Here is a 113,460-nt window from a genome sequence, read left to right as displayed (position 1 = left end):
ATTTGGCCAATAATTGTCAGTCGATACTTCTGTGCCTGAGCGGTGCTGTGAGAATGGTGGAGACAAGAGTAACAGTAACGTCTCGTACCGATTGGTGATAGTCAGTAAGAAGTCGAACTGCTTCCTCTTCTAGATAATTACCTTCTCCTCTTCCCAAACCAGAAAATGGTCTAAAATGGCCCATACAATATACCGAACAGAGAGTTGGGAAGGATTTATCAGAGTACTGTACATTTTAGTAGGACTGGAAAAACTAGCCGAGTTGTTGAACATTTGCAAATCAGCTACTTTGTCCCAAAATTTGCCATTCCTTGGTAAATAATTCCTGTTGTACTGAATAGCCCTTAAAGGACCACTATAGTCACCCAGACCACTTTAGCTCAATGAAGTGGTCTGGTGCCAATGAAGTGGTCTGGGTGCCAATGAAGTGGTCTGGGTGCCAATGAAGTGGTCTGGGTGCCAATGAAGTGGTCTGGTGCCAATGAAGTGGTCTGGGTGCCAATGAAGTGGTCTGGGTGCCAATGAAGTGGTCTGGGTTTTTATCCCTGCAGCTTTAAACATAGCAGTTTCCAGAGAAACTGCTATGTTTACATTAGGGTTAATCCAGCCTCTAGTGGCTGTATCCCTGACAGCCACTATAGAGGCACTTCCGCGACGCTCAATGCGAAAATCAAATTAAGCACGCAGAACGTCCATAGGAAAGCATTGAGAAATGCTTTCCTACGGGCAGTTTGAATGCGCATTCGGCTCCAATCGGGAGCTGACGTCAGATGGGGAGGAGAGGTCACCAGCGCCAATGGAGCCCAGCGCTGGATTAAGGTAAGTGGCTGAAGAGGTTTTAACCCCTTCAGCCAAGCGGGAGGGGGGCCCTGAGGGTGGGGGGACCTAAGGATTATATAACTCTTTTTCCTGACATTATAGTGGTCCTTTAATGACTGTTACTGTCTGATGATATTACAAGGGTTTCCTTTAATACTAGAAACAAACGGTTTATAGTAATTAATAATTAAAATGTGAAACTGTAGCTTCAAGTAAGTATCTCTCCAAGTATTAATAGACATTAGAGCAGACAAGGAGGGGTTATGGGAGTGGGTGGAGCCTGAGAGAGATGCTTTGGGGATGCAGTGGGTGCTGAGAAGGAGGGGTTATGGGAGTGGGTGGAACCTGAGAGAGATGTTTCGGGGATGCAGCGGGTGCTGAGAAGGACGGGTTATGGGAGTGGGTGGAGCCTGAGAGAGATGTTTCGGGGAAGAGGGGTTACTGGAGTGAGTGTGTTGTTTCTTTTCAGTAACGCAGTGAGCGCAGATAATAATTCAATTTCCGCAACACGCTGTCAGGCTGGACCGACAAACATTTCTCCTAGCTTGCCACTGAGGGCAACCCACATGCAGAGGAAGGCTCATATGTGAGAGAATGCCCTCCAATCATCTTGCACAGTTACACAATTCTATAATAACACTGACTTTTTAGGAATTTATCTTGTGTCCCCAGAAGAGAAACGCTACTAAAAGATGAACATCGGTCCAAAATCAGGACTATCCCACCAGATCCAGAATTATTTTGGGAGGTATGAAGGTGTTTGGCTGCAGCATAGAGAGTCCGACTGATTGCACGATGTAGAGGAACACGGAAAATCGACAATGAAGTGTGCATTCAAAGAGAATTTCAAGGTCAAAATAGCCGAATCAGACAAATTCTCAGTCCGTGATGCTTTCAGTTTGACTACTCTGGCCTTAAATTTGGAACATTTTAGTGAATAGCCTTGTAAATCCCATTTCATTATTGGAATGGCCCAGTGAAACATGACGTGTGTTAGTCTGTTACCCCAGCGTTCGGTGTGACCTTTCATATTACACAATGAGACAGGAATCCCATTGACAGTCACTTCAAACAAACACTGCGCTTTATGTCTGGACAGAGACTACGTGTCACCGTAGGTTAACTATTAATAAAATTGGATATTTTCCTGTCTTGCTCTCACTCTCTAGGTCCCCCATCACACCCGCACACCCACACGCATCAAACTTCCATCAGAAACGCAGACGGATTTATTCACTAAACAGTAAACTGAAAACCAAACAGCAAAATCTATCCCATAATAAGCCAAACTGCGACCATAACAGAGTCTGAAAATATTCCCACTTCGGATATATTTTACCTAAATGTTGTAAACTGATTTTCAATACACTACAATTCTCAGTTTAGTAAAAAACTCCCCTTATTATTATTTATATAGCACCAGCATATTCCGTAGCGCTGTACAATGGGTGGCATGAGGGCAATCCTATTGTGTTTTATACCCCATCTCCTATAGACTGTAAGCTGGTTTGAGCAGGGTCCTGTTCAACCTATTGTTCTTGTAAGTTTTTGTAATCATCTCATTTATAGTTAAATCTCCCCCTCCTATATTATTATAAAGTGTTACAGAATCTGTTGGCGCTATATAAATGCCAACAATAATAATAATAATAATAATATTTACTAAACTGGGAATTCGGAAAAACAGCTGAACTAAAACCACGGTGGCTCTGAAACGTTTCCCACTAACTTTTTTCCTTCCTTTGGGAATTCCCATCAGTATACGGTTTACTGAGAATCAGCAGTAGATTTAGTAACGATTAAAAATCCTCGCACAATCTGCTGCAGCTTTAACTGATATTACTGACGCCAGGATACAATTTGAGAGCTGTTTTTCCTTATTTCACGATAGATAATTGCGTCCTTATTAAAGCGATTTTCTTTCCATCTTCCCTACGCCGGTGGAAGGACCTTATGATTAAACATTTGAATTGCAGGATTGCTCGTTTCAGTAGTTACTGAGACGCGGCGACCTGCATTGTACCCTTGGCAGCCAGCAGGTTAGTTAATTCAGGACATATTTTGCAGAATCCCTGCTCTTACACGGCGCTCGCACGCGCAATGTGTGACAGCTGTTAGAAGGTCATTGTCTGCAAACCCTCTGCTGGTGCATCTGTTTGGCTGGAAATAGAGGGCCTTGTTCACTAAACAGTGAGCTGGAATGTACGAGCCGTTAGTAAGCTGCGAAATGTAGGCCACAACAGACAAGTTAGAGACTCAACGCAGATGGGTAGACGACTATGATCTTGCTAAATCAGTTACCTGCTTCTCAGCTCAATGATTAGTGAATTATACAACCCGCAAACTGTGAAATGAATAAAATGGATAAAATGAAGCAATGAAAGTATAGTCGGAATGCATACATTGAACGTGGTGCCTGTCTGCCTGATGTTAATAGGTTATTTATGGTAATTATACGAATGGTTCCTCATTAAACCACTAATGCATTGCACAATCAGATTAACTAAGAACAATTAAAGGAACAGACCAAATCCTTAAAGCACGTTAACTTGCTGATAGGGTTTTGTTTGTTTTTTACAGTTTTACAAAATGTACAAAGGGCTTGCAAAAGCTGCAGACAAGAGATCTGCAGCGTTTGCCAGCTGTTTTTAGATATAACAAATGACTGTCCGCTGCTGTGGATTAGTTATATAGCGCCGTGAAATTCTGCTTTACCTGTCTTCCATCTCAATCCTCAGCCAAGTCCCACAGCCCAAGATTTGTCACAATGCCCGTTATAACAAAACTGGGTGATTCCATGCTGGTCAGGAGCTGTGTATTGAGGACTGGGCTGGGAACCAGTGATTACTAGATTGTAAGGTTAAGCGCTAAGCGCGAGGCAATCTAATTCTATGATATTATACCACAGAAGACTCCAGCAAATCATTGTGTACCCGGCTGCTCCAAGCGGAGCCTCTACATTAAAATGTGTTAAATATCTAGTGCACTATTTCCCAAACCAGTCGTCCTGGCCCACCAATAGTCCGGGTTTTGTCAGTATCTCCATTGGAATAAACAAGGGGAATACATGAATTACTGAGCTGTTGGTGGGCCATGACGACTGGTTTGGGAACCACTGCCCTAGGGAATCCTCAGTCAGATATTCACCATTTATCGGTACTTTAAAGAGACACTATAGGCACTCAGACTGATTCAGCTCATTGAAGTGGTCTGGGTGCAGTGTCCCAGGTGCCTTAACCCTACAAAGGTAAATCTAGCAGTTTTTGACAAACTGCAATAATTACCAGCCAGGGTTAACTCCACCTCTAGTGGCGGTCTACCAGACAGCCATTAGAGGGACTTTTGGTCGCCTGACGCTGGACATCCCCACGCTATTATTATTATTATTTTATTATTTATATAGCGACATCACATTCCGTAGCGCTGTACATTGAATGAGGACATCCAAAAGAAATAAAAATAAAGGATAAAAAATAATAAAATCAATACAATATCGTATAAAATCAGCAGCTAAAACACACAAAAACCTTCCCCAGTGAGATATTCTCCAGGGTACCACAAACATAAATTATATCGTCCGAGTTCCAATATGGGGTATCAGTCTGAAAGGTTCAATTACCTAAAAAATAGCGAGGGTCCAGATTTACATAAACTGGGTCCACTTCTGTATCAATCCACGGTTGTTTCTGTATTCACGTTAAGAAATTAAGGAAACAGCAACTTTGTTTTCCTGGTACTATAGTTTCCCTTTAATGGCTGCTGATTTTTTAATGATGTTGTAGTGATCACAATTCCATGTTCCAGGAAGCGTGTAAGCTCTCTGCTGGAGCGAAGCCTGGCAGTGCAGTGCTAAGCTCATTGGCTGAGAGTGATCACCTGACCTTCCCGCTCCCAGCATTAACAGCGGGGACGTGAAACAGCGCCCTGTGTTCCCCAGGTCAGAAGTCAAACCATTCTAAAACAGATTGACTACTTACAAAGCGGTGCAAAGGCATTCTTGGCACATTATCTCTACAGTGCGCTGTAGTGGTTATGGTGTCTCGAGTAGTCTTTTAATGACACACCTGTCACCTGTCCATGCATTTAGCGGATTGTAACCTGGGATGTAAAAGAAAGCTCCATAAGGGTGGTAATTATATTTTTGTTATAATTGCCCTATCAAGACCACAGATAGATAATCTTGCACTTGTATAATAAGGCGCTTTAAGTTTCCATTGCATATTGAGCAGGATGACGCTTGTTCATAAACGCTACGAGAAAATGAAAAGTCAAAAATATCTGCATTCCACTAATGTATTATTGACGGATATATATTATTATTCCTGAAAAATAGGTTTGATTTTAAAATAAAATGCACAATAAAATATATATATATATATATTATTCTACATGTAATTAATTACAAAATAAAATTATAAAATGAAACAATTAGAAGATGTAAAATGTAAGAGGCCTTTGACATGAATTATGTTATAGGACTCTGCGTAGCACAATCTGGAAGTTACTGGCACAATATATGAACTGCGCTGCAGGTAATGTCTTTTTAGATTATCTGACTGTGCGTTAATAATCTTGCAATAAATGTTTTAGAAGAGAATCTTCGAAAATTGTGAAGTGAAAATGGAGAATTATTTATATTGAAATGCCAAGTTCAAGAATATGAAAAATGTTTTTCCAACCACCGACGGTTTGGGACCCACCCGCGGTTGCCCTACCTACCTGGAGGTCAGAATGTGAATTACGGCCAAAATATTGCAAACTTTACAAATGTCTAACGATTGCTCTTTGCTGCATCGAAGCTATAATGTAATTATTTGCAGAACGTTTTAACGCCAAGGGCAAAGATTCTACACAGGGGTTAGCGTCGCTAATGAGCAAACTTCAGTCATGTAGGAATATCTGATTCTTAATTACCAACTACAGATTGATCTAGAATACTTCAAGCAGTCTTGGAAAATGCTACATATTATAATGAAGCTTTAATACCGAAGAAAAAAAACAAAAAAAAAAACTACAGGAATCAAGGTCTCAGTTTGTGAGAATCAATATTGCTTTCAACGCCACTTTATTTCATAATGGCGGAGCCTTCGGCTTTGCTGGTATTTTATGGAAATGAGGCCCCGTGTCTTGCTGATTTGACTTTCTCAAGCAAAATGGTTTTATTTGAGTATTTGAGCCAGGAGTGAATGCAAAGTATGAGCAGACATAAAACGAAACACGCTGTGATTGCCAAGTACTGCAGTGGTGTTTGGCAGACATTTGGGGACTTCATTTCACAAATGCTTAGTACAGTAACCCCTAAAATGCCAGAGCTCAGACCCTCCTGCCATTGATAAAGATAACGGATTAGATTAAAACTCCCATAATCCCCAGCATGCCATAGGATTGCAAGGCATTGTGGGAGTGTGTTCCATACATTGGGAACTTTTTTTCCAAAATGTAGGATTAAAATACTTTATATAGAGTATGAAGCAATTTTTAAATTGGACTATTTTATTCTAAATCTTGCCATTCACTTTCTTGTGAAACCAACGTGGTTTTGGTGTAAACATGGTAGATGTTGCAAAGGAACCGCCCAATGACTGTCAGAATCACGTCATTCTCTATTCCCATTTTGTGAAAATGTGAAGAATTTGTTGTGCGTTTCAATCCGGCCACGTGGCAGAACATTTCACGGTAATTCAATATTAAGGAAACGCAATGCTGTCATTTTAGATAAAAGATCATGCGTCTCCCTCCCACGCTGATCAGGATGATTTACTAAATGCTGAATTGTTGGGACTCATTCCACATTTTAGACCGGTTTAGAAAAATTCTCTTATTCACCTACAGTTCCAGCAGAACTATTTTAATCTAAATGTTACATTTTCTCATGAATTCCCAGTTTAATGTAAATAAAAACCCTGGCTGAGAGTGGAAGTGGTATGTTATTAATTAATTAAAGATACATTATTTTTTTTAGAATAGTGGTTTGGAAATCAGGGCCCATTAAGCTAGAACAGTGGGACCCAGAGTTTAGTTTTAGCACAGACATATTAAATGATATAGATGGAGGAGGCCAGACAGACGCTCTCATCACACCTTACCGATGACAATCAATAGTCTGTGGTTCATTGTAAAGATCTGTGACGTCACAAATACAATGATAACAACATGCGCGTGTCGGTAGTCATTTTAAATTCTCTTACTTCACTTTCATTTCTTGACAATTAATACTTTAAAGGATTGTTCATTAAACTCCAAACTGCAGCAAATTCAAATCTGAACGGCAAAATAACTAAGCTGTGACTCTGGACGAGAAGGGAGAATTTTCCCCGATCATCTACTTCAGCCGGAATTTTCCATTTGGCTTTCCGTTGGATACCATTCGGAGTTTAGTGAATAATCCTGCATGTGCTGAATTGTATCACACTCCCATCTAGCAAATAAAAGTGAAGAATAATAATTGGTAAATGTGGAAAACCGCCCAGGATTGGAAACGGATCCCTGATCTGTAAAGTGAGAAATTGTTAGATGTGTGATAAGTCGACGTATTGTTAACGTGGCTCAGCGTTTTCTTTTTTGGAGTTTTATTTTCTCTACGTACACTTTTCTGAAATGGTTTCAAGTAGCAGATTAAAAAGAAAGAGGGGACGCAAAATTGCAAATGTTTATTTTGTCACTGCGGCGTTTTGTACACAGTACAGATAACGGCAGTACAGGGAGGCAGAGAGTTGTAGCGAGATAAACTGAACTAAAAAGGTCAAAGTGTGTTTTTTTTTTAAATACTTTCTCTGTTACAAAATATTTTAACTAATAATTAGATCAGTTTTCTATTATAGCACGGCTGTGACATGTTTTTTTTTCCCAGCAGTAATTATTTCATTTTTTTCCAGTAAATCAAAATGAGCTAATTCCCCCTCCCAGTAACATTATTAAACATCAAATCTGTAATCTATCGAGAAACATGAATTCCCCTCTCCAGAGACAGAGAATTTATCCAGTTGGAAAAAAAACAAACCACATAATAGGAAGCTCATTATCGCTATCACAAACCATCGTGTTTGGGGTACAGGGGAGCTTATACCGTATAATGAGCCCTCTTATTTGGGGTTCTGGATAGTTTACACTGTATATAAAACTCTTTTTTAGGGTAAAGGGGGTTACTGTATAACAACCCATCATTTTTGAGGTGCACAAATCTTTATAGTGTATAATGGGTCCCCGTGTTTGGGGTATGGAGGAAGTAGTATTGTTAAATATTAATTATCATTATTAAATATGTAGTCGAGGGAAGTTTATACTGTATAAAGCCTCCTTGTTTGGAGTACCAGACAGTTTATACTCCATAGAGAGCATTCTTATTTAGAGGTACAGGGCGGTTACAACCCATCGGGTTTGGGGTACAGGGATGCTTATACTGTATAATGAGCCCCTTTGTTTGGGAGGAAGTATTATGGTATTATTATTAAATATTATTAACCTGCGGTCCTCTGTGGGGGTACAGCAGAGTTATTCTGCATAACAAGCTGTCTTGTTAGGGATACAGAGGAGTTTATGCTGCAGAGTGATCATCTTTATTTGGGGTAATGGGGGGATGAGGGGAGTCTTACTGTAGAACGAGCTTTCTTGTTCCAGGTACACAGGAGTTCATGCCGTATAGTGCATTTTCTTGTATTCAGGTCTGCTGAGCTTACTGTATAAGAATCTGTTGTGTTTGGGGGAGGGGTAGTGGAGTTCAATGTTGGTTTTAGCAGAATGTTGTGTTTTTGGGAAGATACCTTCTATTAATGGATAATCTAGTCATGTAAAATACTAATAGTGGATACCAGAATGTATTGATTTATATTTTTCCAGAAATCAGCAGCAGAAAATGAACCAATCCTTGGAGCGAGTCCAAAAGTATAAAAGGAAATATAAATTGCAAAAATGTAAAATGTTTTCTTTATACAAGGCTTTGTCTCCCAACATCCATCGTGTAGACTGGCGATTTAGAACATACCCTCCCAAAATCAATAAAAATCCCGTCAGAGTCTGAGTCTATGGACTCCAAGATTCGATCTACTATGGTCTCGGGGCTGGAGGAAGGCGCGGGGAGCAGAGCAGAGTCCATGGAACACTCGTCCCTTGCATTCTGACTGTGGAATAGGCCTTGCTGGGTTTCCTGGTGGTCATGTACTGGGTCAAACTGTCCATTGCCGGTGCTGGGTCTCTCTATCTCCCCCAGGGGCTGTGATTTGGTCGTTGACATGGACAGTTTGGAGCTAGAGTCCAGAATTGTGGTTAAATTTGAGTATCCTTGTATTTCCAAGAGTGAAGTCATCTCGGACACCGAATGCCGTCGTATCCCAGTCCCGTTGGCAGCCAAGCCCTCCATTTCATACTCTGCTACCGGTGTTAAGAGGGGGTTATTATAACTCTTGGATCGTACCACTGGGTTTTTAACAATGATTTCACCAGACTTTGGGCAACGTCTAAACATTCGTTTTTCTGTTGGAAAACAATTATATAGGTTATATACAATTTCAATTACCACAACTAACAAAATATATTTATTTTTCTAGTAATTGTAAAATGATCATTTTAAAATACCTTCATCTTCAGGTCCAGTGGGAATAATGTATTCACCATAATACTATATATATATTAAAAAAAACTGCCTAAAACTCCTGCATACTATTTTTACATCCTTTTTTTATAAAAACAAATAAAAATAATTCTCGTTAACCTTTTCACTGGGGATATTGGACATACAGCATTATCAGATAATTCAATGCAATGCACCTTCTGACCAGCTGCTGACATCACATGATGTGTGCGGAGTAGAACAACAATGTGGATTTAAAAATGATGAAATTCTAAGAAAGCTACAAAGAAATGGAAATTACAACTAAAATTACTATAGTTGAGTTAGATGGAAATACACTGATCAGCCACAACATTAAAACCACCAGCCTAATACTGTGTAGGTCCCCCTTGTGCTGCCAAAACAGCTCTGATGCGTCAAGGTATGGACTCCACAAGACCTCTGAACATGCCCTGTGGTATCTGGCACCAAGACAGCAGATCTTAAGTCCTGCAAATTACAAAGTGGGGCCTTCATGGTTTAGATTTGTTGTTCCAGCACACCCCACAGATGCTCAGTCACAGTCAGATTGAGATCTGGGGAATCTGAAAGCCAAGGAAACACCTTGAACTATTTTTCATGTTCCTCAAACCATTCTTGAACAATTATTGCAGTGTGGCATTATCCTGCTGCAAGAGGCCAATGCCATTAGGGAACATTATTGGCATGGAGGGGTGTAAGTGGTCTGCAGAAATCTCTAGGTAGGTGGTACATGTCAAAGTAGGGTACACATGAATGCCCAGACCCAAGGCCATCCATCAGATCTAAAAGAAAATGTCATTCATCAGACCAAGCAACCTTCTTCCATTGCTCCATGGTCCAGTTCTGATGCTCATGTCCCCATTGAAGGCAGTTTTGGCAGTGGACAGGGGTCACTATTGACACTCTGACAGGTGTGCTGCTACATATGCCTATATACTATATTATTCACTTCACCTGTCAGTGGTTTTAATGTTGCGGCTGATCAGTCTAAAGCCAGTTTGTTGAAATTAATGTTTTAAACAGATTTACAGAAAGACATTTTTAAGATGAACTATTAGTAGATAGGAGACTGCTGGTAATGGCACAGGACCTAAAATATAAAAGGGGGAGCGAGGGTAGCTGGAGCGCAAGGGTGATGGGGTAGCTAGGGTGACGTGAGAGCGAAGGTAACGGGAAAATGAGGGTGACGGGGGATCGAGGGTGACGGGGGATCGAGGGTGACGGGGGATCGAGGGTGACGGGGGATCGAGGGTGACGGGGGATCGAGGGTGAAGGGAGAGCAAGTATGACATGGGAACGTGGGTGATGGGGGCTGCAAAATAATGAAATGAAAGATAATTGTGGCAAACAGGAACTGAAATAAATATTGCTACAAATCGCCTAATTGAAGCATGATGCTTGTGATAGGTCAATACAGTATGTTTTTAGTTCTTCAAAGATTCTCTGTTCGGTAAACTGACTGTAATTTGAAGAATTAATATTTCTGTAATATATTATGTATATATTCTGTAACCCTGACACCAGATTGCTATCAAAGAACTTAATAAATTGTGTGTCAGTTTATAGTGAATGTGTCACCGTGAGCAGAAAGTGCACGACTACCAGAACTAACCTTTCCACCCCCCTCTTACATGTGAAACGTGGCTGATACAGCTTGATTCCCATATTGTACATAATCAATAAGTATTAAACGCATTGTGTCAATCAGAGCCACAGTGGAACGAACACGGGGAGAGCACATGTTAGATACACTGTATAACGCGGTGCACGATATGTTGGCAAAAAAAAGAAAATAATTAGGAGTAAAATAATGTATGGAATTAATTAACTTAGAAACAAATACATTGGGATTTAATCATTAAAATGTGGATTAAGGAGAACGGACAAGAAAATTTAAATTTTTAGATGAAAAGCCAATTCCCAATATTTTTACAGTTCGGCTAATTTGGCCTTAATATTGCAATTTTCTGTTTAATTCTCCAAAAATTCCCACTTTTATAAATAAAACCCATTGTTTGACGCACAGAATCCAGCAGAGGGCAGTATATCTCCACTGATGGCAGTTTCTGCAATGAGAGAGGATGGTTTTGCTGTGACCATCTGTAGTATCGAGAGGGGGGGGGGGCGTCAGGCAGGTCCTTACCCAAGATACAGGAAGCGTGTGTGATGGGGCCCTCGTTGGAATAGAGTCCGTACGTCCCAAGGTAGGGGGAGACCACCTTCTGCAAGAGAGCTTCCAGGTTTAAATACTCCTCAGAAACCCCCTTCGACTCGTGGACCCCCTGAGAACAAGAGAACAAGCTCATTACAGGCAGGAACAGGACAAAATACAGAATATAGCAGGCTGGCATCTGAAGGCAAAGACAATCCCCCCTCGGAAACTGCCCAGCCCAACAAAAACAGTGCCTAGGAAGCCTGTCCGCCCTATTTACTAAACTGGAAGTTGGATTCAAAGAGAATTTCACATTTAAGGCCAGAGAAGCTGAATGGATTGCATGGCCGACTTGGAGAAAGTTTCGACCTTACATTTGTAATTCACTTTGAATTGACCTTGAATTCTTCTCAGACTATTTCGTACAGTGATATCCATCTTGTCTCACAGCACAGAATGTTTGGAGTGTATATCACAGAGCTCCACAGCAATAAAACGCACTGCAATGTATGGTATGTAAAAGTGTATCACAGAGCTCCACACCAATAAAACTCACCGCAATGTATGGTATATAAAGTATGTAAAAGTGTATCACAGAGCTCCACAGCAATAAAACTCACAATGATGTGTGCTGTGTATGCGTGTATCACAGAGCTCCACAGCAATAAAACTCACAATAATAACCCTACCAAAAATGACCTATCTTTGGAAATAAAACATTTAGGAGGTATATCAATTGCAAACCAGGTTGTGCTAGGGTTTAGCTAGTTAAATAAAATGTAGAGATTGGGTTTAGCGGGCCCAGACGGGTGAGAGTCGAGATGCAATCCAGCTCGCTCTGTTCATTGAGACGCAGAGCATTTTGGGCTCCTCAGGCACTTAAAGAGAGGACACATTTTTCTAGGAAGCTAAGGGAGTGTTATTGTGGATTCTCTAGGCCTCCTGCAATGTTTCTCTGATTTTCAGAGGGTGGAGTACAATAATTCAATCTGCCTCTGGCTCGTCACGCGAGAGAAAGATTATTAAAAGCAGATTAATGTGCAAGAACGAAACCATTTATTTTCTAGTCTTTTCAGTTTTGAAGTAAATGTTGCTTCTTCCATTTCAAGGAGAAATATCGCATTCGTGCTATAATCAAAACAATATCCCCATATCTCTTGAGGGCCAGATACTCAAAAACAAATTTTAAAAAAGCCCATGACTTGTAATTTTATTATGGCTTTGGGGACACTTTGATATTAACTTGGCCAAAACCGATGTACATCCATCATCTGACAGAGCATCGCTGCACCGGATAGGACTGGAGCCCAAAAACCAAACATTACCGCAATTCCCATGATGCTTTGCAGCTACTTCTGGTCTGTCTGATCAGTAAACAGTGCGTGTGCTGAGGCAGTACTAGAACATTATTTAACTCGGGCCTTGATTTAATATTCTTGGATAACCTTTTCAAAAGATTTAATATTTTTCTATACATTTTTCTATAATTTTTAAAAAAAGATATTAACATTTAAAAAGCGATCATATATATTTAAAAATCTAAAAATATTTTAAAAAATATAAAAAAATTATATCTTTAAAAGTTCATCCCATCATTATAAGAGTTTATGAAAAATATAAAATCCAGGCCTTAATTGTCCTATCACAGCAAGTGTTTTAATCCATGTAGTTATCTGTTACTGTTGCTAAACAATACTATAAACAAAACAGAACAGCAAAAAATTACTCAGAAAATTGGGTATGACTTTGTAATGGGAGAGGGTCTGGGTATGACTTTGTAACGGGAGAAGGTCTGGGTCACGGCAGAAGCTAAATCTCACCCTTCCATTTTCCCTTTGTGATATTAGGAAAACTCAAAAAAATGTGTTTTGCAGGATATCCATTAATCTCTATAGTATATTTAAAGAATGGGTCTAAACGTTAATACCACAAACTGAATTTTTGTCCTTGCCAAGAACCCTGGAGGATTCTGGGAATTGGTGCAGAAATAAAGAACCCCAGGACCTCCCAGGGACACCAAGAGGTGAATATAATGAGGGATTTTGGGGCACAGTTTAAAAATGGATCACAGGAAATCAAAGATTGACCCATTTTCTTTAGGAAATGCTTTTTATATGTTACGTAGAATGTTGGATAAAACAATTACTTGTGAACCAGTCTTGCCTAGGTACCACGGCCTGGTTAGAACATTAAAAGTATGCAAAAATAAAATAGCAACAATATGTGTTAGATAAAACTGTATACATTTCTCAGTGTTTTCTTTAAAGACTGAATTCTAGTGGAAATAAAAGCACATTTGTTATCTTAATCCTTTCTGATTTATTTTTAATGAATTGCGAGCTTCTCTGTCAGCAAAACGCCCTTGTTTCCCGATGTAGAGTGGAGAGATTCCATTGCAACATAATCATAACTTGAATCGTAGACTGTTCGAGTCGGCTTTGATTAATGCCTTGCTGAATTAACCTTACGGTTTGTGTTTCTTCAGCAATTTCAGAAATCGTGTCGAAACCACGCATGACATGCAAGAAAGCAGCTCTATCAGATAACTTTTTTTTTTGCAGAAAAGGTTTTTTTCCCCCTCAATGTTCCGTGAAGATTACCCAACCTTCCAGCAGCGATGTCACAAACGCTACGGAGATGATTCCTTGCAAACAAGACGTCAATTTTAAGCCGCAGTTCTTTAAAAAGTATCAACAAATTTGTATTCCCACCGTGACCTCGTTCCCCGACGACTCACATCTCATCTAAGGATTTAGCAATGGTTTGATGCTCCAAAAATAAAAGTTTATATAAAAAATGGTAAATTATAAAATTATAAAAGGCATAAAAAAAAAAAAAAAGATATAAAAAAGTTCAACTATAGGACAAAACGTAACTCTTCCCACAACCCAAAGGACTGTTCCCTCAGATTCCAATCATTCTCGACACATTTAACGCAGGTGTCCTAGAAAATAATATCCAGATAAGGTCTGCTAGCTCAAAAAAAGACAAAAAACAAAGCTTTATCATGCACCGCTTGCTTCTATACCGGGGAGCATCTCTAAAAAGCTATAAAAGTATAGAGGGATTATTTCACAATCTAATCTTTATTCCCTGTATTATAATGTGCGTTTACTTACTGCGCAGCACAGGAGTTTGTCAGGGACATGTATTGCCAAACAAGCCTCCATTCTCTTTATGCTAGGGACATCAGAGCTATGCGTCCAAAATTCATATGCTAGCCTCCACTGAGTCCCACTCCAGTTAGGGAAACGTTTTAAAAAAGCAGCAGCCAATCAGAAAGCGTAGGCCGGAGCATGTTAATAAATAGTGATCTTTTAATTAATGTTAACAAATTGTTACATGTTTTTTAAATTGTTACAATATCTGTAAAGTTACAGGCCCACTTCTAAACAGACCAGGTTCAACGGCCTTAAAGGGACACTCCAGACACCTACTACAGTAGTTTCTGAAGTGTTTTATGTCTGAAGAGTGTGTAGTCTTTATTTCATTTTACAAAAAGTGCAGATTTAAAAAAAAAAAAAAAATGTTTACACTTTTATAAATGAACCTTGTTACACCCTCCCCCTCAACTGTCAATCACACACTGTTGCTGTTACTTCCTGGTTTGATTAGCTCAGTGGAACTAAACTCAAGAGACATCAATTGCCCAGAGCACCTGCCTTGTAAAGACTTCTCATTGAGCTGCATTGGGAACTCTGTGATTGGACAGCCACAGAAAGTCTGGGCGGGGTTAGAAAGGGAGGGCTTGCAAAGGCTGCAGACAAGAGATCTGCAACTTTAATAGATGCTTTAAGATATACAGCCAATGGAAAAAAAAGCATAATCAAATGCAGACATGATTTGATGTATATCTGCTAAACATCAATTTATGTTTTATTTAGGCAGTGAAACGTTCCTTTACTGAAACCTGTTGTAGAAAACGTAAGAAAACATATTGAATTTCCTTATAACTCAACTTAGCCTATTTATTATTACTGGCACTTATAAAGTGCCAACATATTCCGCAGCGCAGCTTTTCAAAAAAACACCAAAACGTTTCCAATGATTTATCTACAAAAGTTTCAATTACATCAGTACATTCTTGAAACCATTAAAAGAGCTGGGGAATGAATTGGACCCTTTTTGCCTACTCCCCCCCCCCCCCCTTTAATTATTATTTTTAATTATAATATTAACATCCCCCACCTGCCCAGCACTGTTGTGACTCCCTTACAATCCACAGGCGTTTCCTACGTTTTACCCCAATAATGTAGCTTATGTGACATCATCAAACATCCCCAGAGGGTGTACGGTCTGTCTCATAGATTCCTATTAAAGACCTCATAAAGCAGTGACCTCATTCACCAAAAAAATGAATGACGCCATCTGATAACAGGAGATGCATTATTTTCCTGGAGTTTAAAGACGGTCATTCATTTTAAGTGGTAGCATTAGGATCCTCAGGGTTTCAGTTAAATGGAAAGTGAAGCATTCACAATATAATTACAATGTTTGCAAGGTTTTCTAACCTCAATAATTAATTACCTTAATTACAATTACAAGTTCCCTTCACACCCTCCTCCCTGTCTTTACTTCCTCCTCTGCATAGAAACGCTGTCTGGTAAACCACAAGCGACCAGCGCAGTGTATAACAGCAGTAGTAAAGGAGGCTTTCGTTTTATATTAAACTATTACAATTATTTTAAAAGCGCTAACATGTTCTAACAAAGCCTATTTGGCATTGCAGTAATAGTATCGAAGAGGACACTGCCCACATGAGCTTACAATTAAAATGATTAAGTCCAAACGAAAAAATAAACAGCTATGAAAATTGGTTTGGGTTGATATTTACTGTAAATATTAATATATATTAATATTCCAATAACCTACTAAACGAGTTCTCTGCAAGATTGTAGGGTGTGTTTAATAAATAGTGAATCGGTGTGCGTTAAACTTGTAAAGTCCACTGGGCAGAATATAAACACAAAATAATGTTAAATCATTGTTTGTTATTGTTTAAAATTAATCTACGTTACTTAATGGAACTTGACTATGATATTCCCAAGGATTTAAAAAAAAAAAAAGTTACGACAAAGAAAATATTTTATTCAGTATTTGTAAATCCGTAATATTGTACGTCTGGGGAGAAAACAGCACAAGACAATGGCTATATTAGTCTGAATTTAACAGTTTGCTTTTAAATTCACTGCAATTTGCTGTTTAGTAAATAAACCCCATAGGGTTATCGTCAGATATCCCATATAAATCGGAAAGGACTAAACTCTCAATACGCACATTGTCATTTACAGTAATTAAAAAGAATTCTCTATAAAAGGGCTCTTTATACAAAGTGCAACAATCAGAGGGAGTATCTCATTGGTTTCCACGGCAACTGCTCCATATTAATACTGCCTCAGCATGAATGGTTATACATATCCCTTATCCATTCTTCCCGCTACGAGTTAATGGCGAGTTATGGATTCCACGCGATGCAAGTCTATTAAATCTTCCTGAACACATTGCGGTTTACAAATTATTCGCAAAGCGTGGCTCGGTAAATGATCTCACCGGCCCTGCGATGGCATTTGGTTATCGTCTTACCTGAAGTATTAGCAGCATCTGTATAATGGACGGAGGAACGCGAGCTCGGGGACGAGCCAAGGCGTCGTCCAGTTTAATATTCAGGGTTATTATGTTTCTAAAGTGCAGGAGGGCCAGCTGGCGAATGGAAGGCTCCTTCCCCTGGGCAGAGAGAAAAATATCCAGAATTCACAAACAGAAAAGCGGAAATGTAATCACACAGAGACAGGGTCTGGTTTTCCTCAGGGATACTCAGGAACATTTTACTCTGGATCTCAGCGTTTGTAGTTAACGGAGAGAAATTCACCCAAGTGTAAGTTAATATCTGAATGTTCCAGCGTTTACCTGGACGGGGTAAAAGATGGCTTGCAGCATCGGGAGGACATCACAAAAAAAGAAATCCCAGGTTTCTGCCAAGGAATCCAGAAGTTTCTGCCCTAAAACAACAAACACAGAGAGTTAAACCTGGGAGCAGCCGCGTTTAATTTTACCACATGACAGGAGGCTTCATATTTTTTGCATTAACTCTCTTTACTAACTCACATAGCAGTAAAGAAAAAGGTGAAAACATTAACCAATCAAAAGAAAGTAGGAGGTATAGTATTCACAGTAATGAGGCTCCTCCCCCTCTTTCTTTACTGCTCCATCAGCAGACAGGTCAGAGTTTTTGGCTCTTCCCTTTTCACTATTGTATATGTAATTTTTATGTAAATTTTTTATATAATACTGTATTTATCTTATATATGTAGTTTTATTTCGCTACCATTGTTGTTTTCTACCTTTATTTCATCTGCCCTCTTGGGGTTTTTCGCTCTTGGGGGAGTCTTTTCCCCCTCCCTGTTTTCCTCACAGGGTCTCTCTTCTTTTCTTCACCTCTCGGTCCGCCGGCTTCTCCGCCGTCGGACCGACTGTCTCTCACTTCCCTGAGGGTAACGCTCACCCTCCACCCCCCCTTTTTTTTTTTTTCCTCCACACGGCTTCACAGCCGCTTTCACTGTAGCCGCACGGCGGGAAACCGTTTTTTCCCGCTCCTCCGGCGGCCATCTTGGATCTCGCGTCTCGCGAGATCCACGGCCGCCATCTTGGGAGCATTGCGGTCTCCTCATTCCGGCGCCCGTACACACAGTAACCGGACACAACCAGGCAGGGGTCCCCAGGTCAGTCAAATTATTTACCTGTGCTTGGGGTGTGGCCCCATAATCGAAAAATATTTACTGCCTACTGGTGCTTTGGCACACTTACAGGGTGAAGCCCTATATTTAATACCGCTGCTATCAGGTGGATTTCGTGCCACCTATATATATTTGAGCATTTATACCTGGGTGTGGCCCAGAAGAAAATCCCAATATTCCCTGCTGGGGAAACTGGTGCTTTTTTACTGCCAGAATTGTCATATTCACCCTGCTGGGGTTTTGCCTTTTTTTTTTACATTTCACGGTTTATATATATATACCTATACCTACCCTGCTGGGGTTAACTGGGTACTGCAGGTACCCCCCTTTTTTATCACTAACTGGGACAGACCCCTAGCCCAACATTTTCTGTGCCTCAGCTATTACAGCGGCCCAACTCCTATTACCATGGATACACCTCAAAACCCTGCAGACTTCCAAACCATGATTGCGGAAGCCATCTCCGCCTCTATGGAGAAAGCATTATCCAGGGTTATGACGGCGACTGCCGATCAGACTAAAAAAGCCACAACAGCCCAAGCCCATGACTATGATTCTGAGGCTTCAGAATCCCATGCCCAGGCCGACTCTCGGCCCAGCAAACGCCACTGGAAGGGCAAGGAAAGGAATGACAACATGGGCAAAGGCAAGGCTCCTGCCAAACGCCACAGGCCAGCACCACCCACCCCCGCCCATTACTCCTCGGACGAGGGGGAAGAACAAACACGCTCCATGGCTGTGTTAGATGAGTGGCAGGCCGCAGATTCCGATCCAGACAATGACTGGGGTTCGGACACGGGATCCCAAACGGGTCTCCTAAAAGGCACCTTCTTGGACGACATCCAACTACCGGACGACCCCACACCGGTCCAAGAAGAAGGGGAAGCCATTCTGGACCCCACGGGGCAACGTCTATTAGACCCCCGCAACATACGGCACCCGCGTTCGGGGGACTGGACCGCTTGCACAGGGCAAATTGTTTGGGGAAGCCTTCCTCAAAGAGCTTAATAAGCACGTAAACATTTTCACCTCGCTCAATAAGGCTCAAACTTCAATGAAGCGAGTATTCAGGGGCTACCCCAGTCGGGGTGTTTTTGGACGGGCTGGCCGCTACAGGGGCCGAGCAGCCAGCCGTTTTTGGCCCTCTGGCCCCGCTCACACAGACCCCAACCCTTCTACCCTGAAGTGGGTTTCAGGCAGCCCTTCTCCTACACCCGTGGAGCAGACAGAGGCAGAGGACCTCGTAGCCGTGGCAGAGCACGCTTCCCCACAGGTAAGCATCATTATGCCTCAATGTCCACTAACCCCGTATACTGCAGGTCGTATCGCTCTGTCTTTTCAGAACTGGACAGCCATCTCCACGGACGCATGGATCCTCCAGACGGTCCAAGGCTACATCATAGATTTTGTGGAAACCCCGTCCCAGACCGCCCCTCCGTACCCCATTCAGTGCTCCAAGGAAGATCGCCTTCTAATCGATGGCGAACTACGGGAACTCAGGGCCAAAGGAGCGATAGAACCCGCTCACGACCAAAACGGCTTCTTCAGCAACATTTTCCTAGTGAAAAAGAAATCTGGAGACTTTCGGCCGGTTATAAACCTAAGGAAGCTCAATGCTTTCGTAACATACAGACATTTCAAGATGGAAGGCATCCATCTCCTAAGAGATCTGCTCCAAGAAGGGGACTGGTTCACAAGACTGGACCTCAAGGACGCCTACCTATCGGTACCCGTCCATACATCCTGCCGACAGTTCCTCAGATTCCGATGGCAAGGCCGCCCCTGGCAGTTTACATGCCTCCCCTTCGGCCTCAGCTCAGCACCGTGGTGCTTCACCAAACTCCTGAAGCCAGTAGTGTCTCGACTACGCACTCAAGGAATTCGGTGCATTATTTACCTGGACGACCTGCTACTGTTTTCCTCAGACAGGTACAGTCTAACGCAACACACACAATATACCACCCGACTCCTCACGTCCCTAGGTTTCGTGGTGAACTTTCAAAAATCGGAAGTATCCCCAGCCCAGAAGATACAATTCCTGGGCTTCGAGATAGATTCCAAGACCAGCACACTTCGGCTCCCAACCTCAAAGATCACAGCCATCAAGAAGGAAATACGCAGAGCCATTCGCAGCCACTCCATTCCACTCCGCAACCTGGCTCGGATCGTGGGCTTGCTATCCGCATCTATCCAGGCGATATTCCCGGGTCCACTCCACTACAGAGCGATGCAGCGCTTGAAGGCTTCCTTTCTCCGCCAGAACCCTTCGTACGACCAAACGGTTCCGGTGACGGAGGAAGTCAAAGAAGAACTGGGATGGTGGCTGGACAGCATGGAAGCGTGGAATGGCCGAGCTATCTTCGGGAACACGCCCGACATGGTCCTGGAATCAGACGCCAGCCTCTGGGGATGGGGCGCCACCTGCGAAGGCAGTTCGACGAGAGGCGCTTGGACTTCCCAAGAACTCAAACTCCACATCAACTGCCTAGAACTTCTAGCGGGGTCGTTTGCAATTCGCAGCCTAGCGAGAAACCGGACCAACTGCTGCATCCTCCTCCGGATGGACAATGTGTCAGCGGTCCGTTACATCAACAGACTGGGAGGGGCCCGATCCAGACTCCTCTCAGAGATTACGAAAGAAATATGAGTTTTGCCTTCCCCGGAAAATCTCCCTCATGGCAGAATATCTCCCGGGCGAAACGAACCTGACAGCGGACTGGTTCTCTCGCCATTGGCGGGACAGCAGCGACTGGAGACTGGACCCTACAATCTTCCATCGCCTCTCGGTCAGGAGAGGCCCCCTCCACCTGGACCTCTTCGCATCTCGGAACAACAGGCAGACGGACGAGTACTTCAGCTGGCTACCAGATCCGGACAGCAAAGCAGTAGACGCCTTTCTCCAACCATGGCCACCCAGGGGCGCTTACGCCTTTCCCCCATTTGCCATGGTGGCAAGGACGATACAATACTTAAAGACGCAACGCGGGTCTCTGCTCCTCATCACTCCCCTATGGCCGAGCCAACCATGGTTCCCGGACCTTCTAGCTTCATCCTACAGGGATCCTCTCCTCATACCGTCCTACCGGACGCTCCTCACAGACCCGAGAGGGAACCCCCATCCTCTCATTCTGGAAGACCGCCTCACTCTAGTAGCCTGGACTCTTTCAGGGGTGCCTGGCAGACCGAGGACTTATCGCAGACAGCTAGAGACCTCTTATGGGATTCGTGGGCACCAGGAACCAGACGATGCTATCTTGCAGCATGGAATTCCTGGTCCACTTGGTGCAGTGAACGGAACTTTGATCCCTTTACGGCACCTGTAACGGCCATCTTGAATTTTCTCTCTCACCTATACTCCGCGGGCAGGTCTTACCGATCCCTCAACGTCGTGCGCTCCGCGATCTCAGCGGCCCACGTTCCGGTCCTGGGTTCACCCGTCGGGAAACACCCTCTGGTATGCCGCCTCCTCAGGGGCCTCAGACTTCAAAGGCCCCCCAGACCCAAGTACACTCGGCTATGGGACGTGGAAGTCGTCCTACAGTTTCTGCGAGACTGGCCAGATAACGACAGACTCTCACTTCGACAACTGTCGGCCAAACTAACACTCCTACTTTGTCTGGTATCGTTCCGCAGAGTTTCGGACGTGCGGGCTTTCGACATCGACGCCTTCTCGGTCTCCCCAGAGGGAGTTACCTTCCAAGTGTCTCGTCGTACTAAATCGGACTCATCGTCGGTCTTCTACCCCTTTTTTCCTACGGAACCGCTGCTTTGCGTGGTCTCTGCTCTGCGTCGTTATGTTCAGGTCACTTCCCTCCTTCGGGTTTCATCTTCGGGACAACTATTGGTGTCTTACGTTAGTCCTCACGTTCCCGTCTCTACTACCACCCTGGCCAGATGGGTTCGCTGGATCCTGTCTCTAGCAGGTGTGGAAGACACCTTCGGTGCCCACTCCGTTCGCGGAGCGGCGGCCTCGTCGGCTTTCTCCGCGGGAGCATCACTGTCAGACATCCTACGAGCCGCGGATTGGTCACGCGAAGCGACCTTTCGGACCTTCTATTTCCGCCCAAACTCGGGGGCAGCCACGTCTCTCCTTCATCAGCGTTAAAAATGCAAAATATGAAGCCTCCTGTCATGTGGTAAAATTGAAGATTATGCTAGCGTTAGTGTACTTATAATCTTAATTTTAGTAATGACAGGAGGCGAGTATTTTCCCACCCTCCGCACCCTCGAGGGATGAAATCTCATGTAAGTATACCTATACTCTATTTTGTCCTTCATATTTTCTACCTGGTATATATAAGACGTGTGCTACCTGGTATATATAAGACGTGTACCTTATTTAACTACAGCTTCGTTACTGTTATTGTCATACTTAGACTAGGTACATTTCGTTAGAGTTTGTGCTGGGTTTATTACATTACTGCAAACAGTTGCCAGACCGGTTCCTAACCTTTTCCACACTCTCTTTCAGCATAACTTCAAGACAGTACAGCTTACACTCAGGATGGACATGTTTGGACCTTCCTTCAGAAACCAGGACTTCGCAATTGGAAAAGTCATCTGTTGGTGCATGTTTGGATCACCATAGGACTTCGTATTTGAAAAGTCACCCGTTGGTGCATGTTGCAAGACTTTATCCGTTCTTTTAAAACATTTTATTGTATTTGATGTCGCTCTCGAAAGAGGGGGAGGAGCCTCATTACTGTGAATACTATACCTCCTACTTTCTTTTGATTGGTTAATGTTTTCACCTTTTTCTTTACTGCTATGTGAGTTAGTAAAGAGAGCTAATGCAAAAAATACTCGCCTCCTGTCATTACTAAAATTAAGATTATAAGTACACTAACGCTAGCATAATCTTCAATTCCTACCCAACCTCAGATTTCGTGCTAACAGAGCGTATATTTATCTCCGGTTATAAATTGTTTCCAACTGCAGGAACACAGAACTTCAGAAACCCGGAATATTAAAATATAAAGCATCGAGGCTGCCTCTGTATCATAATTAGCTCGCTGCATTCCTTACTACGAGGCAGGTTTATTGCCTACATTGTTACCCTCTGCCCTGCATAACCCTGACTGCTGGGGCAAATTATTGCATGGAGGCTGGCAGGACCCGTGGAACTGATGATGACTCTAGACAGAGAATAGGGAATGTTTGTGAGACGGCAGGACACACTGTCCCTTTAATTACATTGTTAGATTATAAATCTAAGTAATTCAGATGATCTGGGGGACATATTATTTAGGGGTGCTCGGAGACACATGCAAGGAGGGAATATTCTCCATACCCTGCCATTATTGTAAATTAATAAGTGATATGTGCCTAGATAACTAAAAGTGTATTATTTATACACAAATGTCCAAACAGATTTTCCATAGTTTAAAAAACAAAAGTTTAAAAGTTTCATTAGTGTGAGCTCTGCCATGAAGTAATATACTATGAATTTTATAGGTATGGAGCTCTGTGATACGCTCATATACATATCATAGTGAGTTTTATTGCTGTAAAGCTCTGTGATACATCCATACACACTGCACATTGCTGTGAGTTTTATAGCTGTGGAGCTCTGTGATACATTCATACACACTGCACATTGCTGTGAGTTTTATTGCTGTGGAGCTCTGTGATACACGCATACACACTGCACATTACTGTTAGTTTTATTGCAGAGGAGCTCTGTTATACATCACACACTGCACATTACTGTGAGTTTTATTGCAGTGGAGCTCTGTGATACATTCATACACACTGCACATTGCTGTGAGTTTTATTACAGAGAAGCTCTGTTATGCATCACACACTGCATATTACTGTGTTTTATTGCAGTGGAGCTCTGTGATACATTCATACACACTGCACATTGTTGTGAGTTTTATTGCAGGGGAGCTCTGTGATACATCACACACTGCACATTACTGGGAGTTATATTGCTATGAAGCTCTGTGTTACCATACAGGTCACAAATCTGCTAGAATTAATGGAGCCGTGTTTAATTAATAAAAACATGAGAGGCTGTGTCAGGTCCCGTCAGCTGTTGCATGACAAGCTGTGAGAAGGCAGAGATACAGACAGGCAGGTGTTTTATATGTAACTATTGTTCACTTGTAACAGGCATTTTTTTGAAGATACATTTTGTGGCCTGTATGGGAAGACGTGACTTACACAATGCTATCTCAAAACGTTCAGCACTTCCTGGAAGATGACAGCAGGAAATGGGGCATTAACAGTCATTTCCACTAAGCCAGTCAATGAACATACATGTTGTCATTTAAAAAGCCCATATTTCAGACCCTGTTTTAGGCAACCGGCTTTAATGATAAGATGTTACAAAGAGCACGCCGGTACGTTCTATGTGCAGGGGAAAGATTTTTACAGATCGTGAGAAGGAATAAAACATTCTTGTTTTAGAGGAATGCTGAACACTAAGGGTTTATTCTCTAAACTCTGAATTAAAGTGAATTAAAAAAATTAGACTAGAAACGACCGCGCGTTGACTGTAACGGAGTTGAAGAATTTCTCCAAATCAACACTTTTGTCCAACATTTTAGAATTTGTTTTTGAATTCATTACAGAATGGAGTCTAAGGAATTATTAACCCCTATGTATTTTCCATTTAATGACAACACGACCACACATGCTCTCAAGGTGGAGAGGCGACACACAGGTTGTGGTAGACAGATATCCTTCAATCCCAAAAGGTTAAAACAGCGATGTTTCGGCTCATCGCTGGAAAGGTTGGTCACTCTGACCCAAGACCACCAAGATATGAAGGGATATAGTGTGTGCACCTCCTTACCATGATTTATTAAATATTCTCAGACATGTTTCCATGGAAACTACAATGAGACGGAACCAACATGTTCCCCAGCGTTTAACCCTCCCGGCCTCTTTATGGTCTCCTTGAGTTGCACAACCCCTTCATGACAGAAAGAGAGCCAGGACCATCGCAGTATAACAGAATTTGCCTAACATCTTGTCATAAAGCGGTTAAAGGTCCTAGTGTTGGATTAAAGCATCAAACCGCCCACCTGACTCGCTGCTTGCTACATGATATCAGAATGGAGAATGTGACAGACTCCTGTTCAGTCCTAGCACACAGATTTATACACAACTCCCCGCGTGGTAGAATGCACAGTATATTTGGCACCACTAGGGGGCATGCTTATGCAAGAAGTGCACATAATGTAAAACCATCGTCAAATATAGCACATGGGTTTTTCTAAACTGTTTTCATCTCCAAATCTCTTCTCTGAGATCAATAAATATTCAGCAAACAGTGTCATGTTGTTTACAGACAGAAGGCGGATATTTGCATTTCAAACTGAGTGCGATATATCGCTTGGTGCCAGTTTTGGGGACTGATAAATTGCATCATAAGGTTTTATTGTCACATCCAAAGTTTTGGTATAAAGAAGCTCTTTCATAAATCAGATATATTGTCTCCACCGGAGCAAAACTCTCTCACCTTCGTAAAACCGGATTTTGTCTCGAAGGATCACCATTCCCTTTGTGAGAAGCTGGTTCTGGAAGACGAAAAGGGAATATCGTTATAGAGAAACATTTAGCCAAATATTAACCTGGCTTTATTTATGAAATACCACATTGAATTCACTTGAAAACACATTTAAAAATAACGACTATAATATGCAAACTGTGACTGTGGTGTAGGAGGATAGGAAGACAATAGTTTCCAATCAGCTCTTTAAGTAAATCGGTTTTTAATTCACGGACATCTGATGTCTAATAAATAAATCTCCATGTTTTTATTTTATTTTGGATTTTTATTTATTTATTATTGCCATTTATATAGCGCCAACAGATTCCGTAGCGCTTTACAATATTATGAGAGGGGGATTTAACTATAAATAGGACAATTACAAATAAACTTACAGGAACAATAGGTTGAAGAGGACCCTGCTCAAACGAGCTTACATTCTATAGGAGGTGGGGTGTAAAACACATTAGGACAGGATCACCGTGTATTGGTCAGGAAACCAGAAGACACAGAGATACTTGGGACGGCTGAATCTTAACAGACAAGGTTTCCTCCTAGCCATTAAACCCACAGGTTGGCTGAGGATTGTGGGACATGGTTTGCCATCGCTGCTCTGCTTTGAGGCCGTGTTGGTTCATGGATTGTCTTTTAAAAAGTTGTAGAAAATTAAACAGCAAATGGGAAAAATGACACAATTTGGAAACATTGTCTAACTCCGCTATCAGAGCTTGGCGAGTTTAGCCCCAATCTTGAAATGTGGATCCCAGTTCATTACAGCAGCGAGTTCAGTGAATCACCGCATGTGTGACGTTTTAGGAATTTAAAGAACATTTCCTGTTTGACTTTTTTTTGGCATAAATTTAGAAATCCACTTTAATTCCAAACAATTATTAGAAATCTATTGCCGAAGCTATAAATATTTACAAACCCCCATGGGGTTTACCTGCTAAATGCTGAACGTTTTAGTCATAAACCCAGATTACATAAAGTAAAACCCGAAGCTCAAACTTAACCGCCATCCAAATTTAATCAAAACAAATTGAGATTTAATCCAGATACCGCAGTGAGTTTAAGTGAACACCTAATGTGATAATTCAAATGTAAACCACCCCATCTGCGACACTCGCGGCCAGCTGGTAAATAAAGCCGGGAGGTGTTTTTAAAAACATTTTTTTTTAAATGTTGGTATCGCCCAGCCCCCACCAGATGCTGTTATAGCGCTGCCTTATACGAAATGTACCCCCAGCTGTCCTATCACAAACCGAGACCATTTAGGGATAATGGAGTCAATTTGTGGAAATATCCGACTTACAGTAATATCCTACCTGGAGTTATACCCTACCTACAGTTACACCTTACCTGGAGTTACACCTTACCTGGAGTTATACTCTACCTACAGTTACACCTTACCTGGAGTTATACTCTACCTACAGTTACACCTTACCTGGAGTTATACTCTACCTACAGTTACACCTTACCTGGAGTTATACTCTACCTACAGTTACACCTTACCTGGAGTTATACTCTACCTACAGTTACACCTTACCTGGAGTTATACCCTACCTACAGTTACACCTTACCTGGAGTTATACTCTACCTACAGTTACACCTTACCTGGAGTTATACTCTACCTACAGTTACACCTTACCTGGAGTTATACTCTACCTACAGTTACACCTTACCTGGAGTTATACTCTACCTACAGTTACACCTTACCTGGAGTTATACTCTACCTACAGTTACACCTTACCTGGAGTTATACCCTACCTACAGTTACACCTTACCTGGAGTTATACTCTACCTACAGTTACACCTTACCTGGAGTTATACTCTACCTACAGTTACACCTTACCTGGAGTTATACTCTACCTACAGTTACACCTTACCTGGAGTTATACTCTACCTACAGTTACACCTTACCTGGAGTTATACCCTACCTACAGTTACACCTTACCTGGAGTTATACCCTACCTACAGTTACACCTTACCTGGAGTTATACCCTACCTACAGTTACACCTTACCTGGAGTTATACCCTACCTACAGTTACACCTTACCTGGAGTTATACTCTACCTACAGTTACACCTTACCTGGAGTTATACTCTACCTACAGTTACACCTTACCTGGAGTTATACTCTACCTACAGTTACACCTTACCTGGAGTTATACTCTACCTACAGTTACACCTTACCTGGAGTTATACTCTACCTACAGTTACACCTTACCTGGAGTTATACCCTACCTACAGTTACACCTTACCTGGAGTTATACTCTACCTACAGTTACACCTTACCTGGAGTTATACTCTACCTACAGTTACACCTTACCTGGAGTTATACTCTACCTACAGTTACACCTTACCTGGAGTTATACTCTACCTACAGTTACACCTTACCTGGAGTTATACCCTACCTACAGTTACACCTTACCTGTAGTTATACTCTACCTACAGTTACACCTTACCTGGAGTTATACTCTACCTACAGTTACACCTTACCTGGAGTTATACTCTACCTACAGTTACACCTTACCTGGAGTTATACTCTACCTACAGTTACACCTTACCTGGAGTTATACCCTACCTACAGTTACACCTTACCTGGAGTTATACTCTACCTACAGTTACACCTTACCTGGAGTTATACCCTACCTGGAGTTACACCTTACCTGGAGTTATACTCTACCTACAGTTACACCTTACCTGGAGTTATACCCTACCTGGAGTTACACCTTACCTGGAGTTATACTCTACCTACAGTTACACCTTACCTGGAGTTATACTCTACCTACAGTTACACCTTACCTGGAGTTATACTCTACCTACAGTTACACCTTACCTGGAGTTATACTCTACCTACAGTTACACCTTACCTGGAGTTATACTCTACCTACAGTTACACCTTACCTGGAGTTATACTCTACCTACAGTTACACCTTACCTGGAGTTATACTCTACCTACAGTTACACCTTACCTGGAGTTATACTCTACCTACAGTTACACCTTACCTGGAGTTATACTCTACCTACAGTTACACCTTACCTGGAGTTATACTCTACCTACAGTTACACCTTACCTGGAGTTATACTCTACCTACAGTTACACCTTACCTGGAGTTATACCCTACCTGGAGTTACACCTTACCTGGAGTTATACTCTACCTACAGTTACACCTTACCTGGAGTTATACTCTACCTACAGTTACACCTTACCTGGAGTTATACTCTACCTACAGTTACACCTTACCTGGAGTTATACTCTACCTACAGTTACACCTTACCTGGAGTTATACTCTACCTACAGTTACACCTTACCTGGAGTTATACTCTACCTACAGTTACACCTTACCTGGAGTTATACTCTACCTACAGTTACACCTTACCTGGAGTTATACTCTACCTACAGTTACACCTTACCTGGAGTTATACTCTACCTACAGTTACACCTTACCTGGAGTTATACTCTACCTACAGTTACACCTTACCTGGAGTTATACTCTACCTACAGTTACACCTTACCTGGAGTTATACTCTACCTACAGTTACACCTTACCTGGAGTTATACTCTACCTACAGTTACACCTTACCTGGAGTTATACTCTACCTACAGTTACACCTTACCTGGAGTTATACTCTACCTACAGTTACACCTTACCTGGAGTTATACTCTACCTACAGTTACACCTTACCTGGAGTTATACTCTACCTACAGTTACACCTTACCTGGAGTTATACTCTACCTACAGTTACACCTTACCTGGAGTTATACTCTACCTACAGTTACACCTTACCTGGAGTTATACTCTACCTACAGTTACACCTTACCTGGAGTTATACTCTACCTACAGTTACACCTTACCTGGAGTTATACTCTACCTACAGTTACACCTTACCTGGAGTTATACTCTACCTACAGTTACACCTTACCTGGAGTTATACTCTACCTACAGTTACACCTTACCTGGAGTTATACTCTACCTACAGTTACACCTTACCTGGAGTTATACTCTACCTGGAGTTATACTCTACCTACAGTTACACCTTACCTGGAGTTATACTCTACCTACAGTTACACCTTACCTGGAGTTATAACCTACCTGGAGTTATACCCTACCTACAGTTACACCTTACCTGGAGTTATAACCTACCTGGAGGTATTCTGTAAAAAACGACCCCAGCTCAGTTTTCAGCAGCTGCCTGTAAGACAGGAAAAGACGGATAATAAACGTCTGATTGGTTAATAAAACACGTGCTTATTATTAAATAATTTACTATTAACTGGGTGTTTATTATCAGATGATTTATTATTAACCGGGTGTTTATTACCAGATAATTCATTAAAAAACGGTTGTTTATTATAAGATAATTCATTATTAACCGGTTGTTTATTAGCACTTGTATTTATCATGCCTTCCAACACTCCCGAATCTGGGGAGACAGTCCTGAGTTTAGGTAAAAAGGCTCCAGTCTATCGCTGGTAATCTCCTGCGCCTTTAAATATAAAGTTAACACATTTAAGAAACTTTTTAAGGCTGCCATGGAGCCAAAAACATTAAAATTATCACCGTCATGGCCTGGCGTTACATGAGCACAACGTGGAATTAATCTGGGCTATAAAAATATCAATAGGACAATATTCAACACAAATAAAGAGTTTGTTGGGGTTAAAACCCCTCAGTAGTAATTTACATTGAATGCTGCACTATGGGTTATATTCAGCATTGAAACCGGATCAGCACCTTTAAAGGGCTCTCCGGGCGAACGTGAAATGTAGTTATTATGTATTAAAATCCGAGAAGCCTCAGTGGAGAATATTCTCAAATGGATTGAACCGGTAATAGATTCATTCAATGCTTTCTGTATGTCACATTTACTGTAAGAGCCGAATCTTCGCTTCTCAGAAAGTGATCTGACATGAAATATTAATGTTCACTTCAAACCTGTACATCAAGTTTTAGAAGTAATAAATGTGAGACAACATAGAACTCTACGCCCCGAGCATTGCAAAGATATTTTCCTGTGTTTGTTTTATCTAAAGTTTACTCTACAGCAAAAACTTTAACTCTTTAAAACAGTGGCTTTCGACTTAAATGGTTAAATACAAATGCATTTTAATGTAAAACTCTAATGGTCTTTTTAAAGAAAAAAAACATCAGAGATACGTTTAAAATCACCAGTTATACATGTATATAAACCACCTGTGATTTACTAGACACTAATATATTATATTATAAAGTGTAGCTCCCACCCCCACTTAACGCCAGATGCGGCAAAGGTGCTGGTCCATGCCACTGTCCTCTCTCGCCTTGACTACTGCAATTCGCTTCTCAGTGGTCTTACGTGCTCCCAACTTGCCCCATTGCAGTCTATAATGAAGGTGGGGATTGTTCCACCCACGCGGTTACCATAGAGTGGTTTGTCTGCTCTCAAAATTGTAAGTACATTTCATTTTACTATTACATATTTGCAAATATGGAGAGCACTATGTGCCTTCTTTCTCTTTAATTTCAAATAATCTACACTACATCTGCCGTCTGAGGGATATCCTTTAAGTGGGGAGTTTAAACACCACTGCAAGCCGTTTTACCGAGAGCTGGTTAAAGCTCTGAAAAACGTGAGTTGGCAATTTTTTGTTCTATGTTGTCTATAGTCCATAGACTTACAATACTGCACTATTGGTCTCCTATTTTCTCTTTTGCATATGCCGTTGATGCTTGATACCACTCTGTAGACGTCTTATTCAACATTTGAAGACTTTTAAAACCTCAAAAGGACATTTTTATATTTTACTTAGTACCTTTTTTTGATTACTTACTACAACATTGTATTTATTTTGGTGCTACCTGTATCCTTTGTTCGATTTATCCTTGAAGGTTTTGAGGGTTACCTTCCTATTCAGGTGTGTAGCCCCCTTGTGATCAGTTATTGTAGCGCTGTTCCACCCTTGCTTTTTGTGTTCTATACTAATATATTATAAAGTGTATTATATCTATCTATCCTCCCTAATACACAAGTATGTCCCGTCTAGGCCCCTACGCTCTGCCGAAGACCTGCGTCTATCCTCTGTTTCTTACTCCCACCTCTGATGCTCACCTTCTAGGCTTCTCTAGGGCTGCACCTTTCCTGTGGAACTCCATTCCCTTTTCCGTTAGATGCTCACCTAGTCTCCATTACTTCAACAAATCATTAAAAGCGCACGTTTTCACAAAAGCATATCAATTAAACTGTTCTAGTTTAACCATTGGATCACTTCTCTGAAACTGACATCTACTGAAGTTAACCGGGTCAAACATTCAATAAACCCTAGGGAGTACCCATGTAGTGGGTCAGTTTGGTCACGTCACATCTCCATATTGACCCATTCTTAAACCCAACATCACACCCGCTTGTGGACACTACCCTTCCATGGCCACTAAGATGTAGTGACAAACATTATTTACCGCACGCATGTTCTACTCTGACATCTATGCGCTGACGACCATGTTTATTCTGACATTCAATAGTAGTATGTTTCACCTCACACTAGCTTCCCAGCCCCCTTCTGGATTCTTCCATGTTATTCTGTGCCATTGTCTTGTTTCTTCCATTCCCAATAACGCATTATCTTGTGCCCCATCCTTTAGGTATACTGACCCAGACTGATTATATTTATACTTTTATTGCCCCCTGACTTGGCCTTCAGCCTATTTGATATCTGTTCTCCCAGAACTTGTGAAGTTGTATGGCTATTCTAACTGCTTGCAGGTTTGATATTTCGTCTTACTGTAGGCTTCATCCTAGGTCTGGCCATTTTAAGACCCCGTAATATACGTTACCATGTCACATAGAATCGAGAGGAGTGTTGTATGTGATAAAGATTCCACGTGGGCTCGGTTTGTGGCGGGGGTGAAATATGGATGGGATTTATGATGTGTAAGGGAGAGTAGCACAATATGTGATGTGGGTGTCATGCGTGTTCTGTATGTAATATGTTATTGAGGTCTATTAGATGTAAAGGGAATATGTCAGTACGTGATGTGAGCAGCTTGGCTGCCAGGTGGTTGGCTCCTAAATCTTGGAAATTAGTACAAAACCAGGCTAAAACCTTGACATAATAAATGTTTTATCTTAGCCACTGGTTTATGGAGATAATGGCTCTCCTCTATTTAATTTATTTATTATAATGCTACATTTATTAGTTGGTGAGGATGTCTCCACATTTGGCCAAATATTAATTTGGTTTCATTGATCCTCAGGAGATTTGTTTGTTTATACCCTTCGAATCGATGGTTGTCCCTATAACTAAATTTACAACAAATTTGTGGTCTGCTTAATAAATGTAAAAGAAATAAAAATATAACAATCTTCAGAACATTAAACGGTTTCAATTAAGGATTAATTACACGTGGGAGCGAGCACATTGTGTTTATGTTATCTCTGCGCTAACGAGGGTCAATTAATCTCATCTTGGAGAGAAGCAGAAAAAAAAAAGAACACAGTGTTAACAATTATTGAGCAGTTAAGCTGGGTAACGAACTTCGGAACGGCGAGAGTAACACCTTCGGGGTAACATTCAGAGTAACACCTTCGGGGTAACATCCAGAATAACACATTCAGGGTAACATTAAGAGTAACACCTTCGGGGTAACATTCAGAGTAACACCTTCAGGGTAACATTCAGAGTAACACCTTCGGGGTAACATTCAGAGTAACACCTTCAGGGTAACATGTTCAGGGTAACATTCAGAGTAACCCTTACATAGTAACATTCAAAGTAACATTCAGGGTAACATTTAGAATGACACATTCAAGGTAAGATTTAGAGTAACAGATTCAGGGTAACATTCAGAGTAACATTCAGACCCAGACCGCTTCAATGAGATGAAGTTCCTAAGTAACAATTTAAGGTGAATTTCAATTTTAAGGCTAAAGTAGACAGAGATAATTGTTCCATTTCTATTTTGGCCATACATTTGAATAGTGAATTTAGTGAATAAACGGTTATTCGTCTAAGATTAACATTTATAAATGATTATGATGCCTGTGGATGTAAAGCTTCCGTCCTACACTAGAAATCTTTGTTTATTTCTCCCTGAACGTGTAGATGTACCAACAAAGTCGTGATTATGCCCCTTTCTTGGTCCTTATGTAACTAAAGCCCAAGATTTATGATTCCCCTCCGATGCCAAACACTCTTATCAGATATAATTTGGAATATTGCTGTGTCCTTGTATTACCATAGGAGAATACACACAATAAATCAGTTTTATCACAGTAAGATGATTGTCTGCTAGCAATCTTGGAGGAGAGAACGCACAAAAAAATACAATGTGAACACAGTCTCTGCGTCAAACATTACATAAATTATTCTGCAACCTTCACCACGACGGGGTGATAGGCTGATTCATTTTTGCACAATAAACGTAAATTCAAACATATTGCAAACTTTTTAAGACGTATTTTATTCAGGGTTCACAAGACAAGGGCACAACGAGAATTATTTAAAAAAAAAAAAAAAAAAAATATCCCTTTGCAAATTAATGGCAAAAACAGGTGCAATCGTTTGCACAATTTAAAAATATACAAGATAATATAAAAAATCTTAGATGTGCAAAATGTTTGTTTATGTTTTGGCAATATTTGGTTACGATCATTATTCTACCCGCAAAGAGTTAAACTGATTAATGTGGGGAAAATCATTATCAAAGTTAGGAAAATAAACATAAACAAAAATTCAGACTATAGACCAGAATTATAATGGCATTGTACATGGCTCGAGCACCATATGTGAAGAATTGCTGATCAATTATTTCCCAAAGTCGTCGTCTGCAGATATTCTACAGAAAGTGTGGTTTACAATAAAGATAAATAAAAAGTTAATCATTATAACATGTTAAAAAAAAACCTGTTAAATGGGTGATAAAAAAGAAAATAATAATTATTGCAAATTGTAATGCTGAATATCGCATATTTATCTTAATCTACTTTTACAATGTACGATTTAGATTTTGCTAAAATAAAACATAAAAAAAAAAAAAAAAAAGTCAGCTCTTTTTGAACAAATTTCTAACATACGCGCAGAATATCGTCACCCACAATGGAGGTTATTAAAGGTTACTCCAACCACCATAACCACTTCTGCTAGAAGTGGTTATGGAGGTAGGAATCTGTGCGTGCAGCATTTCTGCTTCGAACGCGGCACATACAGAGAAATATGAATATTTGGTGCTGGGCTAGTTACACCACGGAACACGTTACTTTGTTCCAACCTGCCTAACGTTAATTCTGTGCATTAATGATATCTGATATCAGCGCACACTGCTCGCAGGCTACAGATATAATGAGATTCTACCTAGAAGGCAGCATTCCTGCAATGGGAACTTCAGCGTCCTCTGCCAGCCCTCCTCGCACTTTAAAAAATTAATGTAGAATTAAAATGAGCATTTTCATGCGTTTTGAGCCAGTAAATGATCCAATCAAATAGTCTATTAAAAGCACTTCACAGGACCAGAGAGGATATGGCAGAACGACACAGGGGTCGTGGAAGGGAAGTGAGGAGAACCATGTCAGTCGCTGGAAACCAGGTAGGTTTTAATATATTTAAAGCGGCTCGGTCACGCTGTACTTATCTTTTCCTAATCACTGCCTCTTCTCTTCCTCTTTCCTCCTCTGTATTTCTTTTTTTTTTCATATCTCATCTATTTCTAACAAAAAAAAAACATAAAAAGTAGAGACTACTTTGTCTCTGTACATTTCCAATGCTTAAATATCTAGACAGTAGACGGCGCTACCGCCATTTAGAAGTGTCAACCCCCAAGTCGTTACCAATGATGGCCGCAGAGGGATTGTCTCTGTTTATGTCTCTGTCTATGGAGGATGCTGTGGTCTTGCAGGTTCCTCCCTAGACCTCAGTGCTGTACTCTTGCGCATGTGCGAGAGCACAGCTGTGATATCGGCTCCTGGCACTGAAGAGGACCCACCGGTAGGTAGAACTCACCTCTCACTGTCCCCGAACCCTCCTGGCCACCTGACCCCAGCGCAATGTCATTCTCTGGGGATCTTTGCAAATTCTGCAAAGTCTCCAGACGGTAACAGTGCTGCTTTTTTGGATTTTTTTATTAAATAAAACAAGAAGGTTGGACAAAATCGATAGAGCCTAAAAAAGATAGCATATAGCTAAAAAACATGGTCAAGAAAAGGGTTATAGTAACCCTGTAAATAAAGTTAATAAAAGTATGTGCCGTGTTTTAGCAAGGTTACAAAAATACAAAACATTTTAAGACATGGTGGATGCAGGCGAGAATGACAGAAAGTAGGGATACAATGTAGCTTGGTCTATGTTGTCATGGTTACATACACCTGCATGGGGCAATATTGTTATTGTATCACCTTCAGCTGCCTGAGAGTAAATGAGAAAATCCAGGTAAAGACATTTTACATTAAATTCTATATGTTTGGATAATATTCAGGTGTGTTCGCATTATAGGGACATTGCAGGCAGTAAAACAGCTTTAAAGCATTTGGTAGGTTTTGGTCTCATTAATATGCTGGATTTACAGCTCAAACATTTTGCAAAAATGAAATAAAGGTTTTCCAGCTTTTTGAAACTATAAGCCTACCTCCCTAGCCACCCCCCCTATTCTAACATACATCCTTCCTTAGTCGCGTACGTACGCAGCTCAGTCACTGACAGCACTGGATACCGAGCTGAGCTGCAGGGAGACCTGAGCCAGTAAGACAAGTAGAGGACACGGGCAGACAAGCAGTAATACAGCTCTACGTGTCCATCTCCATATTTGGTCCCCGTACATGTCGACTAAACAGTGATTTCACAGCCAGTGTTGTATGTGAGCACCAAGCTTTGAAAGCACAGTTTAGAAGACATGAATAGGGAGAGATTTATCACTGTAACCAACATTGCAACTGTAACATCAAACAGGAATACCAGATCCTAAAATACAGGTATTGTGTAATAAAAACGGCTTCATTCTATATTCAGGCCTATGATTCCCCCTAAGAGATTAAAAGCCATTTCAATGTTGAGTTTTTTTCTGTTTTGCTTCTTTAAGTACGGGCTACCACCAGTAGATGTTGCACTGAGTCACGGCACGTTAGGAAATATCGAATAATCAGCAGCTCACTGATGCAACAAACTGAAATAGCCAGCGTTTCCACCCGCACGTAGCGCTCGTAAATAGTATGAATCATACAATAATCAGAGTGCAGAAATCTAAACATCCAAAATATATATATATGTATTAACTCAATGGCAAGCGTTATACCAGCAAGTCAAAGGGGCAGCAAACAGCGAGACGGAGCGTATTAACCAACGTCAGGGGGTCTCAGACAGTGAACAATGCAAAGTGTTCATGGAGTAAGGAACGAATCGGGTTTTCACTAATGTGAGAATCTAAAGTGAATTTAAAGCATAGCTGATTAAGAGAATATTTCCAGATCGCCTATTTTGACCTTAAATTTGAAATTTACTTTTTGAATTTGAATTTTCACTATTTGCAGTATTGTATGGGGTGGGGAGGTGGTCTGCATGGGGTGCCACTTATCAGAGGGGTGCTATCCATCATTGTAGCAAGGGCCGCGGCTTGGCAGCACAACGTAGTCATGTGGAGGAGGGCAATGCTACGCCGTGCCAACGTGTTCCGCCAGTCCGTCTTCACGTTGCTTCTTTCCAGCAGTAGCGGAACGATGCACTCTGAGCGTTAGGCACTGGGTGCGGGCAGCGCTGCAGCGGTAGAGCTTTTTAAAGTGTCTGCTTGTTCATTTTATTTTTTTTAATGGATAATACGGTGAGGGGCTGGGCAGGGCGTCTGTAGACTGGGGGCAGGGGTTTTGTAGAAGGGGGTGAGGGCGTGGGGTTTTGTATTTGTCTCTTATTCCTATGCTGCTGTTTCTGCTTTTATGTTCATGAGGTTTGGCATATATAAACGTATTACCATGTTTTATAGCAGTATGGCTCACAGTAATGGGTGTTTAACCCCTTAACGCCATTAGCGCGTACTATGCTGCTCTTCAAACGCAGGGCTTTAATGCCGTTATGGTGGCATAGTATGCCCTAATGACCTTGCCCCGCAGGGAGTCTGGATACTTCCATCCGCGGCGATCAAGGTCCCCTGCGGCAAATCCAGCCCTTCCGGGCCATGTGATCACGACATCATCATGATCACGTGACCGGATCGGCAGTTTAAATCCCTGCCTGGGTTGTCAGGCAGTCCCTGAACACTTAAAATATTATTTAAATAAACAAAACTTAATTAAAACTTGATAACAAATAAATATACTTATATATATTTTCATTTTTAATATTTTGATATTAATATATACATTAATATTAAAATACATTTAGAATATAATGAGAGAGAGAGAGAGAGAGAGATTAAGAGATTAAAAGAATAATTCTTGTTTTTAAAAATTTGCGGGTGTTTTTTTTACATTTTAAGAGGGGGTGGGAATTAAAAAAAACAAACCAACATTATTTGGAATGTGTAGATTTCATCATTCTTCCATAATCTATTCAGAACTTCTCCAACACCCATCTCGACCTGCAGCGGACAATCCACACACAGCAAACACAGACATAATACATACAGTACTTTCAGAAACCATTGGTTTCGATGAGGGTATTCCTTTCTGAGGAGGTCCACCCGTAACCCTTTAGTGAGGTATTATATTCCAACATTCCTTAACAATAAATTAGAAATTTTAAGGCTTACCGTACTCCTTCGTTAAGATTGTAGAGTTCATGATCCGGAAGCCCTTTTTTCTGAAATACTGAAATCACTCCATTCTGGATACTGAAAGGTAGGACAGAGAGGACACCATGAGCTGGATCTAGAACTTGTCTTTTTGAGATCTTAAATAATTGAACACTTTTTCCATCTTGAAACCTTTTTATTGAGTGTTTATCGCTCCCTCCTAGAAGTGCGAAATGACAAAGTGGTTTCGAAAAAAGAGAGAGCAGAACTGAAGACGTCAGCACGATTTTGCTGATACATTGTGCTGCTGAATCGTCACAAAATCTTCAGAAAAAATTTCAAGGACAAAATTGTTACATTCTAATTATTCCAATTAATTTAACCTCACAGTAAGACTTTAACGGAGAAATTCTTATTTTAAAAACCCCCGAAATTTACCAAAACACAGGGTCTTATTCACTAAACACTAAAACAACATTGAGTTTAAAATAGATTAATTAGAAAAATTCCCTGTCTCGCTTTACCCACAGTTAGGGTATTTTATCAATTCAGTTGTAGATAACGGGAAAGGAAATCGCATTTCAGACCAAATGAAATGAGCTGGAAGGGAAATTTTTCCAAATTAATTATTTAGGTCTAAAATGTTTAATTCCGTTGCCAAGTCCGGGTTTAGTTAATACAGCTGTTTACATAAGGTCATGTTACATTGTAAGCTTTTTTGACGTCTTGATCAAACATAGTGATCCTTGTCATTGTCCCTGCTACCGTTACTCAATGCTCATCGTATCACACAAGGCAGGGTATGTTTACATTGTCCCCGCTACAGTTACTCAATGCTCATCGTATCACACAAGGCAGGGTATGTTTACATTGTCCCCGCTAACGTTACTCAATGCTCATCGTATCACACAAAGCAGGGTATGTTTACATTGTCCCTGCTACAGTTACTCAATGCTCATCGTATCACACAAAGCAGGGTATGTTTACATTGTCCCTGCTACAGTTACTCAATGCTCATCGTATCACACAAGGCAGGGTATGTTTACATTGTCCCTGCTACCGTTACTCAATGCTCATCGTATCACACAAGGCAGGGTATGTTTACATTGTCCTCGCTACAGTTACTCAATGCTCATCGTAATTCACTTTTAAATTCACTTTTAATTCTTGGCAATTTATACTTTAGTCAAAGACCCAGTCAGTCACATAACTGTGTATCTCATGTTAGTAACCTAAAACTATCTCACATTGTTACTGCACGTACAATTTTATTAATTCAAATATGCTAAAAGGACAAAAAAGGTCTTCGTTCCCCAGGAAATGAGAGAGAAGACACAGAGTTATCCATTGTCACTCCTCCACACAAAGGTTGGTCAAGAGGTAGATCCACGTGGATTAAGAACTATAAAACGTAGGGTTGCATCACATTGTGGGAGTTGTATTTCTCCAATGGCTGGAAGAGGGGGTGTAACGTTGGCCGCTCCTGTTCCAGACTATCAGTATTACAACGTATCATGCCGGCTAGCTCACATTGGTGATAATTGCAGCGTTAATCCAACCAAGGTTTTTTTACAGGCTTGTGACCCAGTGTCGTATTGCAGGGTACACAAAATGCTAATTGTCACATTGAACTAAGGGTCTGGAGTTTGGGAATTCAGTCCATCGGAAATGTTGTGATTGAAATATATCTGATTACACGGCCGAGTGAGCCATGCTCTGCCTCCCTTAACAACTGAGCGATGTGCCTTCTATAGGACAAAGGCCACGAATAATGAAAGTGAATCTGGGAAATGAGTCAGTGTGAACTCTATAAGGCAAGGCATACAGTGTAGTTCCCTGTGAGCAGTGCCATGCGGATCATTGATATTCAAGCACATTGCTTTGCCGAATCTGCAGACAGTACCAGCAACCACGACACGCAAAAACACTGCCACAATGTGTAACCGTGTAATGAAAACCCTGTACCCCCACCAAGCACCGGCAAATGATAAATCTATAGGGCATGAAAGTTAACAGTTATACGGATACGGTGTGACTCTCCCGATTCCGGCCTTTGTTCTGTTGTCGTGTTTTTTTCTCATGTCTCACTTCTGAAAACAACAGAGAAAGTGACTACATGACCCAGTGGCAAAATATCGTGAAACCCTCTCCTGGCTGCATGAAAGCAAGTGCATGTGCCAGCCAGGAGGCTGCGTGTCAGCTCAGACAGCACGTGCACACGGCGGGACCCCTCCTTTTCGGGCTGCTCTTTCCACTGTGTGTCAGCTGTGATTGTAGAAGTTTTCCGCTCTGTTTATGGTTGATCCTCCACCCATTCACAGTTCCCAAATATGCTCCATAGCAACTGCCATGCAAAAACGGTCATAATATATAACGATGGACAGACAGAGAGTCACACAGACAGACAAACAGGCAGATAGACAGAAAACGCTTTTGGACAATGGAAAAGGGGAATGAGGGTAAATAGGGAGTCAAGAAAAGACAAGACATTGAATCAGAGTGTAACAAAGGACATAATCCCACCATGTCGCTCAATCCTTGACCTCAAAGTCTTGGTATGCATATCATTCTTGTACCTAAAAAAAGTGAGTAACTGCAGGGAGTATATAAATTCTGACATGCCGGGACACTGGGACACAGAGGAGCCTGGGGCAGTGAGCATGTGGTCTGCACCTTTGGTTTGTGCAGACTACAGTAATTACTCCCTCACGGTCCACACACTCACTAATGAGTAACCCTATGCTCAGATTTGCTGGACTACAAGTAAGCAATTACTGTGGTCTGCACCAGACAGAAGTGCAGACCATACGCTCCCTTACTGGACCATCAATTAATTAAACCCCTTAAGGACCAGCCTGTTTTTGCGATGTTGTACGTTAAGGACCAGAGCAGTTTTGACACTTATGTGGTGTTTGTGTTTAGCTGTAATTTTCCGCTCTTTCATTTACGGTTCCCATACAAGTTATATATTGTTTTTTCAGGACAAGAAGGGCTTTCTCTACATACCATTATTTGTATCATGTCATATATTTTATTTAAAAAAATAAAATAAAATATGGTGAAAAATTGAAAAAAAAAAAACACACCATGTTTTTGGACTTTTACTTGAAAAATCTTTTACTTATCTACAAAAGCTAATGAAAAAAACTGCTAAATAGATTCAAAATTTTGCCCCGAGTTTAACCCCTTAAGGACACATGACATGTGTGACATGTCACGATTCCATTTTATTCCAGAAGTTTGGTCCTTAAGGGGTTAAAAACACCCAGTGTTTACATGCTTTATTGCTTTTTTTTGCAAGTTATAGGCCTATAAATACAAGTAGGAAATTCCGGTTTCAATATATATATATATTTTAAATGTATCAATAGTGACATTGTAACACTACTATCTGTCATAAATCCCCGAATCACACCTCACATGTACATATTTTTTTAAAGTAGACAACCCAGGGTATTCAATATGGGGTATGCCCAGTGTTTTTAGTAGCCACCTAGTCACAAACACTGGCCAAAGTTAGCATTTATATTTGTTTGTGTGTTAAAAATGCAAAAAACGCTAACTGTGCCCAGTGTTTGTGACTAAGTGGCTACTAAAAAAGGCTGAACATACACCATTTGCAATACCTTGGGTTGTCTTCTTTTGCAAATGGTATGCCACCATGGGGGTAATTCTCATTCCTGGGATACCATATGCTCTCAAAGGCAACCTAACCAATCTGACAAATTTCAATAAAAAAAAAAAGGAAAATCAAGCCTTATATTTGACCCTGTAACTTTCACAAACACTATAAAACCTCTACATGTAGGGTACTGTTATACTCAGGAGACTTCGCTGAACACAAATATTAGTGTATCAGAACAGTAAAATGTATCACAGCAATAATATTATCAGTGAAAGTGCCATTTGTGTGTGAAAAATGCAAAAAACTTCACTTTCACTGACAATATCATCGCTGTGATATGTTTTACACTAATATTTGTGTTCAGCGAAGTCTCCCGAGTAAAGTATTATTTTTATTTATTTATACATAGATATATATATATATATATATATATATCATTACATTCTAAGTGTATTTTGATATAAATATATATATATTATATATATTGTATATATACATGTGTAATTTAATTATACGTGTATTTTTATATTAATATATGGATATATAAATATAAAAATACACTTAAAATGATATTATATATATATGCTACATATACATATATTATATATAGATATAATACACATATATTATATATATACACATATATTATTATTATTTTTTACACTGATTGATTTTTTTAAACTTTATTTGTGATTTTCCACTTGCAGGGAGACTGCCTCTCAGCACAGACAGTCCCCCTGCAGGCAGATACACAGACACCTATTGCGGTCATGTGATCGAGCGATCACCTGGCCGCGGGGTCCTGATCTGCTGCGGGGAGACTGTCTGGGCAGACAGGCAGTCCCCCTGGACCGGGAGGAGCGCTGATCGCCGCCGGGGGACCGACGGCGATCAGGTAAGTACCCCCAGACCGTTATGACGGTTCAGGACCGTCATCAGTCCACAAGGGGATGTTTCCGATGACGGTCCTGAACGGGTTAACCTTGGTGTATTATAGATCCCATCTCTGCAGAAAGCTAAGCAGGGAGGGGAGAAAATACAGCTTTAACACATACACATAAAGACATAATAAACAAACCATATATACACACAAAGTCATAAACAAACCCTACATACACACACACATTACACACAAAGACATAAACAAACCATACATACACACACACATTACACACAAAGTCATAAACAAACCCTACATACCCACACACATTACACACAAAGACATAACACACAAACCATACATACACACACACATTACACACAAAGACATAACACACAAACCATACATACACACACACATTACACACAAAGACATAAACAAACCATACATACACACACACATTACACACAAAGACATAAACAAACCATACATACACACACACATTACGCACAAAGACATAACACACAAACCATACATACCCACACACATTACACACAAAGACATAACACACAAACCATACATACACACACACATTACACACAAAGACATAAACAAACCATACATACACACACACATTACACACAAAGACATAAACAAACCATACATACACACACACATTACGCACAAAGACATAACACACAAACCATACATACCCACACACATTACGCACAAAGACATAACACACAAACCATACATACCCACACACATTACACACAAAGACATAACACACAAACCATACATACCCACACACATTACACACAAAGACATAAACAAATCATACACACACACATATTACACACAAAGACATAACAAAGAAACCATACATACACACACATTACACACAGCCAGCACAAACCACACACATATCACACACAGCCATAACACACAGACATTACACAGCCAGCACACACCACAAACACTATGGGGGAGAACAGAGGGAGAGACAATTGGGAGCCAGAGGGCGTGTTATTCAGGGTAATATACTAAACTTAATTTTTTCAAACTAAATGCGAATTGCAAAACGGAGACAAAAATAACCAAGTGTAACTATAGCTGGGTTGAAGACTTTTCAGATCAGCTACTTTTGCCTCAGTTTTTTTCCCCACTGCCCAGGCCTCCAGGAAGGCATTCCAATCATTCTAATCTAATTTATTTTGTGTGTAGGACAAATAGATTTATAACAACTAAATATAAAAGGAACTGCACTCATTCAAAAGAGCAAAATTAAGTCCTAGCAGGTCCGGGGCGAACACAAACCCCAAATAGTAGATTGTAAGTAGGAGAAAGGAGGTCCAGGGATTCCAATACTCAAAAAGGCATATTTATTTGGCACACAGAATATAGCAACATTTTGAGTTGAAATAAAGATCACTTTGGGTCGAAACATTGCTGATACTGTGTTCGAAATAAATGAGTTTCTCTGAGCATTGGAGTGCCAGGACAAAAATATTGTCATGATGGACATGTCGATTGGGCTCTCTTTAGTTCCTTGACAAGTAGATGTTTTGTTCTAAAAATTCCACAAATCTAATCTTTAAAGTCAGAAGTGAGTGTTTACTCCCATTACTGAATCGAAGATGGAATGGACGTCATTGTGTGACCTCGGAAGGTGAATTCTAAGTTAAGAAGAAGGAGCTTCTTCGGTTTATCATAAACCCTTCCAGAATGGGAGTATGAGTGGGCAGCCCCTCAGTCTGTGACATGAGAAGGCCACGTTGTGTGACAGGTCTGTGTGCTGCTCTGGGCGACATGTTTGACACCACAATTGGAAGGTGTGAAAAACAGACGTTCTGTGGTTGACAAATACTAGATGGGGGCGATATAAAAAGGTGCTACGTGGGTGCTATCACATTAGACAATGTTACAGAGCAGCGTATAACATCAGAGAACAGAAAAGTAAAGGTCAATGTGCTCCGTTATTTGTTCTCAGAGAGCCAGATTCTGTTTGATGATGCAGTGTGGTCATTCTGCAACAGTTCACATCCTCTGTGCTGTGTGTAGGAGTTTTGGCCAGGTCCCTGTTCACACATACACAGAATGTGTGCACATCCCTGGCGCAGGCACAATGTGCGCACATCCCTGGCGCGGTCACAATGTGCACACATAACTGGCAGGTTCACAATGTGCACACATAACTGGCAGGTTCACAATGTGCACACATAACTGGCAGGTTCACAATGTGCATAAACCCCTGGTGTGGTCAAAATGTGCGCACATCCCTGGCGTGGTCACAATGTGCACACATAACTGGCAGGTTCACAAAGTGCATAAACCCCTGGTGTGGTCACAATGTGCACACATAACTGGCAGGTTCACAATGTGCATAAACCCCTGGTGCGGTCACAATGTGCACACTTCCCTGGCATTCCTGAACACATAACTGGCAGGTTCACAATGTGCGTACACCCCTAGCGTGGTCACAATGCGCGCACATCCCTGGCATGGTCACAATGTGCGCACATAATTGGCAGGTTCACAATGCGCGTACACCCCTAGCGTGGTCACAATGCGTGCACAGTCCTGGCGTGTTCACAATGCGCGCACATCCCTGGCGTGGTCACAATGCGCGCACATCCCTGGCATGGTCACAATGCGCGCACATCCCTGGCATGGTCACAATGCGCGCACAGTCCTGGCGTGTTCACAATGCACGCACATCCCTGGCGTGGTCACAATGCGCGCACATCCCTGGCATGGTCACAATGCGCGCACAGTCCTGGCGTGTTCACAATGCGCGCACATCCCTGGCGTGGTCACAATGCGCGCACATCCCTGGCATTCCTGCATACATAACTGGCAGATTCACAATGCGTATAGATTGCAACTAATGTGGGATTTGTTAGTAAACATGGAAAATGTTATAACTACAATTATGGTTTTTGTGCCCTCCCACTCCCTCCCCATGCTTGCCACTCCTAGCTGTAAATCCCTTGAAATATCTGTTTATATCTACCCCTCCTTAGGCCCAGATCCACCCATACCATCTGCAAACAAGCCTCTTAAATTCTACTCGGGTCAACCCGCCCACCCAGGTTCCCCCTAAATTTATAGCATGCTCCTCCAGCTGTTTAAAATTCTCACTCAATTCCCTAGTCATTCCCTCTATATTTTACTAATAGCTGCAACTTTCTGTTTACTTTTTTAGCCATCACTTTTAAATTTCCCCTGCTACCTCTTGTCTCAAATCTCCACGGTATCCTTTAGATTGTAAGCTCACGGGGTCTAGCTAATCACTTTGTATAAAAGAGCTCCAATGGCTAGATATCGACTTACGGGCAGGGCCCTCTCTACCTTTTATATTTGTCTGTGTATATTTTACGCCCTCCACTAATTGACCAGCGCTGCGTAATCTGTTGACGTTTTAATAAATAAATGTAGAAACGTTTAAAAATACACAGACTGACGTAAATCAATTCTAAGTAAAATATTCCCCGCTTATAAACAGAACTTCCCCCCACGTTTCGAGAGATCGCACTCCTACAAAACATAAAATGCTATTATTTCTAGCACTTGTAGGATTACTCTGTAACTAAACAAATAAACATTTGTGTACCTTAACCCCTGAAATGTCTGCGTGTGAAAAGTGTTACGTAACATACCGACGTATTCACTCAAGATTTAGCCCATAGATTGAGAACTAATTAACAACTTGCAAGATTCAAAACACCTAATTTTTTCACAAATAAAATTCATCCATATCTATTACACCAGTTATTATCAGGAACAAAAATTAGCAATTTTGACGTAAAGTTTGCAAGTTCATTGTTAATACACAATGGGTAGATTTGGTGATATTTTTCTATCTAATTTTTGGTGAAGTTTTTATTAAATTAATTCAATTTGTCAGATATTTTCACGTTACGTTTTTTACTCTCTAACTGTACATTTTGAAAGCATGCCATTCTATCACCAACACAATAGACTTTTATTTTATTTTTCTGCCACTTTTTTCAAACATAAAATGTGAAATTCCTGAAAAAACGGTCTGAATATACAGTGACAAACCCCACCATTGTTCTGATCACGTTAACAAATTACAGAATTTAACAGTTTTCAAAACACTTTGATAAAAATTCTCCATTATTTTGACATTTACTATTCTTAAAATGTTTTAAATCCTTCTGGTGCGTAAAGGGTTAAGGCTGTGTTCCTGTTCCTCCCAGAGAGAGGGTTCGATCCAGCGCTCCAGAACACACAGTCATACAATGTTAGCGAGCTTGCTCCGGCCAAGGACTGTGCAGTGGTAGACGATTTACGTGCTAGAATTTAGCAAACTCTACGCATCCAGAGCAGAATCACTTTCCAAGCCTCAGACATCATTTAATTCGTCAGCTCTAAGATGGTATTAATCTTGTACATCAATGAATCGAGCTGGAAGCATTTTATAAATCTGGCAAAGCATACAGCGGGATGAATACACAATCACTGCCGGCCTGTCTCTCTGCATCTTTTTATTTAAAGCTGAGTCCATTAACCAAAACTTCTTCTCAAAGATCTTTCTCAATCTTAAAGGGGACTGGATGCCTTTACACAACCCTGAGTATATGTACTATATAGCAAGGCGGGCAAGAACACGCCCAAATTAATTGAAATTGTGCTTAATTGACAACCTCAGCCAATCCAATGCTTTTCTATGTCAGCCACTTCTGATTATGTCAGCCAAGCAGGCAGATCAGGGGCAGAGCCAGTAGCAGAAGACTGGAATAAAGGCAAGATTTTACTTAAAGGGACACTATAGTCACCAGAACAACTACAGCTTATTTAATTTGTTCTGGTGAGTAGAATCATTACCTTCAGGCTTTTTGCTGTAAACACTGTCTTTTCAGAGAAAATGCAGTGTTTACATTACAGCCTAGTGATAACTTCACTGGCCACTCCTCAGATGGCTGTTAGAGATCCTTCCTGGGTCATGGCTGCCTAAAATGCATCCAAACATTCAGTGTCTCCTCCCTCTGCAGAGCTACAGCTTCAGGCTTGAATACAGTAAGATTTTGCTATATTTATGGAGGCATGAAGGGTCCAGGGAGGCTAAATGGTGGTTTTAACACTATAGGGTCAGAAATAGATGTTTGCGTTCCTGACCCTAAAAAGTTCCTTTAAGAGTGACAGAGCCTATATACATTATGACATTGTCTTAACGTCAAACAGTTCAAGGTTCAGTGCGACAGTCCAAGGTTAAGGGTCCTGTTCTCCTGGGTTTGTTCCTTGCTGTCATTTAATTTGGAAACCATGGAATTGTGGTCAGGAAGTGCAGGGAGAGTGCCTCAATAGTCTGTGCAAACTGCACTTAGCTCATGCACGGGAGTAGACAGGACAGTGCTCTTTTTTTGGATAAAAAGTGCTTATTTGGAAAAACACCTCTATTCAGATATAGTCACAGTCTGGCTGATTTGGTCTGTATTCTGCAATTCAGGTTGTAATTCTTTACAATACGGTGTTTAGTGATTAAGCCCTATTGAAAAGCAATATGTTTTCACAGCTCCCCAGCACTGAGGAGTTAAAATTGAGTCCAATCATTTTCAGCTCATTTGATTTCTTTCCAGCAGCTACACCCAGCCTGCACACAGGGGCCCCAGACAGGCAGCAAGCTTTATCCACGAATCACGCTGTCGAGGAAAAAGGGAAAGTAATTTAACGCACATAGAATAGCGAGGGTCTCCTTCCTGGATTTCTGGGTAACACAGAGATGCAGAGAGCCCAGCTGTCGGTCTTAATATTGAATTACTGATCCATACACAGCTGGCTATTTGTTTTTTTTCTGTTCTGTTGCCTCAAACTCTGAAAATTAACCCTCCCCACCAAAAAAACAACCATTATTGGGTATGGGGTTGTGGTGAGAAGACTAGTCACTTACAAAGCGAAACTCAAAGCAGTCAAGTTACTAACAATATGAATTTGGGCACTAGCTGTAGGACTGCAGATTTTTCTCCCCATTTACAGATATTTTAGCTTTGATTTTGAAGACGGGTTTTAAATTCCCCACAGAATCACATTTTAATGAATCATTTCCTAGTTGTTCACTTGGACAAATCTCATAGAGTCACCTCGGTTCTGACAACTTTCATGACAACTGGTCATGAAAGACTCCCTCCTGCCTCAGGGTGCATTGTTTTCTTTAATAGTTAATTCCCAGAGCTTTGTCTATAACCACTCTGATGGAACGAGGTGAAAATGGGCCTATATAAGATCAAGTGGAGACAAGACGACAAAGCAAGTGGAGCCCGATCAACCAGAGGCAGGAGAACAGCATCTACCAGATCAAGGCAGGACTATAGGATCTACCAAAGACAGGAGAACAGTGTATCAGAAGTCAGAAATTCAGATTTACCAAATCAAGGAGATCCAGATCTACCAAAGGCAGGAGAAATAGATCTATCAGACGCAGGGGAACCAGATCTACCAGAGGCAGGAGAACCAGATCTACCAGAGGCAGGGGGACCAGATCTACCAGTGGCAGGGGAACCAGATCTATCAGACGCAGGGGAACCAGATCTACCAGAGGCAGGAGAACCAGATCTACCAGAGGCAGGGGAACCAGATCTACCAGTGGCAGGGGAACCAGATCTACCAGAGGCAGGGGGACCAGATCTACCAGAGGCATGGGGACCAGATCTACCAGAGGCATGGGGACCAGATCTACCAGAGGCATGGGAACCTGATCTACCAGAGGCGGAGAAGGCAGGAGAACCAGGTGTACTAAAAGCAGCAATACCAAGTCTGTCAGAGGAAGAATAATCAGGCCTACCTGAGGCCGGATAAGCAGCTGTACAAGAGGCTGGATTATAAACGTATATGAAAAATATGTTAGCTTTTGCACAAAATAATTTTTTTACGTCTCTTTTATAAATGAGTTAATACAGGGTCTGAAGCAAGCCTTCCAACACAAACCGATTAACTCCTAAATCCTATGAACACTACTCTTTAATCTGCTTAACAGAGATGAGTAGGAAATTCCTGCAAGAATTAAATAAGTAGCTCGGATTACTGCTATTATTTGGGTGGGGAAGGGGTGGAAGCACGGGTAGGTGGTCATTTGCCAGACTCTTGCACTGTAGTTCTTACATGTTGGCTTTCAGTGGACAACCTCTCCCACACATCTTCACTAGACAATTTGAGTTTTTTATGGCCGACAGGTTTGTGTGAGTTGCAGTCTGAATGACTAGGTCTGCTCTGGGCTACTTATACCCATCATTGGCTTTAGGTTCACCAGGCACCAGGCGTAACATGCAGCTGAGCAGTCTGTAGGGAAGTGTGTCCTGTTTCTGTTACAAAGTAACACATACCAAAGTTAAATCTCATCACAAAGCGAACCTGGTACTTTAAAACCATCCCCACTTTATCTATGCATGCCAAAATGACTTTCTCCATGCCCTACTCTCAAATCCATTTCATTTAAATTACTGAATATTACATAGGGAGAAAGTGAAAAATAGTGAGCATCTAGAAATAGGGGTTTCACTTAAAGGGACAGTAGGGGTCTATATTCTGCCCCTACATGCTTTTTAGTGTAAACACTGCCTTTTTCATAGAAAGGGCAATGTTTACATTATTGCCTAGTAGCACTAGAGGTGCTTCCTGGGTCAGTGCCTCGCGTTTTGGTGCACATGTGCAATCGCCTTACAATGCGTTCCTATGGGAAAGCAATGGATTGGCTGAGATTGTCAAATTTGATGGTGATCTCAGCCAAGGAGGTGCAGTGGGGCGCAGTCAGCCACGACGAGACCAGCAAGTAAAATAACGCTTAACAGCAGGCAAGGGGGCCTAGTAGTTATAATGTGTTTGTATTCCTGACACTATAGCGTTCCTTTAAGGAGGTTTTCTAAGGCTAGAACTCTAGCTGTATTATGGGATATTTACATCCAGGAATCACTTGAACGCTGCCTGCTTTGGAACTACTATATTTCCTCACAGCAGGAGCTTGATGTCTGAATGGGAAAAACGATTTGTACAAACCTAAATGGATGAAAACACGCCTATTAGTGCACTCTAATGCAAAAACTAATCAAAAATGGAGAGTTGTTACTGCTCCTATTCTTTCCCCTTTATCTGTCAATTCTTACTCGATCTGTGAATAGACCCCCCACCCCAAATCAACTTTTCTCTCTCCCTGCTGATTGTCTGGTGCCACGGACTGAACTCCGAATCACAAAAACAAACAGAGCAGCTTGTCCACTGCCCATGCTGTTTGTTTTGTGATAGGTCTATGGTGTTTCAGAGTTGCAGAATACAGATGAATTGTAATTAATCTGAAATTTACACAAAAGTCTAGAATCAAGGCCTATCTGATAAAAGGAATATCCGCTATCCGGCGTCACTATGCTCCCACCAGCGTAGTCAGTAAAACAGTTTTCCAGATTGTAAAGGTCTGCTTGTTATTCTGCACCAACACCTATTACTCTCAGCATGCATTTAACCCCATAATATGAATGTTCTTGTGATATAAGTGTACAGCTTTGTCTTTTTGCCAGAGATGAACATTCCTAAGACTCTCAGGAGCTGCTAATTTCATCATATTCTTAAACTAGCAGCACAGGAACACATCGCATGTATAGTTCAAGTTCGATTCGCTAAAGGGTCATTGAAAAGATACTAAGCACCAAAACAACTTTAGCTTAAAGCGACTGTGACCTTCTGGGGTCTGTGCATACAGATGGTGACTGCTCCTCTTACAGTGTGGTGGTCCGGAATGCAGAGGAAAGTCGTTTTTACTTGTGTGAACCTGTCTCTCACGGCCACCACCATTTTCTTCTGCGAGATGCTCCTTAGTTCTCAGACCTTTATCTGCCTGTGCAGATTTAATGGAGTGGTGTTAGTGTGTAATCATGCCTCTGCAGTCTCATTGCAAATTTAAATCACTTTGTTTATGAAGCCCTAGTCACACCTCCCCTACATGTGCCATACACACTCTCCCTACACATTTCCTGTAAAGAGAAATCTAATGATTACACTTCCTTTAATGCACATTCTGTTTAATTTTGCAATGTCCCATCTCCTGCACTGCTAATAGCCTGCTAGAGCCGACAGGAACCTCCTGTGTGTGATTAAAGTTCAATCAACAGAGCAGGAGATAAAAACTTCTGAAATAAACACAATGTATTGTAAGATCTGATTAAAAAATAAACTTTTTTTTTTCATGCAGTCTGTGTAAGTCACAGCCAGGGGAGGTGTGGCTAGGGCTACATAAACATAAACAATAGTGATTTAACGCCTAAATGGCAGATAATTAAGCAGTGAGATTGCAGAAGCATGATCTATACACCAAAACTGCTTCATTTAGCTAAAGTTGTTTTGGTGCTTAGTGTTTAGCTTATTCAGTGCAGCTAAGACTTGTAGTATGAATATTGTATCTGCATGGGGACCTCAATATTTCACACTGAAGAACAAGCTCTATCCGGGGCACAGACAGACACTCAATCTTACCTGCAAAGAGTGACACGTTATATTATTTATAAAGCACCAACATATTCCATAGCGCTGTACAATAGGTGGACTAACAAACAAGTGGTTTAAATAGACACGTTAGACGTGGAGGAACAAAAGGTAGCGAGTGACCTGCTTCAACTGGATTAGATTCTAGAGGGGGGCTGAAAAAAGATACACCGAGGGTCGTCGCTGCTGCGGGTAGACATGCCACAGATTTACTGACTCACTGCAATGAGTTTTTATAAGTCGCTCAAGCAAAGATTAAACAGTTTTGTCGTTTGCTTCTTTTTTTCGAAACAAGACAAAAATAATGACTCTTTAATATAATTTTAGCATAAGAAGATCATGACAATTAATAAGAATACAACTTGTTCGCTACACGCTACACACTTCTGTGTATGCATTTCCAAATTAATCATAAAATAATGATTTATTAACTGGGAGAACGATGATGTCGCCTCCTGGGTACAGCTTGGCTGTGTATGCACACTGACAGCTAATACACCCTGTTACTCACCTCAAAGCACACCGGCTCCATCACAAAATTCATCCACACTTTCTCCATAGGGGTTCTTACACTGAGACAGAGACACTACAAACAGATTGTACCTATACTCCTGGCAGCAAGCGGTCTCGTACCATGTTAAGAAGATGTGAAACCCCATAAAGGTCTCCATGTTAGATTAGCGTGAAAGGTGCACTTTAAAACACTCAGGTCGTATGTCAGAAAGAAAAGCCAAACGTGGCGTCTGTTACCTTGTTATTTACTAAATGAAACAGAATATTTTATTGTGTTCTTTTTTGGACAACATGAGTCATATAAATGTTTAAACAGTGATATTTAATCTGTACCTGTCTGCTCCATTATAAATATACCTAGAAGTCTGTGTTCGCCTACATTTGTAGGTAGGAGGTAAGTGAAATGACACCACGCATCAACGAGCATTCCCAACATACAATGTGTCAAACACGTTAAACGCAAATAATGTGTCTTTCATTTTGCTCAAAGCCGTGCTAATGAAGTACACACGCGGGTTCACTTAGCATTAAAAACAATATTTGCTGAACTCTGGGATTAATTATTTTCCGATTTTACTTCCAAAACGGCCTCCATAAATTCAGTTTAGAAATGTATACGTACCAAACTGTCTTAAAAAAAAAAAAAATCACATCTGTGAATTGTTAACACTTCAACAACTGCTGTTTTTTCTTAATAATAATAATAAAAATATATTTTTTATTATTTATATAGCGCCAGGAAATCCCATAACTCTGATATTAGCGTTGCTACTTACTGAAATGATTGTAAGCTCCATGGTCAATTATTCCGGTTATGCAGACATTTTCTGTAAAGGAAGTAAAGGATTGGATTTTTTGTCCTAATCCACAAAGAGAGTAAAAAGCCACAAGCAGCCTTGGAGATGGTTCCAGTAAATTTTAGTGAATTAAAATCCAATTGGATAACATCGTAAAGCCAATCTCAGGATAACATTGTGAAGCTGTGACTATAGCGGCATCGGAGAATGCTTTTCCAAATCAGATATATTAAAATACATTTTTTTAATCTCTTTTAAGGCCCTGGAGAAGGAAGTTCAACTAAAAAAATATATGCATCTATTAGTTTTTCGATATGATTTTCCAGAGTCACTAAAATTCTATGTCGTCCTGCTGCAGCGCTAATCCCACCCCTTTTGGCTCTGCGCTAAGCAGTGTCCAATCAAATGGTTCCCCTAGAGTACCACTGCGGACACGGTGAGCACATTTGGAAGCAATAAATAAATATAGGAAAATAAATAACATCAACAAATAATTCAATGCTGGATCTTTTACAAATTATATGAACATAAAAAAAACAACAACAAAAACAAACAAAACAGATCATTCTGGAATAAGTAACAAAATATGCTTCTCTGAAATTAATATTTCTTCCTGCAAAGGTTTGGTTTCTTCTTTCTTTAACTAATCACACACAGGAGGCTGCTTTGTACAGAGCAGGAGATGAGAGCTTTTAAATAAAACACACTGTGCTGGTGCAATAGATTCTAAATGAACACATCAATTGAGGAAGTGTGTAGGGAGGCTGTTTGATTGATGGGCAGGGGAGGTGTGACTAGGGCTGCATACACAAAGTGATTTAACTCCTAAATGGTAGTAAATTAAGCAGGGAGCCTGCAGGGGTATCATCTATTCAAAAAAACGGCTTCATTCAGCTAAAGCTGTTTTGGTGCTTAGAATGCACTTTTAACTAAGTAGAGAGTGGGAAATATACCCCAAAATCCATAGGACAAAACTCTTTCATTGATTTTTTTATTACGCTTTTATTTTTTTAAATTTTTTTATTAAAGCTTTTATTTTACAAATTAAAGGGACACTATAGTCCCCAAAACTTTAGCTTGGAATAAGTAATGAAATGGTTATGGTGTATAGATCATGCCCATGCAGTCTCACTGGTCAGTTCTCTGCCATTCAATAGTTGAATCACTTTGTTTATTCAGCCCTAGGCACACCTCCCTGCATGTGACCTATTCAGCCATCCTAAACACTTCCTGTAAAGTGAGATCTAATGTTTAAACTTCCTTTATTGCAAATTCTGTTTAATTCAGAATTTATTATCTCCTGCTCTGTTAATAGCTTGCTAAACCCTGCCGAAGCTTTCTGTGTGTGTGATTAAAGTTCACAGAGCAGGAGATAAAGACTTCTAAAGCAAGTTAACATTGGATCTAGTCACAGCCAGGTGAGGTGTGGCTAGGGCTGCATAAACAAAAAGTGATTTAACTTCTAAATGGCAGAGAATTGAGCATGGTATATTAACCAAAACTGCTTCATTAAGCTAAAGTTGTTTTGATATCTATAGTGTCCCTTTAAATGCATGTTATTGGCATGAACCCACCCCCCTCAATAACACCTTAATCCACACCCATAAAGCACTGACATGTTTTATGCATGATGAATATACTATTTTAACCTGAGTTTTTAGAAGTGCAGATTTCAATGAGAAATCAGTACTTTTTAAAATAAGTTATAAAACACTCCCTGGATCAGACAGTCAGACAGCCAGGGAGGTTTGCATCCTCCTTCCATTAGTTCCCTGAGCTACTGGAAGTGGCAGGCGAGTGCTACTCGAGGGTACCTGCCCCCATCCACACAGACATCAGACCAGTGTGTTCAGAAAGCTTCCACAGACTTCAGAACAGATTATACACGCACATGAGTGTACAGATTCGGAGCCTCCTCAATGAGAAGCCTCTGACGGGATTAGTCTCCTCCCTACAAGGGGAGGGCTTGTGAAGGCTGCAGTCATAAGAACTTCAGCTTTTGCAAGCTCTATTAAGATCGACCCCTAATTAATACATGAATGGAACATTCAAAGGGAGTGTATCTACTGAATAGTGATTAAGTAAAAAAAAAAAAAAATATCAGTCTGGAGTGGTCCTTTAACCCCTTAAGGACACATGACATGTATGACATGTCATGATTCCCTTTTATTCCAGAAGTTTGGTCCTTAAGGGGTTAAGTAACCCCTATATCTTTATCACCAGTTGGACTGTGCTTGTCCTAGGAGCCATACGTACTCTTATAAACATTTAAAGCAATTCATATTAATTCAAGTAAAATTGCCCCAAGAAAATAAAACACATTATCCGAGAATCTCTCTTCCGACCCACTGGGTATTCTACCAATCTCTCTTTGTGGTTCTCACTGAGAGCAATTTAGTAAAATGTGAATTGCCAGGGATTTCCAGAGAATGCACATTTCCTTGTTCCTTCGCCCCAGTAAACGCAGTAGCAGTGTCTGCTTGGTAAATAACACAGCAAGCAAGTAAAAAAAAAAAGCCTACTTACCTATACCGTACCTTCGCATTGCGTCATTCAGCTGTGTAATAGAGAAATGCGGGATTGCTTGCTAGTTTCTCCAGGAGCGCAGTACGCAACGCTCCCTGAATTGTCCTTGTTTGTGGGAGCCTGGCATGCTGGACACTAAGCTCACACTTTCCTTCAGTGAGCAGGCCTGTGTGCTTTCAGGGCAGCCATGCCCATTATGGGGGTCACTTTTGACATCCCCTAGAAAGCTCCCCCCACTATCCCGCTTTCCTCCCCCCGTTACAAAGTTGGTAAGTATGAGTCCATGCTGAGGCCCTCTGTTGCATCACTGGCAGTGCCCCCTCGGAAAGCTCACCCTACTATGCCGCTATCCCCCCCCGTTACAAAGTTGGGAGGTATGAGTCCATCTGTTGCATCACTGACAGTGCCCCCCTCGAAAAAGCTCCCCCCACTATCCCGCTTTCCTCCCCCCGTTACAAAGTCGGTAAGTATGAGTCCCTGCTGAGGCCGTCAGTTGCATCACTGGCAGTGCCCCCTCGGAAAGCTCCCCCCACTATCCCGATTTCCCCCCGGTACAAAGGTGGGAGCAATGATTCTAATGAGCCCGTATAATAGTTTTGTAAAACTGAGGAAGTAACAGTTCCATTTTCACGTTCATTCAAAGTGAATTTCATATTTGAGGCCAAAACAGCCAACTGAACATGTAGTTGATTTGGAGAATTTGTCCCGCTATGTTTGGCCTAAACTTTGAGATTATTAATTAAACCCAAATTTAGGCAATTCAATATGAATGTTAAATTTATAGCTAAAATACACAAGTTCTGGTGATAGCAGAATTTTTCAAGTTGGACAATTTTCCCATTCTGACTTTAATTTGCTACAATTCTGAGATTAGTGAATAAACCCCTTAGTGACTAACCCTGTCTGTGCGCGTGGGCCACTGGTTAAAGGTCATTTTTTACAGCCCCCATCGCTGCGATTTATTTTCCATACAGTTTTTCTACACCTTGGTGTTAGTTTACGTTTCACTAAATAACTCTGATACAATTTATGGGATGGTTTGTACAAATTTTGACAACAGACAATTCCAGTCAACCCAGACCTTAGCAAAGACTGAGAAATCAATGTTCCATATTTCCACAATCGGACCCCACACGTCCTCTGTATCAGTATCTGTCTACAGATCATTGTTAGGGTCCCCACCATACAAACATCACATACGTTTTGTGGCATTTTGTGTGATTTTTACCTGTTCCAGGTGGCATTGGATCCAGCCTTCTTCTGGTGAGTCCCTCGTTCATCCAAAGATGCCGCTTGCTCTTTCTTTCCTAAGTCACTGAGACTGGGCGAACTCATGAATTTCGACCTGCGAAGAGTCCTCATGGTCAATGTGCGTCTGAGCATTTACTAATCGACAAAGTATCCTGCGAGAGCTGCAAATTTGCATAATAAAAGAAAATAGCAGCGGCAGTCTTAACACAGCGCAGCTCTGCCAAGACAGGGAGACAGATCTTTAATCAGAACACATTGCTACCAAGCAGTCATAAAACGCGGGTTAATGTTTGCTTGAGTCCTAAGGTATCGTACAAAAGAAACGCTACATTTTCTTGTTAAACGTGGAGATTTCTTCGAGACCAAAGTGCTCGGTCTGGATTCGGAGGGAGAGAGCACGTTTGTAATGGAAAGCTGAACGCTCGCTCATTTTTATTTTCTCAGCTCATTCCTCGTCTTCAGATCCAAGTGTCGGTTTCATTTTTCAGAGTGTGGTTTCACTCAGTTACACTTTTTTTTTTTTTTTAAACCACTCTGTACTGGAAATGAAAATCCGGAAGCAAACGTGAAAAAGAGGGCGAGTGAGAGAGAGAAAAAAATGGAACAAAGAAAAAAATATTGACAAGTCGTTGAGTTCAGATGTTGCAAGACTTACAAAGTACACAGAGCTGGACTCCTTCGTGTAAATCAGACTGAGCTCTGATGACATCGGATAGGCATGAGAAAGAGACAGAGAAGGAGAGAGTGAGAGACAGTCACAATAAAAGACAGCTGAATAATACAATATCCCACGTCCCCCCTTTTACCCACAGCTAATCTCACCCAGTAATTTGCATCTGAATAATGACCAGAGGGAAAAAAGGGGGGACCACAAATTGGGGGGGGGAAAGCCTTCATTTAACCCACACGTACCAGAGAGATTTACACTCCCAGACCAAAATAAATATTCTACTTAATTAACCTCTTCCTTACCAGAAACGGCAATACTTCATGCAGACTATAGGCACTCAATTAACCCCTTAGAAACCAGAAGCTTTTTTCTCCTTATTTGCATCATCTAGATTAACCCTTTATCTACCCAAAACTTCAATACTACGGTTCCCAAACTTAGCAAATTCAAATAACCCTTTACATATCGGATAAAAAGGAACCATTATGTATAACAAGTATGCACGGTTAACCCTTTACATATCGGATAAAAAGGAACCATTATGTATAACTATGTATACACGGTTAACTCTTTACATATCGGATAAAAACGAACCGTAATCTATAACTAAGTATATACGGTTAACTCTTTACATATCGGATAAAAAGGAACCGTACTCTATGACTAAGTATACACGGTTAACTCTTTACATATCGGATAAAAACGAACCGTAATCTATAACTAAGTATATACGGTTAACTCTTTACATATCGGATAAAAAGGAACCGTAATCTATGACTAAGTATACACGGTTAACTCTTTACATATCGGATAAAAAGGAACCGTAATCTATAACTAAGTATACACGGTTAACTCTTTACATATTGGATAAAAGGAACCGTAATCTATGACCAAGTATACACGGTTAACTCTTTACATATCGGATAAAGGGAACCGTAATCTATGACTAAGTATACACGGTTAACTCTTTACATATCGGATAAAAAGGAGCCGTAATCTATGACTAAGTATACACGGTTAACTCTTTACATACAAGAAGTCCTTGCGCTCTTTGCCTAAATTACTGTTTATTGTTGCTGATGCCTTAATGATGCTGTCATACGAGAAGGCTGGTTACCTCTCAATCAATTATTTATTGGTAGCAAACATCGCACGGAGCCCAGCTCGCTCTCTCCCTGCCTATTATTGTTTATCTAGTAAATACATTTGTAATAAGTTAAGGCAATTTTGGAGGGATTCATGAAGGGTTATTCAATAGAGTAAGAATTAAAGTGAATTTTAATGTTAAAGGGATACTATACTCCCTAAAACAACTTTAGCTTAATGAAGCAGGTTTGGTGTATAGATCATGTTCCTGCAGTCTCACTGCTCAATTCTCTGCCATTTAGGAGTTAAATCACTTTGTTTATACAGCCCCAGTCACACATCCCTGCATGTGACTTACACAAACTTCCTAATGTTTAAACTTCCTTTATTGCACATTTTGTTTAATTTAGAATTTATTATCTCCTGCTCTGTTAATAGCTTGCTAGATCCTGCAGGAACCTCTCGTATGTAATTAAAGTTTGATTTGCAGAGCAGAAGATAAAAACGTGTAACGTAAGTTAACATCTGATTGAAAATAAAACAATTTCGTTTTCAGGCAGACTGTGTCAGTCACAGTCAGGGGGTTGTATAAGTGATTTAACTCATAAATAACAGAGAATTGAGCAGTGGAACGTCAGAGGCATGATCTATATACCAAAACGGCTTAATTTGGCTAAATAGATTTGGTGACTATAGTGTCCCTTTAAGGCCAAACTGGCAGAATTAGAAGCATAGCTGGCTTGAGAATTTTCCTAATTTAACTATTTGAACTTAACTGTGAAATCCATTTTGAATTCTCTCGTTAGTGAATATCCCGGAGTATGTTATTGCATACAGTCCCAATATGATAAAGGGGTAATTTACGATGGAAGTGGATTTTCAAAATATCTCCTATTTAGTAAATCTCACCTCAGACACAAAAAAGTTCAAGAATCTCAAAAGTATCTTTCACTAGACCACGAAATGCCTGAACGCCACAGAGAGGATTTGGGGCTCAGCGTTCATTTGCTAACATGTCAAGAGTTAATATCACCAGCCATTCATAAACCAAGCCTCCTGGCTCATTGTGCGACTCGACCGGCCAATTACTCCTTCCACATTGAAATACCTCTCATTAACGTACCACAGAGGCCATGTAACTAAACTTGGTGGCTTTGTGGCATTCCTCATCTATGAGCCACATCTACTAACATATAATTATGTGTTCCAAGTATGTGGCCCCAGGGCTAGACGTAGAAAGCACCCTACTCTGTATATCCCAAAATCTCACTTTCAGCTAATGGCTATTATCAGAAATGATAAATTTCCAATAAAAAAGGAATTTACATTTACTGGCAATGGACCTGCCTTGGACTTGCTACAATGAGGGGGTCCGCGTTGCTGTGCCGTAATGAATGATTCATATTGTTACCTGCTTGTTGGGTCTAATATTCACATGTTAATGACAGATGAAAAGCATGGCTGGGGGGGGGTCTAAAGAGAGTACACGGTACGGAACCCACAGATCAGTTTAATCTGGGACACAGATATAAAAAGCAAACTGATTCTATAAAGCGTAAAATAACGCAGAATAACATCTGCATTTTACAGATTGCATCCCTGAAGTTTGTATATTTTATAAGCGTCTCAACAATACAGAAACAATTCTGATGTTACAGAACTTTATGGCCACAGTCTGTATGTGTTTAACCCCTTAAGGACCAAACTTCTGGAATAAAAGGGAATTTCAATCCTTAAGGGGTTAAACACAGCTCAGACCTTTGGCAATAACTGATTAACCATTGTTACCATCTACCCTGTATTCGTAGACACAATCACTTCTACATGCTGATGGGCATTGTATGAAAGGGCTGTTTTGTAGTGTGTGGCAATCATACAGGGCCGGAGAGAATCATTTGATCAATCATGGCACTTCTTTTAAAATTGCTCCTTGATTCATGAGTTGATATCTTTCCTGGATCGCATGAATGCTACATACTGCAGGTGCGGAACTTTCCATGTGACATCCAACATCATGGTGGAATGATGTGTTCTTTGAAAATTGGGGGAGTCTGGTAGCTCTCAGAGTATGCAAAGCAGGGCCCCGGGTCCCAGGGTCTGTTGTTGGAAACGTATGCAGGTTCAACTGCCGAATGGGTTTCTGCAAAAACGGTGAGTCCCTCCCAGGTAACATCCTGAATATCAGATCAAAGCAGGGCGGAGGGAATATTCAAGATTTTCTAACCCCTTCTATGCCAGGAGACACCTTTACGCGCTGGGACTAGTCTTAATGCTCGCTCACAATTTGGAACGTTAATTTACTAAAAAAATATTGGAAAAATTCTAATGTTTTTCATATCTCCTAAATGTTATTCAATGCCCTACAAATCACTGTTTAGTTAATAAAGCCCTCTGGGTTTAGCTCAAGCAAGGTTATTCCCTAAATTCTGACTAGTATTGAATAAATTCAAATCGCAGAATTTAAGGATAGCTAGTTGACGGCGACTAAAGCCAACGTGTGCATTTTTTTTTTTCCCCACATTAAATTTTGGATTTCAATTCACTACAATTTGAAGCTAAGTGAATAAACAGAGATAAATAAAAGCGTTCACTAAATAGGCCCCTTCGCGTTCGCCACTGAGATTACGTGAATATTTAGGAAAATAAGGGATGGGAGATGCATTTCAGATGTACGTTGATATATGTCACCAAAGAGGTTTATTTCCTAACGGGAGAATTCAAAGAGAATTTCGAAACTTCAAATTTGAAATTAAATATGAATTCTCAATTTAGTAAAAAAAAAAAACAACAACAAAAAAAAAACAACCAACAACCTGTACGTAGCTTTTCGTTTAATAGACATTATATTAAATATGATCAAACTCGGTTTAGGTGATGGGCATTACAGATTGCTCTGAAGTTAGCTTGTCCAACATTCCTCATAAATGAATATTTTTCGGGACGTACTCACCTTTGTAAAAAGCAGTCTGAAATCAGAGGTTTTCAAGGTTTGTGTTTGCAACCCCTCAGTCTTCAACACCAAGGGGACAATGACATTAAATCCACTTTAGGAAAATCTCTGTAAAAGGAAAAAAAATAAAAAAAGTGCGTGAGCAGCGATATCTATGTTTTTTATTACATTCTTCAATAAGGTGTTTGTTCAGTTAGGTAAATAGTGGGGTTTCATGTTTACGATACACAATGGGCAGATGCACAATACAAATAAATAGAGATAACTATTATTAAATATATTTGAATCATTATTTTTAATGACCTGGCCTGTGACATGCGGCTATGGACAAATGCTAGCTTACCCACGACTCGCAATGATTATAGTAAAGTTTGTAATTATATGCATAATGCATACAGTAATGTTTTGAAGGGAATTGGGTGGTGTGAGGGGGGGGGGGGTGAGAGGAGTCTGCAGTAGCTGTGCCTAGTAGCAATGGGAGTCAGGGCTATTAGATCCAGGTATCCAGAAAATTTATACTTTCTTGAGAATAGTCCTTAAATATAGCATACATTAAATATTCTGCACGTATGTAGCATTCACATGCTGCAGGAGGGACATTGCTCAATTTGTCATGGTATTTGTTTTGGTAGTCCTCATTGATTAACAGAAATCCTTTCTCCAGGATATGAATACTACATACTGTATGGATCAATCTTTACATATCGCCCAACATCAAACCTATTCGAGTGTCAGCCACTCCAAGTCTTGTCTAATGTATGTCCCAGTATCCCGAGAGGCTAAACAGCAACACTTTTAGTTAGGAGCTACTTTAGGGACATTAGGATAGAAAAGATGGACAGGGGGATTTGGGCCCAAGACAGGGACTATCCCTCCTAAACAGGGACACTTGGGAGGTATGCACTATTTCGTATAAGTTAATTGTATAAATAGAATAGTATTCATATTTCTTTCCTGGGATTTAGTGATGAGATCAGAAAAGAGATCAGAGGGAGGAATTCAGGGACAGTGCTGTTAAAATGTTTTAATGACAATTGTAAGCTCTGAGGGAGATTACTCTGAGGGCTTTATTCACTAAACAATAATATAGTAAATTGGAAACAGTCTAGTAAAATCCAGGCAAAAGATAGCTTATTTGGGAGAATTCACCAAACACAGTATAACCATCTCTTCATTTTTTTGCCAAAAATCGTGCAATTTGGTTTTTAATTCAATATAATCCAGAGTTTAGCGTCTCTATCACAGCCTGTCTCTGTCACGGTCTGTCTCTATCACAGCATGTCCATCACCTCCTGTCTCTAACTGCCTCTCTCTTGCACTCTCCATCTCTATCACAGCAGGTCTCTATGCGTCTCTCTATACATACAAGTGACAGTAATAAATAAAAAAATAAAAAAATCAGCTCTTTTTTTTTTATTACTGAATTTCCACGTAACACTATGTGAGTACAAATCTTCCAAATAAAATGTTTGTACCAGCAGAATCCCTGGGTGATATATTAATAATCATGAAGCCTATTTAGCCAGCTCTGTCAGTGTTCTCGGTGCTGGGTTAGCATTACGAGACAGCTAGGGCTACGACAAAGTCACTCTCAGTGTCAGTTCTGGGGAGCCCTGCACTCAACCTTACGTGGACTCTGACTCCCATCAATCACGCAGGTTATTTGCTAAACAGTTTAACTGGAGAAGTTGAGATTTTTTTTCCAAAATGACTATACGTAGTTTGTTAACACACTGTTTAGTAAATAATCCCTATAACTGCTATCCCAGGATATTAGACATATCAGACAATAAGGCACAATACAGGCATCAGCTCCAGCCAGGGTTATAGGACCATGTATTGTGTGTACATTCACAGCGCCACCTACTGGCACATGTCAGAGACCAGCTCACACAATTACCATTTTAACATACCGCATTTCCCCTAAAAAACACACTAGGATTTATTTTCGGGGGATCTCTTACTTCGGGGAAAAACGGTAGCAAGCATGTCCTAGAAAGCAAGGCTACGTTCGGGGGAATTCCCCGGAACATCGACCAGTCCAATAGTGCATGGTATCCCACGAATATATGTTTGGCAAAAATTTGAACATAGATTAGCGGACTACGACTAGGTCTTATATACGGGAAGGGCTTATATTACAAGCATCCCCTTCAAAATCAGCTAGGTCTTATTTTCGGGGAAACACGGTAGTATAAATAGAATAAATGGATTAATACTAAAGTGGGGAATCATTTCTAGCGGTAACGGTGATGGTTTCATTAAAACCAGCTTGTACTGACCGTTAGGTAACCAGTTTCTATAGCGACCAAGAGACAGACCTGTTTAAACAATGTATCCCAGACAGTTCCCAGAATAGCTAAGATGGCGGAGCCAACTCAACACTACCCACAATGCACAGCTAAACCTTACTGTTTGCTATCTTTTTAGGTCATTTTCACTTTGAAAATGGTTTGTCTTCACCTTGTTTATGTACCAGGACGTAGCTCACCACAGCCAAAACATGGAAAATAATTGGAGTCAGATTTCATTTTGAATATTTTAGCCAAAAATTGTAAGTTACTCTTTAATTCATTTTGAATTCTTGACAATTCACACTGTATGGAATTCATTTACTGAAGTGGAATTTCCAGGATATTCAAAGTGAATTTTAAAATTTAGGACCGAATAATTGAATTGGAAATATTCTCCAAGTTGATCCTAATTCCAGTTCAACTATTCTGGGTTTAAATGTGAATTCCCAACCATTCTCAGTTTGGTGAGTAGCCCTGGGTTTTGGAGAGCGGTATTTTTTTGCGCCACATTTTGATCTATTTTATTTTCGCTCTCTTCGCACTCGGGAAGCGGTGACAATGAGGAAACGCGGAACAAAGCGCGGTGCAGAACACCTTCCGCTTTTCACTTTCTAATGCTGTCGGGCAACACCTGAAAAACGCTGCCTTGCAGTTCGTACAACGAAAAAAATTAATTTGGAAAAAAATTCTGCCCATAACCAGATTGTAACTATGAAAGACTATTATCAATACAATGTTTCATTACTGTTTTATCAAAATGTTTTTTTGTTGTTTTTTTTATTTTTTTAAGTCCAACCAAACTGCTCTGTGATTTATTCACATCGTAAACCATATTAATAAAAAGTGTACCCATACAGTATGGACTATTTGGTTTTATATTATTATAGGACAATTCCAGGCACCATAACAACTTCAATCCAATTAAGGTGCGATGGTGCCACGGGTGTCCATTTAACAATGTTTGAGATATATTCAGAGACCAGCGACGCTGTAAAGTCACTCACAAAGGGATCCCAGCCAATCACAGATTCACGATGGAGTGTTTGATTGGTCAGTTGGCCCCTATTACAGAATATCACTGTCAGCAGTCATCTTACTTTCTTCTCTTTACCCAAACTGATTTAATAAGAGGTCTAGTTACCAAACAGCACACTTAGTAAGTTGGACCCGGCAGGATCTTGAAGTGGGCCTTGAAGTCATTGATTGGAGTTTGCCAATGACACAAAACTAGGATTAAAAAATATTGTCTGAACGTGATATAACTTCACTACAGAGAGAATTGGATGAATTGGTGCACAGGAATGAGTGGCAGATGAGAATCAATACAGATAAATGTAAAGTCATGTATTTTTGAATAGAGAACCCAGGGTGTTTTCATGTATAAAAAAGGGGTTTTGATTAACATGATCTAAATAGAATTTTGCTTTTTTAATTTTTTTTTTTTACAAATCACTGGTAAGACCCCACCTTGAATATGAAATGCAATATTGGGCACCAGTTTTAAACAAGAAGATATCGCAAAACTAGAAAAAGTGCAGAGCTTCATTGCTAGTAAGGGGGATTAAAAACATTAGTTATGAGGAAAGGCTAGATCTCGAAAAACTGGAATTGCTGTCTTTAGAAAAAAGTAACTTCAGGGAGGATATGATAGCACTATACAAATATATACAGGGTCAGTACAAACCGCTATGTGCTAACCTGTTCATTACCAGGAATATACAACGGACAAGAGGTCGCCCATTGAGACTGGAAGAAAGGAGATTTCACTTACAGGAGAGGAAAGGGTTCTTCACAGTAAGAACAATAAAGATGTTAAATTGTTGTTGTGTTATCAGATTAAAGAGTAATTAGAAAAAAGGTGATGCTTTTTTGCATAAATAAAAGGCTATCATTGATATGTTTGTAAACAAGTTGTAAGTCCAAGGAGAAATCTAGTTGCCATTATGGAGTCAAGAAGCAATTGTTCCCCTTTTTCTTTCATAATAGGAAATGGCTACAATAGTTTTTTTGCTTCTTTTGGATAAACAGCATTAAAGAATGGGTTTCATGGTTGGACCAGACGGACTTTAGTTAGACGACGATGGAAAAGTAATATTTAATGCTTGATTTATGTATAGTTTCCCCACATCTTGCAACTTGTTGTTTAGTAAAAAGACCCTTTATATTTATTGTCCCAAACCATACAGAGAACGATGGGCAGGCTTTATTTACCAGTCAAAAATCGTTGAAGTGTTTACAATTTTTAATACTTACAGACAGAGTTGAGAAAGTAAAAAAAAAAAATAATAATCATATTTTCATTTATAAAAGCAAAAGGGGCAAATTAACTAACCAGCCAAACGAAAACCAAATAGCAAAATGTAGTCAATAATTACAGCCTGAATTTTGGCATTTGTTTTTGTATTCATAATTCGCTGTTTAGTGAATGAACACAAAACATATTTACTTACTCGGTTCATCGCAATTTGCATGATTGAGCATTATATATTTTACATTGTTATTATCTTTTAATTATTTTAGGTTTCTTTTTTTCTGAATATACAAGCCTGCAAATTGATTTGTGATTATAATAGTTTGGGTTTTGAAACATTCTGTACCATTTCATTACTAACTGTTTATCTTGATTTTATCTTGTGAAAAATGAGTACGTTCGGGCTGGGAATATTGGTTCACATACCAAAGATCGCTATTTCTTTGATTAATGGAGCCTTTCATGTCCTACCAAGGACCACAGCGTTCTGCCTGACAGTTTTATATCCGAAACTATTAAAAAGGGATTAGAATTTTTTTGAAATAAATGTTGGCACTCACAGGGCTTACTGGCTGCCTACAGTAAATTAGTATCCAGAGAGTTTGGAAAAGTCAGGGCAACGGGATACTTTTAGGTCCATAGTAAATATATCCAGGATGTAGTCCATGGGGACGGGGTGAATTAATTATTGAAGGGCATCATCATTAACAAGCCTGGGAAAGGAGTTCTGTTCTAACGGATGTGAAATCTGTGCATAATTGGCACCTATCATCTGCATAGCATGCTGGCAACAGAAAACCACTGGTGGCACGGCTCCCACCTCCCATTGGTGGCACGGCTCCCGCCTCCCATTTGTGGCACGGCTCCCGCCTCCCATTGGTGGCACGGCTCCCGCCTCCCATTGGTGGCATGGCTCCCGCCTCCATGTGTATGTTTGTCTTTAATTGAAAGTTTTGTTCTTACAAACATAACATATCAAGCGAAGCATACAATGAATAGAAAATCATAGCAAAAGAAGAAGATGCGGTGTTAAATAGGACGTATGTCCGCGATCTGCAATCAGTCGGTCTCACTGCTTGGATCAGTGGCAGCAGCTTGGCATGTACTGCTCAGTTGAGGACATTAGCCCTCACTCACTGACCACAGAGAACTGGATGGTGAAATAATACCCCCAATAATTTTACATGAAATGGCTATGGATGACAACAAATATAACTAGAATAAAAATTTACACATTTATCTAGAATCAAAAAAATATCTAAAAATGAGTTTTGCAGTTTTCTGAAGTGTAACTCCACCCCCTTAGCTATGCCTCCTCTTTTCACAAAATGTTTTCCTGGTTGAACGTACTCAGGGTGCATACTCAGCCAATGATAGATTATTGTGAGCCGAGCTGCTCACATGACCCCGCCTCATAGCCAATCACCGACCTTCTATTATATACACCCTTTGTACAGATTCGACATACTACTTAGATAATAAGGGGACAGTGATGGGCTCATGTTGACCTCTCACTGGCTGAGCTAATCTGTTAACCTTCTAAACAGGAAGACATTTTGTGAAAAGGGGATGTGTGACTCAAGGGCTGGAGTTATTCTGAAGAAAACTGCAAACCACTGAACTGAAGCCAACGCTGGAGGAGGAGTTAGGCAGAGAGACCAGGAGAACGGGCGCCGTAAACAGCACTAGGTTTAAACTAGCCAAAATGGTTGAACCCAATTAGCTAAGATGGCTCCCAGGACCTCCAGACACCATTATGATATAATTGAGAGGAAATTGTTATTGTACCCACAGTGATGCTTTAAGTGAAACTAATACATTGTTTATGCTGTGTTTTCCCTACATTCAAAAGCAACATTAGTTTTGCAAACAATAAAAAAAAAAGTGGGTTGTATTTGGAGTTTCGGGACTGTTCCTTTAACATTTCAATATAGTTCCCATTTAAGCTTTAATAAACAAGTTATATCGATTGTCAGCCCAGAATCGGTCTCTGAAGGAAGCAGAGGAAATGTCACGTCCGATGTGGGATATATTTAGACATTGCGCCAGGTCTATCTCTGTTTGGAAAAATAGATTTTGTTGTCTGTAAATAACATTAAAAAAAAATAAAAAAATATTTGCGATGTGTTTTCTTCAAAATATTTTGAGACAGTTGTGTTTAAATGTTCAGGAAACGCAGCACACGAATGATTTCCTATAATAAGGAATGGGAATCTTTGGTTAAAAAAAAATGTTATCCCACCCGAAAACACGGTGACTCAGTGACCCTTCCAGCTGCTTTAATAATAGTGATATTAAAATAATTAGCAGGAAGGAGGACAATCAAATTTGGTAAATTAATAAGGTTATGATCTAATAATAGAAACAGGCGCGTTTCTGGAGCAGCTGCCGAGAGATTGGCGACCCGGACGTCTCATTCGACAAACGTTCATCTGGAATACTGAAACAGGGCCTTAAAGTGCTACAGTCACAGATAGGGAGGAGACGGAGAATCTCTGCTCCCCAAAAATGGAAACGCGGATTCATTCAAAGCTTCAGACAATACACGATTACACTCCATATTACAGGGCAAAGTTAATAAAACATGCAGATTGCTTCATTTTTGTGTTGTCTTAATTTTAACTGATTCTGGGTCGTTCAATGAAGTGTTAAATGTTTAAATTCCAAGATTCAGGGCAAAATAAACAGAGCTGGATAAAATGTCCGAGCCGGCTATGGATTTCATTTGGCTATTTGACCTATTGGAAAGTTACTAACAATTAATGTTTTATTGAAGAAAACTGAAAGCTGAACATGTAAACTCCTGGGTTTTATTTAGCATTTGTTTTAGTTTTATTTTTTTTATTTTATTGAATTTGAATCCCCTGCACTTTACACTCGTATCCACTCAGGAGGAAATGAAATAAAAAGGCAGATGTTAATGCACAGCAGACAATTTATTTGTTGCAATGAGCTTGATTTATTGTATTAATAAGGTTACAGACCTCGTGTTGGGTCATACTGTCTGCTGGGATGAGTGGTCCTGGCAGCCCCCAGCTGTATCAGAATAAAATCCCAGTAATATTCAGATTATTAAACTAGCTGTCTCTGCTAGACTAATGCCAGAGAAGCGCTAACTATTATTGCTGTGGAGCTCAGTTATACACTCAGACACATTACTGGGAGTATTATTGCTGTGGAGCTCTGTTATACACTCAGACACATTACTGGGAGTATTATTGCTGTGGAGCTCTGTTATACACTCAGACACATTACTGGGAGTGTTATTGCTGTGGAGCTCTGTTATACACTCAGACACATTACTGGGAGTATTATTGCTGTGGAGCTCTGTTATACACTCAGACACATTACTGGGAGTATAATTGCTGTGGAGCTCTGTTATACGCTCAGACATTACTGGCAGTATTATTGCTGTGGAGCTCTGTTATACACTCAGACACATTACTGAGAGTATTATTGTTGTGGAGCTCTGTTATACACTCAGATACATTACTGAGAGTATTATTGTTGTGGAGCTCTGTTATACAATCAGACCCATTACTGGGAGTATTATTGCTGCGGAGCTCTGTTATACACTCAGACACATTACTGGCAGTATTATTGCTGTGGAGCTCTGTTATACACTCAGACACATTACTGGGAGTATTTTTGTTGTGGAGCTCTGTTATACACTCAGACCCATTACTGGGAGTATTATTGCTGTGGAGCTCTGTTATACGCTCAAACATTACTGGCAGTATTATTGCTGTGGAGCTCTGTTATACACTCAGATACATTACTGGGAGTATTATTGCTGTGGAGCTCTGTTATACGCTCAGACACATTACTGGCAGTATTATTGCTGTGGAGCTCTGTTATACACTCAGACACATTACTGGCAGTATTATTGCTGTGGAGCTCTGTTATACACAGACACATTACTGGGAGTATTTTTGCTGTGGAGCTCTGTTATACGCTCAGACATTACTGGCAGTATTATTGCTGTGGAGCTCTGTTATACACTCAGACACATTACTGGGAGTATTATTGCTGTGGAGCTCTGTTATACACACACAGACACATTACTGGGAGTATTATTGCTGTGGAGCTCTGTTATACACTCAGACACATTACTGGGAGTATTATTGCTGTGGAGCTCTGTTATACACTCAGACACATTACTGGGAGTATTATTGCTGTGGAGCTCTGTTATACACTCAGACACATTACTGGGAGTATTATTGCTGTGTAGCTCTGTTATACACTCAGACACATTACTGGGAGTATTATTGCTGTGGAGCTCTGTTATACACACACAGACACATTACTGGGAGTATTATTGCTGTGGAGCTTTGTTATACACTCAGACACATTACTGGGAGTATTATTACTGTGGAGCTCTGTTATACACTCAGACACATTACTGGGAGTATTATTGCTGTGGAGCTCTGTTATACACTCAGACACATTACTGGGAGTATTATTGCTGTGTAGCTCTGTTATACACTCAGACACATTACTGGGAGTATTATTGCTGTGGAGCTCTGTTATACACTCAGACACATTACTGGGAGTATTATTGCTGTGGAGCTCTGTTATACACTCAGACACATTACTGGGAGTATTATTTATGTGGAGCTCTGTTATACACTCAGACACATTACTGGGAGTATTATTTATGTGGAGCTCTGTTATACACACACAGACACATTACTGGGAGTATTATTGCTGTGGAGCTCTGTTATACACACACAGACACATTACTGGGAGTATTATTGCTGTGGAGCTCTGTTATACACTCAGACACATTACTGGGAGTATTATTGCTGTGGAGCTCTGTTATACGCTCAGACATTACTGGCAGTATTATTGCTGTGGAGCTCTGTTATACACTCAGACACATTACTGAGAGTATTATTGTTGTGGAGCTCTGTTATACAATCAGACCCATTACTGGGAGTATTATTGCTGCGGAGCTCTGTTATACACTCAGACACATTACTGGCAGTATTATTGCTGTGGAGCTCTGTTATACACTCAGACACATTACTGGGAGTATTTTTGTTGTGGAGCTCTGTTATACACTCAGACCCATTACTGGGAGTATTATTGCTGTGGAGCTCTGTTATACGCTCAAACATTACTGGCAGTATTATTGCTGTGGAGCTCTGTTATACACTCAGATACATTACTGGGAGTATTATTGCTGTGGAGCTCTGTTATACACTCAGACACATTACTGGCAGTATTATTGCTGTGGAGCTCTGTTATACACAGACACATTACTGGGAGTATTTTTGCTGTGGAGCTCTGTTATACGCTCAGACATTACTGGCAGTATTATTGCTGTGGAGCTCTGTTATACACTCAGACACATTACTGGGAGTATTATTGCTGTGGAGCTCTGTTATACACACACAGACACATTACTGGGAGTATTATTGCTGTGGAGCTCTGTTATACACTCAGACACATTACTGGGAGTATTATTGCTGTGGAGCTCTGTTATACACTCAGACACATTACTGGGAGTATTATTGCTGTGGAGCTCTGTTATACACTCAGACACATTACTGGGAGTATTATTGCTGTGTAGCTCTGTTATACACTCAGACACATTACTGGGAGTATTATTGCTGTGGAGCTCTGTTATACACACACAGACACATTACTGGGAGTATTATTGCTGTGGAGCTTTGTTATACACTCAGACACATTACTGGGAGTATTATTACTGTGGAGCTCTGTTATACACTCAGACACATTACTGGGAGTATTATTGCTGTGGAGCTCTGTTATACACACACAGACACATTACTGGGAGTATTATTGCTGTGGAGCTTTGTTATACACTCAGACACATTACTGGGAGTATTATTGCTGTGGAGCTCTGTTATACACTCAGACACATTACTGGGAGTATTATTTATGTGGAGCTCTGTTATACACTCAGACACATTACTGGGAGTATTATTGCTGTGGAGCTCTGTTATACACACACAGACACATTACTGGGAGTATTATTGCTGTGGAGCTCTGTTATACACTCAGACACACAATATGAAGCTCCTAGAAAAGAGGGACATTAGGACAGAAAATAGGGACAGAGGGATTTTTGCCCAAAATAGGGACTGTTCTTCCTAAATAGGGACTCTTGGGAGAAATGCAATGTTTAGGATATATTGTACCTGCCCGATGCAGGATTTGGCAAGTTTATCACCTGTTAATTAAAGGTTTCTTCAGGTGACAGGTCTGTGTTAATGTTTTACAACAAAATAAAAAACATCCATATAATTAATGGAAAAACGGTTGAATCAGCCTACGGGTCTGTTTACCTGTGTAACCGTATACAATAAAATATGTTTAATGTCAACAGTGCTAATCAGCCCAATCAGCAATGGTATCCGTGACAAGTGAAAGTTTAAATGTCGTCTGCATTCAAACATAACCAGAGCGCACCCATTGTTAATTCCTACACTTTGACCTCGTGTCTATGTCGGGGTCACTACTTTAGCCCCTTCAATACCCAAATTAAGTAGAAACGGTTTTATTTTCATGTATTTTGCGATATGAAATCTAGTCTGTAAAGTCTCACTCATCTTCATTTTTATTCTAAGAATATTTACCAGCCTGCAGAGGATCAAATATGTCTGTCTGTCAGAAGCCACTGGTTACGGATATGATAATTTATTTATTTGATTTATACATTTTTTTTTACCAGGAAAGATACTATAGATAATATTGCTTTTATAACCACATTTCAGACCCTGTGTGAAATATTGCAAGATGAAGGACCCCGCATACGGTTTAAAGCATTTAATTCTTATAAAGACTAAAAAAATAAGTGAAAAAAGTGTGAAAGTGTAACTTTACTTACCGGTAAGTGAAATGTTTAAACGTTATCTCTGCAAAGCAATCTATAACTAAAATCGCGATGTTTGTATACTTGCAATTCATCCCTTGCTACAAATAAACGCTATGGTAATATTTTTTGGTGGGGGGGAGGGGGATAATGCAGTTTAAGCATTTGGAATCCAAGTTAATTTAACTGAATCTGTTCAATCAAAACAACTGTTAGTAAGCAGTTAAAAAGATGCAGGTATATTCATTAAAAAGTGCTAATAAAATTGTGTGCAAGATCTCATGTCTACCCCTATGTACAAATGTGCCTAACGTGCTAGAGGATTGCCTTTGGGGTACCTCATAAGCAACTGTTATCACTGTGCGCACTTCAAAAATAAATTAAAAAAAAAAAAGTGTGAATTGTCAATTAGTAACATTGCTGATTTTTATTCAGTTCAGGTCTGAAATGTGAAATTCAATTTTTAATAAATAAACCCAAAAATGAGGCCAGAATCTACTAAATCATAACTTGCTTTATCTAGAGATAAAAGGGGGAGAATGGTTTACTGCGGCATTTCGGGAATCCATTTAATATGGTTCTTTAAAAGTGGGGCATTGTATTATATGAAATATATCACTACATTTTATATTAATGATGAGTCACATTCTAATGCCATATCCATAACTTAGTTTCCTATAAAAAAAAAAAAAAAATAAGATTAAAAATCATCGCTATCGGTTATCTACTGTGACACATCCTTCCTCATTTACCAAGAAGGAAGTAACACAGGCAGTAAAACATATCTAGAAATTTAGACGCAGAAGAGATATCTAGAAAAAAAATACCCGAAGTAGAAAATGTATTTAAAAAAACAAAACAAAGGTTTTTAGAGGTTTATGAAAACATTTGTGATTTTACTAAGAGAACAAACTTATTTTTATAATTGAAATAAAATAGGTATATATATATATATATATATATATATGTTATTTTGTAACGCATTCAATTACATAAACATGTCTCTACGTCTTCTATGGTCAGAAGTATCCATTTATCTGATCAAAGCCCAAGTAACTTAGAACTAGTGTGCGTTCAGAAGTGTTGTGGGCGTATGTTGGGGTTCTACGGAAGGAGGGCTCCTAGATCAATTTCAGACCCTCAGATTGTCTGAGCTGTGCTTCTGCCCAGAGAGGGGTAAAGATCGCTGGAGCAAAGACCAAGGGTAAATCAGGAAATGCATTAAAAAGTTATAAACATATTTATTGATTACATCATAACGCACTCGCAGGCTTTATGACAAGTAATCTTTCATTCTAATAATATAATGTTACCGTAATTTTCCTATAACAATAATAATAATAATAATAACTCTTACTATCATGATTTCAGCAAATTCATCTAATGAACCGGGTGTCAAACTGCGAGCTATTACAGCACAACAATGCACAGACCCTTGACATAACTACTTACCCATAGTTTAGTATTATCTCTACTTTTACAACATTGTATAAACAAGTCCACCTTTAACACATTACTCCATTCCTGCGTACCAGCCTTGTATAACCAGAGAACAGAATGTACTGACCACGTGTGCCACCTGTCACTGCACACGTTTTAAACAATCTTTGTTTTCCTAGTTAGAAACATTTCTTTAAATGAACAGCCGCGTTCCTAACACTGTTACGGCTAATTTTGCAGATAATATTTAGCGCAATTTATAAATTCTGTCAGTTTTTTTTTAATATCTGTGGCTTCTTTTGCTTCCTATCATTTTTGAATATACACCATTTTTTTAAATCAAACTTTCCGACAGACGTTCTGTTTCACTTCTCTTTGCGTCTCTATAAATCTGCTCGGTCAGAAGTCACAGTCACATGTACCGCAGCCAGTTCTCTCTGCTGCCCGAGGATTTACGGTCAGTCAGGTCTGAAAACAGAGCAGGCCGCCACTTGGCGGCCCTGTCTCCTGATGCTGGTGCCAGCCGCCGGTAACTCCATTCTCGCCTCCTCTCTCCTGCCCGGCTCTGTGTCGCAGGACAGCAGTTGTGTGGGGGGAAAAGCTCCTCACGTTACCAGGTATTCGGTTCATGTCCTGGGACCCTGCTTTACTGGGACAGGAGCCCAAAACATGGGACTGTCCCCGCAGAAATGAGACAGCTGGCAACTGTGTATCTATAATTAACTGGTCCTGGCAGTCACAGATAAGGGTCTCCTATGGTTAAAGGACCACTCTAGGCACCCAGACCACTTCAGCTTAATGAAGTGGTCTGGGTGCCAGGTCCAGCTAGGGTTAACTAATTGTTTTATAAACATAGCAGTTTCAGAGAAACTGCTATGTTTATCAATTAGTTAAGCCTTCCCCCTAATCCTCTAGTGGCTGTCTCACTGACAGCCGCTAGAGGCGCTTGCGTGATTCTCACTGTGAAAATCACAGTGAGAGCACGCAAGCGTCCATAGGAAAGCATTATGAATGCTTTCCTATGTGACCGGCTGAATGCGCGCGCAGCTCGTGCCGCGCGTGCGCATTCAGCCGACGGGGAGGAACGGAGGCGGAGAGGAGGAGGAGAGCTCCCCGCCCAGCGCTGGAAAAAGGTAAGTTTTTACCCCTTTCCCCTTTCCAGAGCCGGGCGGGAGGGGGTCCCTGAGGGTGGGGGCACCCTCAGGGCACTCTAGTGCCAGGAAAACGAGTATGCTTTCCTGGCACTAGAGTGGTCCTTTAAACACCCCCCATCACTCACAGGAGCCCATTACTGGGAAACACAAAAACTTCAGGAAAGTGTCATGTGACAGACTGAGCAACAAACAGTGCAGCCAGCTTATTTATCTCCCATTAAAATTAGACCAGGAAACACCAATATCCGAGTACTTTAAAGGGACACTATATCATCTCATTGACGCAGTTTTAGACAAAAAGTAATGTTTACACTGCAGGGTTAAGACTGCCTCTAGTGGTGGTCTACCAGACATCCACTAATGGCCCTTCCTGTTGTTTCACGCAGTTTAACTCCATGAAAACTATCGTGGACATCCTCACACTTCTTCAACATCCCCATAGAGAAGCACTGATGCAATGCTTTACTATGAGGAAGGCCTAATGCACGCACAGTAGGTTCCCCCACGCAATGATGTTGGAGGAGGCGGAGACGGAGCCAGCACCGAGGACATCGGCTCTGGAATAAGGGGTGTTCTAAAGGGATCTTTAAGCCTTTCATTGCTGTGGGGGTACAGGGACACTATAGGCCAGATCGTATTCCACAAACACGTGTCCAACAGGTGATTATGTGAAAAGTATTTTATCACCCAGCTGCAGTCACGCTCATCACATATAATGAGTGAAACTGCTGTATAAATGGATAGCACCCGTACCGTGGCTGCAATCAGTTTACCCACACCATGGTTCAGAGTTTTATGATCCGGGTTGGGTGCAGGGATTTGCACGCTTGTGCATGTGGCATCTATTGCTTTCTTCAATCACTGCATTTACAAGCTGCACTGGGAGCGGATAGTGCGTGCAGGGTATTCTTGTACCATCACCACTGCAGCTTATTGTTTTAATGCAGCCGAATATAGTGCTTATAGAGGTAGGAAGCTATTGGTGCAAAACTAATGTTTTTTTGCAAAACGTTTTGAATTTATGTCACAAAAAAAAATATATATTTATACAGGTCTTCTGCTCAGAATACAATAATTACCTGCCTTAAATAACTGTATGAAAAAGCAGAATTCAGCCGCAGCAAAATAAAAAGTAAATTCTTTCACAATCATAAAATTGATACAGCATATGGTACAGTGCGTGAAGTGTCCCTTTAACTGTCACCCTATATAAAGTGTCACCTTGTTACTCTTACAGAAGAGGGGACAGAGGTGACAAGTGAATTAAAATAATGTCCAGGCATTTTCAGATCAGATTACTTGGTTTCTGAAGAAAATCAGGCAGCTGGGCTCAAAGCCAGACAAACGAACATTCTGCCCCGTTGTCCTTTAAGATACAGAAAACTCGAGCAGTCTCGTATAAAAATTCCAAGCCTTTCAATTTGCATCCACTTTACACGTAATCAGCACAGAACAAATTTAGAAATATGTGCGTTTTTGAGAAAGAGTTGGATTCATTAGCCGGGGAAAGTGTTTGGAATGAATCCATTCAGCTCAGACCCTCATCCGTTTATTACGGTCTAAATGGGAATGAGCAGTAGAACTTGGCCGCATGTACAGCGAATATTAAACTGTGACTGTGGGCTGCCGCCGCTGCCGCGATCGCCGTGCTAGTTTTCTAAGGCCAAAAATACAGAATTTATCCATGTTGCAGATGTAAACCTGGAAGCTCAACACATTGCTGCCAGTTACGAATACTACAAAACGAGCCAATGAAGGCTTTCTTTTACTTTTAGAAGACGTATTCCATTACGAAGTGTAGCTCTGTGTCCTAGTAGATCTAGCAGCCTCCAGCAGAACGTTTGGCGGGGAGAGGGGTTCAGCTGCCATTGCGTCACATGTATAAATAAATGTGACGCAATGTAGCACTGGCACGTGAAATGATTCTTTAGGAAATCCGACCGGTGGAAATTGTTGGAGACAACAAGTGCCCACCTCCTGCTCAGTCAGAAGATATCTGTGGGCACAATGTATGCTTAAGGAACCATAACCACTGCATACATCAAAGCAGGGTAGCATCTAAATGTCTGGCTATAATATTACCCATTGCTGACGTACAATGTGCCAAGTGTCCTGGTTTAATACAACAAATCCCTCTTAAGAACCCAAATCCTGCTTCCCCTCTTTTCTATCTCAAAATGCACCTGTTTTCTAGAAGCTCTGTCTGGCTTATTCACCAAGGTGAGAATTTAAAGGAAATTTCAAATCTAAGAGCAAAGTAGCCAAACAATGAGCACAGCTGACTTTGGTACATTTTTCCAGTGTGTCTGGAGTATTCCTAACACCAACATGTGCCTCTGCCCCGCTGTCCATGAAAGAGTTATAAACTCTTTCAGTAAATCACCTGATTCCAACTCTGAGGTCCCTCAGCAATGGCTCCTTCTACTCCTACTTCAGCTGAAATTGAGGGGGAGGGGGAGGGGGGAAGAGGGGCTGTAATTCACATGCGCAGTGAGTGGACAGTCACTAGAGGTGGAGTTAACCCAGCAAGGTAGTTATTGCAGTTTATAAAAAACTGCAACAATTACAGTTGCAGGGTTAAGGGTAATGGGAGTTGGCCAGGGCCGGTGCAAGGATTTTTGGGTACATAGGTGAAGATGCATTTTTCCACCCCCGCTCCCCCCCCTCTAAAATTAACATCTTCACCTATGTGCCTCCTAATCAGCCCCTCCCTCTTCCCCGTCCCTTAGTGTTCCTCTCCCCTCCCCCCTCCTTTCCCTGTCCCTTGGTGTTTTTCTCCCCTCCCCTCTCTGTCCCTGTGATGTAATTCCAGTAAAATACAAGTTTAGCAGGCTAAGATTGCCACAAGGCATATGTATGTATATGTGTTTGTAGTATCAGTTGGTTAATTACACGTAGCTAAGATACTGTCATCACTGTACTGACCAGGTGCAGGAATGTAAGAACTGGAATTACGCGTCCCTCTCCTTTGTATCAGATGAGCCACGTGGTTAGACCGGATGGATGAGTTTAGACTCTATTCATTAAATAGGTTAAGGGTATGTGTGGGTGTAGTTAATTGTGGGAGGAGCTACAGTGCTATATAAGGAATGTACTCTATGTATTCAGTACTCAGACTTTGCTGTATTTTGGTGACGCTAGTCCCTCTGAGTCCCGATCGGTGATCCAATAAAGAATCTCTTCCTTCCTGAAGAAACCTGTGTCCATCTCTCTGTGCTTGGCTTCCGTCAGTTTCTCCGGTATCATTTGGTGCATTGGCCGGGAAGCTCATCGTTCAACGGTAGCTGAGAGGCAGAGGCGTGAGACGGTCTATCTTTGCCCACGTTCTCTACGGCTGCACCCCTGAACTTCTGCGTGGACCTCCCTTCGTCTCGGCGCCACTGGTCTGTTGTCCAGGAGATCATCGGCCTCTACGTGAGAAGTGCTGGGGTGTCCCCGTCGATGAGTGTGAACTCAGGTTCAGGAACGAGGAGGTAAGACAACTGCTGTTTTAGACGGCAGGACCCGCTAGGGGTATACCGATTGTGCGGTAGGCCCAAAGGGGTTTTTGAATCTGTATCTGCCCCCTCTGTCGGAGGGAAGGAGCGAAGGCGCACCGCTCGATCGAACGCTCTTTAGTCAGACCGTTTGATTTGGTTAGTCAGGCGGGGTCCTGGTGTAAATAGCCCTAGCCGGACACCGGTGTCTTGTCTAGACTAGCGTTCTAGGGTGTATATTACGTTCGCTAGGTCGGAGGGACCGGGAGACTAAGCGGCGCCTGTGTAAATTCGGTTCGCTAGTTCTCATCCTATCTGGGCTAAGTGGGAAGGCGTGTAAATTTGGAACCCACTAGACTTTTGATAGTGCGACTAAGAGGCGCCTGTGTAAATTCGGTTCTCTAGCTCGCTATATATGTGGTGATTGGGCAGTGTGGCTAACCAAAACGGGTGTATATAGTTTTAGGTAGTCCATTCAAGGTACTGGCCAATAGTTTAGTTGGGAATTGTAAATGTGTTAACGATTGTTTTAGTAAAGTGTATATCTTGTTAGATAGCGCGAGCTCAGCCGTCTAGCGAGAGTGTTAATAGTGTGTTGCTGTATTATAGTGCACGGTACCATAACCCTGTATATTTACTGACATTATATAATAAGTACTAATCATTGTCGTCCATTGCATGTTTAACACCATAACCACTAATAATTGTATTGTGACCTTAACTTGTGCTTTGACCTATGCTAACCGTACTGTAACCGCTATTTGTAAAAGACGATGTTACTGGGGTGTGTTATAGACGGGTAATTCGTATATAGAGAATTATAGCGTGGGTGACTGTGTAGTTACGCCAAAGGGCATAATATTGATTATATAGTGACTGGTGTAGCAGCTGTGTGTGTACGGGAATTCCCTGAGTGTTTATTGTTATTGTGTACGTTTCACTTGGTAACCGTACCACGTGGTGCTGTTGCCAGAGGAAACGGGTGTGACTGTTGAATAGTACGCGTGTATAGTAATCGTTGTCGACGACGTTCCACTGTTAAATATGGGTGCGTCGCAGTCAACGATTCCGGATCCCTTAGGATGTATGGTTAAGAATTTTAAAAAGGGATTCAAAGTTTGTGATTTTGGGGTTAAGATGTCCCCTGTACGTTTGGTCACTTTGTGTACTAGGGAGTGGCCTACTTTGGTTGCGGCATGGCCGCCACGTGGCAGTTTGGATCCAACTCTGGTACAGCGCTTACACGTGGCTGTATCGGGTAGGCCTGAACTTTACGGCCAGTTTCCTTATATTGACTGTTGGAGACAGGCCGTAAATGACTCGCCAAAATGGCTCCAGACATGCCACGAGGAGCAGTGTCGCCTCATGGTAGCTAGGACTTGTTCGTCCACTAGGGCTGGTGTTAGGCCCATTTTGGACACGCCCCCTGAGTCCGAGATCCCTTTGCCGCCCCCTTACTTTCCGGTAAGAGGAAGTGACGCAAATACAGGAAGTCCTGTAACCCTTCCCTCATTACCCTCATCCACTTCCGCTTCCTCCTCCAGTACAGGATCCACCCCCCCTCGTACTAAATCTCCCCTTCCGGAACCAGAACCCACCCCCATTAGAAACGAATATCCTGATTTGGCGCCACTTCAGACTTCCGGTCAAGCTTCATCTAGCTCGGCCCGAAGTGTTCTATTCACTACCTTTTCCCAAAACCAACCTCCCACATCCCCATACCCTATATCTCCCCGACCGGAACCCATGACTGACGCTTCCCTACGTAGCCCCATCCAAACCCGACAGTTGACTGGTGCCCAACAATTAAAGCACTATCAGATGCCTCTTCGCTTAAATCCCGGGTCAGCTTATATCGATGCCGCAGGTCAAATGGCACACGCTGACCCTGTCTTCGTATATGTCCCTTTCACCACTACCGACCTTTTAAACTGGAAGACCCATAATTCCTCGTATACTGAGAAACCACAAGCCATGACTGATCTGTTCACCTCAATAGTACAGACGCATAATCCGACATGGGCTGATTGCCAGCAGTTACTAATGACTTTATTTAACAATGAGGAAAGGACAAGAATAAATCAAGCAGCCATTAAAGCATTAGAAGATAGAGCCCGTGCTTTGAACCAAGCTAATCCAGCAGCATGGGCCGCAACACATTATCCCAACACTGATCCCGATTGGAACGTAAATGGTGCTGATATGGTTCAACTCAGAGCCTATAGAGACGCTATAATTGCTGGCATGAAAGCCGGAGGAAAGAAAGCCATTAACATGTCGAAGACAGTTGAGGTGATCCAGAAAAGCGATGAAGCGCCCAGTGTCTTTTATGACCGATTATTGGAGGCGTACCGCTTGTACACCCCCTTTAATCCGGAAGACGCAGACAATTCCCGAATGGTGAACTCCGCCTTTGTCAGCCAAGCTTACGGAGATATTAAGCGCAAGCTACAAAAGTTAGAAGGGTTTGCAGGTATGTCAATCACCCAACTAATGGAGGTAGCTAATAAGGTGTATATGAATAGGGAAACAGAAAGCAAGAAAGAGGAGGAGCGCAAGATGCGTAAAAAGGCTGATATGCTAGCGGTAGCGATCGCAGGCGTAGATAAACGGGGCCCAGATAGAGGCAATAATAGATGGAGTAGGGAGCCTTTGAGTAGGGATCAATGCGCGTATTGCAAGGAAGAAGGGCATTGGAGGAACGAATGTCCGCAAAGAGAGCAGTACGAGAGAGACCAACCCAGGGCAGGCTACGGAAACTTTAGAGGTAGAGCGAGAGGTAGAGGAGGCCCCGGAGGGAGTAATGGTTATAGAGGGAGTAATGGGAACAGAGGAAGTGTTAGGGAAGACAGGTATATTCCAGCAGCGCAAAGGTCCCGCGATAGAGAAGGTAGGGACTTTGTAGGATTGGCTGACACTGTCATGGAGGACTATTGATACCGACCGGGCTCCATCCCCCTTGGTCGAGCGGAGCCTATGGTCGATGTATCAATAGGGGGGAAAAGGAGTGCGTTCATGATCGACACTGGTGCTGAACATTCAGTGGTGACTAATCTAGTTGCTCCTCCATCTGGAAGGACTATTACTGTGATAGGAGCAACTGGAAGAAGTGCTGAAAAACCGGTTCTTAAAAGTCGACTCTGTACATTGGGAGGCCACGTAGTAAAACACCAATTCCTTTATATGCCTGAATGTCCAGTCCAATTGCTGGGACGTGATATGCTATCAAAATTACAAGCGCAGATTACGTTCCTACCAAATGGAACAACATCCTTAAAGTTTAATGGACCTTCAGGTATTATGACTTTATCCGTACCAAAGGAAGAAGAGTGGCGACTTTATACAGTGTTGACTAGCCAAAACCCTAGGAGTGATGAGACATTATTTAACATACCAGGAGTTTGGGCAGAGAACAACCCACCAGGACTGGCCCGCAATATTCCACCTATAAAAATTGAACTTAAACATGGGGTTTATCCAGTGAGCCTGAGACAATATCACATCCCGCAGAAGGCTAAGAAGAACATACAATCCTACCTGGATAAGTTCATACGGTATGGTATCCTAAAATTCTGTACTTCCCCCTGGAACACCCCATTGCTGCCTGTTCAAAAGCCCGGCACAGATGAGTATCGACCTGTGCAGGACTTAAGAGCAGTCAATGATGCGGTTGTTAGTATACATCCAGTTGTACCCAATCCATATAACCTGCTTGCTTTAATTCCGGGCGGGGCTACTTACTTCACAGTTTTAGACCTCAAAGATGCCTTCTTTTGCCTCCGAATTGCCGCAGAAAGTCAATGTATTTTTGCTTTCCAATGGGAGAACGCTGTAACGGGCTCAAAACGCCAAATGACTTGGACAAGACTGCCCCAAGGGTTTAAAAATTCACCTACCCTATTTGGTTCAGCCCTAAGTCAAGATCTATTGGATTTCGAGTCCATCCCAGGAGAGTGTGTATTGTTACAATATGTAGATGACTTGTTGATAGCAGCAGTTACAAAAGAAATCTGTCAGCAAGCAACGCACGATCTACTACACATTCTCTGGAAGGCAGGATACAAGGTGTCTAGAAAGAAGGCTCAGTTGTGTTTGCCAACTGTCAAGTATCTGGGATTCCATATCTCTGAAGGTCAAAGAATTATGGGGCCAGAGAGAAAAGAGGCTGTCTGCCAAATACCAGTACCCAAGAATAGAAGACAAGTGCGAGAATTCTTGGGGGCAGCAGGCTTCTGTAGGATATGGATTCCCAGTTATGCGATACTGGCAAAACCTCTGTACGCAGCTATCAAAGGTACAGAGCACGACCCCTTCTTATGGACCCAAGAACAGCAAACGGCATTTGAAGATGTGAAGAAGGCTTTGATGAGTGCCCCAGCATTAGGTCTACCTGATCACACACGACCATTCTACCTGTATGTACACGAGCAAAGAAGAATGGCTGTGGGAGTATTGACACAGTACTTGGGATCATGGCAAAGACCTGTTGCCTACATGTCTAAACAATTGGATGCAGTGGCCAGCGGACTTCCACCTTGTCTAAGAGCCGTAGCTGCAGCCGCCCTGCTAGTAGCTGAAGCCGATAAACTCACTCTGGGTCAAGAACTTTATGTACGAGTCCCACATGCAGTACAGACGTTGTTGGATTACAAAGGAAATCATTGGTTTAGTAATAGCCGTATGACCAAGTATCAAGCAATGTTGTGTGAAAACCCAAGAGTGCATTTAGAGACTGTAAACACCTTAAATCCAGCTACCCTTTTGCCACAACCTACTGAAAGTCAACATGATTGTTTGGAAGTAATGGATGAAGTATTCTCAAGTAGACCAGATCTTCGTGATTTTCCCATCCAGAACCCCGATGTTCAATATTACACCGACGGCAGTAGTTATGTGAAAGAAGGGATCCGCTATGCAGGATATGCAGTGACAACAATAGACAAGGTGATAGAAGCTCGGCCACTGGCGAAAGGAACATCAGCACAAAAGGCAGAATTAATAGCACTAACACGAGCGTTACAATTGGCTGAAGGTTTAAGAGTAAATATCTATACGGACTCTAAGTATGCGTTTTTAACCACTCATGCCCACGGAGCTTTGTATAAAGAAAGAGGACTACTGAATTCAGAAGGCAAAGAAATCAAGTACGCAGCTGAAATCCTACAACTATTGGAAGCAGTGTGGGAGCCGAAAGAAGTCGGTATTATACATTGTCGAGCGCATCTGAGAGGAGATGGTGATGTAACCAAGGGAAATCGGATGGCAGATAGTGCAGCTAAGCGTGCTGCTGAATCAGGAAGACAGGAGTATGTGGGGCATATAGCTGCTCTAATACCAACCCCACTGTCTCAATGGACTCCAGTTTATACAGCTCAAGAAGAGGAGTGGTTAAAGACTGAACCGGGAAAGTATCTGGAGAACAAGTGGTATCAGCTAGAAGATGGAAGAATAGTTATACCAGCATCGCTAGCGGTAGAAATTGTCCAAAATTATCACAACGGGACACATTCTGGGAGAGACAGTACTGAAGAATCTCTTAGAAAACATTTCTACATACCAAGATTGTCCAACTTGACTCAGGCCATTGTACGCAGATGTGTAACGTGTGCTAAGAATAATGCAAGACAAGGACCAGTAAAGCCACCAGGAGTCCAGTTTATGGGGGGACTCCCCATGTCCGATCTACAAATAGACTTTACAGTGATGCCTAAATCGGGTGGACATCGTTACCTGTTGGTAATTGTGTGCACCTATTCAGGCTGGGTAGAAGCATGTCCTACTCGTACAGAGAAAGCAGGAGAAGTTGTGAGATTCCTGCTACGAGAAATAATACCCCGATATGGACTACCCTGTTCTATAGGATCGGACAATGGTCCAGCTTTTGTTCATCAGTGCCTACAACAACTGACTCATATGCTTGGTATAAAGTGGAGGCTTCATACTGCATATAGACCCCAGAGTTCTGGTAAGGTAGAGAGAATGAATAGAACTATAAAGAACCAGTTGGCTAAAATGTGTCAGGAAACCCAACTTAAGTGGAACGTTCTCTTACCCATAGCTTTATTGCGAATCCGCAGTACCCCTACCAGAAGGATGGGCCTCTCTCCTTTTGAAATCATGTATGGGCGACCACCTCCCGTACTTGGTAACTTAAGGGGGGACTTGAGTCAGTTGGGAGAAGGAATTACTCGGCAGCAGGTTGTAGAGTTGGGTAAGACTATGGAGGAGGTACAGAAATGGGTACAAGATAGATTACCTGTGAATATTTATCCCCCTGTTCATAGTTACCATCCAGGAGACCAAGTGTGGATTAAAGAGTGGAATAATGTACCGTTAGGGCCCAAGTGGAGAGGTCCTTATGTTGTTCTCTTGTCTACCCCTACAGCAATAAAAGTAGCAGAAGTGACTCCGTGGATACATCACTCCAGGGTTAAACCAGCAGCAGTCGATTCTTGGCAAGTTACAGCAGATCCAGAGAATCCCTGCAAGATCCGGTTAAAACGCACTACTCAATCGGAGTAACGAGGAATTATTGTGGATTACAAATTTTATTGTTACAGGTGTGAGTGAGAAGGCCATAATAAAGCCTGTCCGCTTACCATCACATAGTGTATAAGCCAGGAAAGTCTCGAAGGGACACCTGTGAAGATGAGCAGAACTCCATTCCCTGCAGCCCCTCACATCCTGGAAGCTGAGGTTCCATCGCACGGACGAAGACTGAGGATGACGGCGAAAGATGTGCTTTTGATTGTGTTTATTTATATGTGTTTTTATATTCAGGAAGGTAGAGGTACCGACACTCCTAGCTGTGAGGTATGCATTAAGACTACGAGAACAGGTAACCATATTTCCCAAACCCTAATTTGGCATTCACAATACGAATGTAAAGGAGATGTATCGAGATGTAGATACTTAAATATAGATTATAGTGTGTGCCATTTAGGAGTAGGAGAACCTAAGTGCTTCAGTCCGGAGTATCAGCCTCGTACAATTTGGTTGACTCTCAGGAATGGAGATCCTCAGGGGACCCTAATTAATAAAACGGTGTTAGAATCCGTACATTCTTCGGGTGTTCTGCTATTTGATGCGTGTAAAGCGATATCGAGTGGTAGAAAGCCGTGGAATGTATGTGGGGATCTTAGATGGGAGAGGACGTATGGGTCTAACGATAAATATATTTGTTCCAGTAGCAAAAATAAATATGTGAGTCCTAGATGCCCAAATAAAGACTATAACTTTTGTCCATATTGGTCTTGTGTGGGGTGGGCGACTTGGGGACAGACAGTAGACAAAGACATGATTGTTACTAAGTTGCCTACCAATCCATACTGTAAGTCTATGGAATGCAATCCAGTCCATATTCTTATAAATAACCCCGACAAGTTCTTAGATAAATATGGTAATTTATTTGGGTTTCAAATATACGGGACGGGTTTAGATCCTGGGACATTATTGTTTATAGGAATAGAGACTGATACGGTATCCTCCCAGACTCATCAAGTATACCATTCCTTTTACGAAGAGATGAGTATAGATAATAAGATCCCCCATAATGCTAAAAACCTGTTCATTGATCTAGCTGAAAGTATTGCCGGTAGTCTTAATGTTACCAACTGCTATGTGTGTGGAGGTACTAACATGGGAGACCAATGGCCTTGGGAAGCAAAGGAGGTAATGTCCGGTTCTGAGGCAGTTGACCAATTAATATCTACACAAGCCGATTATCATATGAGTGTTAGAGGTAAATCTGAGTGGAGATTAAAGACCTCCATCATAGGTTATGTTTGCATAGCAAGGAAAGGAATAATGTATAATACTTCTGTAGGAGAATTAACTTGTCTAGGGCAAAAAGCTTATGATGATGATACAAAGAATACAACTTGGTGGTCGGCTTCAAATGTCTCAGAACCATCTAACCCGTTTGCTAGATACGCCAATTTAAAGGATGTGTGGTTTGATCTATCCATCACATCTACCTGGAGAGCCCCAGCAAATTTGTACTGGATCTGTGGTAAGAAAGCCTATTCGGAGCTGCCACAGGACTGGGAAGGGGCATGTGTGTTGGGTATGCTCAAACCATCCTTCTTCTTGTTACCGATTGAAACAGGTGAGACTTTAGGTGTTAAAGTGTATGATGTGAATCATAGGAAGAAAAGGGGACCCATAGAGATAGGTACCTGGGAAGATAACGAATGGCCTCCCCAGCGTATCATAGATTATTATGGGCCAGCCACGTGGGCTGAGGATGGTACCTTTGGTTATAGAACCCCTATTTATATGCTCAACCGTATTATAAGGTTACAGGCGGTGGTTGAGATTATCACTAATGAAACATCACAAGCGCTCAATCTTCTAGCGAAGCATAACACCAGGATGAGGACTGCAGTCTACCAAAATAGATTAGCCTTGGATTACCTTTTGGCAGTAGAGGGAGGTGTATGTGGGAAGTTTAACCTGAGCAATTGCTGTCTTCAAATAGATGACGAAGGGCAAGCAATAGCTGAGCTTACTAGCCATATGATTAAACTAGCGCATGTGCCTACTCAGGTATGGAAAGGGTATAATCCAAGTAGTTGGTTTGGTAGCTGGTATGAGTGGTTTGGAGGGCTTAAGGCAGTGGTAGGTGGAGTCCTACTAATTTTAATGTTGTGTCTACTCCTGCCGTGTCTTATACCCTTAGTAGTTAGGTCTGTGCAAAGCCTGATAGGAACTATAGCAGAGAGGAAGGCTGCTGCACAGATAATGGCCATATATAAGTATAAGGCTTTAGATCAGGGAGAAACTATGCAGGAAGATGAGTGTTGAAAAGATTCACATCATAAGATAAGTCTGGTTTGGTTCAAGGTAACTTGCGGTGTAAGCAAACCAAGGTTAAGTGATGCCTCAAGTAATTGTGAAATATCAGAGGCATCAAAGGGGGGAATGTGATGTAATTCCAGTAAAATACAAGTTTAGCAGGCTAAGATTGCCACAAGGCATATGTATGTATATGTGTTTGTAGTATCAGTTGGTTAATTACACGTAGCTAAGATACTGTCATCACTGTACTGACCAGGTGCAGGAATGTAAGAACTGGAATTACGCGTCCCTCTCCTTTGTATCAGATGAGCCACGTGGTTAGACCGGATGGATGAGTTTAGACTCTATTCATTAAATAGGTTAAGGGTATGTGTGGGTGTAGTTAATTGTGGGAGGAGCTACAGTGCTATATAAGGAATGTACTCTATGTATTCAGTACTCAGACTTTGCTGTATTTTGGTGACGCTAGTCCCTCTGAGTCCCGATCGGTGATCCAATAAAGAATCTCTTCCTTCCTGAAGAAACCTGTGTCCATCTCTCTGTGCTTGGCTTCCGTCAGTTTCTCCGGTATCATCCCTTGGTGCACCCCCCACCCTCTTAGCGGTCACACTCCCCTTCCTGGTGTGCCTCCAACCTGTCTTGTAGCGTTGTGGAGCAGATCCTCTACAGGAGCTTCAGTTTTCTGTACCTGGCTGGACTGACAGGAAGTGCTCTCTCAGTGAGCACTTCCTGTCAGTCTGGCCGGGTACAGGAAACAGAAGCTCCTGTACTGCGCTCCGCTCCGCCACGCTACACTCAGTGGTGTATACACACTAACAGCCACACACACTCAATGACAAACACACAGATCTGACACACACTCATTCATTGACAGACACACACTCAATCACAAACATACTCTCACTGATTTGACAGACACTCACAAATACACACTGATAGACACTCACACTGACAAAACACACTCATACACTGACAGACACACATTCATACAATCATTCACAGACACATACACACACACAGACAAACACACTCACAGACAAACACACTCACAGACAAACACACTCACAGACACATACACACACACACACACAGACACACAAACACACTCACAGACACACACACTCACAGACACACACACAGACAAAACATACACAGACACAGGCACACACACACACACACACACACACACTCACATACACACACACACTCACAGACAAACACATACACAGACACACACACTCACATATACACACACACTCACATACAAACACATACACATACACTTTCAGACACACACAAATTATTAATAATATCCACCCAGCCTCCCTACCTGGAGAGCTGGCGTGGATCTGTCCCTGGGGTCCAGTGGGGATTCAGTGCGGCGGGCGGCAGCGGCGAGGGAGCTCTAACCTGTCTGCTCTGCTCCCTCGCTGGCTGTCTACTGATGCCGGGAGCCGGATTATGACGTGATATTCCGGCTCCCGCAGAATCAGCAGACAGCCCGCGAGGGAGCAGAGCAGACAGGTTAGAGCTCCCTCGCCGCCTCTCATTAGAACACTGCCGCCCGCCGGGGATCCAGGAGGTGACCTGGCAGGAGGGAGCGCTTCCCTCCTGCCGGTCACTGAAATCTGGCGCCCCCAGAGCCGGTGCGCCCTAAGGCTGTGCCGCCTTATGGACGCGCCGGCCCTGGAGTTGGCACCCAGTACACTCCAATGGGCAGAAGTGGTCTGGGTGCCTGGAGTGTCCCTTTAAACTCCCTCCGAGGATACAACCACTTTATACATTAGTGCCCACTAGGGGGCCCTTCACTCCCATTCTTAAAACCAATGAGGATATTCAGTAAAATAAGAAAAACGACTGGAAATTTCAAGTTTTAAACAAAAAAACACAAATTGGAAAAAATAAATCTGTTTTTTTTCCCCATAGCTTCCAGTAAGTTAAGGTAGACTCGCTGTCCTTTAAACAAGTAGCAACTCAATATAACCAGAGACAAGGACCAAACACAGGAAAACGTCCATATCACCTCCACGCACCTTACTGAGATATAAATAAATAAATAAAATACTGAATATCCATCAGAAATTCAGCGATGTACCCGTCGCTCCTGCAGTGTTAATTCTGAGCACATGTATCTGTAAGAAAACGTTTCAGTCATACAGTTATCTGACATGATGACCTTGCGATACCTGCCTGACTGATTTGGATGATGTCTGGAATCCACACATGTCACGCGTGCAGTGCAAGCGGCTCGTTACTCCATGAATACATTAACTGCTAAACACAAACCTACTGAACCAGAACGGGTTTTAAAAGTTTCCACTACAAGAAAAACAACAAAACTGATCAGCAAACTCCTAAAATCCAGGGTTTCCGTGTCCATCTTTGGGTTCAAGCTACTGCAAATAACTGAGAATCCCCCAAAAACTAAAATAAATGAGCTTTTTAAAAGTATTTTTTTTTTTTGTCAATCTTTCTTTTATTGAGGCATGAGATTATGGAGGAACAGAATAAAGAGAGGGAGACTTGCAGGGGTTATACAGGTTATAGACATCATTGTACATTGCATTATCTCCTCGGATTAACAGCCTCGTTTTTATATTATATAGACAAGCTTAACTTAGAGGGTTCAGAATACAGTATGTAAGATACACATGGCTTGACAGCGTATATCAATAACAGGCGATTAATTGTTATACTGCAACATGAGTTTAAACACGCTGAGAATTTGCGCCAGGCTCAACAACAAGCATAGCTCGAGGATCAACAGTGAAATAGTGAAATAACTGCCCGAGCCCAAGATTGTAACAGATTAAGAGACTGCAGAGTGACATGCATAGAGATGACGTTAATGGTAGCACCATAAGCACTGATTATGGAGTAGCAGGTTTAGTTAGTCTAGCTAGTATAGTATGAGGATCGGTTAAGACATCATGCTGTGTGTGGTACTAAGATTAGAGAGGTTACCAATAGGCTAAACCAGCTTGTCTACCCCAGCGTCTGCTAAGTGGGGATAATTAGGCTAATAGGGTTAAGTTGGGGTGCATTTGTTCATAGAGAGGGGCAAATACCACCACCGGTCTGCTACTTAGGTTAGTCCTTAAGCTGTCCAGCGACAGGGGGCCAAATCTGGTCCCGAAGTCCCACTTGCATCTGATGCCTTTAGGCCGCTGACCGGGGTCTCCGTTGTGGCTGTGCTGCTTCTGAGGGCCGCTCGTCTTCTGCCTGAGGCCTTGAAGGGCACTCGCGCCCTTGTGCCATTGGACCCATCATCAGGTCCGTGGGCCCAGGGTTCCGCCGGGCCCTTAGCTTCTCCCTGGGTGTATGGCAGGCTGTGGGGGGGATTCCTCCCGGTGAGCACCCAGCTCAGATGAAGCGTGTGCGGGCCTCTCGGCAATGCAATATCCGTGTGCGTTGAGCTCCATGTGACAGGAGTATCTCCGGGTGTCCGGACCCGTACTTGGTAGTGCCCTGTGTGCCAGAGTGGATGGCGGTTGCAGATCGTCCTGCGTCTGAGAGTGCAGGTCTTGTGCATGTGGTCTCCGCCATCTTGTGTGCGGGTCTCGGGCGGCATGGCGATGCTTGTGCAGAGAGCTGGTAACTGGTAAGCGTGGCTTGAATTGGACCGGGATCACCCCCCCGGCCCACAGGGGGGGAACAGGGCCGGGTCTGCAGGTTTTCCATGCTTGTTGGGCTCCGTCAGGCAGGATAGCGCTGCGGCGGCCGTCCGCTGCACTCACCGCCAGCATAGGTCCCGCCTGTTGCAGCGGGTCCCATCCTCCGAGGGACTAAAGCTGTCGCCAGCAAGCCTCTCCTCAGCTCAGGCAGCCCGTCGTCACCGGGGGTCGCAGATTTCGCCGGTAAATTCTCCCATAGTCACGATTAGTAGGCTGTTTGTGCCTCCATTTGCAGGAGCCGAGCTGGCCTGCGACCGCTCAGCTCGGCGGCCCGGCCCCGCCCCCCTTTAAAAGTATTTTAACAGATGAACTGCTTCAAGGATCACAATACTAAAAGGAACTTGGCAGGAAAAATACTAAAAATCAAGGATCGCAATTTGAGACTAAAAGGAACTTGGCAGGAACCCGGTTTATTACTGGATGAACCCTGCAGCTCTCCATAGACTGAAAATGGTACCCTGTAGATCTAAATTGATTGACAGACACTCCATTTGTATCTCACTCAGTTGTGCCTTACATATAAAAATAAAAAAATACTATAACAATGAAGCTTAAAGCCACAAATTATTACATTTCTAAAATCCTTTCTCCATTAATGCAGCTCAGAATCCACAAAAAAGTGAGAAAGTTCAGCTGCCTAAAAGACACCCCCTGCACCGGTATGACCTAAGTAACCTCACCCCACCAGTGCTCCAGAGTGAAGCAGTAACATATTGACTGGGCGACATTAAAATCTCAATGTTTACCATCAGTAAGGTAGTGGTGGCAGAGGTGGGATGATAATGTCACCTTTACTCTTTTATAAGTAAATGGCCAATCGACTTTGAGGTTTATTAAGGGCGTACTATCTATGTTTAAATGACACATTTTGAGGGCCAAGGTTCCCTTTCGTTGGGATGTTATAGGCCAGGGTTAGGCAAACTTTTAGCAGCACTGTGCCGAAATAAGATTGTGATGTCCCGTCACGTGCCGGTCTTATTTTTTTTTTAAGTTGAGGTGTGCATGTTGCAGTATTCTGCTTGTGTTATTTATACTGCAGTTATTTTGTATCATTGTATTTTGTGTGAATATGAGCTATTATATTGTATTTGTTCATGAGTAGTTTGTGGTATCATGTACCTAAGAATGTGGGCTGTGTGTGGATGGATTAATATGTCACATTGTGTGTTTGGTAGTGTGTGTATGTGAGGGGCTGTTTAGGGTATTGCATGTGAGAGGTGCATGTATGTGGATTGTTAGTGGTGTTTGTACGGATTGTCCTTCACCACCTCTTCGTATTAGCAGATATCTGAAGTTTCACTGGGACTCCTGATAGGCCAGAGCCTGTTTGGTTCTAGCAGCCTTGAGTGCTGTAGGTTGCCTACCCCTGTTATAAGCCATAGCTCTGTCCTTACCCATAATGCTCTTTATTCACCTTTTATCTAAACCCTCCCAAGCCCTAGGAATGTTTTTTGTTTCCATTTCTTCATATAGTCTTTTGTTATAATTATGCTGATTGTATTCCTTTTCAATGTCTGCTCACATTTACCGTAGATTCTTTTTTGAAAAAACAAAAACAAGAATGACTATCCTAAAGTCTAGTTGGTTTTCCATTTATTAAAGAGATTTTATTGATTTATTGGCTGTTCAATATTTCCCAATAGGTTTTTATCACTGCATTAAGAGGTCTATGGGTGTTTGAAGCTCAGACAGCCACCGTATGTAGCCATCAGAGGATTTTCGCTTTAGCTACGCGTCTGTAATTTCTTCTTAATTTACTTCAGGAAAGGTTATGTTTAAGACATTTTGGTATTGACAGGGTTAAACCACTTCCTAATCGTCTACCGATTTAAATGGTGTGTGATTTGAGTCAGCAACGCACGTGGTGGGAGCCTTTAATCAGACCGCACTATTATTAGCAACTTCGTTTTACACAATCAACCAGAATTTTCCAGCATTCTGTGTGAGTTGACAAAAAAAAAAGAATAAAAAGAAGACTAGTATTTGTAAAAAAACAAACAAAAACAAAAAAACGCCAAGACATCAAACCCTTCCTCGCACTGCATGTTGCGCAGTGAACTCTGGTACCCAGTTATTCACGGTCTGTGAATTGTTACAAGTTCAAAGTTTCCATTTAAAATTAACCAGATGTTTAATTGAAAGGAATTTATTATGGGGTCCGCGACTTACGATGTTCACGTGTTTAACCACAATCAAACAACTTGTTGCATTTTCTGGTAACAACATTACGGTGGTGCGTTTGAATTTAGGTCAGCTGCAAACATAGTCACAGGTGTCGAGCGGACTTGAAATTTACCAAATTGCAAACGGTTTTCGTGTTAACATGAGTTTAAAAAATGCACTCTATATAATTGCCAATTTTAAAAGATATGTCACAAAAAAATCGTGAATCTTACATTGATATAATGTCCCAGCATTCGGGATAATGCATCTTAATACCGCAAAACGTCACAAGCTAAATACAGAACAGGATTGCACAGAAGCTGCCATGTTCTATGAGTTTTTATTATTATTACAGCAACAAAGGTTTAATGTTTACAAAGGCTAATCTACCTGGAAACAGCAGAACATTGTTATGTAATTAACACAGTGATTAACTTTCTTGTGAATTAAAGAGACACAAAATGCAATGTTATAGTACTAAGCTCATCATCTGTCCACTGTAGAGAACTCGGCGCCTGTCCGCAGAGTTAGTAGAGAACTCGGCGCCTGTCCGCAGAGTTAGTAGAGAACTCGGCGCCTGTCCGCAGAGTTAGTAGAGAACTCGGCGCCTGTCCGCAGAGTTAGTAGAGAACTCGGCGCCTGTCCGCAGAGTTAGTAGAGAACTCGGCGCCTGTCCGCAGAGTTAGTAGAGAACTCGGCGCCTGTCCGCAGAGTTAGTAGAGAACTCGGCGCCTGTCCGCAGAGTTAGTAGAGAACTCGGCGCCTGTCCGCAGAGTTAGCAGTGAACTCGGCGCCTGTCCGCAGAGTTAGTAGAGAACTCGGCGCCTGTCCGCAGAGTTAGTAGAGAACTCGGCGCCTGTCCGCAGAGTTAGTAGAGAACTCGGCGCCTGTCCGCAGAGTTAGTAGAGAACTCGGCGCCTGTCCGCAGAGTTAGTAGAGAACTCGGCGCCTGTCCGCAGAGTTAGTAGTGAACTCGGCGCCTGTCCGCAGAGTTAGTAGTGAACTCGGCGCCTGTCCGCAGAGTTAGTAGTGAACTCGGCGCCTGTCCGCAGAGTTAGTAGTGAACTCGGCGCCTGTCCGCAGAGTTAGTAGAGAACTCGGCGCCTGTCCGCAGAGTTAGTAGAGAACTCGGCGCCTGTCCGCAGAGTTAGTAGAGAACTCGGCGCCTGTCCGCAGAGTTAGTAGAGAACTCGGCGCCTGTCCGCAGAGTTAGTAGAGAACTCGGCGCCTGTCCGCAGAGTTAGTAGTGAACTCGGCGCCTGTCCGCAGAGTTAGTAGAGAACTCGGCGCCTGTCCGCAGAGTTAGTAGAGAACTCGGCGCCTGTCCGCAGAGTTAGTAGAGAACTCGGCGCCTGTCCGCAGAGTTAGTAGAGAACTCGCGCCTGTCCGCAGAGTTAGTAGTGAACTCGGCGCCTGTCCGCAGAGTTAGTAGAGAACTCGGCGCCTGTCCGCAGAGTTAGTAGAGAACTCGGCGCCTGTCCGCAGAGTTAGTAGAGAACTCGGCGCCTGTCCGCAGAGTTAGTAGAGAACTCGCGCCTGTCCGCAGAGTTAGTAGAGAACTCGGTGCCTGTCCGCAGAGTTAGTAGAGAACTCGGTGCCTGTCCGCAGAGTTAGTAGAGAACTCGGTGCCTGTCCGCAGAGTTAGTAGAGAACTCGGTGCCTGTCCGCAGAGTTAGTAGAGAACTCGGCGCCTGTCCGCAGAGTTAGTAGAGAACTCGGCGCCTGTCCGCAGAGTTAGTAGAGAACTCGGCGCCTGCCCGCAGAGTTAGTAGAGAACTCGGCGCCTGCCCGCAGAGTTAGTAGAGAACTCGGCGCATTCAAACATATCATAAGACTGCCGGGACAGAAATTGATAAAAGGTGAGTTTCCTCCGTCGAGTTTTGTTACTTACTTCCCCAATCAGGCTGCTTCTTGCAGTTCGCAAGACTAAGCCTATGGAGGCTCCTGCTGTCTCACAAGACCCGATACTCCATAGACATGAGTGTTGCACACTTGCACATGCGCGAGAGGACAGCACAGACGCAGTTTCTGGAGGATGAAGTGTCAGGAAATGAAGACAGAATATGACAGAGCTCGCAGTGCTGCACATCCCAAAATCAGAATAGATCCTTAAAGGTAACAGAGCCATTTTATCAGCTGAAGGCTTACACCATCACTATTTCAAATAATATTTCTTCTGTCTTGAAAGAGTCAAGTATTTTACCTCCCCATAAGTACTCAATGGAATCTCTAAATAGGGATGCACCGAAATGAAAATTCTGGGCAGAAACCGAAAATTCAGGATGCCCTTGGCCGAAAACAGAAACTTGTTTTTTTCCCCAAATGATTTTAAAATAGTTTTTTCTACAATTGTATAATATTAGATTTTTCATGAATCCCAGTCCACTACTCGGAGGCTACCCAACTGAGACAGGTCTGGGTTGACACGCAACAAGTAGTTGACAAAGCACCAAAAATGGCGGATGCCACGTGTTCCCCTAACAGCAGTGGAATACCTGACATCATGTCCAGGCTGGACAAAATGTTCAACAACTTCTGGAGGAAGCTGAAACATAGAAGGCAACAGCCTGCTCCGCAGAAGCAAAGTGACCACTCACCTCAGGTGCTGCCTCCGTATCTTCATTGCAAGCCTGCAGCTACTGCAGTGGAGAGGGCCCGAACACGGAGGCAAAGCGGACGGTGCCCCCTGTCTGTAAAACAGCCGAGATGAAAGCCTAACCTTACACCACCCAAGCCTGAGTCTCCCTGAGAGGCTGACGTGCCTTTCCAGGGTGCTGGACTGTGTTCTGCCCCTAAGGGCATAGGCTAAACTGGGCCATATCATGGGGACTCTTCTGGGCTCCTGGCCACTTCTTTATCTAATAAAGTATATTTAGGGGTGCATGATTTGCTAATTCTATTGCAGTTTAGGTTATTTTTAAGCTCTCCTGCAGGTCTTTTTGCTACTTCCCTGCTCTTAACTCAGTATATCTCTCAATGGCTTACTGGGTGTCTCCCAGAGGGTTTATACAGTTTAATAATCAATTTAAGTGTTCTAAAAAAATAATTTTAAAAAAGTGCACATTCTTTACTTTTCATGTTATCGTTACTATCTTTCATTGTGATATATAATCATCTGAATTGTCAATGCGAGCATGTCTGTTAAACTATTCACTACAAAATTAAAGAATATAAAAATAAATAAAAAGAATGAAAAAATTTTTTTTTTTTAGATTTCGGCAGATTTGACCCTTTTTTGGCCAAAATGGAGGAGGCCCATTTTAGACCCAAAATATCATTGCATCCCTATCACAAAACCTTTTTCACCCAGAATTCATCGCCACGGCTGCAAAATGACACTGAATTTACGCACGTTAATATAAACTTTGGACGTTGGTAAATAAAGACTGAACCCAGAGCTGAATAATCTGCGCTGCCACATATGTAGTTCAGTGGAATGAGGCCCATCTCAGGATGAAGCAGAGATCTCTGAAAGGGCAGCGGTTTGCTCATTCTGTTACATGATATAAAGCGTCTCGTCACGTGTTTTGTGTTGTTTAGTTTGTGTCTGATTCCATTACTCATTCAGAGACCCACTGGGCTGCCCCAACTCAGCCACTACTGAACATCTGCTTTGCAAACTCCGAATCTGCACCCTTTCGGGCTCCACGGATAACTGAAATTTAAACAGCTGGGATTGAATTTCTTCTAAACTTCAAATAGCAGCAAACTGAAACCCAAACAGCAAGAGTCAGGCTAAAACGAAGTTGTGACTATAGATAAACGTTACAATTTTACCCTTGATTTTGCTGTGCGGTTTTAAGTTTGCTGAAATGGAGAATTTAGTGAAAAAACCCTTTCCGTCTCCCACTTTCGAATTTCAAAAACAAAATCTGCAACACAGAAAAATAACCGGTATTATCATGTGATCCTATTAGAGAAAAAGGAATATTGTGTTGGTTATAAATCTTCACAATATTCTACAAAGCCCCCTACAAAAAAAATGAAAAAAAAAAAAAAAATTAAAAAATGATATGTGTAACTATATATTTGCGGCTCGTAACAACTATCAACTGAAAGATAAATTAATATTTATTGGGAGAGATCTAACCGATACATGTTACTGATCAGAAAATATAATTTCTTTATTTAGAAACATTTACATCAAGACCAGTAAATTGAATAAATTAATAAAAAAAAATACTCTAAATTTCAACAAATCGCTTAATTGGGGAGTCAATTGCAACTTAGTTAGGAAAGGACTGAGCTCCTGCAGAACATCTTAGAATGCAGTATTGTTGAACCCGTATCCAGCACCGTTGAATACTTTGATTTTGTGAGACGTTTTTGGCACTAGCCTGGGTGGACGACATAACTAAACGCATGGAAGCATTGAGGCCTCCAACCCATCTTTGATCCCAGGGGAACAGTCAGACTACATTTCCTATAATCCTTTGCCTGAATTATGGGACAGCTGCTGGTTTATTTACGAAGTGCTGAATTGTAGTGAATCAGAAAGTGAATTGCAAAATTTGGCCAAAAATATCAAATTTGAAAAATCAAATTCTGAATTTTGTGATTGGGATTTCAACACACTACTGATCAGTGAATAAACCCAGACGTTTAATAATGACTGGGGTTCAAAGCTGCACACCTCTTCTCTAGCTCATCTGTGAGGACACTCCCTGCCCGATAGAAAACCCCATCGCATTTCATTTTATTCCTCCAATTAGCAGAACATGTTTTAAAATAAATGTACGTAAAAGACGAATCTCTCTTATTTTGCCTTTTAAGGGCACTCTGGAGAAATCAATAGGATTATTATTCGCCATGAGACGACCACTGGAGCCCAGCAGAGACACTCAGTGCCATAAATCGAGCACACTATCCGCAGAACCCATCGCAGCCCCCAGACATTATATCCCCGGGAGACACAGCCAAAATCTCTGGGGTTCATCCATTAAACTGGGGACTTTGGAGAACTGAAAAGGGAAATGTAGCCAATCTGGAAATAAAAGCAGAGTTTGGGAATTTTATCAATTAGTCAGTTTGCCCCTTATCAGTTAGCAACAATGACTGTGCTTAGTGAATACTGCCCGGTGATCTAGAACTCAGTATGAACCCTCCAAACTGGATGTACCTACATACATGGGTGGCATAGGGTAACTGTGCCCAGTGCCAGGGTAATGGTAATGATTTTGGTAACTGTAAGGTTATTTCACCTGGCGAATTTAAACAAAGCTGCTTCAGAAGCTCTTTTGAATATAAAAAAAATAATTTTAAACAATCACTGATTATATGCAATGTAGAGCCACAAGAGGTTCTGCAGCAGATGGAGCATTTATTTAATCTTGCCAGTGAGAGCAATGTATTGAGTGGTCCTGTGTTCATGGGTGGGCTGCTGCCTATTTATTTAAGGCTATTACATGTCAATAATCTTATAATGTTACCCAGGCAACAAAAGTAAATATTAACCCTATACATACCATAACATTGTCTAAAGCTAAATATATACATAATATAAAAACACATTTTAGTTCTTGTGGTTAAATAATTTAGGCTCTACAGAGAGTCAATGGGTCTGGAATGAAGCTATCACACAGCATGCAACACTGTCCCTTTAATTTACAATGTATAGAGCAATGCAGGGCTCTGTTTGTCTGCTTCACTGTCCCTTTAATTTACAATGTATAGAGCAATGCAGGGCTCTGTTTGTCTGCTTCACTGTCCCTTTAATTTACAATGTATAGAGCAATGCAGGGCTTTGTTTGTCTGCTTCACTGTCCCTTTAATTTACTATGTATAGAGCAATGCAGGGCTCTGTCTGCATGCTGTACTGTCCCCTTAATTTACAATGTGTAGAGCAATGTAGGGCTCTGTGTCTGCCTGCTGCACTGTCCCTTTAATTTACAATGTATAGAGCAATGCCGGGCTCTGTCTGCTGCACTGTCCCTTTAATTTACAATGCATAGAGCAATGCAGGGATCTGTGTCTGCCTTCTGTACTGTCCCTTTAATTTACAATGTATAGAGCAATGCAGAGCTCTGTCTGCATGCTGCACCGCCCCTTTAATTTACAATGTATAGAGCAATGTAGGGATCTGTGTCTGCCTGCTGCACTGTCCCCTTAATTTACAATGTATAGAGCAATGCAGGGCTCTGTCTGCTGCACTGTCCCTTTAATTTACTATGTATATAGCAATGTAGGGCTCTGTGTCTGCCTGCTGCACTGTCCCTTTAATTTACAATGTATAGGGTAATGCAGGGCTCGGATATCCTGCAATGTCAGTGAGGAATCCCCTATATCCTGGGCTGGAAGGGGAGCCTGTAACCCCTGTCTGGCTGCAATGAGACACTGGCAGGTTACAATGTATCAGTGATGGCTGGTTTGGAAGGTGAAGGGGGTGAATCATCATGTGTTGGTTATAGAGCAGAGACAAGCCTTGTGGGTGCTGTAATTAGTGTTGCTTCCAATCCCAGCAGTTAAAGGGTTACATGGGGAGCCTGTGATGGAGAGAGGCTCACCTGTTAGAGAGAGGAGACATTCCAGGCTGCAGGTAGCAGGGATCAGATAAATCCTGTCTGGTATCCCAGCTCTGACACAGGACAGACCCCACACATGTATCCAGCTGGCCCAGCTAGGGAGATCTCACAGCCTTCATCCTGATCTGCTGCCATGCTTCAAATCCTCTCCCCTCCCTCCTGCCTAGTCACAGGCTGACTCTCCACCTACCTCTCTCTCTCTCTCTCTCTCTCTGAGACTCACAGTACCACACTCTGCACCCAGGCTGGGAGGGAGAGCGAGAGGTTCAGTGTGATCATCAACAACTGCTCTGTCTGCACTTAGTCTAAGAGAGAGGCAGGGGTTTAATGTGATCAGCAGCAGCCAGCACTGCCCATCCCTCCCAAATGTCCCTATTTAGGAGGGACAGTCCCTATTTTGGCCCCAAATCCCTCTTTTCTATCCTAATGTCCCTCTTTTCTAGGAAATCCAGATTGGGGCCATCAGGTGTAAAATATGACAATTATGATGTGTGTGTGTCAATGTGTCATTGTGTGTTTCTGTGTGTCAGTGTCTGTATTTGTGTGTCAGTGTGTTTGTATAGCGTGTGCAAACCTCAGTGTGCATGTATGTACGTCACTGTGTATCTGTGTAAATATGTATGCATGTGTATATGCTCATACATCCCATCAATCGAACACCAACACTACATACAAAAACACCTTTGCGATCAAACACAAACATTACACAGAAACATGCCCCTGCAGTCAAACACCACAACTACATACAAACACATCCCTTCATTCAAACACCATTACTACACACAAATGTACACCCACATATAAAAGCCAACACTACACACAAACACACCTCTGAATTCAAATAGCAACATTACATAGAACTACATCTCTGCATTCCAATGGCAACAGGCAACAGTATATACAAATACACCGCTACATGCACACGCATACTCTATACAAAAACATGCTTATATTCAAATGCACAAACACTGCTTACAAATATACCCCTGCAAGAATGGGCAAATAGTAGATCCCCAACTGGCAGAGCATCATTGGAGTTAGACATACGGGGATCCATCTTTTGGCCATTGTTGCACTAGAGGAGACACAAAATAATTTCCTGCACCAGAGCTCTCTCTGGGAGCTCCATATTTATATGTGTGTCTGAGTGTATAACAGAGCTCCACAGCAATAACACTCCCAGTAATGTGTCTGTGTATAACAGAGCTCCACGGCAATAATACTCCCAGTATTGTGTCTGAGTGTATAACAGAGCTCCACAGCAATAATACTCCCAGTAATGTGTCTGAGTGTATAACAGAGCTCCACAGCAATAATACTCCCAGTAATGTGTCTGAACGTATAACAGAGCTCCACAGCAATAATACTCCCAGTAATGTGTCTGAATGCATAACAGAACTTCACAACAATAATACTCCCAGTAATGTGTCTGAGTGTATAACAGAGCTCCACAGTAATAATACTCCCAGTAAGGTGTCTGTGTGTATAACAGAGCTCCACAGTAATAATACTCCCAGTAAGGTGTCTGTGTGTATAACAGAGCTACGCAGCAATAATACTCCCAGTAATGTGTCTGAGTGTATAACAGAGCTCCGCAGCAATAATACTCCCAGTAATGTGTCTGAGTGTATAACAGAGCTCCGCATCAATAATACTTCCAGTAATGTGTCTGAGTGTATACCAGAGCTCCACAGCAATAATACTCCCAGTAATGTGTCTGAGTGTATAACAGAGCTCCTTAGTAATAATACTCCCAGTAATGTATCTGAGTGTATAACAGAGCTCCACAGCAATAATACTACCAGTAATCAGGGGCGGACTGAGAACCCTCAGGGCCCCCGGGCAAAATAAATCAAGGGCCCCCTTACATGCCCCACCCACGTTGCCGCAAGCCCCACCCTTGCCCCGCCTCCAGCCACACAATCTTTAGACACAAGGAACAAAAGTGCAATATGTTCTAAACAAGTGTCATTTAATTAACGAATGCAAAAACCAAACTGTGCAAAATAAATAACAAATGCACAAACAAAGACAATTGCATAGTTCTACAACATCTGGGTATCTACCTTTTGGGCACCCCTGCTATAAACTATACAAAATCCAGTACACTCACCCATAATCTTAAAAGTTTTTAAAAATATAATTGTTTTAGCTACAGTAGCTACAGTATATGATCATCTGCATCAGCGTGTCACAAAGTCAATGTGTCCCATAATGTAAGCTCATTTAAGAGGCTGCAGATTCCAGGTTTCATATATATGTGCTCCGTGAATGTTATAGGTGATTTTATATATTTTTTATTTTATATGTTTCTAACAAAAGTTACTGTAATGCATGGCTTTATAAATTTGTTTGGAATCTAGGAGTCAACTAAAAAGTTAGGAGCCAGTCTTTTTTAAACGAAGAAAGCTTCATTTTGAACATGAAAAACACAATTCTTAAGGGGACGCTATAGTCATCAGAACCACTGCAACTTAATGTAGTTGTTCTGGTATCTGTAGCATGTCCTTGCAGGATTTTTAATGTAAAGACTACCTTTTCAGAGAAAAGACCGTGTTTACATTGCTGTCTTGGGACGCCTCTTGTGGCAGTCACTCACGCTTAGTTTCATCCTCTGCATGGAGGCGCTGAATGTTCCCAATAGAGATGCATTGATGCTGATTGGCGCAGAACAGCCTTTTCTGCACATGCGCAATATCCTCCTAAAGCCTATGGGAAAGTATTGACTTACAGATTGATGATATCCGCCATGGAGGAAGGACCAGCCATAGGGTCGGGACCAGCTGCGGCAAAACAGGCAAAGCGTAGGAAAAAAGGTGAGTAAAAACACATGGCGACCTGGGATTTGTCGAGCCCTGCTCTAATAGAAAAATACATTAAGTGTATAAATGCACTGAAGCACAGAGAAGCTCCCCTAAGGAGATTCTTATCCCTGAAATTCCTTGATCCCACAACAATGGACAAACAGCAGGAAGTGAAGTAGACTGATCTACAGGGACCTGGAGAGGGGTATATCTAACAGAGACCCTCTCAGTGTCCTTTAGAGAGTGTGTTCGAAAGAATCCCCTCCAGGCCCCATTAGAGACTACAATGGAGTCTAATGGCCTGGGGCCCTGGGGCCTGGGGCCCTGTGGCTGGGGCCCTGTGGCTGGGGCCGGGGGGTCTGTGGCTGAGGCCGGGGGGTCTGTGGCTGACCTGGCTGGTTGCTGGTTGCTGGGATGTGAAGAAGATGGCCGACCCCTCTTTTTTGTAGTGTGGATTCCGGTCCTGTGCAGGCGGCGCCCGTCGACGTCATCGCGTCACGTAGTGACGTCGACGCGCCTCCGCGCACATGACCGGGCCCCTCCTCCCCCTCTTCCTCCTCCTCCTGATACAGCGCCGGGCCCGGGCCCCGATCTCCCCGATCTCCACACTGAATAACTTTGCAGCCGTGCACATTATGTGCACGGCTGCGGCGGGCCCCCTTCCCGGCCGGGCCCTCGGACCACGTCCGAAGTGCCCGACCGGTCAGTCCGCCCCTGCCAGTAATGTGTCTGAGTGTATAACAGAGCTCCACAGCAATAATACTCCCAGTAATGTGTCTGAGTGTATAACAGAGCTCCTTAGTAATAATACTCCTGGTAATGTGTCTGAGTGTATAACAGAGCTCCACAGCAATAATACTCCCAGTAATGTGTCTGAGTGTATAACAGAGCTCCACAGCAATAATAATCCCGGTAATGTATCTGAGTGTATAACAGAGCTCTACAGCAACAATACTCCCAATAATGTGTCTGAGTGCATAACATAGCTCCACAGCAATAATACTCCCAGTAATGTGTATGAGTGTATAACAGAGCTCCACAGCAATAATAATCCCGGTAATGTGTCTGAGTGTATAACAGAGCTCTACAGCAACAATACTCCCAATAATGTGTCTGAGTGCATAACATAGCTCCACAGCAATAATACTCCCAGTAATGTGTATGAGTGTATAACAGAGCTCCACAGCAATAATACTCCCAGTAATGTGTCTGAGTGTATAACAGAGCTCCACAGCAATAATACTCCCAGTAATGTGTCTGAGTGTATAACAGAGCTCCACAGCAATAATACTCCCAGTAATGTATCTGTGTGTATAACAGAGCTCCACAGCAATAGTACTCCCAGTAATGTGTCTGAGTGTATAACAGAGCTCCGCAGCAATAATACTCCCAGTAATGTGTCTGAGTGTATAACAGAGCTCCACAGCAATAATACTCCCAGTAATGTGTCTGAGTGTATAACAGAGCTCCTTAGTAATAATACTCCTGGTAATGTGTCTGAGTGTATAACAGAGCTCCACAGCAATAATACTCCCAGTAATGTATCTGAGTGTATAACAGAGCTCCACAGCAATAATAATCCCGGTAATGTATCTGAGTGTATAACAGAGCTCTACAGCAACAATACTCCCAATAATGTGTCTGAGTGCATAACATAGCTCCACAGCAATAATACTCCCAGTAATGTGTATGAGTGTATAACAGAGCTCCACAGCAATAATAATCCCGGTAATGTGTCTGAGTGTATAACAGAGCTCTACAGCAACAATACTCCCAATAATGTGTCTGAGTGCATAACATAGCTCCACAGCAATAATACTCCCAGTAATGTGTATGAGTGTATAACAGAGCTCCACAGCAATAATACTCCCAGTAATGTGTCTGAGTGTATAACAGAGCTCCACAGCAATAATACTCCCAGTAATGTGTCTGAGTGTATAACAGAGCTCCACAGCAATAATACTCCCAGTAATGTATCTGTGTGTATAACAGAGCTCCACAGCAATAGTACTCCCAGTAATGTGTCTGAGTGTATAACAGAGCTCCGCAGCAATAATACTCCCAGTAATGTGTCTGAGTGTATAACAGAGCTCCACAGCAATAATACTCCCAGTAATGTGTCTGAGTGTATAACAGAGCTCTACAGCAATAATACTCCCAGTAATGTGTTTGAGTGTATAACAGAGCTCCACAGTAATAATACTCTCAGTAATGTGTATGAGTGTATAACAGAGCTCCACAGCAATAATACTCCCAGTAATGTGTCTGAGCGTATAATGGAGCTCCACAGCAATAATACTCCCAGTAATGTGTCTGAGTGTATAACAGAGCTCCACCGCAATAATACTCCCAGTAATGTGTCTGAGTGTATAACAGAGCTCCACAGCAATAATACTCCCAGTAATGTGTTTGAGTGTATAACAGAGCTCCTTAGTAATAATACTCCCAGTAATGTGTCTGAGTGTATAACAGAGCTCCTTAGTAATAATACTCCCAGTAATGTATCTGAGTGAATAACAGAGCTCCACACCAATAATACTCTCAGTAATGTGTCTGAATGTATAACAGAGCTCCTTAGTAATAATACTCCCAGTAATGTGTCTGAGTGTATAACAGAGCTCTACAGCAATAATATTCCCAGTAATGTGTCTGAGTGTATAACAGAGCTCCACAGCAATAATACTCCCAGTAATGTGTCTGAATGTATAACAGAGCTCCACAGCAATACTACTCCCAGTAATGTGTCTGGGTGTAGAACAGAGCTCCACAGCAATAATACTCCCAGTAATGTGTCTGAGTGTATAACAGAGCTCCTTAGTAATAATACTCCCAGTAATGTGTCTGAGTGTATAACAGAGCTCCACAGTAATAATACTCCCAGTAATGTGTCTGAGTGTATAACAGAGCCCCTTAGTAATAATACTCCCAGTAATGTGTCTGAGTGTATAACAGAGCCCCACAGCAATAATACTCCCAGTAATGTGTCTGAGTGTATAACAGAGCTCCACAGCAATAATACTCTCAGTAATGTGTCTGAATGTATAACAGAGCTCCACAGTAATAATACTCCCAGTAATGTGTCTGAGTGTATAACAGAGCCCCTTAGTAATAATACTCCCAGTAATGTGTCTGAGTGTATAACAGAGCCCCACAGCAATAATACTCCCAGTAATGTGTCTGAGTGTATAACAGAGCTCCACAGCAATAATACTCTCAGTAATGTGTCTGAATGTATAACAGAGCTCCACAGCAATAATGCTCCCAGTATTTGTTAATAAAGCTGTCAGTTGACCTATCTGTCTGTCAATGGAACAAGCTGATATACTGATACTAAAACAAATCATACTGAATAAATGTGTGTTGGAATTACCGTTCTAGGTAATTCACTAACTTGCACACTGTGCAGCATTTGCCCAGGAAAATCCAAACGTCAGAATGAAACAACTGAACTGGAAATTCTCTGCAGTCGCTGATTTTCCTGTTCTGCTCGCTTGGCCAAAATGTGGAATTCCCTTCCAGTAACCAAATCCCAAGTAATCGGTGTGAATATCAGCCCGGATCTGAGCCGGGGTTTGACGGGTTGGAAGCTACAGACGTTTATGGACATAATTTGTAATTAAAACTAAACTTTCTGCTTTGATAAATGTTTTTATTTATCGTTCTCAGATTGAATCGGTTCTTTAATATTGACTATATCTCTCCACATATAAATATATTCATGTTAAAGATGGGGCCTGGCTAATATGAGCAAGTTACTAGCTCACATCAATGCTCTAATGGTTAATGTTAAATATCAGAATTGATTTAATTGTGCATCTGCTCAGTGTCATACATGGCATTACCAGGGCATAGAGCACAAGCAATAAGCTCAAACAGACAGTGACAGTGAATCCATCGCTGTGCGCAGGGGGTCTGCCCATTCTCTCGCTAATGCAGGGCCAACAAACTCTGCATTTCTCACTATTTCTGTATTTAAACAAATAAAAACTAATAATTTTAAATTGCATTTTGTTAATTAGTATATCTTTAAGTAAGATTTCTAGGGCCATTTAATCCATAATGTAATATGCAGTACACGCTGATCAATAAATTCTGGTCACTGCAGAACCTCTTGGCAGGGATGGGGGGCGGGGGGGGGGGGAGTATTATTTCTGGGGAGCTCGAGGTTTGGAGATCCTATCAGGATGTTGATTTTGGAGGGGCCCGTATGAGGACCTGTATTTCCAGTCTGTCCAGCTTGTGAGGCCGTTAAGGGAACTGGAATAGTTGTCTCTGCGTAACCAGTCTGGAGGCTATTCAAGGTTTAGAGTTCATCTTTTTGGAAATAATCCGTTTAGTTTTGGATCAGATTGACCTGTATCTGGGGAAACCTCTAAAAATAACTAGCCTTATTCCCAACTGTCCCAAATTGGCAGGAGCTGTCTAATTTTTTTAGACTGTCTCGGTTATTTCTCTAGTGTCGTACCTTTAGGAACACAGGAGATCGGTCATCGCGGAGTATAGTGTGACCGTTCCATTACACATTAAACTAGATAGCTCTTGATGTTTCTCCCATACGAGAGTCCTTCAGCAGTGCCCTGTGTGTGGCAGATCTAGGGGCATGCGGGCACAGTTGCCAGGTGCACGGGAATGCCAGTTTAACACATCATTGACCCAACTTTCCATCCTTACCTGTGTGTTTCTTAGAGCGACACTGTCACCGTCTGGGGACTTTGCCCAATTCCCAAACTCCCCCAGTGCTGACATCAGTCACATCACCGCTGGTCGTCTAGTGGCTGTGGGGGGCAGGCAAAGGTGAGATTATGTACCTGAACCTGCCCCTCGCAGTGCCACCATCTTTCTGGCACTTCTCCTCATTTACTCCTGGTGCTTCAGCATGTGCGAGAGTACAGCATTGAGGTCTATGGGGGATCCCGCGAGACCCTCCATCGACAGAACTAATGGCGATAGCCCTTGGGATTGACTGTTAGACTCTTGAGTCTATGAAAGTCAGGCAGAGGAGAAATAATCTGAGGCGACAAAGTAATCCCTGATTTGACTCTGTATATATCATGATTGGGTTGGAATTTCAGTGAAATTCTAACAGAGTCATAACGAGTATTTCATAAGGATCTATCTGTATGTGTATCATATCCCCCTTTGTGTATTTTACACCCCCCTTTGTCTATTTATTACTTCCTCCCAGCCACTTTTTGTGTGTGTCCCCAGCACCCTTGTGTGTCACTTTCTTCCCCATTGCCCTTTTGTGGGTCTCTTTTTCCCCTTCTCCAGACCCTCTGTATGTCTATTTCCCTTCCACCCCCTCTGTATGTCTCTCTCCCCACAGCCTCTCGGTGTGTTTCTTTTTCCACAAGCCTGTCATCTCCCCATCCCCATCCCCTGTCTGTGTCTCTTTCTCCCCCCCCCAGCTCCAATGCGTGTCTCTTTCTCCCCTATCCCTTCTCTGTGTCTCTTTCTCCCCCCCAGCTCCTCTGCGTGTCTCTTTCTCTCTCTTCCCCATCCCCTCTGTGTATCTCTTTCTCCCCCATTCCCTCTGTGTGTCTCTTTCTCTCTCCGGCCCCTTTGTGTGTCAAGGACAGGCGATCTCTTTACACCATAACGGTAACCTTATAGCTGCAGTTATAATACACTGTGTGCAGGGAGACAGGGGATCTCTTTACACCATAACCTTATAGCTGCAGTTATAATACACTGTGTGCAGGGAGACAGGGGATCTCCTTACACCATAACCTTATAGCTGCAGTTATAATACAATGTGTGTGGGGAGACCAGGGATCTCCTTACACAATAATCTTATAGCTGCAGTTATAATACACTGTGTGCAGGGAGACCGGGGATCTCTTTACACCATAACCTTATAGCTGCAGTTATAATACACTGTGTGCGGGGAGACAGGGGGCCTCCTTACACCATAACCTTATAGCTGCAGTTATAATACACTGTGTGCGGGGAAACAGGGGACCTCCTTACACCATAACCTTATAGCTGCAGTTATAATACAATGTGTGTGGGGAGACCAGGGATCTCCTTACACAATAATCTTATAGCTGCAGTTATAATACACTGTGTGCAGGGAGACCGGGGATCTCTTTACACCATAACCTTTATAGCTGCAGTTATAATACACTGTGTGCGGGGAGACAGGGGACCTCCTTACACCATAACCTTATAGCTGCAGTTATAATACACTGTGTGCAGGGAGACCGGGGACATCTTTACACCATAACCTTATAGCTGCAGTTATAACACACTGTGTGCAGGGAGACAAGGGACCTCCTTACACCATAACCTCATAGCTGCAGTTATAATACACTATGTGCGGGGAGACAGGCGACCTCCTTACACCATAACCTTATAGCTGCAGTTATAATACACTGTGTGCTGGGAGACAGGGGACCTCCTTACACCATAACCTTATAGCTGCAGTTATACTACACTGTGTGCAGGGAGACCGGGGACATCTTTACACCATAACCTTATAGCTGCAGTTATAACACACTGTGTGCAGGGAGACAAGGGACCTCCTTACACCATAACCTCATAGCTGCAGTTATAATACACTATGTGCGGGGAGACAGGCGACCTCCTTACACCATAACCTTATAGCTGCAGTTACAATGCACCGTATGCAGGGAGACAGGGACCTCCTTACATCATAACCTTATAGTTGCAGTGTCTCTTTCTCCCCCCCCAGCTCCTCTGCGTGTCTCTTTCTCTCTCTTCCCCATCCCCTCTGTGTATCTCTTTCTCCCCTATTCCCTCTGTGTGTCTCTTTCTCTCTCCGGCCCCTTTGTGTGTCAAGGACAGGCGATCTCTTTACACCATAACCTTATAGCTGAAGTTATAATACAATGTGTGTGGGGAGACCAGGGATCTCCTTACACAATAATCTTATAGCTGCAGTTATAATACACTGTGTGCGGGGAGACAGGGGACATCCTTACACCATAACCTTATAGCTGCAGTTATAATACACTGTGTGCGGGGAGACAGGGGGCCTCCTTACACCATAACCTTATAGCTGCAGTTATAATACACTGTGTGCGGGGAGACATGGGACCTCCTTACACCATAACCTTATAGCTGCAGTTATAATACACTGTGTGCAGGGAGACCGGGGACATATTTACACCATAACTGTGGTGGAATCTCGGTAAAAATAAATTTAGTAGGCCGAGATTACCACGTGGCATGTGTACGTGCATATGCTGACGTATCGATCAGTTGGTTGCACGAGGCAAGATACGATCAGTAGTGTACGGAGCATGTGCAAGAATACAGGATATAGTATTCCCCCTCCCCCATTGTGCTGGACAAGCCATGCGGTCAAACAGGAAGTTAATTCTTATTGTGTTGATTGGTTAAGAGAATGTGCGGGTGGAGCTTAATATGGGAGGAGTTATATGCCTATATAAGGAGCCTGCACTATTGTCCGGGGCTCAGAACTTGCTGTATTTTGGTGACATTAGTCCCTCTGAGTCCCGATCGGTGATCCAATAAAGAATCTCTTCCTTCCTGAAGAAACCTGTGTCCATCTCTCTGTGCTTGGCTTCCGTCAGTTTCTCCGGTATCATTTGGTGCATTGGCCGGGAAGCTCATCGTTCAACGGTAGCTGAGAGGCAGAGGCGTGAGACGGTCTATCTTTGCCCACGTTCTCTACGGCTGCACCCCTGAACTTCTGCGTGGACCTCCCTTCGTCTCGGCGCCACTGGTCTGTTGTCCAGGAGATCATCGGCCTCTACGTGAGAAGTGCTGGGGTGTCCCCGTCGATGAGTGTGAACTCAGGTTCAGGAACGAGGAGGTAAGACAACTGCTGTTTTAGACGGCAGGACCCACTAGGGGTATACCGATTGTGCGGTAGGCCCAAAGGGGTTTTGAATCTGTGTATCTGCCCCCTCTGTCGGAGGGAAGGAGCGAAGGCGCACCGCTCGATCGAACGCTCTTTAGTCAGACCGTTTGATTTGGTTAGTCAGGCGGGGTCCTGGTGTAAATAGCCCTAGCCGGACACCGGTGTCTTGTCTAGACTAGCGTTCTAGGGTGTATATTACGTTCGCTAGGTCGGAGGGACCGGGAGACTAAGCGGCGCCTGTGTAAATTCGGTTCGCTAGTTCTCATCCTATCTGGGCTAAGTGGGAAGGCGTGTAAATTTGGAACCCACTAGACTTTTGATAGTGCGACTAAGAGGCGCCTGTGTAAATTCGGTTCTCTAGCTCGCTACATATGTGGTGATTGGGCAGTGTGGCTAACCAAAACGGGTGTATATAGTTTTAGGTAGTCCATTCAAGGTACTGGCCAATAGTTTAGTTGGGAATTGTAAATGTGTTAACGATTGTTTTAGTAAAGTGTATATCTTGTTAGATAGCGCGAGCTCAGCCGTCTAGCGAGAGTGTTAATAGTGTGTTGCTGTATTATAGTGCACGGTACCATAACCCTGTATATTTACTGACACTGTATATAAGTACTAATCATTGTCGTCCATTGCATGTTTAACACCATAACCACTAATAATTGTATTGTGACCTTAACTTGTGCTTTGACCTATGCTAACCGTACTGTAACCGCTATTTGTAAAAGACGATGTTACTGGGGTGTGTTATAGACGGGTAATTCGTATATAGAGAATTATAGCGTGGGTGACTGTATAGTTACGCCAAAGGGCATAATATTGATTATATAGTGACTGGTGTAACAGCTGTGTGTGTACGGGAATTCCCTGAGTGTTTATTGTGTTATTGTGTACGTTTCACTTGGTAACCGTACCACGTGGTGCTGTTGCCAGAGGAAACGGGTGTGATTGTTGAATAGTACGTGTGTATAGTATTCGTTGTCGACGACGTTCCATTGTTAAGTATGGGTGCGTCGCAGTCAACGATTCCGGATCCCTTAGGTTGTATGGTGAAGAATTTTAAAAAGGGATTCAAAACTTGTGATTTTGGGGTTAAGATGTCTCCTGTGCGTTTAGTTACTTTGTGCACTAGGGAGTGGCCTACTTTGGTTGCGGCATGGCCGCCACGTGGCAGTTTGGATCTAACTCTGGTACAGCGCTTACACGTGGCTGTATCAGGTAGGCCTGAACTTTACGGCCAGTTTCCTTATATTGACTGTTGGAGACAGGCCGTAAATGACTCGCCAAAATGGCTCCAGACATGCCACGAGGAGCAGTGTCGCCTCATGGTAGCTAGGACTTGTTCGTCCACTAGGACTGGTGTTAGGCCCATTTTGGACACGCCCCCTGAGTCCGAGATCCCTTTGCCGCCCCCTTACTTTCCGTTAAGAAGAAGTGACGCAAACGCAGGAAGCCCTGCACCCCTCCCCTCATTACCCTCATCCACTTCCGCTTCCTCCTCCAGTACAGGATCCACCCCCCCTCGTACTAAATCTCCCCTTCCGGAACCAGAACCCACCCCCATTAGAAACGAATATCCTGATTTGGCGCCACTTCAGACTTCCGGTCAAGCTTCATCTAGCTCGGCTCGAAGTGTTTTATTTACGACCTTTTCCCAAAACCAACCTCCCACATCCCCATACCCTATCTCTCCCCGACCGGAACCCATGACTGACGCCTCTCTACGTAGCCCCATCCAAACCCGACAGTTGACTGGTGCCCAACAATTAAAGCACTATCAGATGCCTCTTCGCCTAAATCCCGGGTCAGCTTATATCGATGCCGCAGGTCAAATGGCACACGCTGACCCAGTCTTCGTATATGTCCCATTTACCACTACCGACCTTTTAAACTGGAAGACCCATAATTCCTCGTATACTGAGAAACCACAAG

The 113,460-nt window shown here is 42.0% G+C and overlaps 1 protein-coding gene across 3 annotated transcripts; it reads right to left on the bottom strand.

Annotated features, from left to right (window-relative positions):
* Positions 1-7,454: 7,454 nt before the first annotated feature.
* PRR5 (proline rich 5) lies at positions 7,455-101,136 on the bottom strand. Of its 3 annotated transcripts, XM_063446728.1 has the most exons (11): positions 100,861-101,136; positions 98,135-98,229; positions 62,266-62,373; positions 57,537-58,258; positions 38,497-38,577; positions 29,938-29,986; positions 25,761-25,818; positions 17,466-17,557; positions 17,142-17,282; positions 11,550-11,688; positions 7,455-9,288 (listed from the first exon to the last, which is right to left on the bottom strand). In XM_063446728.1, exons 4-11 carry the CDS (start codon positions 57,689-57,691, stop codon positions 8,744-8,746), a joined length of 1,260 nt encoding a protein of 419 aa, XP_063302798.1. In that variant the 5' UTR covers positions 57,692-58,258; positions 62,266-62,373; positions 98,135-98,229; positions 100,861-101,136; the 3' UTR covers positions 7,455-8,743. The 3 variants fall into 3 exon arrangements, with proteins under 3 accessions (XP_063302798.1, XP_063302797.1, XP_063302799.1); XM_063446727.1 differs by lacking the exon at positions 98,135-98,229; XM_063446729.1 differs by lacking the exon at positions 98,135-98,229 and having other exon boundaries at positions 57,537-57,653.
* Between the last annotated feature and the right edge of the window lie 12,324 nt (positions 101,137-113,460).

This window comes from Pelobates fuscus, chromosome 3 (assembly GCF_036172605.1).
Source record: "Pelobates fuscus isolate aPelFus1 chromosome 3, aPelFus1.pri, whole genome shotgun sequence".
NCBI lineage: Eukaryota > Metazoa > Chordata > Amphibia > Anura > Pelobatidae > Pelobates > Pelobates fuscus.
This window is presented reverse-complemented; position numbering and strand designations above follow the sequence as displayed.

Bases quoted from the DNA above. Each gene is read 5' to 3' on its own strand.
- PRR5 (XM_063446728.1), bottom strand. From the start codon at position 57,691: ATGCTCAGACGCACATTGACCATGAGGACTCTTCGCAGGTCGAAATTC. The intron at 38,578-57,536 runs GTAAAAATCACA...CCTACCTTTCAG, and splicing joins TCCAATGCCACCTGGAACAG to TATCCAGAATGGAGTGATTT. The intron at 9,289-11,549 runs GTAAGGACCTGC...GTTTTCCAACAG, and splicing joins ACACGCTTCCTGTATCTTGG to AAAAACGAATGTTTAGACGT.